The 129,152-nt window shown below is 53.4% G+C and overlaps 3 protein-coding genes and 1 pseudogene across 12 annotated transcripts; 2 read left to right on the top strand and 2 right to left on the bottom strand.

Moving 5' to 3' along the window:
• The first annotated feature begins 8,494 nt into the window (after positions 1-8,494).
• PGC (progastricsin) lies at positions 8,495-19,046 on the top strand. Its single transcript, XM_030796720.1, has 9 exons — positions 8,495-8,610; positions 11,096-11,246; positions 11,390-11,507; positions 12,505-12,623; positions 13,398-13,597; positions 15,303-15,422; positions 15,968-16,115; positions 17,930-18,028; positions 18,753-19,046. The coding sequence occupies exons 1-9, from the start codon at positions 8,552-8,554 to the stop codon at positions 18,903-18,905; spliced, it is 1,167 nt and encodes a 388-aa protein (XP_030652580.1). The 5' UTR covers positions 8,495-8,551; the 3' UTR covers positions 18,906-19,046.
• A 1,184-nt stretch (positions 19,047-20,230) lies between these two features.
• On the top strand, positions 20,231-72,578 carry TFEB (transcription factor EB). Of its 8 annotated transcripts, none has more exons than XM_030796203.1 (10): positions 20,997-21,141; positions 23,700-23,861; positions 65,278-65,503; positions 65,587-65,841; positions 66,700-66,780; positions 68,485-68,605; positions 68,704-68,760; positions 69,358-69,433; positions 70,315-70,462; positions 71,478-72,578. In XM_030796203.1, the coding sequence occupies exons 3-10, from the start codon at positions 65,300-65,302 to the stop codon at positions 71,955-71,957; spliced, it is 1,422 nt and encodes a 473-aa protein (XP_030652063.1). In that variant the 5' UTR covers positions 20,997-21,141; positions 23,700-23,861; positions 65,278-65,299; the 3' UTR covers positions 71,958-72,578. The 8 variants fall into 8 exon arrangements, with proteins under 8 accessions (XP_003266335.1, XP_030652062.1, XP_030652063.1 ...); XM_030796204.1 differs by lacking the exon at positions 20,997-21,141 and adding an exon at positions 26,055-26,441 and having other exon boundaries at positions 23,436-23,861; XM_003266287.3 differs by lacking the exons at positions 20,997-21,141; positions 23,700-23,861 and adding an exon at positions 20,231-20,344.
• Positions 72,456-89,966, bottom strand: LOC100588842 (annotated as a pseudogene).
• A 12,593-nt stretch (positions 89,967-102,559) lies between these two features.
• MDFI (MyoD family inhibitor) lies at positions 102,560-119,764 on the bottom strand. 3 transcript variants are annotated; one of them, XM_003266290.4, is made up of 6 exons: positions 119,509-119,764; positions 118,408-118,643; positions 117,958-118,044; positions 110,514-110,696; positions 106,966-107,190; positions 102,560-103,487 (listed from the first exon to the last, which is right to left on the bottom strand). In XM_003266290.4, the coding sequence occupies exons 3-6, from the start codon at positions 118,031-118,033 to the stop codon at positions 103,231-103,233; spliced, it is 741 nt and encodes a 246-aa protein (XP_003266338.1). In that variant the 5' UTR covers positions 118,034-118,044; positions 118,408-118,643; positions 119,509-119,764; the 3' UTR covers positions 102,560-103,230. The 3 variants fall into 3 exon arrangements, with proteins under 3 accessions (XP_003266338.1, XP_003266337.1, XP_012352017.1); XM_003266289.3 differs by lacking the exons at positions 118,408-118,643; positions 119,509-119,764 and adding an exon at positions 118,131-118,319; XM_012496563.2 differs by lacking the exons at positions 110,514-110,696; positions 118,408-118,643; positions 119,509-119,764 and adding an exon at positions 118,131-118,309.
• Positions 119,765-129,152: the final 9,388 nt, after the last annotated feature.

Raw genomic sequence — 129,152 nt, 5'->3', positions numbered from 1 at the left:
AAGGGCATATTCACGTCCAGAGCAGGTCTGGGGAGCCAGCAGAGAGAGCACAGCAGAAGTGGGACAGACTCCCTGGAGGACAAGCCCCTGGGGCCTCGGGCCCGGCACTAGGCAGCAGTGACACATTCTCCTACAAAGGGAAAAAGTGGAGATCCTCAGAGATCCTGCTGGAACTTCAGGATCAGAGACTCAGCTCCCTGGAATCTGAGCAGGGCTGGGGGAGGGTCCCCAGACTTGGCAGGAAACAGGCACAGTCAGACAGACACCTCCCAGGTAACCTCAGAATCAGCAAAAGGGGATCTTCAGGCAGGAAGTCAATGCAGGTGGCTTTAAGGCTCATCTAAGGCCTCTGGATCCTTTCTCTTCCCCATCACTGTGGGGTGCATGAAGACCCCCTGAGGCTGGGGGTCCCCCTATCTGCTCTAGTTCTCAGTTTCCCACACTGTACCATGGGCACACAGAGCCAGGCCTTCTGGATGCTGGGATGTTGGGAAGAGTTGATGTGCTATACACACCTACCAAGGGGCATCCCTCTGGAGGCTGCTCAGCCCCAGCCCCTGTCATGGGCCCCTGGTGTCCCACACTAGGAGTCCCTGAGCACAGGGAGAGCTGTGGCCAGTGGCACACTGCTGTTCACAGGCACACCTCTCCAGAACTCAAACTAGATTGGCCAGGATCTGAGCTGGCTCCAAGGACCTGGGACTGTAACCGTATCCATATAAGGCTTGACTAGGGGCCATGGGGTGGAAGACGTGAGGGCCGGGCCTAGAGCCTCCTGAGCCCATTATCAATGTTTGGTTTGGGACTTTTGCATAAGGCTGGGTTCCTGCTCCTTATCCAGGCCCTGGTGATTACGTTCTTTGGCCTTTGATGTGCCGGAGCCTGGACACTGGACTCTCCCCTTTCTGTCACCCAATTCTCAACCCCACCCAGAGAGACCTAGTCTGGGACCACATCCAGCTCAGTCCAAACAACCCCTCCTTCATGGCCTCTCTTATCCGCACTGCCTCCTGCTGCCCCTCCAACCCCCACAGGGTACTGGGAGAACAAGGCATAGGAGCATGGGTTCCTCCTGGCGCCTCTGGAACAGGTCTGGGAGGCTTCCCACCAAGAGTACTATCCAGACCCCCTCAGCCCACACTCCTCCCCTGCCTGGATCTTTCCCCCTGCTTTCTTCAGGACTGCTCCTGCCTTCCCATTTCCTCCTCAATAAAGGCCCCTCTACCCTGATCTGCTGCTTCCTAAGCTCATGGCTGGGCTAGGGTGAGGTCTCTCCTTCCAGCCTTGGTGGAGGTAGAAGCTGCCCATGAGCAAGTGGCTCTCCTTGCCGTCAGTGGCTTCCATTTCTCTGAAGGGCTGCTTTGGTACAGAGTCAGGGGGTGATCAGGGGTGGGGACAGAGGTGTCAAGTGTGAGTGTCCTCCAGGCCTGGTCTTTTTTTTCTGAGACTGGGTCTTGCTTTGTCATCCAGGCTGGAGTGCAGTGGCTCCATCACAGCTCACTGCAGCCTCGATCTCCTGGCCTCAAGCAATCCTCCTGCTTCAGCATCCAGAGAAACTTGGACTACGGGCGCATGCTACCATACCTGGCTAACCCGCCGGGTCTTGAAAGACATCAAAGTTCAGGAGTTCCTTCCTTCCCTGGATCCAGGGATTAGATTAGATCTCCCTTGGAGCAGATTAGATTTCCTGCTCTCGTACGTCACGTTCAACCCTGTCTCCCCACTGAATCCATCACTGATGGCAGCAAGAGATGATTAAATAAGGCAATGAGACTGTGGCCCATCTCAGCCCCAGGCCTCGTGCTAGCCTTGGCTGGAGAGTCTTAACTTGTGGTTGGCTGGACTTAAGAGAAACTGGGCTATGAGTGAAATCAGCTGAACTCCCACCTGCCAGGGTCCTGCTAAAGAAATGCAGGGGCAGCTCTCACTCTCAGACTTCCTGAAGAAACACCACCTGACCCTGCCAACAAACATCTCAACTACGTCAGGCATCAATGACAGAGGCTTATACACTGCAGTCCCCTAAGATAATAATACTGTATTGTTACTGTATCTTGCCTAAGGTTAGACACACAAATGCTTACCGTTGTGTTACAGTTGCCTAAGGTATTCAAGACCACTACATGCTGTGCAGGTCACGGTAGGAGCAACAGGCCCTACTACACAGCCTAGGTTTCTGTAAGTGCACTCCATCATGTTCACACAACAGTGAAGTCTCCTAATGACCCCTCTCTCATAATACCTTCCTGTCGTTAAATAATACATGACTGCCTGTACACCTGAGTGGGTCAGGCTCCGCCCACCCACCAGTCACCACCCACCTCCTCACAGGGGTGACTCACTTCTTACTGTGTCACCAAAGCTGAATGAAGCTGAGTCCTGAGAGGACACAGTCCCGTCTTCAGGGAGCCCCAGTCTGAGGGGAGACACAGCCCTGTCCTCAGGGAGCCCCAGTCTGAGGGGAGATATCTTAAAGACTCAAGACAGTGGGGAAGTCATCTGTCAAGGTCACAGCCATCCCCTGTGGGAGCTGCTGAAGGGTGGGACTAGGGGTCACTGCGGGCCTGGGGCCCAACTCACCTTCAGTGGCTGAATCTCTCTCCCCAAATGTATTACTCTGGGAAGATCAAGCTGGGGACACCCTCAGAGCTTTATGATCCTCTTTGGCATGGACTCAGCCAACCTGGTGGTGCCGTCATTCTGTGAATGCCCAGCTGTCGTGCGTGCTCATCTAGAGCCCACAGGAGGGAGGTGCCTAGAGCTTGTGGGAGAAACAGTCCCTCCCTCCTGTGAGCTGCAGCAGTAAGTCCCAGAGTGGCACAAGGCATCATTCTTGTCCTCCTGAAGCTTCCAGTCTCTCCAGAAAGGCCAGGAGCACAGGCGGGGATGAGCAGCGCACGTTATAGGCCATATGTTTCATGATGTCCAATATAGAGTCCAAAAAGAGGCCCCTCGTCCGGGCGCGGTGGCTCACGCCTGTAATCCCAGCACTCTGAGAGGCCAAAGCGGGTGTGGATCACCTGAGGTCAGGAGTTCGAGACCAGCCTGGCCAGCATGGTGAAACCCCCATCTCTACTAAAAATTCAAAAATTAGCTGGGCCTGATGGCGCATGCCTGTAATCCCAGCTACTCGGGAGGCTGAGGCAGGAGAATCGCTTGAACATGGGAAGTGGAGGTTTCAGTGAGCTGAGATCGCGCCACTGCACTCCAGCCTGGCAATAGAGCAAGACTCCATCAAAAAAAAAAAAAAAAAAAGAGGCCCCCTTGGAGGGCTGGGGATTCAGGAAGGGCTACTTGGAGGAGGCAAGGTGGGAAGAGCCACCAGAATGGGAAGTGGCAGAGGCAAAAGCTGAGGGCACCAGGCAGGAGAAGCCGCAGGAGCCAGTGTGGCCTTCGGCTCACCATTTAGGAGAGCACAGGGTCCAGGGTGGGGTGTAGGTCACCACCAGGACCAGATGGTGCTGATGTGGGGGTGAGGGGAAGGGAGGGGCAGTGTGGTCCTGATGTGCATGCTTCACTCCTAACAGCCAGGCACAGGCGCTCCTTGGAGGGCCGTCTCTTCTCCCTGCGGCCGTCTCGGCAGAGGCCTGGGCTTTGACCTTGTGACGATAGGTGGGGGCAGGCGGCCAGCCAGTGCCCGAGTGAGTTGGGAGTACAGCTTCCTTCCTACTGAGGGAGGCTCTGACGTCCTGGTTCTCCTGAGGGCCACCCCCAGTGGATTCCCCTCATCTCAGCAGGGCAGACCCAGGGTTTGGCCATCACCAGCCAGGAGTACGGCCTAAGCTGGAGGGAGCTGGACACCACCTTCGAAAGCATTCCCTTTGATGGGATTGCTTCCTATCAAAGGGGATTCCGTTTGATAGGAAGGGACAAAATAGGGCTGTCCTATCCATCTGTCTCTGCACTTGGGGCCACCGCAGTCATGGACGGCCTCGTTAAGTGGAAACTGATTCCAGAGCCGTGGTCAGTTTCTATCTCAGCAGGTGAGAGAACCCTGCCCAGGAGCTTCCTCCTCCACTCCTCCATACTTGATCTATCTCTGAACAGAAGCTTCTGTTCACAGTACCACAGCCAGGGACTGTGTGGGTACAAGAGAAGCAGGAGGGTGACAAAGTGGGCCAGGCCTGCTGGGTTGATTCAGAGAATGGGTTCCCGAAACTGGGGTCTGATCACCCTGCGGCTGCCTCCTCCCGAGTCTGTGTCTTTGGTTTCATAGCCCACAGGATGCAGTTACTGTGGGAGAAGTCGCCTTTGGGAACATGAACAGCCAGCTGCGCACAGGCAAGGCCAACTGGAGCCCTGTGAATGCCAGAGTTATTGGCAGGTCATTTTGTTTTAACCCATTGTGTCCATAAAATCACAGGTGGAATGCACCTGTTATATATGTCTGCTAAAATGTATTACAATAAAAGCGTGGCTGTTCAAAGGAGGTCACTCATCCCTATTTCACCTGAACTCTCCTCTGCATCTTTGCCATTGTGGGCTGTGTTATGATGGGTGAATGTGTAGTCTCCCCAGCAGCCCAGGACTCCCTTAGAGCAAGGACTGCCTCCCCTCATTGCCGTTGGGGTTCTCTGAGGACTAGTGTTCTGTCTCCTTTCTTCTCTCCCTTCTCCTCCTCCTCCTTCTTATTCTAGCTATCTGTCTATCTATCTATCTATCTATCTACCTGTCTGTCTGTCTGCCTGCCTGTCTGTCTGTCTGTCTATCTATCTATCATCTATCTATCTATCTATCTATCTATCTATCTATCATTTATCTATCTAATCTATCGTCTATCTATCTTTCTAACCTATCTATCTATCTATATCTGTCTATCCTCAGAGACCTTTGTTCTGATCTTTTTAAAATGTGATTGGCTGGACGCGGTGGCTCATGCCTGTAATCCCAACACTTTGGGAGGCTGAGGTGGGTGGATCACAAGGTCAGGAGTTCGAGACAAGCCTGGCCAACATGGAGAAACCCCGTCTCTATTAAGAATACAAAAATTAGCAGGGCACGGTGGCGGGCGCCTGTAATCCCAGCTACTTGGGAGGCTGAGGCAGGAGAATTGCTTGAACCTGGGAGGCAGAGGTTGCAGTGAGCCAAGATCATGCCACTGCACTCCAGCCTGGATGACAGAGCAAGTCTCCATCTCAGAAAATAAATAAATAAATAAAATAAAATAAAATAAAATAAAATAAAATAAAATAAAATGTGATTTTGGCCGGGCACGGTGGCTCATGCCTGTAATCCCAGCACTTTGGGAGGCTGAGGTGGGCAGATCACTTGAGGTCAGGAGTTCAAGACCAGCCTTGCCAACATGGCGAAACCCCATCTCTACTAAAAATACAAAAATTTGCTGGGCGTGGTTGTGCGCACTTGTAGTCCCAGCTACTGGGGAGGCTGAGGCATGAGAATTGTTTGAAGCTGGGAGGCGGAAGTTGCAGTGAGCGCAGATCGTGCCACTGCACTCCAGCCTGGGTGAGAGAGCAAGACTCCGTCTCAAAAAAAAAAAAAAAAAAAAAAACACCGTGGGCTCTGCTCTCTGGGAGCTTCTAGTCTACGGAGAAGAAAACAACATGGCCCTGGGAAACAAATGGAGACCAATCCCAGACAGTGTGAGATCTAGTACCAAGGGAAGGACACCAGCTGGGTGTGCAGCATTTAGGGGTAGAATTTGGGTGAAAGCCAGCGGGTCAGGCATCCTGGGGCTTCTGTACTCACAGGAGGTGGCCCTGGCTGACTTCTAAGATGTCCTCTGGCACTGCAGGCCTCTGGCTCTTGGAGGAGAGGCTTTGAGGGAGAGCAGAATTTGATGATGTAGCAGGGAGAAAAGTGGGTTTTTTCAGATATGGGGGGCAGCAGTCAAGGCAGACCACAGGCAGAAGAGGACTTGGGATCTGACCGAGCTGTCAGAAGATCAATTGAGTAGGCAGGGGTTGTAGGCCCCAGGGTCTGGCAGCCAAGCAGGGATGCCCTAGCTTGATGCGGTCGATCAGGGACTCTCGGAAGAGATTTGTTGTGACTTGGGTGTTTGGGGAAGGTTAGCTTGGCAGCAGCCAGACTCCTGGAGTCCTACCAGATAAGAAAAGGGTCCCTGAAGCTTTTGTTGGGGAATCTGGAGGCCTCACATGACTTAGGGGATCCCATGAATTCTGCTATATTAAAGGATTTGGCAAGATTCCAATGACCTAAGCCAGGCACGCGGCTCATGCCTGTAATCCCAACACTTTGGGAGGCTGAGGCTGGCAGATAACAAGGTCAAGAGATTGAGACCATCCTGGCCAATATGGTGAAACCCTGTCTCTACTAAAAATATAAGAAAATTGGGGCCGAGTGCGGTGGCTCACGCCTGTAATCCCAGCACTTTGGGAGGCTGAGGCGGGCGGATCACCAGGTCAGGAGATCGAGACCATCCTGGCTAACAAGGTGAAACCCCGTCTCTACTAAAAATACAAAAAATTAGCTGGGTGTGGTGGCGGGCGCCTGTGGTCCCAGCTACTCAGGAGGCTGAGGCAGGAGAATGCTGTGAACGCGGGAGGTGGAGCTTGCAGTGAGCCAAGATGGTGCCACTGCACTCCAGCCTGGGTGACAGAGCAAAACCCTGTCTCAAAAAAAAAAACAAAAAGATATATATATATATATATATATATATATATATATATATGAAAATTAGCTGGGCGTGTGGCTTGCACCTGTAGACCCAGCTACTTGCGAGGCTGTGGCAGGAGAGTTGCTTGAACCCAGGAGGTGGAGGTTGCATTGAGCCAAGATCACGTCACTGCACTCCAGCCTGGTGACAGAGCAAGACTCCGTCTCAAAAAAAAAAGATTCCAATGATCCTATAACTTTTATTTACCTGCTTTCCAAATATGGGGACTCCCCTCAACCCAGGGAAGGCACTCCCTATCTTGTCTTTCACCTCATAGTCCAATGTACCTCTGGGGACTGCAGGGAGGAATGGGAGCTGAGTTGGCTTGAGATGCCATCAGATAGGGACCTCCCTCTCTGTGCCAGGCCCAGCTGACTTCTGGTCCTCCCTCCCCTCCCCCATTATAAGGCTTGGGGAAGCTCCAGGGCTCTGGCTGGGCAGTGGGTGGCGGTGGCTAGAGTGGAAAATCCCCCACCAGCCGGATGAGATCAGTGTTTAGCAGATCTGGTCCTGGTCTTCTGCCTGGGGCCTGAGGACCTGGCAAATTTGCCTGGAGCCCTGGGTGTGGGGTACGAGGTTGCAGAGAGGCTATTGGCATGGGGATTTTTTTCCCACTCACTCCAAAATGGAGAGCTGTCCTGGGGCAGGTGAGCAGGCACTGGGCCAGCTCTAGGTCACCTCAGGCAATGGGAAGCTGGTAGCCAGGAAGTGGAGTGGGAGCTGGAGGACGTGGGAGGAGGGGGGGCCAAAGATGAGGGATAGAGGAACTAATAAATCAGACTTGGGGGCTGCACAAGGGCTTGGGAGTGGGTCATGGGAGACATAGGCACTTTAGGAGAACTGAAGATAGAGGCAGGGACGCAGCGGGGCAGAAGAGAGAACGAGGAACAGCAGCAGGGTGCAGGCCTGTCCCTCCTCATATGCCTCTGCTTCAGGCCTCTGACCTAGGCTGGTACAAGAGGCACAACCAGAAGCTGGTGCGGCTTACTCTATGAGCGTGTCCTGAGCATTTGCTGAATTATGACAAGCATTTCTCCAAATGTCCTGTTTGACCTTGAAAGCCTCTGAAGCTGCTCAAATAGCTGTGACTTCAGCCATTGTCATCCCAGCCCCACCACCAGCACCAGAACTCCCAACACTGCCATCAGCACCACCCTCACCACCACCATCATCATAACCAGCATCCTAGCTACTGCCCTCCTGACCCTCTGACACCCCTATCTCCTCCCCTGAGGGTTTGAGGGTGCTAGAAGTTAGGACTTGAGTCAAAGCTCCAAGTACATAACCTAGAGACAAGAAGTTCTCAATGATTTTGCTCATCCAGAAGACACTTAGCAGTGCCTGGAGATATATTTGGTTGGCACAATGGGTGGACTGCTCCTGGCAGCATACCTGGTAGAGGCCAGGGATGCTGCTAAACATTCTACAGTACACAGGATGGGAACCACAACAAAGAACTATTTGTTCCAAAATGTCAACAGCACTGAGGTTGCAAAACCCTGGCTATAGATCCTATCTATCCCAGCACTCTGCCTCTACCTTTTTCTGGCCCTTGTCCCCAAATGCACACATTATGCCTCTGGTTCGGGAACAAGATGTAATCTTCGCCACTCCATCTTAAGGCAACTTTCTCTCTTATCGCTTGCACCTCCTGGCCTCCGATGCTTGAACTAAAAAGTCAATAAGATGAAAGTCTATTGCGGCCACCCTCAAGAAGGAAAAATACACAGAAACAATTGATACACGAAGCACAGGGTACACCCTGGGATGAGGTCATGGCTGCCCAGGGCAGGGAGGGGAGGCAGTGACTAGCCTAATCCTGGGCATATAAAAGGAAAGAGTGCCCAGGTCTTCACTCCACTTCGACTGCAGAACCCAGAGTGGCTCTTCCTCTGTGGCCAGTTGGGGACCAGCATCATGAAGTGGATGGTGGTGGTCTTGGTCTGCCTCCAGCTCTTGGAGGCAGCAGTGGTCAAGTGAGTCTGGGACCTGGCTGCTGGTGCAGGGATCCTGGGTAGGAGCCTAAAGCCCTGCAAAGGGCAACTGGGCCAGGGGACACCCTGCCTGTCTCTACTCCGGGACTTCTGCTAGGGGAAGGGAAGTCTCCCTTTGCTGATGTTGGACAGGACACATGGGTGGAAGGAGACACAGCCCCTGCTTTCAGGAAACTTCCCATCAAAGGGAAAAGCACAATCCCTTCCCCCATCTGATGAGGAAAGATGGACCTGAAACAGAGATGGTAAGGGTGACTACTGCCCAAGCAGCCCCTGAATGGCAGGTGTGGATTCTTCTCACAGAAGGGAGCAATTCTTTCTGGATAAGGGATATCTTATCCAGAATCCTCTCTAAAAATTGCTTTAAGGCTGAAAATTTACTGGCAGATGCCAAAATCATCTAAGCAGAAACACCAGTAAATATAAATCTCTATACCTGAGGGGTCAGGAGAAAACTCTGGAGTAGATGGCATGGCTCACAGGCCATCAGGAAGGTGCCCAGCCTGCCATCTTGCCTGTTATTTCTCTATCCAAGAGTACTTCCTGAGGCCAAGAGCTGGCTCGTCTCAGAAACTTCTATCAATATGCATATTTGGTAGAGGTGGTTAATTACTCCTCATAGCTCAGGGTGAAGGGGTTTAGCAGAGAATTTCTGGAGAATGCAGAGTTCCCAGGGAATGGGGGTTAAGCAGAATTCTGGAGCCTAGAGCAAGGCCAGAGTGGACCCCTACAGACTCCCAGGCAATGGCAGCAAGCAAGTCTGGGAAGGAGAGTGCCGAGGGGGTGACTGAGCCCATAGGAAGGGACAGAAACCGTGATTTGTAAGTTCCAACTCCAGAGCTGATCTGTGCTCCAGACCACCCAGGCCAACTTCCCGTGGTCCTGGTGTCCTGAGAGGAGCAGCGATGGGGCCTAGACCATGCAATTAGCAGCTGGGACAGAACTAGGACTCTGTGTCCTGAGTCCCAGCTAGTGCTGTTGCCCTTACTCCATGCCCTGTCACATCCAGGTGGTGCCAGGTGCCTGAGGGCCGCCGTAGGAAGGAACTCTGGGGTGAACTTTGCCATCTCTGAAATCTTCTTTGTTTTGTTTTGATTTTTTGAAACAGAACTTCACTCTTGTTGCCCAGGCTGGAGTGCAATGGCGTGATCTCGGCTCACTGAAACCTCTGCCTCCCAGGTTCAAGCGATTCTCCCACCTCAGCCTCCCGAGTAGCTGGGATTACAGGCGTGCGCTACCATGCCTGGCTAATTTTGTAATTTTAGTAGAGATGGGGTTTCACCGTCTTGGCCAGGCTGGTCTCGAACTCCTGACCTCAAGTGATCCACCCGCCTCAGCCTCCCAAAGTGCTGGGATTACAGGCGTGAGCCACCGTGCCCGGCCTGAAATCTTCTCTTAAAAATGTTAAAAATGTACATTTCCTGGGCTGGGCACGGTGGCTCACGCCTGTAATCCCAGCACTTTGGGAGGCCGAGGCGGGCGGATCATTTGAGGTCGGGAGTTTGAGACCAGCCTGACCAACATAGAGAAACCCCATCTCTACTAAAAATACAAAATTAGCTGGGCATGGTGGCCCTTGCCTGTAATCCCAGCTACTCAGGAGGCTGAGGCAGAAGAATCGCTTGAACTTGGGAGGTGGAGGTTGCAGTGAGCCGAGATCAAGCCATTGCACTCCAGCCTGGGCAACAAGAGCAAAACTCTGTCTCAAAAAAAAAAAAAAAAAAAGGTACATATCCTGGGCCAGGCGCGGTGGCTCACGCCTGTAATGCCAGCACTTTGGGAGGCCTAGGCAGGCGGGTCATGAAGTCAGGAGATCGAGACCAGCCTGGCCAACATAGTGAAACCCTGTCTCTACTAAAAATACAAAAAATTAGCCAGGCGTGGTGACAGGCGCCTATGATTCCAGCTACTCGGGAGGCTGAGGCAGGAGAATCTTTTCAACCCAGGAGGCAGAGGTTGCAGCGAGCGGAGATTGTGCCATTGCACTCTAGCCTGGGTGACAAAAGTGAAACTGCTTCTCAAAAAAAAAAAAAAAAAAAAGTACATACCCTGAAAAGGGTAATGCCTGAAGTCCCTCTTCCTTTCCTGGGGAGGAATCTATGGGATATTTGACAGCAAAGGGCCAGGGAGATAGGAGGACCCTAGAGATGGGGTGAGGAGGGCACGCATGGTGAAATGAATGGTTTTCTGAATCTTAGAGCAAGTGCTGAGAAGAGCTTTGGAAGAAAGAGGGGAAGAGGCAAAGGGAGGAAGAAACACACACACACACATACACACAGACAGACAGACAGACAGACAGAGAGAGAGAGAAAAAGGCTGAGAGAGAGAAAAAGACACACACAAACAGACAAGGGGGAACAGAGTGGCAGGGAGGGTGAAGCATGCAGTTAAGAGAAGGAGAGAGAAAGAGAGGACTGGGAAGAGAGGAAGGAGGGAGGGCCTTGCCTCATATGCAACCCTTCTGTAGAGTGCCCCTGAAGAAATTTAAGTCTATCCGTGAGACCATGAAGGAGAAGGGCTTGCTGGGGGAGTTCCTGAGGACCCACAAGTATGATCCTGCTTGGAAGTACCACTTCGGTGACCTCAGCGTGTCCTACGAGCCCATGGCCTACATGGATGTGAGTCCTGACCCTTCCTGGGGGTAGCCTTTTCTCTGGTGTGGGCTGGAGGGAAGGGGCAGGTCCCTTCACTCCTCTGCCCATGGAGAAGCGCGGGGCCCCTGGATCCCTCTGGAACTAACAGCCTGCTCCATGGCCCCCAGGCTGCCTACTTTGGTGAGGTCAGCATCGGGACTCCACCCCAGAACTTCCTGGTCCTTTTTGACACCGGCTCCTCCAACTTGTGGGTGCCCTCTGTCTACTGCCAGAGCCAGGCCTGCAGTGAGTGCTGGGCTGGGCAGAGAGGGGTGGTGGGCAGGGCAAGGCACTGATACCCTCTGGGGAGGGCCAAACTTCCAGAGGGAGCTCAGGACTGAGGGGAGCTCAGTCCTGGGGAGGACCAGGGACATGTGCAGGGCCACACAGCATGCCCAAGCCAGAGGAAAGAAGCTGGTTCTGCAGCTGGATGGCCCCTTTGCCTTCTCTGCCAATATGTATCCCTTTGCTTATGCCAGCCCCTAACCCCCCACTCCCTTTTATTCCACTCTCCCCATTCTGTTTACTCTGGGCAGTGCCATTCCATTCCACCTGACTAATTTCCAGTCCATTCCATCCCACTCCATTCTACTCCATTCTATTCTGTTCCACCCCAGTATTTACCAAGTTCTCACTGAGTGTCTCCAAGAGTCACAACAGAACAATATAGGATGTGGGCTCCACACTATAGTGGTTTTGGGAGACAGGCAGTGTTTGCTTTCTTAAGGTTGCCTTGGTCCCTGCTGAAGCCTTGGCGTTTGGGTCCTGACACCTTTGGCCCAAGGGGTCTCTTGATGTCCCCACCCTATGCTATGACTGGCTTCTTGATGAGTGAAGGTGGGGGTCACTTGGGGATGCCCTGGAGGGCTGGGGGGAATGCTGGGATGTGGTGCAGGCCCATTCACTTCTTCATCTGGTGAGTAATTACTCAGCACTGCTGTGAGCCAGGTGCTTTGCTGCGGACCACGGACTCAGAGCCGGGTTCTCTGCAACCCTATCCACAGGGAGGCCACAGTCCTGAGGCATCCCAAGATTCTGTAAGTCAGAAGGGGCTTTGGGGACAAGGCTGGCCGGCTCCCATGGGTCTTCCAGTGCCACCCCTTGACTTGGCAACCAGGGGTGCTGAGGTCCCAGGATGTGAGCGCAGCCTGAGCGAGAGGCTGAGGTGGGAACCCCGCAGGCCTGAGAGCTGAGCAGTCCCGCCCCGGCCGGCCTGACTCCCCATGCCCTGACTCCCCTGCAGCCAGTCACTCCCGCTTCAACCCCAGCAAGTCCTCCACCTACTCCACCAACGGGCAGACCTTCTCCCTGCAGTACGGCAGTGGCAGCCTCACCGGCTTCTTTGGCTATGACACCCTGACTGTGAGTGGGCATGGGGAGTGGAGGCTGGGGCTGTGAGCTGTAAGCTGGAGGGGACAGTTAGATGGAGTCCCCTGAAACACGGTGGAATGCTAGTGTTCTGGTGTGCAGGACAGGAAGGCAGGACAAGACAGGTCCATTCAGTCACTCCCCCAACACTCACTGGTGGCCACCATGTGCCAGGCACTGGGGCACCATACTGAACAAGAGGTCCTTTTCCTTAAGAAGCATAAGGCCTGGGGAGCTCAGAGAAGAAGGAGATGGGTGAGGAGGTGAGTTGTGGCAGTCAAGGAAGGCCACTCAGGAGAGATGGCTCCTGCAACACCTGTCGAAGAGAGGCAGAGGTGGCTGGGTGTGGTGGCTCACGCCTGTAATCCCAGCACTTTGGAAGGCGGAGGCAGGCAGATGACGAGGTCAAGAGATCGAGACCATCCTGGCCAACATGGTGAAAGCCTGTCTCTACTAAAAGTACAAAAAAATTAGCTGGGCGTGGTGGCGGGCGCCTGTAGTCCCAGCTACTCAGGAGGCTGAGGCAGGAGAATCTCTAGAACCAGGGAGGCAGAGGTTGCTGTGAGCTGAGATTGCACCACTGCACTTCAGCCTGGCGACAGGGCGAGACTCTGTCTCAAACAAACAAACAAGAAAACCAAAACAAACAAAAAAGAAGGGGGCAGAGGGGAGGAAGGGATGAACAGAGGCTTGAGGAGTCTCTAGGGGAACCTGGAGGAGGTGAGTGGAGTCAGACTGGTCACCTCCCCTCGTTTGTGTCCCCATTAGGTCCAGAGCATCCAAGTCCCCAACCAGGAGTTCGGCTTGAGTGAGAATGAGCCTGGTACCAACTTCATCTATGCGCGGTTTGATGGCATCATGGGCCTGGCCTACCCTGCTCTGTCCGTGGATGAGGCCACCACAGCTATGCAGGGCATGGTGCAGGAGGGCGCCCTCACCAGCCCGGTCTTCAGCTTCTACCTCAGCAAGTGAGCAACCAGCTGGCCAGTCCCCACCTCCCGGGGTGCTCCCCAGGCCGCCCTGGACAACTGAGGCTCAATGCTCAATGCTCTGGGGTTTGGAGACATCCCAGAGGGCATCTGGCTCCAGTCAGTCTTGCTCCAGGGCCTTCCCTCCTGGGCTTCCTCTAGAATCCTCTCCCAGCCACCCGACCACACCCCACCCCTGCACCTGTCCCCAGTCCCCTCCGACTTGTCTTTGCATTCCATGGCCAGGATGGAACCTCTTCCGCAGCAGGTGAACTTTGCCCTGAGTTTTGCTGCTCTGATTCTCAGCACCCCTTGGTCAGGCCTCCTGGTGGAGAAGCGGGTGGGGCAGTTCGCTCACTTCCTTCTGACCGAATGTTTTCTACCTGTATCCCTCTTTTGCATAGTAATGTATTGCTTCATCTCCTTTTATCTATTGTTCTAGCCTGGTCCTGGAGTCTTCTGGTCTAGATCCACTGCTGACCCCTAGCAGGTTGTCATCCTTGCCAGTCAACACAAGCATGTGCAGGCATTTAGTGAGACAGGCAGTGGGTGGGGGTGAGCGGCCTGGGGCCTGCTTTTCTTTTTTCTTCTTCAGAATTAGCCAGCAACTTGCTTTTGTTTCATTTTGTTTTGTTTTTTTTGAGATGGGGTCTCGCTCTGTCACCTGGTCTGGAGTGCAGTGGCTCACTGCAACTTCTGCCTCCTGGATTCAAGCTATTCTCCAGCCTCAGCCTCCCAAGTAGCTGGGATTACAGGCATGCGCCATCGCGTTCAGCTAATTTTTGTATTTTTAGTAGAGACAGGGTTTCACCATGTTGGCCAGGCTGATCTCAAACTCCTGACCTCAGGTGGTCTACCCGCCTCAGCCTCCCGCAGTGTTGGGATTACAGGCGTGAGCCACTGCGCCCAGCCTTAGCCAGCCACTTTCTAGAGACAGTTAGCTTCATTGGACTAATCTGGGGAATCTGAAGTTCAAGGGCCTCACCCTGTTACTAATGTCGCTAACTTCCTCTCCACCTCTGTTTATGATTCCTCTGCCTGTAAACAGAGCAGCTCCACCCAGCTCCACACTCCAGCTACCAGAGAAGCCTCTGGAACAAACATGGAATATCCTTACCCCCCTTCACCAAGACCCTACCTGTCTCCAATCTCAGCAGAAAAGTAACAAGCTGGGCCTGGGTGGGGCTCCTGGTGACATGTCTACCAGAAGCAGGAAGCAGAGGGGAGAGGAGAGCAGAGTGTGGGCTGGGGGTCCCAACCACTAGGGGCCCCCCCAGAGGTCAGCATCATTCGGGAGCCTGAGGCACTAGGAATTCCAAGGCCTGGCCAGAAAGCCCCAGTCTAAGGGACACATCCCTGTCCCCAGGGAGCCCCAATCTAAGGGATACAACCCCATCCTCAGGGAGCCCCAGTCTGAGGGAGACACAGACTCATCCTCAGGGAGCCCCAGTCTAAGGGACACATCCCTGTCCCCAGGGAGCCCCAATCTAAGGGATACAACCCCATCCTCAGGGAGCCCCAGTCTGAGGGGAGACACAGCCCTGTCCTCAGGGAGCCCCAGTCTGAGGGGAGACTCAGTCCTGTCCTCAGGGAGCCCCTATCTGGAGCAGGGAAGGAGCTCTATTTCCCTGTGGAGGTGACTTCTCAGGAGGGAAGTCCTTTTCCATGGCACTCCCTGACTTCCCCTCCACTTTCTCTCCTGCAGCCAGGAGGGCTCCAGCGGGGGAGCGGTTGTCTTTGGGGGTGTGGATAGCAGCCTGTACACGGGGCAGATCTACTGGGCGCCTGTCACCCAGGAACTCTACTGGCAGATTGGCATTGAAGAGTGAGTCTGTGGTGGGGCCTCGGGGATGTGGCACTTCCTTGGAGTGGGCTTCCAGGCCATGTCACACACACACAGTCTGGCACTGCTCTGGGATGGGGCAGAGGACCGCTGAGGCTTTTACTCCTACAAAGCTGCAACTGCCCTCTGCAGGAGTGACATAGCCCAGCTCAGCCGAAAGAAGAGAGTGGGTGTGGACAACATAGGGAGGGGCAGGACCTGGACTCCCGAACATCAGGGACCCTGCAGTCCACCCCCATCATGGGCTCACAGATTAGAAATGAAGGTGTGTTAGCAACTAATTTGCTCGAAGTCCCTTACAATGAATCAGTGGCCCTGGTTTTCAGTGTTTTTAGAAACTTCCTTGACACTTTTAAGGAATAGGTCCCATGGCACGATGCAGGGGAATAGCCAGACTGATCTTTGCAGGGTCCTCACTTTCCTCAAGAAAGTAGCTGTAGCTGTTTGTCCCATAGTGGTGGGGAAAGCCCGCCCCAGCTGCCCTGAACTGGGGGAGTCCTGAGGCTGTCTGTCTGCTCCCAATACAGGTTCCTCATCGGCGGCCAGGCCTCCGGCTGGTGTTCTGAGGGTTGCCAGGCCATCGTGGACACAGGCACCTCTCTGCTCACTGTGCCCCAGCAGTATATGAGTGCTCTTCTGCAGGCCACAGGGGCCCAGGAGGATGAGTATGGACAGGTGTGACTGGTGAGGGTGTCTCCCTTCCCCAGGAGGCTAGTCCAGAGGCATTCATGATTTCTCCTGGGAACACAATAGCCAGCTGGGCGCCGTGGCTCATGCCTGTAATCCCAACACTTTGGGAGGCCAAGGCAGGCAGATCTTTTGAGCCCAGGAGTTCGAGACAAGCCTGGGCAACATGGCGAGACTCTGTCTCTACAAGAAATACAAAAATTAGCTGGGTGCGATGGCATGCGCCTGTAATTCCAGCTACTTGGTAGGCTGAGGTGAGAGGATTGTTCCAGCCCAGGAGGTGGAGGCTGCAGTGAGCCATGATCTCACCACTGCACTCCAGCCTGGGTGACAAAGCAAGACCCTGTCTCAAAAAAAAAAAACCAGCCTAACTCTTGACCTCCATGCCTCTATCTGCCCAAGGCACTGGAAGCAGGGGGACCTGGGATGATTGGGGCTGGGGGCAGGATGGGGGCCTGGAGGCTTGTTCAGGCGGGGCCAGTTGCTTGTGCTGAAGGGGAGAGGGAGGTTACTATTAGGCAGGAATTTCTTCTGGGCTGCAGTCACTCAGCTTGCTGGACTTCGGGATAAAAGCAAAATGACTGGAATGTGGGGCTGAGTATGTGAGCAACGAGGGCTGACCCTTTATCCGCACCTCCCTCACCTCCACAGGGCCATGCTCCCCTGCGCTTGTCTGTCTTGAGTCCAGTCAAGGGTTTGTCTAATTAACCCAAGCCCACTACCACTAATTTTAATTTTGGGAGACCAGTGGGGTACTCATTATGCAGATCTGTGTTTTTCTTTTTTCCTGTTTTTGTTTTTTTGAGACGGAGTCTCTCTCTGTCGCCCAGGCTGGAGTGCGATGGCGTGATCTTGGCTCACTGCAACCTCCACTTCCTGGGTTCAAGCAATTCTCCTGCTTCAGCTTCCTGAGTAGCTGGGACTACAGGTGTACGTCACCACGCCTGGCTAATTTTTTTGTATTTTTAGTAGAGATGAGGTTTCACCATATTGGCCAGGCTGGTCTCGAACTCCTGACCTCAAGCGATCTGCCTGCCTTGGCCTCCCAAAGTGCTGGGATTACAGGCGTGAGCCACCGCGCCCAGCCATCTGTGTAGTTTTTGTCGTTGTTGTTGTTATTCTTGTTTTGAGACAGAGTCTCACTCTGTCACTCAGGCTGTAGTGCAGTGACACAATCTCGGCTCACTGCAAACTCCGCCTCCTGGGCTCAAGCAATCCTCCCACCTCAGCCTCCTGAGTAGCTGGGACTACAGGCGTGTGCCATCATGCCCAGCTAATTTTTGTATTTTTGGTGGAGGCGGGGTTTCGTCATGTCACTCAGGCTGGTCTCGAACTTCTGGACTCAAGCAACTTGCCTGCCTCGGCCTCCCAAAGTACTGGGATTACAGGCATGAGCCACCGTGCCTGGCCAGATCTGCGTGTTTTAAAATGCCACTTGCAGGCTGGGCATCATGGCTCATGCCTGTGTATGTGTATGTGTGTATGTATGTGTATATATATATATATATATATAGGCACTTGCAGAGAAAGAGCAGAGGTTCAATCTTTAATTTGGGAAATTGAGGCAAGAGGAGTTAGGAGGCTCTGGGATCACTCCAAATCACACTCATTCTATGAGTCCATGGGTACAATGCCAGCATTACCTACACAGGACTTTCCCTTGGAGCTGCATTCTCTAGTCCAAAAACAGGCTTAGGGCTTGGGCCCGGAGCTCAGGCCTGGGATCCAGGGGCTGAGATGATGGGGCTGGCGGGTGCTATCAGGGGGAGGATGAGTTAACCAGGGACCTATTCCTCTTGCAGTTTCTCGTGAACTGTAACAGCATTCAGAATCTGCCCACCCTGACCTTCATCATCAACGGTGTGGAGTTCCCTCTGCCACCCTCCTCCTACATCCTCAGTGTAAGTCCTGGTCCCTGCAGGCTGAGCCACCATGATTGGTGGTGGGAGGAAGGGCTGGGGAGCCAGAAATGCTGAGTCTCCTGCCTTGTGCCATTTCCAACTCTGTGCTTGTACTCATTTATCTTCCCCACTCATTGATTCTAAACCCCCTTCTCTGGAACAAGGCTATGAAATAGAAGATTGTCATCTATGATCAATTATTATTAATTAGTGGGGAGAAGCACTGGGCTCTTTGTTGAGCACTTACTAGGGCAGACCACTGTGCAAAGCACTTTGCTTCATGATCCCATTTAATTGTCACAGTGTTTAATGAGGGAGATACTCATTTCTGTTTTACAAATGAAAACTTGGAGGTTCAGAGAGGTTGAGTAACTGACTCAAGGCGACACAGCTAATGTTTGAATCCAAGTTGGTTTGGCTCCGAGGTTTAACCACCAGGCTGATCTGCTCCAAATTGGGAGCAGGAGGGAGGTCTGTGGGAAGAGAAGTTTCCCATCATGGGGAGAGGAGACCCTGCTGAGGACCACCGCAGCCTGAGGGTACCTGTTCCAGAAATCCTCCCACCCGCTCTGCTCTGGTGGCTCAGTTGGCCTATGAGCCCTCAAGGCAGAGACCCTGGCTCCCTCAGCTCTGCACCTGTGCTCCCAGCCCAGGGCTCAGAGCTGAGCAGGGCCCAGCTCATGTGTGAACAAATGAATGAGTGCTGCCTTTCTGTGTTGAGCAGAACAATGGCTACTGCACCGTGGGAGTCGAGGCCACCTACCTGCCCTCCCAGAGCGGCCAGCCCCTGTGGATCCTCGGGGATGTCTTCCTCAGGTCCTACTATTCCGTCTACGACTTGGGCAACAACAGAGTGGGCTTTGCCACTGCCGCCTAGACTTGCTGCCTCGACACGTGGGCTCCCCTCTTCCTCTTGACCCTGCACCCTCCCGGGGTATTTTATCTGTCTTTCCACTCTGGATTCAGCCTTCTTTTTCTGGACTCTGGACTTTCTCTAATAATAAAGAGTTCTTCTTTATGCTGGTCATCCTGTTGTTTTTGGAAGGAAGTTTACCCTGAGTGGCCAGGAGGTTTCCTGGTGGGTCACTGTGATTCTAAGAGAAATGGGACCTAAGGCATGGCTTGGGATGGGCTCTGTAACCCTCAGAGCTTAAAGTTCATACTTTTCCCCTGGAAAGGGAAGACAGTGGTAGCGCCATCATGGGTGGGTGGGTGGCGAGCACGGGGAGAGTGTTCCTGTGTGATGGGCAAAGAGGCCCTACTCTAACAACCTAAAATGCTCTGCTGGCTGGGTGTGGTAGCTCACACCTATAATCCCAGCACTTTGGGAGGCCGAGGTGGGTGGATCACTTGAGGTCAGGAGTTCGAGACCAGCCTGATCAACATGGCGAAACCCTGTCTCTACTAAAAATACAAAATTAGCCAGGCATGGTGTCGCACGCCTGTAATCCCAGCTACTTGAGAGGCTGAGGCAGGAGAATCACTTGAACCCAGGAGGCAGAGGTTGCAGTGAGCCGAGATTGCACCATTGCACGACAGCCTGGGCAACAAGAGTGAAACTCTATCTCAAAAAAAAAAAAATTAAATTAAATTAAAATAAATAAATAAAAAAAATGCTCTGCTGACCTGATTTACCAAACTACCACCAGAACTACACCAGTGACACTGGGACCCACATGTATGTCTACTAGCAGTGTGATTAGTGGTCTAACACACCCTAGATCTAGGTGGCTGTCTCATCTGTTGATCAAATTTGAACTAGCAGTTTCTGAGGAATTCTAGATGCCTGTGTGCACTTATAACAGTCATGGGGTCCTTTAGGAAGGAGGGCGATGCTGCCAGAAACTATTTCTTGGGGGGCTTCAGAAGGCCAGGGCTGTTAGGCTGATTGTATTTTTACCCAGACCCCTATGTCCCAGGATGTGTATTTGAAGAAGGGTTGCCTCTCAGCTGTGGAGAAGAGGGAGAGCTACTTGAGTCACAGAGAAATCGAGCCTATTTGCTCGAACCAACTCAGCAAGGGATCTTGTCCTTTTGGACTTCATCCCTGTCCTCCTCAGGAGCCTCTTAGCAAAAGATCCAGAAACCAGGAGCAACATGGTATATGGGGAAGGAGGAGAGAGAGGAAGAAAAAGAGGAGGGGAAGGAGAAGAAAAGCAGGGGAGGGGCAGGGGGAGGAGACAGGGAAAAAGGGGCGGGGAAGAGGAGAAAGTAGAGAATGATGCCTCCGCACCCTGTGAACTTCCAACAAGGGAAGGTGACATGAAAGGAGATCAGACAATTTCTGTCCAGCAACATGACAGCAAGCTCTGGCTGGTGAGTGGGGCGTGAATGTAGAACCCATAATGGGGGCAGGCTGCCTTCTACAGTCATATTTTACCCTGTCCTTCGCCAGGCTCACCCTGGCCTTGCCCCTTATGATCAGGGGCAGGGACAAAAGCGCAAGATCCAGGTCCTCCACCCTAATCCTGAAGAGAAGCTGGAATTAGCCACAGGTGGAGTTTCTATGGCAACAGCACACCATCTGGGACCCTCTCTTTCTTAGACTGCCGAAGGACAGCTGGCTGCAGGTTCCTTCTAGGGGGTCGGACAGGCTACAGAATGTATCGTAGTGAGCCCTGGTTTGGGACATTACTGAGAGGAGAAAGAAAACTTGTAAAGAGGTAGAAGTGGATCAGAGGTTCCGAGTCAAGAGCCTCTTTCCCTGTAAGCCTTAGTCCGCTGAGCGGGACTACAAATCCCGGCGTGCCTAGCGGGACTGCAGCGAGAACTACGCTTCCCAGTGGGCGCCGCGGCAGAGCGGCTGAGAGGCGGGGCGGGTGCTGCCCTCTGCCGGGCACGGAGGGAAGTGTGCGTGGAGTGACAGCCGGAGCCCGGGCGCCGGGCGCGGGGCTCGGTGACAGCGGAGGCGGCGGCCCGGGCGGGACGCAGGGAGCGGCCGCGGCGCCGACGGCGGCGGGAAGGGCGGACGGGGCGGGCCTCCCTGGTGGCGCGGGGCCGGAGCAGCCCGGGAGCAGGTGGCGGGCACAGCTTGCGGGCTAGGCACCCGAACTTGGGACAAGTTGCCGGAGCCGCGGGGCGCGGGCGGCGGACAGATTGACCTTCAGAGCGAGGTGAGCGGGACTGGGGAGCGAGAGGCGCAAGGAGGGCCCGGGATCCCCGACCCAGGCTCCCTGGCCCTTATCCCGTGGGTCCCCGAGACAGGTGGGCGGGTGGGGGATGCCGGCAGGAGAGGGAAGCAGGACCGTGCGCGCCGCCACCCACCAACAGTCCGTCCGCCCCCGGGCGCCCAGCGCGTGGCCCGAGCGGCGCTGCCCGCCGAGCCGGGAGCCCCCTCGGCCCCTCCCTTCAGGCGCGGGCCGGGGGCGGCTTCTCCGCGACCTTATGTAACCGGGCGGGAGGGGCCGGGCGGGCATGGGCCTTCCCGGCCCGGAGCTGGGAGTCGAAGGGGCGGGAGGCGTGATGGTGAACTCGCAAGAAGTTTGAGGGACGCGCGGGCCCCGCGCCCACTCCCCCTCCACCGGACACGGCTGGGGCCGGCGATGCCGGAGAGGGGGTCGGATGTAGGGGAGGTGTGCGGGGGCCGAGTCTGGCCTGGCCAGCGGGGGAGTGGGAGGGCCGGAGCGGTGCCACGCCCCGGGGGCTGGGCTGATGGGGGGGGCGGGTGGAAGTACCATCTCTCCCTCCCTTCCCGTCCCTTCCTCCAGCTCGGTCTCTTGAAGAAGCCGCCCCTGGCCCCGTCCCCGCGAGTCCCTGGGCAGTCTCCTTCTCCCCGTGGGTTATTCCATGACCCTGGGGAACACCAACCCCGGAGCGCTCCCTCCGTGCGCCCCGTTGTCTGCCTCCCCCCGAGTACCCAGCCGCCTGCCCGCCCCCGAGTTTCCCCCTCCCCCCGTCTCGGTCTCGAATCCCGGAAAACACGCCCCCTTCCCCCCGATCCCCTGAGTCCGCGCCGCCCACCCCCGGGCTGTCCCGACCAGCTCTGGCCCAGCGCGTCCGCTCGCCTCCTGGAAGGGAACGGGCAGATGCCAGCTCGGCCCCCGCCCCTCGGCCCCCTTCCCGCGCGGGGTTCCGGCTTCACGCACGGCTGCCCCGAGCTGCTCCGGGCTGCGCGAGCAGGTTCGCGCCGCAGCCGCCTGGCTCGCCCCAGCTCCGCGCCCCGGGGGAGGAAGGGAGGGAGCCCGGGGCGGGGCTTGTCTGCGGGAACCCTGCTGGGCCCAGTCCCCCGCCCTCCGCTCCCCGCCAGCCCCTGGCCGCTGCGCCTTCCCCCGAACCCCCCTCAGCTCCAGCCGTCGTTCTCTCGCCTGTCTGTTCTGGGGACGGTTCAGCGCGGAGCTTCTGCACTCAACTTGAGCGCAGTTTTTGGCTTAGAGCTCGCTGGGGAAGTGCAGGTTAATTACTGCCCAGCTCCCATCCCCTGCCCCTCCCCCCATCCCGAGTGAGGGGCTGCTTCATCCCTCAGGGAAAGGGACAAGACAGATGCAGGCCCCCAGTGACACCTCTGGGGTGTGGCCTCAGGCCCCTGCACCCGCCCTGGCCGAGATTCCATTGGCCCAGACCTGGCACTGTTGGGCAGCTGGGGATGAGGTGGGAGGCTGGTCTCTGGTTTCCTCCTGGGTGGACAGATGCGGATGCGCTCGGTTAGAACGCAGTTCTTGGTGCCACGACTGGGAGACAGTCCTCAGGCCCTCCCCTCAGGGAGCGCACTGTCCGGGGAGGGACAGCCAGCCATAGTTCCTGGCCGGCCAGGAGAGGCAGAGGCAGAGACAGAGGAAGGGGAAGGGTCAGCTGCCTTGAGGCCCCTGCCTGCTAACCTGACGGTATGCTTTCACCATGCCGGTGTCCCCAGCCCCAGGACGATGAGCAACTCGCCTGGCTCCCTTCTTTCCGTCTGCCTCCTGGCCACGGGGCCCGGAGAGCTGGGAGCCAGAGGGTGTAAATGAAGGGCAGGGCTGTTTGGGTGACTCCATGCTCTGCTTCTCCCCGAGGGAAGCCAATGGTGCTTACCATTTACAAGGCCTGTTACAGCTGCAGGGTTATTTTGTCCTCAACTCAGCTCTGGGAGGCGGAGCCAAATGGGGACCCAGGTATCTTGGTTACGGGTGCCCTGGAAGGAGTTCAGGGGATAGGGCAGGGGACACCCTAGGTAGGCACTGAATCTGGGGAGAGCCAACTGGGCTTTTGTGGGCTAATGGCCTGGTGACTCACAGTCAGAGGTGGGCAGGGAGTGGGCCAGGGCAGGCAGGAGCCCTTCCAGGGTCCCACGTGCGCTGTCACAGGCCTCCTCAGCCTGTTTCTGGAAAGCTGAGAAGTAGGTGGAAGGGGACTCCCACCCCTCAAGCCTGGCTGCCCTTTGAGGGTCTAGCTCTTGGTCCTGAGCCCTCCTGGGGCTCTGTTTATGGCTGTAATTACATCATTAGCCAGAGTTGATAGTTACTTAGCACCTGCCCCCACAGGGAGTGGCCCAGCCACCCCCTGGGTTCTGTCTCTTCCTTTTCAAAGTCAACTCGGTTTCTGCAGGCAACAGGGGTTTCCCCAACCACAGCTGTCATGAAAACCAGGTTGGGCCTTTGTCCTGGGGATGGAGGGCAGTCAGCACTTGGGGCCCGGCTTGGGGCTGCCCTGGAGATGACCATGGAAATTGGGTTGGCCTCCTGTGATCGGAGGGCAGGAGTTCAGGGTTCCCAGAGCTGCCAGAGATGTTCACATCCCAGGACGCAGTGAACATCTATGCATTTACGGTGTGGATCCCCATCTGAGAGGAGGGAGATGAAAACACACCCACCTCACAGGCTGTTGTGAGGACTAAGGGTGCAGCAGTGCCTGGTACATGGTGAGTACATGATGTTGCTTTCTGGGTTGGTGTGGGGTTTGTGTAATGGTTGTGAGTTTGTGTGTGTGGTTAAAGTGTCTAGGAATGTGGGTAGAGATGAACTGTGAATGTGTGTCTATGAGAATGTAACAATAAAACAAGATTATATTAATAGAATATTCATCTCTTCCTTTATGCTATACTGGAACAATATTATAATAAGGTTGATTATACAATAATTGCCAACATTTATTGTGTGTTTAGAGTGAGGTGGGAATTACTGTTTGCATTACACTTACTTACTCAGAGAGGTTAAGCAAGTCACTTAAAATCACACAGCCTGGAAGTGACAGGATTGGAATTTTAACCTAGGTCCAATTGACTCCAAAGTCTGTGTTCTCAGTCCCTAGAGAAGACCACTTCTTCAAGGGGTTTCCCAGGAGTTCTCTCTTAAAAGGCGGGGGTGTGGTGGTTTGGGGACCTTCTTTTCTCTATCCAGGGTTTCCTGCTCTAAGCATGGGTGACCAAAGGACCTCCGGCTGGAACCTATCTTGACTGGCCAGGGAAGGAGACTGGTTCAGGCAAGACTTCCTAGGCTTCTTTGGAAGCCCCAGACACCCAGGAAGGGAGGAGGCATCCTTACTGATGGCCTCCTAGGTGCCTGGCTTTGTGCCATGTACTCCACGTCCATTAACGTACAGTGCAGCCCTCAGCAGGCCCTTGTTTAATCAGATGTGCAGAAGAGGCTGTGGGGATCACTGGGTGAGAATGGGACGGCAGTGAAAGTCATAAGAGCACTGGACCAGGAGTCGAGAGACCCCACTCTGCCTCTCACTGGCTGTGTGGCTGGGCAGGTCTCTGCTCTGTTCAGCCTCAGTTTCCATATCTGTGAATCTGGATCATCTGTGGGATTCCCTCCAAAGTGAACCTTCTACAAATCTTTGCCAAAGGCACCGGGGAGGAAGAAAAAGGAAGAGAAAGGAAGGGGCGGTGGGGGTGGGTTGTAAGGGGTGTTTGGGAGATGCTGCAGTCCACAGAATTGAGCTTTAGTTAAAGACTGGTCCTGATGAAGCAACCAGGAACTTTCTCTTGGGACAGCCATAGCCACTATATATTGAGTACTGGACCAGTGTCACCTGGTCAGGGGGTTGTTGAGAGCATGGGCTCTGGGGCCAGGCTATGTGGCTTGCACAGCTCTGCCACTTAACACTGTGTGAGCCTCGGCAAGCTGCTTAACCCGGCAAGCTGCTTAACCCCACTGTGCCTCAGTTTCCACACCTAAAAAGTGAGGGTTCTTGCAGCACCCACCTACTAGTGCTGTGTGAGGGCTGAGTATGCCGATATTGATGCACATGTAGTACTTAGAATAGCGCCTAATGAACTCTTATGACTCAGTGAGTTATCTATTTCTCATTCTTAAGTGAGGAAATAGAGGCATGGAGAGCTCTAGGGAAGGAATAAAGACCTGTGGGTTGCAAACAGGCCTCCCCATGTGTCTAACGTTCTCTGATGTAATGCTTTACATGGGGCTTCCCACCACTCTCTGTCCCCCCACACCAGCCTGCTCTCCTCATTGAACAAGACGGTGCAGGGGGCTTGGCAATGCCTGCAGCATCTCTACTACCCCTACCCTGCCCCTTGGGTTTCCCTGGGTAGCATCTGGCCTGGCCACTGACCACGCCCTCCTAGCTGTGGCTGTCCCTTGCTCTCCTATCATCTGTCCCTCCTCCACACTGCACCAGAGATACGGATCCCCTTGGCTGTGATGTCACTGAGGGCAGAGATAAAATCGCAGTGATAGGGTAGGATCTGGGACTTATCATGCCCACAGGAAATGCTTTGCTGTGAAGTGGCAAAGTGGTGGGTGAGAGCCAAGAGGAGCAGAGGCAACAGGCAGGGTCATCACCAGCTTTCCTTCCTGGCTCTTAAGTGTGGGCTTAAGGAGGAGAAATGAGGTCTGGCCACCCATCTTTTGTCCAGCTTTCTTATGGGGATAGCCACCTGGCCCCATAAGATCCAGCACCTGCTTGCTGGCCATACAGGCCACCTGGTTGGCTCTTATGCATACAGCGGTGGTCCCAGAGTAAGATGTGGTGCTGTAGGGATTAATCCAGGAATTCCACTAGACTCTCCATCCAAAAACCCATGGCTCATATTCCCTCCTGTTAGCCCTTCCTTGCTCCTTCCCTACAAGCAAATCTTTCCCTCCATCAGGGCACACCTTTCAGAGAGACCGGGGCAATGTTCCATCGTACTGCAGCCTGGCTGGATATTATGATCACCTGCGGAGCTCTTAGAAAACACCACTGCATCTGAATCTCTTGGGGAGGGGCCTAGGCATCTTTATTTCATTTTTTTTTTCTGGGATGATTCCGATGCCCTTTCTCTAGGGCAGTGGTTCTCAAATTTGGGCATGCATGAGAACTCCCTGGAGGAATTGTTTAAACACAGATGCTGGGCCCCTCCCGGTGTTTCTGCAAATTCCATGTGGTCTAGAATTTGAATTTCTGACAAGTCCTCTAGTGATGCTAATGCTGCTGGTCCACAGAGCACACCTGGAAAACCACCGCCTTTGGGTCCTGCCGCTTTGCACCTACCCAGGTGAGAGCCGCCCTTCTCCTGGGTTCTGTGTCTCTGACTTTGGGCCTGGTAGGCCTGTCCCCTTTTGAAGGCAGGTCCCCAGGGGCATGGACTACTTCTGAGAAAATCTGGTGTCCCCTTTACAGTCAGTCCTTCCCATTTCTCCACCTGTCCCCACCTCCTATGAAACTGTCCACTGTTCGGCCTTGCAGCTCTTGGTCCCACTCTCTGGGACAAGTGCTTAAAACTGTGCACTGGTTGATGAAGGCAGGATGAGGCGGACAAACAAGGATGGCACTAGCTGAGGGGCCTCAAAACATGCGTCAGGGTCTGAAGCTGCTGTGAAGGTGCTTGGAGCTAAAGTAGCATTATCGCAGTAATTGGGGAGGTGTTCAGAGAGGACCCTCACTTTGTTGAAGGGAGGCTCTTAAAATACTTCCTGTTATTTCACTTTCCCACCCTATGGAGGGCAAGTATTTGATTCCAGCTTGAATCGTAGTTGTTGTTAACAATAAAAATGATAAAGACACACACAGAAATAAGCTGTTCCCTTTTCCTTTCCTCTCCCAGACCAGAGATGCAGGGAGGGGAGGGGGAGGGCCCCTGCTGGAGGTAGTGGAGTCTCTGTCATCTTCTAGGAGGTCCTGGGCCTTGAGAGAGCGGTTGGTTGGGAGAGCCTGGGGGCTGGCCCCTGGGGGGAGGGGTGTGGAGTTGTTTGTGGAAACTGGAGGGAGTTGGGGTGAAGCCTGGTAGGAGGTGAGAAGAGGTAGCAGGTCCCACAGCCCTGCTGCAGGGGAGGCGAGGCGGGGCCGGGAGTCGGGGCGAGATTGGCGTCTGAGCCAGCCAGTCCTCCGGTGACTGGGGACAGGGATTTGGTGTGTTTTGGTCCATGCCGTACCCCTAGCACCTAGAAGAGAGCCTCGTATATAGTGGCTGCTCAATAAATCTTTGTGGAATGGATGAGAGAATGGGATTGAGCCCCCATCGTGTGCCCAGAAATGCAGACACACAAAAAATGCTCTGTCTACCCTCTCTACCCTGCAGGCGCTTCACCAGCTGACACCCAGGGGCCTCACCCACAGGTCCACAAGGCGCCGAGCCCTCTGCCTCTGCCCTGTCTTCCTCCCCGCACAGTGATCCAGGCCCAGCCTCCTTCTGGTGTGGGTCTCACAGTCTGTTCCTGCCCACAGAGAGTCTGCCAGCACCTCCCCCAACCCCCCCTCCCCGAGTTCTACCAGTGGGTCTGTGGGGTGGGGCTCCGGTTTGTTTTCTCCTGTTTGCCAAGGGAAGTCACAGCCTGTCCTTTGCCTTGTTTATAATTGCTTTGAGGACAGCACCTGCCGCGGCCCCCCACAGTCCCTGAGGGGTGCAGAGTGGCCAGGAGGTGACACACTATACTGTCTACCCCCTGCCGCCTCTTGTCCCCTCCCAGCTCTAGCCAGGTGCACTTTCTGCTGCCTTGCCAGGACGGCGCTGGCTGGCCTTGCTTTGGGGCTAATTGGAGCCATAGAGCTGGGGGCGTCAGAGGGCAGCTGGCGCTGCCCCCATGTTGTCAAGAGGAGGGGACCGAGGCCCAGGGATTCAGCAGCACAAGGCCTTCAGTGTCAACAGGCATGTACTGAGCACATCAGAGGTACCTGGCACTGGGCTGGCCAAGCAGGGCGGGTGGGAACAAGATCACAGCTTCTCCCGCAAGGTGCCGATGGCCTAGCCAGGGAATCTTAGTAACCACAGAGGGCAGAGAGGAGCAGAATGCGAGAAGCTAGTGTAGACTAATGTACTAAACAACATAAGCGCGGCGATACCTGCCCTTTGCCCTGAAGAGCATTCTCCTTGGGCCTCTCGCTGGCACAGAGACCTTGACTCAGCGTGGTTTAGGCCCTCAGCCCTTTCCACCCTCTGGGCCCCAGGAAGGGCAACTCTACTGCTCCCTGGGCCCTCTCACCTGGGGGTCACCTCTGCAGGCTCCGTTCTGGACAAGTCCTTCCTTCCAGGAGGACTAGAGGCTGCTGCAGCCTTTGAAAGGAGGCTCTGAGCCACTCACCTGCCACTTGGAAGCCCTGGGGCCATGGGGAGATGTGGTGCTGCATCAGGGCCGACAACTCAGGCCTCCTTGGACCTGCCTGTGACTGAGCCTCCATGCTTGGGCCTGGAACCTGGGGGCAGTGCCTCTGTTCCTCCCACCTCCAGAACCTTCTTTTTTGTTTGTTTGCAGACAGGGTCTCTCTGTGTTGCCCAGGCTGGAGTGCAGTGGCACAATCATGGCTCACTATAGCCTCAACCTTCTGGGCTCAAGCAATCCTCTTACCTTAGCTTCCCAAGTAGCTGGGACCAGAGGCACGTGCCACCACACCTGGCTAATTTTTAAAATTTTTTGTAGAGATGGGGTCCCACCATGTTGCCCAGGCTGGTCTCAAACTCCTGGGCTCAAGTGATCCACCCGTCTCGGCCTCCCAAAGTGCTAAGATTACAGGCGTGAGCCACCTCGCCTGGCCACAAGCCTTTTTTCTCCCCTCCACCCTCCGCCACCCTCTGAGCCTCCATCTAGTTCCACAGCATCTGCAGCCTTGGACTATCTCTCTCTCTCCTGCTCTTTGTCTCCCCTTCTCTCCTTCCTCTTTATTTCCTTCTCTGCCACCTTCCTTCTTTTGATGTGTTCAAAGGATGACCAGGGCCCGCCCCACCAGTACCTTTCTCACAGTCAGCCTCCAAGTCCTGCTGTCAGGGGCCCAGAGGAATGGTCCACGGCAGGGTGAGTGGCTGCGAAGGTACCCAGCCTGACGCAACCCCCTACCCATGGCCAGGAAGGGATGTGTGGTGGCTGGGACATCCTGGGCGGGGTGGCAGGTGAAAGAGGCTAGAGTAGCCGGCTCCTGTGGGTTGAGGGGCAGCCAGCAGCCTGGGCCAACTGGGGGAAGGGACCCTCCCTAGACAGCCCCAAGCATTATCACTACTCCAGACCTGTGCCTAACTACAGGTTGTCATCCACTTCTTTGGATCTAATTATAGTGTTTTGCAAAACTAGGTATGGGAAGAAAATACTATATCTATTTACTTATATCTCATTCTTTTCTTTCTTTTAAAATTGTGAAATATAGCATAGTTGCTTAAAAAAGCATAAACATACACATATAATGTAGTAAATAATTATAAAAGTGAACCCCCGGCCGGGCGCGGTGGCTCACGCCTGTAATCCCAGCACTTTGGGAGGCTGAGGCAGGCAGATCACGAGGTCAGGGGTTTGAGACCAGCCTGGCCAACATGGTGAAACCCCGTCTGTACTAAAAATACAAAAATTAGCCAGGTGTGGTGGCACGCACCTGCAATTCCAGCTCGGGAGGCTAAGGCAGGAGAATCGCTTGAACCCGGGAGGTGGAGGTTGCAGTGAGTCAAGATCGTATCAATGCACTCCAGCCTGGGCGACAGAGCAAGACTCCATCTAAAGAAAAAAAAAATGAACCCCTAGGCAACCATCACCCCGGTGAATAAACAACAGAATGTAGCTTGTATGCCAAAATCAACTCATGTGCCCTCCACCCCCAGAGGTAATCACTATCCTGACTGTACGATAATCAGCTCCTTGCTTCTTTTATCATGTAACCACCTGTGTCTGCATCCCTTAGTTGTCGAGTTTACTTTTGCCTGACTCTGAATTTAATACAGATGGAATGGCACTGGACGTGTTCTTTTACGTCATGCTTTTCCCACCCAACAGTGTATTTGTGAGAGTCACTCATGTTGTGTATAGCCGTAGTCTGTTAATTTTCTTTCTTTTCTTTTTATTATTTATTTATTTATTTTTGAGATGGAGTCTCGCTGTGTTGCCCGTGCTGGAGTGCAGTTGCGTGATCTCGGCTCACTGCAACCTCCACCTCCCCAGCTCAAGCGATTCTCCTACCTCGGCCTCCCAAAGTGCCAGGATTGCAGGCGTGAGCTACAGGGCCTGGCCTTTAATTTGTATTTCAACCTCAGTAAATAATTCTGTTAAATGGCTGTACTACTTTACTCTTTGCTAGTGGCCCATAGAGTTCCTGTTGCTCCTTAGCCTTATCAACACTTGGTCTTGTTAGACAGTTTAATTTCTGCCGTGACGGTGAGTGTGTAACATGTCTCATCCTGGTGTATTGCATTTTCATTCTCATTTTTAAAATATATAATTTTGGGGTATGTTTGCTGACATCTATAATATATTCATGCATCGGGGTATATATAAGCAATTTATAAGGAAAGAAGCATATATTGAGAGTGCTCAAAAGTTTTTACTGATAGGAATATATTATCAAAACAGTTGAAAGATGAGGGTAATATTGAATGCCAGGAAGGGGGTTGGTATGTAGCTTGGGAGTTGGAAGGTGATATTGGTCTTGTTGGGAGACCCCCTAAGTGGCAGTGCCTGCTGGGGATAAGCCTCTTCCCAGAGGGTACTGAACCCACAGAGTACCCATCAGCCTTCAGGCCCTCTTGCCTAGCACATCTGGTGGGGGAGAAGGGGAGACTCTCAGGCTAGAGCCCTCAGCAGGTGTACCGTTCAATTTGGAATTAGCAGGTGCCCATCTTTTAGGTGCTTCTAGGGCAGTAGTTCTCCACTAGGGGTGATTTTGTCCCTCTAGGGGACATTTGCCAATGTCTGATGATGTTGGCCAGGGATACCACTAAACATCTTAAAATGCACAAGACAGCCCCTATAACTAATTACCTGGCCCTGAGTGTCTGGTGTTGAGGTTGAGAAACTCTGATCTAGGAAAAGAGCCAGGAAACAGATTTGCCATAAACTTGCTGCATGGCCTCAAGGAAGTCACTTAAGTGGTTTGAGCCTCAGCCTCCTTGGAATCTGAAAAATGGGTAGCAAGCGTTGCTGCCCCTCCCCTTCATGGGGCTCTTGTCAGGATGGGGGAGATGGTGAATGTACAGGCATTTTGGGGGAGGTGTCCCTGCAAAGGGGCCTTGTGGCTGTTGCGTTCCAGTAGAGCCAGGCTTTTCAGCACTGGCCCTTCTTCCTTGACTGTGTTCCCTGTCCACCAAGCTGGAGGCATCAGGTGACTGCTATGAGCCTCAGTCCTGGTTCGTGCTGCTGCAGGGGCTGTGAGGCGCTTCCCCCACAGTCCCTGCAGGCCCCAGCCTTTTGATGAGGGCTGCAGAAATGAGGGGTTCTCTGGGAGCCTTGGGGCCCAGAACAAAAACATTTCCAACTTTGTCCTTAGCTGGATGGGAGTCCAAGGTTGTGGGGGTGATAAGAGGTATTTATCTTGTTCCTTATCTGAGGCCCCATTGCAGGTCTCGGGCAGCAAGGGATGGGAGCCAGAGGTCCTCCCTGGGTGCTCTGCACCCCCAGGCCTGGCTCCTACTCATCCTTTGTGTCCTTCCAGAATTTGCCAGCCCAGGGAGGCCCAGGGTTGGACCAGAGTCTGGGCCCATCCTCCCTGGGCCTCTCTGGCCTCCCTGTTCTGGGCTTGCCTCACATTGCTGGCATCTCCTGCCTTCTCCAGGAGCCATGGCCTGCCTCATCTCCTCTCTGCTGCCTGCTTCCTTCCTGAAACCTGCACTCACGAAAGGGCCCAGTAAACTCATCCACCTTGAGACGAAGATGACCGATAATAGCTTAACCTTTCTTAATACAGGGTATTTGCTTATCAAAGATGAGAATCCCTTGGCCACCAGAAAGAAGCACTAAGTGAAATCTCTGCCCAGTCTCTTTGGCAGGCTGCTAAAAAAGTGCTGGGGGGCTGAGGAACCATTGAACTCGCATGTGTATCAAGAACAGTTTCTGCACAAGTGAAAAGTGTGCGGTGGTGTGGATCTTCCCGGAGCTGCCCAGGGCTCTGCTTGATCTCAGGCTCCATTTCAAGGTAGGCTGTAGTACGGCCTTGACCTGGGTGTCTGGAGGCCCCCGGAAAGCCCAAGGCCAAGGCTGCAGGTGTATGGCCAGTCAGGAAGATGGTGAGCTGTGGGGCTTCTGGCTAGAAGGACACATGTCTCTAGGAAGCAGGGCTGGGGTTAGGGTTAGGCCCACCCTGGACCTGGTGGGATTGGGACTCTGGTGAAATTCTTGCTGCTCAGTGTCTCTCCATCTGCCTAGGGCCCTCTGAGGTCAGGCTGGGGTCAGGGCGGCCATGAGAGGCCTCCTGTGGGAGGACCGAGGAGCGCCGTGGGCGCCTGGAGCTGGGGCGGGTGAGATTGGAGCAGTCTGTGTTGGGTAGGCTGCGGTGTGTGAGGCCATCGGGGCGCAGTTCCCTCTGTGCTGTGAGTAATCCTCGGCCGCATTTGCAGCTCCCAGGGGATTGTGCAACTTCCTCTCGGGCTGAGGTGCAGGGGGCTGGGTGAGAAACAGCAGCCGCCGGGGAAATGAGGAAACTGAGCCCGGCCCTGGGGCTGGGGTGCGGCCCTGGGCTCCGGCCCCTGGAGGAGCTGAGCATTCCAGGGGCCTCCTTCCAGGGGGCTGCCCTCTCGAAGGTATGAGAGCACACGCGTGCATGTGTGTGAGTGTATGCATGTGTGTGAGCATGCGTGTGAATGTGCGTCCATGTATGTGAGCCTGTGTGCATGTGTGAGTGTATGTGCATGTGTGTGGTGTCTTTGGGGAGGTGGGCGGGTAGGGATGAGGCCCCTCAGGCTGCACCGGCATTGGGATGTCTTTGGGGAGGGGTGGGGGTCTCTGAGCATGGCCAAGGCCAGGGTGAGGGAAAGAATGGGGAAGAAGGTGGCCAAGCTCCAGAGTGCAGGTTGGACAGCGTGGGAAATCAGGAGTCAGCCGGAGTTGTGCCTCGGTTTCCTCATCTCTCCAGGCTTGTTTCGAGGGTCTAGTGAGAAGGTCATGGACAGGATGTGCTTAGCATGTCACCGGCCAGGCCACAGTGAATACCCATTTACATTAGGGGCTAGGAGCATATGCTCTACATCCACCTGCTTGAATCCTGGCCCTGCCGTTTTGCAGTTTCATGATGCTGGCAAGTTACCCTCCTCTGCTTCCTCATCTGTAACATGGAGATGACAGTTATAGTGCCCACCTTGTGAGTTCTGAAGAGTAAAAGACTTTACTCACGTGAAGTGCTCAGAATAGAGCCAGCCTCCCACTAAGTGCCTGCACAGGTTAACACTTCACCAGGACATAGCATGTTTGTGTGCAGATGGCAAAAAACTGCCCAGGGCTCCTGACGATCATTTTTGATGGTGGAAGTTTGAGCTGGAACTGAGATTGATAGTAAGAGCTCATGATTACCTGGCCTTATTCCATGTCAGGTACTGTACCCAATGCTTGCTTCACCTGTACCAGACCCTTCACCCTCACAGTCACCCCATGAGGGGGATGCTGCTATCATTCCCATTTTGCAGATGGGGACATGGAGGCCCAGGGGCTAGAGTGACTTGCTCCAGGGCAGCGACATCAATGAGGGAGAATGGCAGAATGGTCCACTCAGCCCACAGGTGGGTCCCTCACCCACACCCCTGCCCCTTTTCTGGGTTCCAATAGAAGTATGGGAGAGGAGGAGGATGGAGGGTCTGCTGGGAGGGGTATGAGGGCTGGCCTTGCAGCCTGTGGGCTCTGGCCAGGGAGCCTTCTCTTTTTTCTGTGCCATCTCCAATTAAGTAATCAAAGTAACCCACAGCTATAAAGAATTAAATTAATATAGGGAATGGAGCCAGGTGCAGTGGCTCACACCTGTAATCCCAGCACTTTGGGAGGCCGAAGTGGGTGGATCCCCTGAGGTCAGGAGTTTGAGACCAGCCTGGCCAACATGGTGAAACCCCGTCCCTATTAAAATACAAAAAATTAGCTGGGCGTGGTGGCGCGTGCCTGTAATCCTAGCTACTTGGGAGGCTGAGGCAGGAGAATCGCTTGAACCCAGGAGGCAGAGGTTGCAATGAGCCTAGATTGTACCACTGCACTCCAGCTTGAACGACGGAGGGAGACTCTGCCTTAATAATAATAATAATAATATAGAGAATGGTTTATTAGTAGTTGGAGTTGGAAGAGACTTCCTAGGAGAGTGAGCTCGCTGCCAGTGTGTAGTCTTGAGAGAGCAGTTGAAGACCACTCATCTGTGGGCATGAGGGTGCAGTGGTTCTGAATCTAGCTTCAGATTCACACAGGCCTGGTTTTCAGCTCTGTCTGAGCCAGTTACTCAGGCCTCAGGCTTCAGTTTCACCACATTTAAAATGGGGGTGATAGCAGTTCCTATCTCCTAGGGTGATGGTGAGGATGAAATAAGACACCATAGTAAAATGCTTAGCACAGGTCTGGGCTGGAATAAGTGTCTGACAGATGGATGCCATTATTAGGCACCTGTTGTAGAGAGGGCGCGCCAGGCAGAGAGTTGGGCTGCACAGAGATTTTTGGAGGGAGGTTTTTCGAATTGTGGATCAGGGCCACTAATTGGACCCTAATTCGGCCATGAAATCAATTTGGTGGGTCTCCATGAATATTTTTTTCAATGAAAGAGACTAGAAAATATTCAAGTGTATTGCTCAGTATCAGTAAGCATTGTTGCGTAGAACATGTTTCGTGTGTGTGTGTGTTTGTGTGTATTGTCAAATAAAGTATATTTTTCTGTGAGTCATGGTCCAAAACTTCGGCGCCACTGCATTAGAGATTCTGTCCCTCCTGTGCCATGTTTATAGAGCACCTACTGAGTATAAGGTGCAGCAGCAGTGCTATGGCCAGGGTGCCTGTCCTCAGCAAACCTCATGGTCTGACTGCAGAATCAGGGCCCAGTTCTTAGCAAGGTGGTTACCAAGACTGTGGGTCAGCAGAGGAGGGAGCCGAGTGGTCAGAGAGGGATTCCTGGGCGATGACCCTGTGTCAGGTGGGCACGATGAGAGGAGGTGATGCCTGGGGTGAATGGTTGGCCTGGGTCCTGGGGGCTGGGGCTGGGGGCCGGAGAGCTACCTGGAAAGGTGGGAGGCTGCTGTCAGTGGAAGGCTGCAGCGTCAGGCCTGGCAGGAGCTGCCCATGCTCGCTGGAGCAGGGGGTTGGGTGGAGGTTGTCTGGGGTCTCAGGATTATTCAAGAACATTACATTTATTGTGCACTTTATTTCTATGATTATTACATTGTAATATATGATGGAATAATTAATATGGGTGAGTGCTGTACCGGTCTCCCTGGCTGGGGTGGGGTGGGGTAGAGAAGGACTCGGCCTCACTGATGCCCCCTCCCCCAGCTTGCAGGATCTATAGTCACTATGGGTGAGACCCGCATGGGCCTGGCCTGCAACCTGGCTCTCAGCTTGAGCCCTATCCAGAAGCCAGAAGACTTCCCACTATTTAGATCCCTGTCCTGGCAAGTGCTTGGCCTAGTCAGGGCCTCAGTTTCTCCATCTGTAAAGGAGGCACACTGTCCCCTGAGCAGCCAGCCTCCTGGGTGGTGATGCCCATCTTGTGACCTATTGTGGATGAACTGGCTGCAGGAAGTGTGAAGAGCTCTGGGTGGGTTATGATTGTCGTCTTTAAGGCTGGGAGGATTGGGGAAGGTCATGAGGACATCAGCTGCCTGTCTGGAGAGCCCCTGGCCTCCCTACCCTGTGACCTAGGGCAGTGGGAAGAGAAGCCTGTGACCCATGGTAGGCTGGGGATATCCCCAGCTTTGAGTGCAGGCAGCCCAGTAGGGGCCTCAGATGATAAGACCCAGATCTGGCCTAAATCTGGGAACCCCCGACCTCTAAAGCTCCACTCTTCATTGAGTACCCCAGGAGTCCCAGCTTGAGAGGCTGTGGTGGCAGGTGGAGAGGCAGTAACCTAGGACTGATTGGCAGGGGCCAGTTTCCAGGAGGCTGTGGGTGGCTTCCAACCCACTGAGCAGAGCCCAGAGGCTCAGGCATGAGCTCCCACAGTCGAATGTGGTGTTTAATGACAGGTCACATATATTGGCACTCCTGTGTGCCAGCGCTGTGCTAAGCACTTTTATGTATTTGCAAACTTTATACAATAACCGAATGCAGGTCTTTTTATTATCCCATTTTACAGGTGAGGAAGCTGAGGCCCAGAGAGGTTAAATCTCTCACCCAAGGTTACCTAGCTAGTAAATGGGAGAGCTGGCTTGAGGGCCTGAGTTCTGGATTCGGGATACTAGAGTTCAAATCTGGGTAGTGCCGCTTTCTAGCTGTGGGTCCTCAAACAGTGACTGAATCTGTCTGACCATTGGTTTCTTCCTCTGTGCCTTCCTCAAAGGGTTGTTGTGAGAGCTGTGTGAGGTAATGACTAAGTACATAGTACACAATAAGGGCCGAATAAGTGGGACCTGCTGCATGACCTGCATGCCAGTAACTGCCTTGTGACCCTGGGCCGGGTGTCTGTCCTCCTAGGTCTCAGTCTCCTCAGTTGTGTGACACAGGGTACTGACCCCTTCCTTGCTCCTCTCAATAGGGTTGTTGAGGTTGTTGGATGGGTCCTGAAGGAGACCTTCAGTGAAATAGAAGTGGTAGACTAGCGGTCCCCAACCTTTTCGGCACCAGGGACTGGTTTCGTGGAAGACAGTTTTTCCACGGGTGGATGGCAGGGGAGGGTTTCAGGATGATTCAAGAGCATTACATTTATTGTGCACTTTATTTCTATTATTATTACTTTGTAATATATGATGAAATAATTATACAACTCACCATAATGTACAATCAGTGGGAGCCCTGAGCTTGTTTTCCTGCCACTAGACGGTCCCATCTGGGGGTGATGGGAGACAGTGACAGGTCATCAGGCATTAGATTCTCCTAAGGAGCATGCAACCTAGATCCCTTATATGCACAATGCACAATAGCGTTTGCACCCCTATGAGAATCCAGTGCCACCGCTGATCTGACAGGAGGTGGAGCTCAGGTGGTAATGTGAGCAATGGGGAGTGGCTGCAAATATAGATGAAGCTTTGCTCACCTGCCTGCCTGCCCACCACTCACCTCCTGCTGTGTGGTCTGGTTCCTAACCGGCCATAGATTAGTATGGGTCTGTGGCCTGGGGATTGGGGACCCCTGTGCTAGACTACTTGAATTTCCAGAGCTGTCAGGAATTCTTTAGGGTTTGCAGCTAACCACAGGTCCGGACAGATTGTGTTTGGGCCTGCTTCAGGCTTTCATGTTTCCTGGTTGGCCCCTGCAGACATTTGAGTTGGTGGCTCTAAATCTATTCCAGGGTTTCCCAAGATGTTTTCTGTGGAAAGGTTTAGAGGTCAAGCAGGCACAGGAGACTGTAAGTCAAAGAAAAATAGGGGTTGGGGGAATGGAGAGATGATAGTCAAAGGGTACAAAACCTCAATTAAACAGGGGGAATAAGTTTTTTCCTTGAGATATATTGCACGGCATGGTGAATATAGTAAATAGTAATGTATTGTATATTTCAAAATCATTTAAGAGTTAATTTTAAATGTTCTAGGCTGGGTGTGGTAGCTCATGCTTGTAATACCAACACTTTGGGAGACCGAGGCGGGAGACTTGCTTGAGTCTAGGAGTTCAAGACCAGCCTGGGCAACATGGTGAAACATGTTACTATAAACAAAAAAATACAAAAATTAGCCAGGTGTGATGATGCATGCCTGTAGTCCCAGCTATGGGAGAGGCTGAGGTGGGACGATCAATTGAGCCTGGGAGGTTGAGGCTGCAGTGAGCTGTGATCATTCCACTGCTCTCTAGCCTGGGTAACATAGCGAGACCCTGTCTCCAAAAACAAACAAACAGAATAAAACAAAAAAAAACCACAAACAAAAAACCAAAAACAAAAATTCAAATGTTGTTACCACCCAAAATGACAAGTATTTGAGGTGATGTATATGTTAATTAACTTGATTTAATTATTCCACATGGTGCTCATAAATCACAGTATCACCTTGTACTCCATAAATTTATACAACTACACAAAACCACAAATGGTTTTCTTTGCTGTAAGACTTGCCAGAGCCTGTGATATGCTAATTTTTGTTGTACATCTCCAATATGTGGTCATGATGTATACTCTAGGGTATCTCAAAGACCTGGTGTTTAAAGCCCCATTTTCCAGATAGAGAAACTAAGACCTGGAATGAAACTTAGGAAGGGATTTTCCCAGGTTATGCAGTTACCTGTTACAGAGCTAGGGCCAGACTCCTTGCTCCTGACTCCATGGCCAGTGCTCTGCCTAGGATACCTCTTCCTCTTCCTTCTTCCTTTGTCCTCAGAGAAGTGTTGTGTGTGCTGCTGTTTCGTTCCTGAGAGCTCCTTACCTTTTTCTGGCCCCCTCCCGCTGGCTCCCAGCATTAGAGGGTGTCTGTTTCCTTCTGGGCATTGCTATGAGATGGAGCTATGCCTAGTTTATGGCTGCTGGGAGATCCTTCTCAGACTAATAGATGGCAATAAGGCTTCATCCCAGCTGCAAGTTAATTCCATTTGCTGAGCCTCATTCTCCTCAATTGTATAATGAAACTCATCATCTTGTCTGTCTTCTGGAGTTTTTGAGAAGTTCAGCTATGATATCATACATGAATGTGCTCTACTAATTTTCAATCCATATGCAGATATCCATGAGTCTGACAGTTCTTATAATTTCTGGGGGCAGTGAGGACATGGGAAAAGGAGGCCCTGGCTGTGGGAGCTAGCATGGTTGGGGCCCTAAAGTTCTGATCCCCTCCCTGGGCCACAGTTGGTGTCTGCTTTTCAGTGTACTGCTGCCTCTCTCTGCTCTCAGTTCCCCTGAACATGTCTGAAGTGGGCCAGTCTAGCTGACTCGAGGGACGCATGTCACAGGTGAGACATGAAATGAAGCACGATTTTTGAGCTGGGGGCCCTGTTTTCCTAGTTTCCTGCTGGGAGTTGGTGTTAGAGTGGGGAAACAACTCAAGTGACTTGGTGCCTCAGTACAGCTCTGCCTGGAGCAGGGAGTTTCCACCAGCTTCTGCCCAGTCCTTTGATGTCCCCACCCTTCATGGAGGGTGGCCGGTCACCTGGCTTGTGGTGTAGGGTGCATGCGGGCATGCCGATGCCTCCATCAACACAGCAGTTAGGGTCGAAATGCTCCAGGTCCTCTGCTGGCTGTGGCGGACTCCGAGTGATGGGCCAGGGGGTAGGCCAGGCTGGGTTGTGAGGTGGGAGGAGGTGGTGGCTCCCTGTCAGAGAGTGTCCTCTCCTGGAGGGCTGTTTGCCCAAGTTATTCTTAGCACAGACTCATTATAGAGTCTATTTTTAGCCCTGTTTCTAAGTGTTGCCAACATCTGGTGCAGCCAGCACTAAAGAGGGTGGGGGTGGCAGGGGCTACTCTTTTGGACATTTCTGGGGACTGGAGCCTCTGGCAGGAGAGCAAGGACAGAATCTTCTACTTCCTGCACCTGCCACAGCTTGAAGCTTGGCATGCAGTAGTTGTCCTATTCATGCTTGTGCGTTGATTGCTCTCCCAGGATCTCATCCTTTCAGCTCTAGCTCCTGTGAGTGGGTGGGTGGCAGGGATGGTGTTACCACAGCTGGAGAGGATGAGCTGAAGGTGCTCATCAGATAGGCTTTCCCACATCCACCCCTCAGGGGTCCAGTTGGCCTCGGACCCCTGCAGAGAGGCCTCAGAGGAGGGAGGCAAGCCCCAAACTAGGGTGCTTGTGACAGCTACCGCTGAAGGAGGAGCCAGCAGACATTATAGGGAGGGGGTGTACCACTGGGGTGAGACTGCCTGGGGTTGAATCCTAGCTCTGCTCTTTCCTAGCTGCGTAAACTTGGGCAACTCATCAACCTCTGTATGCCTCAGTTTCCTCCTCTGTGAGATGGAGATGGGAGTGTAGTGTTGTGAGGATTAAGTAAGATAATACTGTATGAACTGCCTAAATAGAAAGTGCTGTATAATAGAGAGGTGGTGGTATTAGTAGCAGTGATAGTGCTATATTACTGAGAAGCTCCGTATGTGACATCCTGTTGGGGTGAGTTGGGTAGGAGACCTCTCAGCTTTTCTTTGAGTGAGATGAGGCTTGCAGTGGGGCTCAGAGGAAGTTGTTATAGCCAGGCATCACGACGGTGGTGATGTCTGCAAGGCTGCAGTGGGGGTCAAGAGCTATGTGCTGGGTTGGAATCTGGGCTTTGCCACTCACAGGTTGGGTGACCTTGGATGAGTCACTTAATCTTTCTGAACGCCCATTTCTTTATGTACAAGAAAGAAATGATAATACCTGGGTCATAGGCATGATGTACGTGGAGCATTTTGCCCTGTACTGGGAGCATGGGAGGACCTGAATCCGTGAGACTTTTTTTTTTTCTTAATTGAGACAGTCTCGCTCTGTCGCCCAGGCTGGAGTGCAGTGGCGTGATCTCGGCTCACTGCAAGCTCCGCCTTCTGGGTTCAAGCGATTCTCCTGCCTCAGTCTCCCGAGTAGCTGGGATTACAGGCATGCACCACCACACCCGGCTAATCTTTGTATTTTTAGTAGAGATGCAGTTTCATCATGTTGGTCAAGCTGGTCTCGAACTCCTGACCTCAGGTGATCCACCCGCCTCAGCCTCCCAAAGTGCTAGGATGACAGGTGTGAGCCACTTTGCCCGGCTCATGAGACTTTTTTGGGAGTGGGGGTGTTGCTGTGTCCCTTTCCCATGTGGAGGATGGGGTCCTGTTGTCTTGAAATTCTTGGGAAATAGCTTGGCCTGGAAGCCGGGAGAGCCAGGGCTGTGGTCCTAGCTCTCCCTAAGCTGTGTGGTCCGCACATACTCCCTGCTTCCTCCAGTCTTCCGCAACATGGAGAGGCCAGAGAAAACTGTGGTTTTCAGATTCTTCCTCACAGTCCCAGAAGGTGCCTTGGGTACTGTCTGGGAGCGTGGGGGAGGCCCTGGTTGGAGGCCAGGTGGGGTGGTCCTCCCCACTCCCCACGCTGCTCTCCTGCTCCTCATACTGACGCCTGGTGCTCCATGGAGCTGCTTCATCCTCATATTTTACATATCAAGTGTCCAGGCCGACTTTGTCTGAAAATGGGAGTTCTGCTGCTAAAATCAACCTGGGACTTTCTGGTAGGTGACTCCCAGGCTCCTTGTCGTCTGACGTTTTGTGCCTTCTGACTTGGCATGGACTGCCGGAGGGTCTGGAGTGTATATCAGGGTCTGGAGTGCTGTGGTCACTGGATTCCCTGAGGGCTGGAGTCCCTTGGGGTGTGAAGCGCAGAGGAGGCTGCCTCCAGGGCCTCTCTGGGGCCGGGCTGCCACTCAATCTTCCCGCGCTGCCTCCAGGGCCTCTCCAGGGCCGGGCTGCCACTCAATCTTCCAGCACTGCCCCAGTCTCCCTGCACCCTCGGGATGGGGGTCCCCTGAAGACAATAGTCCATCTCAGAAGCAGTGTCTCACAGGAGGGAGGGGTGATTTGGGCAGAAAGGCCCTGCCAGAGTGCTGGCATGTAGTAAGTGCTCAAGAAATATTTGAAATGAATGAATGAAATGATACCAGCAAGGCCGCACCTCTGATGTGGTGGTGAATTTTCCCCCGCCTCCCTTTTCATCTTTCTCACCCCTGCTCCCTCTTCCCCATCCTCTGCTTTGTCTGACCAGCCTTAAGCTACCCCAGCCTGGGTTCCAGATTCAGCCTTATTCATAATCTAGAACAAAGACACTTCCCCAGTGTAAGTTACAGTTTGTTCATCTGGAAAATAAGCACGATGGGCTCAGGTTCCGAAGGCCCTTTGGTTCTCACCGCCTCTTTTCTCAGGACATGGGGGTGATTTCTCAGGGTAGGGGTGGTAGAAGCACATGCACACACACACACACACAGACATGCACGCACACACACGCATGCACGCACACGCACGCGCACATGCGCACACACACGCACGCACATGTACACACGCACACACACGCGCGCACACACACGCGCGCACACACACACACATGCACACACAGGACTCAGTGCAGTGGTCTTGGCTGGGAAAGGTCCTTGCCCTCTGACCAGGAAGGAACCCTCGGAGCTGAGGTGCTCCCAGACTCAGCACTGTTTGGGGCCTACAGGATGTGGTGTGGCCCACTCTAGCTCAGGCTGGGGGGTTCCTGTGGGTGTCAGGGGATGGGTGGCCATCCAACTGTGTCCACTGGGTTGGGCCGCCACTGTGACTTTGTGTATGACCTTCAGGGAGTGTGGGTGGCATGCATCAGGACTCCTATCTGTGTCGTTATGACTGGGCATGAGGGAGGGTGCCACATGTCTAGCCAGCCAGGGAGCAGGGCCAGTTAGCTCCTGTTCCTGGGTGCCTCCTGGCTTTGGGGAGAATAGAAAGTGATTCATGCAAAGGGGCCCTCCCTGTTTTGGCCACAGCCTGAGGAGTAAGGTGGCTTGGCTGTCTGCCTTTCCCTGCTGCCCACCAGGTGCCCGAGTTCTCCCCTTCTTCCTCGCCTCAGACCGCATTTCTCCCTGGGGGTAGGTGGCTGCCCTTCCCTGCAGCCTGACACCCTCTCAGAGACAATCAGAGGATTAGGCTGCCCATGCCTGCAGCTATAAGAGTGAGTCAGCCTAGGGACCGGAGGGGATCAAGTCTCTCTGAATCCGGCAGCCAGACGGTCCCTGCACCAGAGGAAGTGGCCCGATGAGGCCTGGGCTGGGATGCTGTGGTCAGCACTGATACCAGCCGAGTGGCTTTCCAGCTTGAGAAGACCTGCCAGGGACAGGAGAGGACAAGCTCCACCTGCCCACCACCCGCCTCGCCATCCTGGCTGCAGCCAGCTGGTGACTCATTCCCCTGGGGAGTGAGCCAGCTCCTCTCCTGGGGTACCCCAGCACCCTGGTGCAGGCTGGGTGGCCAGGAGTCCTGGGTGCCTCAGAAAACCTGTACTGAGCCCAGGGCCCTGGTAAGCTGGGGAGGGAGAACTGAGGCCCTCTGTATAGGGTGGGGGTCGCAGCCAGACTTCTCTTGCTCCTTCTCCTGGCCCCCGCAGACTTCACCCTCCCTCTGGCCAAAGAGGAGGCTGCAACCCCAGATTACATAATGGGTCCAAAATGCCTCGCAAGCGAGCAGCCCAGCCTGTGGCTAGACTCAGGAGTCCCCATTCCCCAGTACCTGCCACCAGGGCAAGTTCCCATTCCCTTCCTAGGCTGGGTGGGGGAGTGGGTGGTGCTTGCTCACCCCTGGAAAGAGCTGTGCTGCCTGGGAGGGGGTGGGGAGGCTTTCTCCAGAGACATGAATTCTTGGCCTGACCCCAGATACCAGCCTGCCTGCCCAGCTCCACTCCAGAGTAATGCTGGGTGCACACACAGCCCCATTGTGTGCCTGGGCCCCGTGCCTGCCCAGGGCCTGGCACCAGCTCTATCAACAGCAGTGGCTCCGTCAGCTCCTCAGCAGCCCCTGCCAGCGCTTGAGCCCTTGGGCCCCTGGTGAGGAGGAAGAGGGAGGACTAGTGATTAAGGGTATGAGTCCTGGGTGGGGTACCAGGACCTTTTGGATACTATCAACTATGAGAGATAAGAGCAGGGAGACTTAGCCCCGTTCCCCGAGGAGGAAACTGAGGCCCTGAGAGGCTTCAGTAACTTGCCCAAGGCCTCATGGCTAGTGAGAGGCAGAACTGGGGTTGGAGCCCAGAGCTGTGGCTGAGCCCCTTACTGTGCTCGTCACCCCATCCCAGACCAGGACTCAGGAAAAGGCACAGTGCCCTCTTTCCACAGCCCCACTTTGGGGAGCCTCTTTCTCGAAAATGTATGTCCCCAGGATAGAAGAGGACCCTGGGACGGTAGGATTTGGAGTCCTGTGTGCTTGTGAGAAACATGGGGGTTCATTTTCAAGGATGGTGCTGGTGGCCAGACAGGCAGAGCAGGTTTCCAGAGCTGGAGGACAGGCTCTGTGCCTCAGTTTCCCTGCTCTACCCATACTGTACATCCACTGTGCCTTCTGGGAGGGGATAGGAATATTGAGGTGAGGTATGGCCGGGGCTAGGGACTAGACCCCCACTCCTGAGCTCTATAGGCTGGTGCGAAGCCCCCTTCACCAACCCAGAACCCCACTCAATGCCTCATGATGCTTCTCTTCTAAGTTGGTTCTGAGCCGTCCACCTCCTCAGCTTTCCCAGCCTGAAGAGGCCTCTGAGCTGGGTGAGCCTGCCAAGGGGGCAGCCCAGCTCGGTGCCATGAGGGCCCTGCCTCTGCCGCAGGCCCATGTTCCCCCACCCCCCTGCCAAGGTGAGGGTGCCCAGACATGACCCTTTTGGGGCCTGCCCTGTGTTTTACTTTCCAGGCCAGGCTTATTCACTCAGAGGGCTTGATGCCCTGGGGCTGGGGGGAGTTGAAGGGCTCCTCCCTTCTCCAACAGCCCACCCTTTGGTTCCCCTGTCTGTCCTGGGCCTGAAGCCTGTCTCCCTCCTTCTACACCACCTCAGCGCTCTTAGCAAAGGGACAGGGAATTCTGCAGTGACTGCAGGATTGTGAAATGCCAAGGCTGGACCTTGGGGACAGGCAGGGAAGAGAGATGCTGGAAGGGGACACCGAGACTGTGTCCCTTCATACCCCACCTGGGAGGCCAGTCTCCTCCATTCTGCTGGCGCTCATTTTCCTGCATGTATACCATTCCCACCCACCAGTCGGCACACCTTCACCCAAGGCCACAGCAGTGGGGACGTTGAGCCCAGAGGGCCATGTCCGAGTGTCCTCTACCTGGAGCCTGTGTGGGAGAGGAGGAAACCAAGGGACGGCCCTCAAGGAGTTCACACTGCAGCTGAGAAAACCAGACAGGCGACTTCTTTGTACCTGTTTCTCATTTGTAAAATGAGTACAGTAGTATTTCCTACTTCCTAGTGTCATTGGGAAACCCAAATGAATTAATACATGATAAAGCCGAGGGCCTGGCACCGGCTCTATCATGGCTTTAGAAGCCATCCTTGATAGATGGTTTTACAACTCAATACAAGTTTTAGTAGTATCCATAGTGGTAGAAGAAATACAATATATGCTATCAGGTAATGATGTTTTTTCCAAGCTGGATTGTAAGAACCATAGGGCAGGGGCTGTCTTATTCATCCTTGTATTCCTGTGTCAGACACAGAACCAGGCTTGGAACAGAGTAAGTAATTGTTCTCAAATGGTGATTAGAGGTGGGTGAAGTCAGGGTGTGCTGTCTGGAGGAGGAGGAGACCCTGGAGCAGGGCTTCCAGAGAGGAGGAGAAGTTGGATAATCTGTGGGAGAGGAACTGGGGGAGGGTCTGGGGGCCCAGATTGGGTTGGGGTGAGAGAGCAAGGAGGTCCCCTTGGCTGCACCCAGTGCTTGTTTAGGGAGAGGGAGCCTGCATGCTTTGGAGGCCCAACTAGAGCGCTTGGACTTTATCTGGTGGGTAGTGGAGAGCAACTGTGGGTGATGGAGCAGGAAAATGATCTTTCTGTGTTGCTCCGTCTGTTTCATTTTGTTTTTGCTCCCTTGTTCTCTGAGGAATATTTTCTTTCATTCATTTCTCCGAAGACAATAAATCCTCTGCTCTTCAGCCTCTTCTTTCTGATCCCTAGTCACCACGTCCCAAATCCCTGCATTCTGTTCTTGGCTTCTTCTCCTTGGCCATCCTGGCCTGTTCTCCCTGCTGTGCTTTTGCCTGGCTTCCCCTTCCTTTATCTGGTCCCTGGCCCACCTTCTCTGGAATAGGAACTGGGTGGAGTTGGATTGCTGAGAGGTGCGTACTGGCAGCATGACCACATGGTGGGAGCTGGTCTGAAGGCAACTGGGCAGGAGGATATCCTCTATTCTGATGTAACTCTATACATCCTTCAGGGAATGATCCTGCCCCAGTTATGTGGCTAAGGCCCATTAGAAGGATCTTACTTTATATTTGTCAACCTGTTTAATGAAAATGTAGATTTCCAAAATAGATAAATTAGGGAGTGATGGGATCTTGTTTTCTCATTTATAAATTTAGTGGAAAGATCAGCACTTTGGGAGGCTGAGGCAGGAGAATTGCTTGAGGCCAGGAGTTCAAGACTAGCCTGGGCAACATAATGAGACCCCCATCTCTACAAAAAATAAGAAAATTAGTGGGGGCATAGTGGCACACACTTGTGGTCTCAACTATTTGGGAGGCTGAGGTGGGAGGATCGTTTGAACCTGGGAGGGTGAAGCTGCAGTGAGATGTGATTGCACCACTGCACTCTAGCCTGGATGACAGAGTGAGACCCTGTCTCAAAAAAAAAAAAAAAAAAAAAAATTTAATGGAAAGGGATATTGAACCAGATGGGAACAATGCAGATAGCTAGTGCCTTTTTCATCTCCTTTTAAACATCCATCCATCTATCCATGCATACATCTATCCATTATATCCACCTTTTCATCTGTCACCCATCCATTTATGCATGCATCCATTATGTCCATCCATCCATTATATACATGCATCCATCAAATATTTATTGAGCACCTATCCTGTGCCAGGTACTGCATTAGATACTTTACGTTTAATCCTTACAGAAATTCTCCGAGATGGATATTGTCCTAATTTTACACATGAGGATACTGAGACCCTGGGAATTTAAGTAAGTTGATGAAGATCAGACAGCTAGAAAGTGACAGATCTGGGATTCAGCTTGACTAGGTTCAAAACACACACTCTTAGTGTTTAATCAAATGGCCTCTCTTGGTGTCACCAGTGCCTAGTTCTTTTTTTTTTTTTTTTTTTTTTTTTTTGAGACGGAATCTTGCTCTGTCCCCCAGGCTGGAGTGCAGTGGCGCGATCTTAGCTCACTGCAAGCTCCGCCTCCCGGGTTCATGCCATTCTCCTGCCTCAGCCTCCTGAGTAGCTGGGACTACAGGCGCCCACCAACACGCCCGGCTAATTTTTTTTTCTGTATTTTTAGTAGAGACGGGGTTTCACCGTGTCAGCCAGGATGGTCTCGATCTCCTGACCTCGTGATCCACCCGCCTCGGCCTCCCAAAGTGCTGGGATTACAGGCTTGAGCCACCGCGCCTGGCCACCAGTGCCTAGTTCTAAGTGTGGAACATAATAGCTGTGTTATTGAATGAACGGGCATGCCAAGGTTCTGGAATGCTGGATCTCTATTGCTCTATCCTAGGAGCAGCCTGGGGGCAGAAGGCAATGCTGGACTTCTAGTCCTATTGGCATTTGCTACCAGCAACCTAATGTTGCCATCACTACCCCCGGTATGGAGGCGTCTTCTCCATGCAACTTGCAACTCTGGCAAGTCCTGTTTTCTTCTCTCTACCTTCCCAGCTCTCCTTCTGAGGGCAGTCTTAACCTTCTGCCAAGTGGGGAAGTTCCAAGTACGCATTTGGCCATTGCATCCAGCTTGACCAGTCTCCCCAGTGACTGGTCTTCCCCTAGCTCACACCTGCCTCTCTCCTTCCCTGTAGGGTGGGCTAGCTTGCGTTACTCTGACCCTTTTATTGGCCCTTATTTCTAAGCTTTAGAGTTAGCTGTTCAATATCAGGTCATAACTGCCTCCTCAGGGCCCATTGGCTGAGGCAAGGATATGAGTGCAAACAGTTTATTTGGGAGGCTTCCCCAGGGAGCACCAGTGGTAGAGTAGGATTCATGAGACAGGAAGGGAAGGAAGCTGATAAAATGTGTGCGAAGGAGCAAGGTGACTGTGGGCATCTGAGGCTCACTGCCATTGGAGGCCTCTGCAGAATATGCTTTAGAGTTCCCCAGTCAAGTGATAGGTGTCTTTGGCTAAGGGGTGGTAGGGAAGGCAGGGTGCTAACTTCATTGGCTCAGGCACCAATTCAGGTGCTGGCACCTGGAAATCTTCAGGTGGGCACTTTTGACATCGTGAGGGCCCAGAGCATGTGGCTGGGGCCCTGATAGTTTTTGCCACCTCATCAAGCCCAGCCCTGGGGGTCTGCCAAGCCCTCTTCCCACATCTCCCTTTCTGTGTCCAAGAGGCTTCCCCAGGCAGACCCTTCCCCAGTCGCCAGTTCCATGCTCACTGTATTTCACAGATACTCAGGGAGCATCTACAAGGTGCCATGGACAAAAAGAGGAAGCTGTCAGGATGCCTCCAGGCGCTCACAGCAGAGGAAAGTGACCTGTGTGACTGAGGCGCCTGCCATGTGCCAGACACTAGCTCGCCCTTCCCAGGCCTTGTGCAAGGCCAGCAACACCCCTGTGGCATGGCATCCTCTCCTAGAGGGAGGTACAGACGTGCTGGGCACCACAGAGCCTAGAGCTGTCCTCCACTTCCCTCCCAACTCTAGCATCCTGAGACTGTGATTGTAGTGGTTTTTCTGACTTCCTTTTCCTTTCTGTCATTGCCCCTGCCTCTTCCCCTAGCCCCATGGCTGCCACGTGGCTGCCTTTTAGTCAGCCGGGAACTGAGCCTCCTAGTAGCCTCCCTCTGTGTCTCTGTCAGGAACAGGATACAGTTCAGGGACATTTTGGTGGGGGAGTAATTTCGTGCAGTCTGCTCCTTGGAGAGAAGCCTTCTCCCCCTGGGCTCCACCTGTTCCCATCCCCAGCCCTCCCAGCTTCAGGCTACAGGTCTTGCAGGGAATGGGAAGAATTAAAAGAGGGAAGTGGCGTGTAGGTAAGGCCTTCTGGGGTGGGGGCTAGGGGAAGGGCAGGAGATGGGGATGGGGCAGGGGCTGGGCCTGGTGGTGTGCTCCCACTGGAGACAGGGTCCTGGGCCACAGGCAGGCACGCCAAGTCACAGCCCCTCTGACTTCTTCCTCCAGCCACCAGCCCCAGCCTTTCCCCTTGATGTTTCATTTCCAAATCAGGTTTGCTCTGGGTGCATGTGCTGGGGTGGCAGGGGTAGGAGTGTGTCTGCCTGTGCCATTCCCTAACCTGTGGGCAGGCCCAGCCATGGCAGCCCAAGTCTATCATCTCCCCACTCCACCACTTGGATAGGAAGGTGGCTGCACTCACTCCAGGCAGGTGTGTTGTTGGGAGGAGAACAGAGAGGATCGGTTCAGGCATTGGAAGGTGGGGTTTATGTCTCAGGTTTGAGCTCAAGCATCTTGGGTCCAGGGAGAAGGTGTAAGGCAGCTGCTGCCTGAGTCTCAACTCTATGGGGGAAAGCAGAGCAGCTCCGAGCCTTGGGGCTGGGCAGGCAGGAGGGCACAGAGCCCAGATGAGTGGAAGAGGATGATGACGAGAGAGCAGACTTCCCGATGCTCCTCCCCCAACCCCACCACATGCAGAGTTCAAGGCACCCCACTCCTCGCTCTGTCCTGGTAAGGGCAGAGTGCTTCTTATGGTGTTTAAGGACAGGAAGAGGGCTGGAAGTGTGTGTGTGTGTGAATTGTGCTTCCTGTTCCTTTCATACCTGGGTGTGGGCAGGGGGAGATGGGGGCAGGTCGGGGGGCAGCTCACTCACTCCATCTGGTGGGTGGGTGGGTGGCTTGGTGGGCTGTTGGAATGTTGTCATAGGAGGCCATTTCTCCTCTGTCGGGGGGAGATGGTGGCTTCCAGTGCAGGTCTCCTATGGCTCCCTGACAGAGATGGGGTGGGAATGCCAGTCGGAGTGTGCATGGACAGGGCAGGAGCAAAGCTGAATTCTGGGTCTAGGGCAGCTGACAGCATTTGGGAATCCTGGGGTGGTCCCCTGTTAGCTCTTCCCAGAAGCCCAACTCTTGGGCAGGATGGGGGTTGGGGGGTGTAAGGGCGGTTGGGGGTAGGTGTAGATGTGTGTTGTGAGGGGAGAAGAGCCCCCGCTGAGTTCCTGGGCCACTGCCTGTGCTGTCTAGTGGCCTCTGCCAGCACTGGCTGCCCCGTCCTGCCCCCACCAGGCGTGACTCAGATCGAAAGCAGAAGCTGCCAGACACTGCACAGGGTGAAGTGAGGCAGAACCAAATGTGCTATTTTGGAACCTGGTTAATTCCCCCTTCTGCCCCCCACCTCCCTGCTCTCAGGGCTCCCATCCCCTCCAGCTGTCTGGCACTTTAGCTTCCTCAAGGGGACAGTTGGGGCAGGCCTTGGTTTCCCCTGGCATGGACGTGGAAGGCCATGCTGAGGCCCCTGTCCTTGCTAGGCCACTCTCCCTGGCTAGAGGTGCTGGATTCTGGGGACCCGCGCTCTGGGGTTGGGGAGGAAGGGCGCCCTCTCCTGGTGGGAACTCGTGGGCAGGGCGGCCCTGGCGAGATGACGGTCACCAGGCCTGGCACCCACTCTCCCTCTGCCCATCTTTGGCCGCTCTCAGGCCAGCTGTCAGCTGCCTCTCCCAGCGGTGTGAGCTGACGAGAGCTTCAGGTGGGAGCCTCTCCCGGCAGTGAATCTGAGGGTTGGGAGGGATTTCCGGACCCAGAGGGAAGATATTTTGGGGCAGAGGGCCTTTCCAGAACCCATGAAATCACACACCCTGCTGCGACCAGACCGACCCTCCCTAGTTGATGGCTCTTTTTTGGACATCCTAGGCCTGCTTGGGATTCGGGCCCCACGATTTAGGGTTTCTTTGGAGCCCATCTGAGCCTGGGGGGCCCTGTGGTGGTGGAAGAGGTCCAGGCTGCAGTGGTGAAAGAGGTCAGTGGGTTTGTGTTTCTGAGCTGAAAATGGGTGTGGAGTTGAGACCTGTCACCTCTTCATGGACAGGGTGGATGAGGGTCCCTGGCCCTTCAGAAGCTGTGTCACTGGGAAGAGGGTGGACTTTACAGCTGTCCCGTGTGAGTGTACATGGGAGTGGGCACAGGCCCTGCGGTGTGGCTGCCTCTCAGGGAACCCTGAAGTCAGAGCTCCACTCTGCTGATTACCCCCCAGCAACCTGGTGAGGAGGATGTTGGTGTACTGGGGGAGAGGGGAGTCAGCAGGCAGGTGACCAATTAAAATTTGGGTCCTTGGCAACCTCAGGTGAGCAGGACGTAGGTTTCTCATTGCTCAGATGGAGCTGGGGTTTAGGCAGGTGGGAGGCAGAGGCAGAGCCGTGTGGAGGAGAGAGTGGGCTCCTGGACCTGCTGTGGGAGCCTCCACACTCCCAGGCCTCCTGCGGAGCACACAGGCCCAGGCACACGCTGTCCCAAAGGTTGTCTGCTCTCTTCTGGAGCCGCTCTTTGGGCAGGCAGGCAAGTCCTGGTGCAGTGTGTGTGTGATGGTGAGTGTGTATGTGTGGACAGTGGCTTATGTGCGAGAGGTGGTGTGTGCACGAATGGGTGTGTCTCATATGGTCTGTCTGGGTTACTTTTCCACTGGTAACCATCTCGGCTTTGAAGCTGTTTCCCCACTGACCTGGATTGTTTTCCCCTCCTGCACGGGCCAGAGCCCCAGCACCGAGCGAGCCAGAGCCCACCTGCAACCTTGCCTTCTGGCCTCCACCTTGGCTCTTGGGCCTGAGAATCAGGCTGCTCAACTTCCCTGTGGGGCTCAGAAGGGCCCTGCCTGTCCTTTAAAATAGCTCTGTGCTTCCACCAGGGGCCTGTGCTTCCCTGCTGTGTCCTCCCACCCGCCACCAATTTTCATGCTTGGAACCAGGGAACTAAGTCCCCAGAAGGCAACAAGTAAAGTTTCTTTAATGTGCCCACACATCTCCCAGGGCAGTTTGTTAAAATGCAGATTCTGACTCAGTGGGTCTGGGCGGGGCCTGAGAGTCTGTTTCTAACCGGCAAACAGGGCGTGCAATGCCTTAAGAGGCCCTCTCCCATCTAAGGCCCTCACCGTCCAGCCAGATGGTCGGTGGTCACCCAGGCAGGGAGCTAGTACTCACAGACCACCTCCAAGGTGCTAGGCACATCACATATTTCCGTTCCATTTACCCCCTCACTGACTCTGAGGAAGGTGGCATTACCGCCATCCTGTTGTACAGATGGGGAAACTGAGGCTCTGAGAGGTTAAGCACCTGCCCCCAGTCACAAAGCTGACAAATGGCAAAGCCAGATTTGAATTCAGGGTCCAGAGCATATTCGTGATCCACTAAGCCCGGCTGTCTTCCAGAGGGCGGACTCAGGACAGTTGATGTGGTGGAGGTGGAGGCAGGGTCAGAGGCTCTGTTGGGGAACTGCAAGGGTAGTCCTGGGTGGTTTTGGGTGGAAAGGATGTCTTGAGGGGAAGGAGGCTTGCATGGGAGTAGTTCTAGAGGAAACAAGAGCTGAGGGGAGGCTGGTGTCCTGCCCTCACCTGCTTAGCCAAGAGCCCCTTCACTAATGGGCTCAAGACCCCCTAGCTGCCTCCTCTGGCACTTTCCAGACAGACTCTCCACAGGAGCACCCAGCACACTATGGGGAGACCAGGCGCCCCAGTTCTGCTACCTACCAACTGTGTGACCTCGGGCAAGTTTTCAGCCTCTCTGTGACTCAGTTGCCGCCTCTGTAAAACAGGGGATATGTGAACGCCTCCATCATGGTGAGGATTAAATCAGTAACACATATCAACGCAGAACAGTGCCTGGTGCAGAGTAAGCACTCAATGTGCATAGTACTAATGCCCCTTGGTTTGCACCTGAGAGAAAACAGGCCACCTTCTGTGAATTTAATGAAGTTGTCCATGCTTATAGGTGTTTTTGTCCTTTCTTTCCCCATTCCCCTCTCCACTGTCTTCTTTTGTTTAGACCTGGCTACTTCAGTTGTACAGTGGTTGTTTCCAAAGTACTCAGAAGCAGGTTCAACTCTTCAAAACAAAGCCAGGGAGTCGTTCTTTACAGCAGACCAGCCACAGGGAGGCTGGGGAGGCTGGGGAGGCTGGGGCAGCAGATGATGGAGGAGGAGCAGCCCCAGGAGCAGGGGCAGGAGCCAGGCACTGGTGGGATTGAAGTGCTTTGAGGACTTTGGGCCTGGGGCAGGGAGGGCTGAGGTGGGGGTGGCTTAGTCACTGGGACCCTGAGAGCCATTATTAGAACTCAGGACAGATGCAGGGGGTCTTGGGCCTGCGGCTGGGTTTGGGACCAGGAGCCAGAAGCTGCTCTGCGTGCCCGCTGTGTGCCCGGCTGTGCTCGTTGTGCCTGCCTCTTCTCACACTTGGAGTCAACGAGTCTTCCCTGCCCTAAACAGCTGGCAGCTAGCAGAAGACGCTGGAGTGTGGATTCTTTTCTCCTGAGGAGATGGAAAAGCAAAGGCTGGATCCTAAAGCTGCCATGGCTCTGGAGAGGGAGCTCCCCAATGCCGGGGTAGCCAGCACATGGGACAGTGAAACCGGTGCCTGGCTCTTCCCCTCCTAGCCCTGCAGGCCGATTCCACCGGACCAGCCCTCCACACATCCATGCTGCCAGAACCATCAGCACACCAGGCAGGCGGCGGGGAGCCTATGAGAGGTGCCACACAGCCTCTGCATGTTATTTGTGAGGGTCTTGAGGCCTGGAGAGGGGGACAGGACTTGCCCAAGGTCACGCAGCTGGGTGGTGCATACCCATGCAGGTCTTCCAGTCCTACTCTGGCCTTAGGGAGGCTTTTATGCTGGGCCCGTGGAGGCTGAAGGAGTGCTTGCAAAACAGACTCATCTCAGAGAGTCAGAGCTTGTGGGCCCCAAGTCCACAATGGCATGAACTAACCAGTCAGATAGAGTCTTAGGCCTCGTCTTCCCTGGGGAGGGACCTCATTGACCACATAGGCTGATGTAGCATCCACGAAAACTTAGCTGATCTTCCCTGCAGGGGACGTGAGCAGGTTTGCTGGGGTGGGTCAGAGGGTACTTGGGGCAAGTGGAGTTTCAGTCTCTAAGTCCCTCTGTCACCCTCAGGCCCCTTTCCTGTCCTAGGAGCCATCTATGGCTGAGCCCCACTCCTCCCCTAACCCTTACCACCCTCACCTCACTATGGTCTGGTGCCAGATCTCTGATCCCTGGAATCACATTTCTGTCTGACCAACTTCATATAGCCTCGCCTTCCGCCCCCTCCGACCCAGGCCGTCGGGTGGGCTAACCGTCTCAGTGAGGTTCAGATTTGTCACCCTCTGAGCCTCCTGGGCATGGATGTCTTGGCTATTTAGCAAAAAGTATTTGTGGGTGGGGTCTGGGAGAGCTGAGGAACATGCAGGCCTCTCTGGGGAACCTCTGTAGGATTCGCTGAGGGTGACATGGGATGAGGGGGGCGCAGGACTGAGAGTGCAGGGGACAACAAGCCATCTACATGGGGAGACCTTTCCTATGGGCCCCAGGTTTCCTCTCCTGGGCTGGAGCTGGTGGTGGCCACATACCTGAGAGACCTGGGCTCAAATCCCACTTCACTGTGTTCTTGCAGTGTGACCCCTGACAGGCTGCTTAACCTTTCTTTCTTTCTTTTTTTTTTTTTTTTTTTTTTTTGAGACGGAGTCTTGCTCTGTCGCCCAGGCTGGAGTGCAGTGGCGCGATCTCAGCTCACTGCAACCTCCGCCTCCTGAGTTCAAGCCATTCTCCTGCCTCAGACTCCCAAGTAGCTGGGACTACAGGCATGTGCCACCATGCCCGGCTAATTTTTGTATTTTTAGTAGAGACAGGGTTTCACCATGTTGGCCAGGCTGGTCTCAAACTCCTGACCTCCAGTGATCCACCTGCCTCAGCCTCCCAAAGTGCTGGGATTACACGCATGAGCCACTGCGCCCGGCCTACTTAACCTTTCTGAGTCTCGGTTTCCTATCCTGCTGGTGTTGCTGTTTATCCCATCAAGTGTTTGTGGGGATGAATGCGACTGAACAGAGGCCCCTTGCGCAGTGCAATGTGGGAGGGACTCGGAGCGTTTGCCAAGTGGGTGATAACTGAGTGTGTGGGGGTCACTGGACCAGCAGCCCTTGAGGGCCCTGCATCTCTTTCTGGAAAGTCTGATGGGTGGGATGGTGTGGAGGTTCTGAAGAAGAAAAGTGATTTCTCTGAAACTTCCTTGTAGCTGAGGAGACTGGTAGGTGGCAAGGAAACAACTAGAGAACAAAGCATGGCAGACACAGGCAGGAGGCTGGAGTAGATGGAGTGTCCAGGAGGCAGGTGCAGGGGCACAAGGGGTAGGGGTTCAGTCCCACCACTCCCCAACCCAGGAGAAAGGTGGCTGCCTGCTAAGGGGATCCTTAGACTGCAAGCGGCAGCTGAGGGATGCGGCTACACGCGTGTGCACATGGATGTGTGTGCATGTGTGCGTGCATGTGTGTGAGAGAGACGAGAGAAAGAGAGAGAAGCAGACACGGAGAGACAGAGGGTCCACATGGGTGGCTGGGCCAGTCCATGCATATCACAGGAGTGGAATCCTTTTCTAGTTTCTCCTTTCATGTTCCTCTTAGCTACGTGTCCCTCGTCCCTGTCCTGCCATGCCCAGTGGCAGTCTTCTTTGCCAGGGCCCAGCTGGTCCCAGTGCGACAGGACAGGGCGACTCCCTGGTCTGCAATGGCCTTTGAAGCTGCTCTCCCTGTTGTCCCAGGCCAACAGTCTGGCCAGCCAGGAGGCGCCAGTTCCCACCCTTTCCTGTGGGATGTGAGCTGAAACTTGGGGCTGATGGGCCTGAGCTGTGGGAACAGGAGGCCATTAAGTGGGCCATGAGCTTGTGTGACCGCCCTTCCTCTCTCCTCTCCTTCCTTTCCCTCCTCCCCACCTCCTGCTGGTGCTCAGAGATTTAAAAACAAGCCCCTGACTGCCCCCTGCCCCCAGCCCTGCAGTCTCCCGCAGCGCATCCCTGCAGGGGGCCTGGGAGAGGCGATGCAGAACGCATCCTGGGGTCTTGCTCTGCTGCCACTGAAGCACGTTGTGCAGATCTCCCTTTTGGAGCCCCTGCTTCCTTATGTAATTCATCCTTTGTTTCTTCATCTTTGTTTTTGAGACGGAGTCTCGCTCTGTCGCCCAGGCTGGAGTGTAGTGGCAAGACCTCGGCTCACTGCAAGCTCCGCCGCCCGGGTTCACGCCATTCTCCTGCCTCAGCCTCTTGAGTAGCTGGGACTATAGGCGCCCGCCACCATGCCCGGCTAATTTTTTGTATTTTTAGTAGAGACGGGGTTTCACCGTGTTAGCCAGGATGGTCTCGATCTCCTGACCTTGTGATCCGCCGGCCTCAGCCTCCCAAAGTGCTGGGATTACAGGCGTGAGCCACCGCGCCCGGCCTCTTTGTTTCTTGATCTTTATTCATCACAAATAGGGGTTGGTCAGTCCTCAGTAAGTGTGAAGACCACATCCTGCATGGCAGCCTTTGTGTGCTGTTGGAGACCAGTAGCACTCAGCCATGGTGATGCAGGACAGGGTCCTGGAGGGAACCTGCCAGGGTGATGGTGACATTCTCCATCTTGATCTAAACAGTGATTAGACAAGGCCACACACCTGTAAAAATTCATTGAGCTGTACACTACAAATCTATGCATTTTGCTAGGATAAGTTACACTTCACTAAAAGGGAAAAAGACCAAAACATGTCATTAAAACTGTTAAAAGCATGTGCGTGTCCCATTGACCTCATTTCTGCTTCTGATATCAAGGATCTTCCAATCAAACAGTGCACACTTACCAGGTGTCTTGGGTTTGCTATGTTTCCGTATCGGAAGTTGCCAGCTAATATAATAAAAGGCTGTATTATGAAGTATCTCCAGTGTGCCAGGAACTGTGGTAAACGCTCTGATTACTTATCCCTTAGAACCCAAAGAGGTGGACATTGTTATTGCTCACCTGCCTCTCTCATCTCCTGCAGTGAATAACTTGATATACAAGCTCTGGAAAAGAAAATCTTAGAAGACCCAAGGCTTTTGGAGAGGAAACAGAGGGCTCCTGGTAATAGGAAAAGCTGGCCTGAGGCCTTCCTACCCCTATCTAGTAAGGAGAGACTGAGGCTGGGGTTACTACTAGGCTGCTCTGTCCCAGTCTGGGCTTTCAGATGGTGTGTGTGTGTGTGTATGTGTGAATGAATGGGTGAACGGATGGGACCCTTTCCCCAAAGGAACTTGTGCAGGGATGCCGCCAGTGGGCCTGGATGGAGCAACATTGAACAGTGACCAGAATGGTGAAACCTCCCCTCTGCCCACAAATTCACACCTGCAGACAACTTTCACACCCAGCCTCCTCACTTAGAGCACAACTGCTCTGAGGGAAACGTGGCCCCAGCTGGCCATCTCTGCTTGACTGATGGGGAGACTGAGGCCATGCCTAGACAGTTGAGTCCAGCCCAAGGCTAAGACTTGAACCCAAGCACCTGGCCTTTCCCACAGCATCATATGGGCAGGATTGCTGGCTCCTGGGAGTCGTAGGACACCTTTCCACCCCTCACCCTGTTTGGGTCTGGGCCATCTGATGCCCCCTCCCCAGGCCCTACAGTGACTCATGACCACCTCCGTAATTTGGAATGGCTTTGTCCATGAGGATTATGTGATGTCCTTGTTCTGTTTCCTAGTTCATCAGGACTTCCTCTGCTGCCTCCTCTGCCAGAGGGGGCTGAGAAAAACCCCAAGTTTGGTATTTTTTCCTCTCTTCCCTTCCCTAGGCTGAAAGGTTCCTAGGAGGCCACAAAGCCCTTCCTTTGCCTCCAGGAATCTCGCACCTGTTCAGGAAGCTTTTGTTTAGCGGTCAGTTTCTTTCCCCACGACTGACCGGGCAGCTCCCCCACAACCGAGAGTGTGTAACAGACTGAATCAGAAGGAAACTTCTTCCGACCACAGAGGTGCAGAGCGTCACCAATGGCTTAAACAGGCCTCCCAGCCGCTGGGCTTGCACACTTTGTTGTTTCAGCCGCCAGACATGTGTTTTTCTGGGAATACAGGAAATTATCTCTGCTCTTTGAGGAAGGGTAGAATTTTTTTTTCTGCCTGTGTTTGGGGATTCCAGACTGTTCCATCATCCCGGACACCCTCTGGCCCCTGGGCTGGATGAAAGAGATCAGCTGCTGAAACTCTTTGATCGCAGGGAGACTTCTTCAGTGAGAATTACTAAAACAAAACGTGGCCGCCCTCACCCTGAATGCAGGACTGAGGCCAAACTCCCAGCCCCAGGGTTGGGGCGGTGCAGCCAGACTGCCAGGGTCCAGCCTTGCCACTCATTAGCTCTGTGACCTTCAGCAAGTGACAACCTCTCTGGGCCTGTGTTTCCTCATTCCTTGAGTGGGGACAATAATGGTACCCACGTCACTCATATCATGAAATAATTGTGATAATTACATAAGGTGCTTTGAACAGTACCTAGCACACAGTAAGCATTCTATGAGCATTAGCTGTTAGCATAAAATATTTTTTTCAATTAGAAAGATATACATCTTCATTCTAGAGAAAGAATAACATTCCAAAAGGCTTTTAAAACCACACAAAATACTTATGGTTACATCATCCAAAGAAGTCAGTAATAATTTTGTATATTTCCTCCCAAGAGGTTTTTCTATACATATTTTTACATTGTGATGATCAGATTTTATATACAATTCCCCCTACATCCTACATTTTGTCACCTGACCTATCCTCATGTTATTTATTTTAAGTATAGCAGTCCATCAGGAGGGACACACCGTAATTTATTTAACTATCCTATAACTGGACATTGAGGTTAGTTTTGACTTTTTTCTGTATAATGTGAAGTGCATCTTTATGCACAAAATCCTTTTCTGCATCTATGATTACTTCCTTGGACTGGTGAATATTTTTCAAGGCTTTGACATATATTGCCAAATTGCTTTTCCAAAGAGGTTGTACCAAGGTATGCTCTGGCAGTTGTGTTGAAGGTGCCTGGTACCAAAGGCATTTTAAAGTCATAGACACACTTGGGGAAGGCGGAGTTTTGGGGAAGGGGTGGTGTTGGTGAAGGTAGTTTACATAACTCTTCTTTTAAACTATTTAACGTCTGCCTTCATTCTTTTTTTTTTTTTTTTTTTTTGAGATGGAGTTTCACTCTGGTTGCCCAGGCTGAAGTGCAATGGTGTGATCTCAGCTCACTGCAACCTCTGCCTCCCAGATTCAAGCAATTCTCCTGCCTCAGCCTCCCAAGCAGCTGGGCCTACAGGCATGTGCCACCACACCTGGCTAATTTTTGTGTTTTTAGTAGAGACGGGGTTTCACCATGTTGCCCAGGCTGGTCTTGAACTCCTGACCTCAAGTGATCTGCCTGCCTCAGCCTGCCAAAGTGCTGGGATTACAGGCGTAAGCCACCATGCCAGGCTGGTCTGCCCTCATTCTTACGTGATTTTAAAATGAGAATATAACACACATACAGAAAATTATAAATTGTAAGGGAGCAGCTGTACAAATTATTGTAAGTATGACACTCTCATGGCACCAACACCCATATCAAATTACAGAACTTTCCTAATCCTTTTACCCACCAAGCCATCTTGTGTCCCCTCCCAGGCACTCCCCCAGGGTAATTAGGATCCTGAGTTCTAACATAATAGATTAATGTTGCATTTTTTTGAACTCATATACGCAGAGCATGCTGTATATGCTTTTGTGCCTGGCTTCTTCCATTAACATTATGTCTGCGAGAGTCATCTATGTCATGTGTAACAACAGTGCATTTGCTGTCATTGCTTTGTAGCATTTGATTGTATGGATGTACCACCAGTTCAATTTATTTTATTTATTTTTTTTGAGATGGAGTCTCACTCTGTTACCCAGGCTAGAGTGCAGTGGCACGATCTCGGCTCACTGCAACCTCCGCCTCCCGGGTTCAAGCTATTCTCCTGTCTCAGCCTCCTGAGTAGCTGGGACTACAGGCGCACACCACCACGCCTGGCTAATTTTTGTATTTTTTAGTAGAGATGGGGTTTCACCATGTTGGCCAGGCTGGCTTCGAACTCCTGACCTCAAGTGATCTGCCCGCCTCAGCCTCCCAAACTGCTGGGATTACAGGCATGAGCCACCACGCCTGGCCCACCACTTCTTTATCTATCTTTCTTTAATGGACATTTGGGTGGTTTCCAGTTTTGGTTCCTATACACGCAAACATTCTAGTATATGTGCTTTGGTGAACACGTGAGTGCTTTTCTGTTGGGCATGCATAGGAGTAGGTCCATGGGTCATGGAGTGTGTTTTCAGCTTCCTGCTCCAAGTTTTAAAGGATCATTTAGAGGGCAGGAAAATCCTCAAGGCAGTTCAGGCCTCACGAGCCACTGAATGGACTGGCGTCAGCTGAGAAGATGGTACTCCCCTCAGAAGCCCTTGTCTGGGGCTGTGGTAGAAACTGAATGGGGCCCTGGCCCTCCAGCTCCAAACGCTCAGTGGCTGCTGGCCCTGGCTCTGTGCCTCTGCTGGCCACTTGGTGCCCTCACCCAGGGTCCGCGGCTGGCCTAATGACCACTGCACCAAGCAGGCCAGGGCTTGGGCCAGTCCAGGTGGAGCTGGGGGGGATTCCTTCCCCTTGGCGACCCACCTTTGGACATGACTGGAAGCACTGGAAGCAGGTCGGGCCCCCCCATAAACCCCCAGAAGCTGCTGTACTGCCTTCTCCTGTTAACAGAATCACACAAGTCGCACATATTCCCACCGTAAGAGCTGAGTGCTTCTCCAGTGGAACGAAGAACTATAAAAATCCCTCTTTATCCCTCCACCTCCATCACCCCTTCCCACTCCCCTCTGCAGCAGTAACAACTCTGAACAGTTTGGGGTGCTGGGAGAGCCCAGAATAGTAGTTAAAGAGTGGGGGCTGTGAGCCAGCCTGCCTGGATCAAATCGCCATTCTGCTACTTAATCAGCTGTGTATACTTGAGTGAGTTCCTTCACCTCTCTGTGCCTCGGTTTCCTCCGAGAAAAATGGGGACGATACTACTACTCAGCTCATTGGGTTGTTGGGAAGAAAAGACAGAATAAACATTAGGAAAAGCACACTGACCAGCCCTGACCCATGGCAATCATTCATGAAGCATTTAGCGGCTGGTACTATGATCTTCCTGTTGTCTACGCATATACCATTTCATGCTTCATGGGCTTAAGCTGTGCATTTTATTCTGCAGATTACCTTTTCCACTCAATGCTATATCTTTGATATCTTCTTTCCTATGTCTGAGACTTAACTCTTCTGGGCTCCTCTTTCTCATTGCCTCTGTCATGGAGACCAGTGATTTCTCCCTGTCTTTCTCCTCCCTGTGTCCACATCTTCCCTCAGGTACGGCTCTGACAAGACTGGTTCATACTAAGGTGTAGATGACTGACAGGCAAGGCCCACACACAGGCTGGATGAAACCAGCTCTGGCCTGACCAGAGGAGACCGGGATCCCTGGTTATGAAGTGACTGCCACACACTTACCTTGAATCCTCCCAATGGCCCCAAAAGGCAGGTGCTGTGATTAGCAGGTGCTGCGTTTTACAGAGGAAGACAGCAAAGCACAGAGAGGTGAAGTAGCTTTCTGAAGTTGCCTAGCCAGTAGGGGCAGTGAGCCTGTGGGACTGCAGAACTCATTTTGGACGTGACTAAGCTAGAACCCAGTCTGGGCTTTGAGGCAGAGTCAGCTGAGAGGCTCTGGGTGGGCAGCAGCAAGAGGCAGCTGGAGGGCCCTGGGGGTGTTGATGGGGGCAGCCATGCGATGGGGGAGAGGCAGGGATTCTCTGGGGCATCAAACCCTTCCTCTCAGGAGGAGGGTATTACCTGGGAGGGGCAGGGGAGAAGGCTCTCCAGGGAAATGCCCCATCCCTGGTGTCTACATGCAGTAGGCACTCCAGGCCCCCAGTGTTACTGAACGTGCACACAGTGGACCCTTTCCAGGTATGGTGGGTCTGAAGGGCCAGATGGTGGGAGGGGCCAGGGACATTTTGGTTCTCCCACGTCCATCCTCTTAGTTCTTCCTGGCCAGACTGGGTGTCAGGGGAGGCTGTGAGTGGACCCTCAGGGTTTGAGAGTGAGTAGGCATGCTTGGAGGCTGAGGGTGGGGGGATTCGCATGTCCTGGACCACCCCCATTGCTCTCTGATCCCTTCAGGCCTCTCCCTTACCCCATACCCATCCCACCTACACCCCACTCAGCAACCCAGGCTGGCAACCAGGGCCAGGGGAGAGGGCTGGAGCTTCACTGGAGGACAAGCTCTGTGGGTGTGACAGCTCCAGCAGTGGGGTTGGGGAGCCTCACTACCCTGCCAGCCTCTGTGAGGGGACAGTAGCTAAGGCTACTGACACCCACTGATGCACAGACACCTCGCTGTGTCCACTTCTCCAACGTCCTCTCCCAGGAGGCTCACACAGATTCTGGCAGGGGGCGGTGGGGGAGGGATTCCCAAGTCCATTGTGCGGATGAGGGAACTGAGGCTGGCCCAGCCAGCGAGAGGCAGGGTCCAGCCTAGGCTCTCCTCATAGCAAAGCCAGCTCCAGTCCAGGCGAGGCCAGGCCAGACGCTCAGCTCTTTGTCAGAGAAACAAGGGGACCGTTCTCCCCTAGCCCTCCCTGTGCCGGCTGGCACTGCCAGGCCCGGTGCCCACACCCCCACCAGGGCCAACTGAAGTCAGATTGTCCCCAAGGGTGGGGGGGTGACCCAGTGTCGTATGGGTGGGCGTGTTGGGGGTACAGCTGCGAGGGGGTGGGTTGGGCTGGGGTCAGAGCCTATGAGGTCTGTAGGGCTAGTGTGTGTGGTGGGCAGTGGGGGTACAAAGACAGGGATACCCCTCTGTAGCAGCATGGGAAGGGGGTGAGCGAAGGCATGGGTGGAGGCTGCAGCTGTGTTCCTGCTGCAGGATGGGAAGGGAGTGGTGGGCATCTGCTCGTTTCTTTCTGGGGACTGCCCCGTTGGGAGCAGGGTGAAGAGACCCAAGGGGCTGAGACAGCCCGTTTACTGATTCATGGTGTAGAGGGGCAGAGAAGGAAGGAGGGTGGGGTGAGGGCCACTGCTTGTCTTCCTACCTTGTCAGGAAGGCACAGTGATGGTGGGAGGAGCCCTGGCTGGCAGTCAGGTGGCATGGGCTCCATTCCTGGGCCTGGCAGCCAGGCAGCCTGCAATAAGCTTCCTCCCCGCTCTGCGTGGAGACCCTCTCCTCCCCAGCATGCGCTCAGAGGCCATGTTGCCTGGGGCTGGGTTCCAGCTCTGTCCCTTTCGCTGCTGAAAGACACCTAATCTCCTGTGCTTCTGTTTCTCCTTATCTATAAAAGGAGAGTAATATGCAGAACTACTTCATAGGGCTGTTTGAGGTGAAGGAGTCTGGAACATTGCCTGACATACAGTAAATGCTCAAATAAATGCAAGTTATTCTTCTTTCCATTATCTGGTGATTGTCACGGAATATTTGCCAGTTCTTTTTGCTAATGCTGACTAAGTCCAGTGTCTGGCATTAGCCAGAACATGTCAGCCTTTGCTGCTTCCCTTTGCCACCACCCGAGGTCTGGGCCTCATTGTTAGGAGCTTGAGACGCAGCTCTGGCCTCTGGTCCACACTGATCAGTTCGCCTGCCAGTCATGTGCCCATCCATGTCTCATGCACTCAGCCTCCCAGGTGCTACATAATGTGCAAGACCTATTAATTTCATATAGTGCTCCAATCTTCTGAAGCAGAGACTGTTTACTAATGAGAAATTGACGCTCAGAGAGGTTAAGTGACTTGCCCAAGGTCACACAGCAAAGAAGTGGCAGAACTAGGATTCAAGCCCATATTTTCTCAGTTCAAAAGTCCTTGCTCAACCACAAAGTCATACTGCCTCTTGCAATATCCCCAAGATGGGACCCTCCAGCCCCTACCAGGACCTTCATGGGGTCTGGACACACTCAGGAGCCCTGCACCTCTCAGAGTCTCAGCCTGTCTCAGCTGTGGAGGACCTTAGAAATTACTGGGTCCAACCCTTTCATTTTGTGCATGGAGGGATGGAAGCTCAGAGGGGGAAGGGACTTACCCAGGGTCACTTACCCAGGGTCACTCAATGAGCTAGGGACAGAGTGGGCCCAGCTGTAGGACTCATTCTTCCCTGTCTTTCCTTCCAGACTGGGCTGGGGGGCTTAAGTCACACCTGTCCCACTGAGACCTGTAGAAGGTCAGGGCTGATGTGCTGGTGGGAAGTTCTCTCTGGGCTCTGGCAGTGCCAGGTGCCTGGAAGTGGCCCTCCCCATACAGGCCCTCCTAAGCCTGTGGACTTGCCTTTCTCTTTATTACACTGTAGGCTGCATGAGCTCAGGAACTGCAGTTGTATCCCCATTGCCTGGCTCACAAATAAGATACATTTCTTCACACATACATTCAGCAATTGCCATGTCCCAGGTCCTGGGCCAGAGGCCCATGGTATAGCAGTGAAAAGGACAGAAAATGCCTGCCCCGAGGGAAGTTTGCATTCCCAGTAAGGAAGAGACAGACAATGAATGAAATAGATAGGCAAAAATGCATCATATTTAAGATGGTGAAAAGTGATATGGAGGAAAATAAAAACAAAAGGGAAGAGGCATAGGGAGTAGTAGTGGGGGGCTTTGTAATTTTAATAGGGTGGTCCTAGACGGTCTCTGTAAGGTAACATTTGAGCCTTGGAGGAGGTGAAGGAGTGAGCCATGATGTCATCTGGGGGGAGAGCATTCCAGGCAGAGGGAACAGCAAGTGCAAAGGCCCTGAGGTGGGGGCATGCCTGGGATGTTTCAGGGATTTCAAAGTGCCTGGAGGATGTAGCCGGAGCAGATAAAACAAGAGGAAGAGCTGGCGGATGGGGTCAAAGGGGAACATGAGGTGGGCCAGATCCTAGGGGGCCTTTCCAGTCATGGTAAGGACTTTAGCTTTTCCCCTGAGGAAGGTGGGAGCCATGGGGAGTTGTGATCAGAGGGGAAGACAGGATCTGACTTAGGATGTAACAGGACTTAAATGAGTTGCTCTACTGAGGTGCCAGTAGAATGTCCTAGGGCAAGCCAGAGGAGGCAGTCTGAACACTGGGCTGCTCCTGCGGGATTCCAGGTAAGACCCAGGATAGGCTGGGCCCACCTTGTGGCAGCAAAGGAAGATGGATCTGAGGTCAGATCTAACAGGATCAGGATGTGGGCATGACACAGAGAGGAGTGGAAGTTGACTGTTAGAGTTTGGGATTTACCAACTGCAATGAGTGAAGAAGACAGAACCTTCGGTTTTGGTCCAGGAACCAGGAAACTTGGATTCATGTCTCAGCTGTCACCCGCTTGCTCAGCGACCTTGGGCAAATCTCTTCCTCTCTCAGGGCTCGGTGTCTTCTCCTATAAAATGGATGCGGTCCCAGTCATTCTGGCCTCCCCCTGCCAGCCCCTGTGCTTTGAGGAGGACACGTGCCTCATATACCTGCCGCCCCTTCTCGTCCACAGGGAGCCAGCACCGGCAGCCACCATGGCATCACGCATAGGGCTGCGCATGCAGCTCATGCGGGAGCAGGCGCAGCAGGAGGAACAGCGGGAGCGCATGCAGCAACAGGCTGTCATGCATTGCATGCAGCAGCAGCAACAGCAGCAGCTCGGGGGGCCGCCCACCCCGGCCATCAACACCCCCGTCCACTTCCAGTCGCCACCACCTGTGCCTGGGGAGGTGTTGAAGGTAGGGCCTGTTCTGGCCTGCCCCCCACCCTGTCCCCACTAGTCCCAGCCTCCCCTAGAGCCCTTGCCTTTTCCCCCTCCCAGGTGCAGTCCTACCTGGAGAATCCCACATCCTACCATCTGCAGCAGTCGCAGCATCAGAAGGTGCGGGAGTACCTGTCTGAGACCTACGGGAACAAGTTTGCTGCCCACATCAGCCCGGCCCAGGGCTCTCCGAAGCCCCCACCAGCCGCCTCCCCAGGGGTGCGAGCTGGACACGTGCTGTCCTCCTCTGCTGGCAACAGTGCTCCCAATAGCCCCATGGCCATGCTGCACATTGGCTCCAACCCTGAGAGGGAGGTGAGTGAGGAGCTGGCCAGTGGCCGTGCTGCTTGCAGAGCTCGTGCCCACTGCTGTGCTTCTGAGACTCGCAGTCTAATGGCAGAGGCATGGTGCCACCTTTAGGGAGCCTCAGTCTAAGGTGGGGACAGAGCCCTCCTCAGGGAGCCCCAATCTCGGGGGGAAGACACAGCCCTGCCCTCAGGGAGCCTCACAGAGGAAACGCCATCCTCACTTTCAAAAGCTCTGCTAGGAAGTCAGGTGCCGTGGCTCACGCCTGTAATCCCAGCACTTTGGGAGGCTGAGGCGGGCAGATCACTTGAGGTCAAGAGTTTGAGAACAGCCTGGCCAACATGGTGAAACCCTGTCTCTACTAAAATACAAAAATTAGCTGGGCGTGGTGGTGCGCCCCTGTAATCCCAGCTACTCGGGAGGCTGAGGCAGGAGAATCACTTGAATCGGGAAGGTGGAAGTTGCAGTGAGCTGAGATCGCGCCACTGCACTTCAGCCTGGGTGACAGAGTGAGACTCCTTCTCAAAAAAAAAAAAAAAAAGAAAAAAAGAAAAAAAGAAAGCTCTGCTAGGGAGAAACAGAAGACTTATCCGGGAAAGCCTAGCACACTCCCCAAGCCAGAGACTGAAGTGAGATCAAGGAAGCTCCCTGGGCAGGTAGGCTCCTTGGCAAGAACCGCAGCTTCATGTTGGGCCAGTGGGACCTGGACAGCTCGTCTCTTCTCTGGGCCTATTTCCTCTTTCCTGAGATAAGTAGGTTGGGTGAGGTGGGCTCCAAGGTCCCTCCAGGTCAGTGGTTGTCCCAATGCCTCTTTCCCCTGCCCACCTCCTGGTGGGCCCTCCCCAGATGGACTTTTCTCTTTTCCAGTTTGATGATGTCATTGACAACATTATGCGTCTGGACGATGTCCTTGGCTACATCAATCCTGAAATGCAGATGCCCAACACGGTACTCCTGGCTAGGGTGGGGTGGGTGTGCAAGGGTTCTAGGGAGGGGGGCACCCACAGTGGTTCTGAGCCCAGAGAGAGTGGAGACAGGGTTCTCACTGGGCAGAGCTGGCATGTTTCTGTAGAGATGAGTCATTTTCACTAAATAATATGACAAGGGCCGGGGCCAAGAGGAATTATGAAGCAAGAAGGATGTGCCTCAGCCTCTGCGCACCATGGGGCTTCGGAGGGGAGAAGGGGCTGGGGACATGGAGCGGGCCTGTGGGGGGAGCTTTCCAGGTTGGGGAAGGGGCAGAGGGAGGCAGGGAGAGCACTGCATGGGTGGAGGGGCAGTGTGTCTATAGGAAGGTGTGGAACTAATGAGCTCCTTTGGGGACCTGGGCCTCCCCTCCTTTACCAAGCCCAGGGCCCAACAGGCAAAAGCCTGTCTGTGTCTCTTACTCCGTGGGGCAAGTGATCTGGGGCTGGCCTTGTCCCCAACCACAGGAACACTCCCTCTGGCAGCTTCCTGCGTCTCCTGGCAGAGGTGGGGTGGCAGGTGGGGAGGAGCTGGGCTTGGAGTCAAGAAGCCTGGCTTCTGGCTTTTGCTGTGACCTTAGGAAATCCCTCAAGTGTACTAAACCCCAGTTTTCTCAGCTGCAAAATGGGGGTGATGTTCTGTACCCACAGGATTGTGGGAAGATTAGATGAGGGAAGAAACTGAGGGCAAGCTCTGTACAAAGGTGGCAGGTGTGTGCGCTGAGCAGGTGGGATTGCCAGTGCCCCTCCCGCCCGCTTTTCTTTGGAGCTCCTGAACCTCAGCTGCTTACTCCTGCCTTTGGGCATGAGCCTTTCACCCTGATCCTGGCCCCAGCCCATGCCACCAAGGGAAAGTCCCCAGTTCCTCTGGTGGTGAGTCAATCCTCAGTCCCCATTGCCCTAGTGACATCACTGAGTGGCTTAGTAGGAGCTGGCCGGGACTGGTTGGGTCCAAACCTACAGCTAGCAGGGGCAGCGAGGGCTGAGGAGGGAGGGAGGGTGCAAGTGATTGGTCCCTTTAGTAGTTCCTGTGTACACTGTGGGGTATCTGGGCCTGTGATTTGTTCTGCGTGTTTCTGTGGCAGATCTTTCCAGAGCTCACATCTCTCCCTGTCAGACTCCTGCTTAAACTTCCCTTGGTGCCCATTCCAAAACTCCAGTATCTTTGCAAGTCAAACACTGTACTGGGGATCCAGGTACCTCTCCCCTGCCTGCAGGACTTCCGCCCCCACCACTTCTGCCTCTTGAGCTGCTGGAATTGTGCTCTGCCAAGCCGCCCTGTCTGCTTGTGCCCTGGTGGCTGCCCGGAGTGCCTTGCCTCACATCTCTGCTCAAGACTCTGTTGAGTTCCAAGCCCTCCAGGAAACCGCCAGAAACTCTAGAATTGATTAGATGACCTGCTCTAGGGCTTCCATAATGCTTGGGGCCTAATCCTATCACATATTATTGGTTGGATCACTCTCTCAGCCACTCTAGGCCAGGGGCTCCTTGAGGGCAGGGACTACATCTTACAATAGCTCTGGACTCTGCAGACCTTCAGGTTGAATTGCTGGGTGAAAGGGTCCAAGGTGAATTTTGACACTCCAGGTGTCCCCAGGAAGGACTGCTCCTGGGATGATAGGCCCTAGAGGGGGCTCCCCGTGGAGAGGGGGATACTCATGGGTCTCCCTCACCCCCCACCCCACAGCTACCCCTGTCCAGCAGCCACCTGAATGTGTATAGCAGCGACCCCCAGGTCACAGCCTCCCTGGTGGGCGTCACCAGCAGCTCCTGCCCTGCGGACCTGACCCAGAAGCGAGAGCTCACAGGTACTGCCTCCCTCTATCCCTGTGCCTTTGAATACCCGACTCCTCCCTCCTTTTCTCCCTCCCTCCCAGCTCCTCTGTCCTTCTCTTTTGGCCTCCAGATGCTGAGAGCAGGGCCCTGGCCAAGGAGCGGCAGAAGAAAGACAATCACAACTTAAGTGAGTCCTGCCCCGCCCCCTCTCCCTGCCTCCCTCTTCCTTGTTCTCACCTGGGCTGGCTAAAAAGCCACTCCCTGACCTGCACTGGTGGAAGGCTTCCCTGCTCAAGGCCAATTCACTTGCAGATGGCTTAAGCCCTCCCACTGCTGTCATTCAATGGTGCCTGGGATTATTAGTGCTGTCTTTCCACTAGACCTCTTCAGGAGTGGGTAGGAAGGATTCCTGTAAGGGAATATTCCTGAGGATATTCATGAAACCCCCAGTTTATCAGGTTGTTTTCTGGGTTAAGGCATGGAACCTGGGGCATCAGAGTTCTGTGTAGCAGGGAAGAGTCCTAACCCAGGCAGCTTTGCTGTGCTGCCAGCATCACCAGGGCTGATTCTACATTTCAGCGCTCTTAATTGTGTCTGGCCTTTGCCCTGGACCCCCTAATCCTTGTAGAAATCTCAATCTGTTGGTCACCTCTTACTTCCTGGAAGGACTAAATCTAAGCTGCAGGTTGCCCTGAAGCACCCCTCCCTGGGCTGGGTACTTCTCCCCATGGGGTGAGGGGTCCCCATCCCTCTAATTGCTCCTTCTGGAATCTGTTACCTTTAGTTGAAAGGAGACGAAGGTTCAACATCAACGACCGCATCAAGGAGTTGGGAATGCTGATCCCCAAGGCCAATGACCTGTGAGCAGGTTTCTGAGGGGGAGGGTGATGGGTCTGTGGTGGGCAGCAGCTGACAAGTATTATCTGCCCTCAGCCCCATGCTAGTTACTGGGATGGGAGGAGAATTCCTTCTAGAAGCTCATCTATTTGAGAAAAGATCTCTCCCTCTCCCAAATCAGGAAAGCTCAAGACAGATGAGTTTCTGTCCTGGAAGTGAGGCTGAGGTCAAGGGAGGCTTCTTGGAGGAGGAGTCATGCTGAGAAAGCTTTCTTAAGGCCATTGGGCTGGCAGACAAGAGGCCAGGCTCACATCTGTAATCCCAGCACTTTGGGAAGCTGAGGCAGGCAGATCCCTTGAGGTCATGAGTTCAAGACCAGTCTGGCCAACATGGCGAAACCCCATCTCTACTAAAAATACAAAAATTATCTAGGCACGGTGGTGTGTGCCTACAGTGCCAGCTACTTGGGAGGCTGAGACAGGAGAATTGATTGAACCCAGGAGGCGGAGGTAGCAGTGAGCCGAGATCTTGCCACTGCACTGCATTCCAGCCTGGGCAACAGAATAAGACTCCATCTCAAAAAAAAAAAAAAAAAAAAGACAGGTGTTTGAGGGGCAGGAGGATTGAGAATCCAGGGTAGGCTGGGCTGGGGTCTTGGTAGTCTTGGGAACGAGGCTGCTCCGAATTGTCTGGTTTCATGAGATTAATGAGGTGGGCAGTGGCAACAGAAGTCACCAGGGAGGACCTATTCTGTGCAAACTGAGATCAGCCACCTCCACCTCCAGGTCTGGGGTTGCTGGGTAAGACCGGGACAGGCCACATAAGCTCTGCAACCAGAGCAGTGGCAAGGATTTGGCCACTCTTCTGAGCATGCACCTCTAATTTGCCTGGCCTGCTGCTGCAGGGATGTGCGCTGGAACAAGGGCACCATCCTCAAGGCCTCTGTGGATTACATCCGGAGGATGCAGAAGGACCTGCAAAAGTCCAGGGAGCTGGAGAACCACTCTCGCCGCCTGGAGATGACCAACAAGCAGCTCTGGCTCCGTATCCAGGTCTGGTCCTGAACTTGGACTTCTTTGGTAACTCTGACCCTTAACCTGGCTCCTGGCCCCAGGGGGCAGTGCTTATACTTCTGAAGTTGGAGACACAGGAATGATGCCCATTAGGAAGGAGGATGTATCAGTTAGGAAGTTTTGCTTTGGTAACAAACAATCCTCAGCATCTTTAAGCAACACATACCAGCTGGAGGTTCTGTTCTGTGAGATCTTCATTCTGGGACCCACGCTGCTGGGACCCAGCTGTCTGATGGCACATCTAGAGCTGGCTCTTAAAGCCATTGTCACTCTTAAGGTGCCACATGTCACTTCTGTTCAATGGGCTTGGCCAATGCAAGCCCACTCTACAAGTACTCTAACCTCAAGAGGCAGGAAAATGCAAACCTATCATGTGCCTGGAAGGTAGAGAGCTGGAATCATTTGGTGGGTGGCACTAGGAATCTCCACAGGGCCAACCTAAAGAACCAGGAGCTTGACAGAGTCAGCCCTAACAGCTGGAACTGAGAGTTCTAGTCCTGGCTCTGAGTTGAGGGCCTCTTGTCCTCTTTAGATCTGAGGCTGGCCCTTTACACAAAGGATGATTGGACTGCATGCATCTTATTTCTCTTTCTTATGGTAGCTGATACAATTTACATTAAAATCTAGCACACACAGGCACAAAGTGAAAAATCAGTTTCATGAAGGAATGCTCCGCTCGTCCTTAATAGATGCAATGCATTCTAATAATTTCTATTCTAGTCTAGTCTAGACAAGTCAATTTCAATTAAAAAAATAGAAAGCTGGTCAAGACTCACTACAGTGGCTTCACAACCCACTAATGAGTTACGACTTGTAGTCTGAAAAAACACTGGTCTAGACTCTAGAGCTACCCTATGCTTTCTTCTAGCAGAAACACTTTGGGTCTTGGGTGCCGTAGGGCAGGGGCAAGTGCTGCGATAGAGGCCCAGGGGAGGGGTCCTGGTGGCTGGTGCCCATGGGTGTGTTCCCCAGCCTTCTGTCTGCTCCCCTGCAGGAGCTGGAGATGCAGGCTCGAGTGCACGGCCTCCCTACCACCTCCCCGTCCGGCATGAACATGGCCGAGCTGGCCCAGCAGGTGGTGAAGCAGGAGCTGCCTAGTGAAGAGGGCCCAGGGGAGGCCCTGATGCTGGGGGCTGAGGTCCCTGACCCTGAGCCACTGCCAGCTCTGCCCCCGCAAGCCCCGCTGCCCCTGCCTACCCAGCCACCGTCCCCATTCCATCACCTGGACTTCAGCCACAGCCTGAGCTTTGGGGGCAGGGAGGACGAGGGTCCCCCGGGCTACCCCGAACCCCTGGCGCCGGAGCATGGCTCCCCATTCCCCAGCCTGTCCAAGAAGGATCTGGACCTCATGCTCCTGGACGACTCACTGCTACCGCTGGCTTCTGATCCACTTCTGTCCACCATGTCCCCCGAGGCCTCCAAGGCCAGCAGCCGCCGGAGCAGCTTCAGCATGGAGGAGGGCGATGTGCTGTGACCCTGGCCGCCCCTGTGCCAGGGAACAGGGGCCGGCCTGGGGGCTGGAAGGGCCGGGGGCAGCTCCCTCCCGCTCTTTAGGCTGCACTGTGTGTGAAGTAGCCACCTGCCCTGCCTCCCTCGTCCCCGTTGGCCCCTGTTTGGACTTAGTGCCTGTCTGGCAGCCTGTGGGGTCAGGAGAAGCACCCCCAGGGCAGCCCTCTTGACCGGCCCAGTGGGAAGAGGCCTTCGGCCCCTCTCCCGGAGATGGAATCGCAGGGCAGGGAGGGGCAGGGTGTTCTAGAGGTGATAAGAGGGCCTGGTGGAGATGCCCTGTCTTCTGAGCCCGACCCCCTCATTACCAGTGAAGGACATGCTTGAGGGGTTCGGGAAGCTCCTCATCTGAGGCAACTGGTCCTGGGGGTGCCCAGGCCTGCCTTTTTGGGACTCAGATGGCAGGAGGTCCACCCCACAGCCTGGTCCTCGGCTCTCCCACAGGTGGGCACCCCCCACTTTGGTGCTAACAGCTCTCCACCAGGTGGTGTGAGCGCGGGGGCTGCCAGAAGCGGGAGGGGTCACCGCCGGAAGAGCAGCTGCCTTCCGACCCCCTACTTTGTGCCTTTAGTAAACACTGTGCTTTGTACTCGCTGGTCCTGTCTCTTTGGAGTGGGTCTAGGGCTGACAGCGAACGGGAGGATTCAACCCAGCGGGCCCCCTCCAGAGTGCGGATGCTGCCTGAAGGGGGTCGGGGTGGGGGGTACAGGGAAGAGGGAACACGCTTGTCACCTGGTGTCCCCACGCCTGAGCCCTGCCCGGGGAAGCCGAGGGGTTTGGGTGGTGATGGGGGCACGGTCCCTCCTCACGGCCACGAGGTGGCGCTGCGGCCACACCGGTCCCGCGCCTCCAGCGGCGGCCCGAGCGAGACTAGTTGATGTGTCTGGGTTGCTCACAAACCAAGTGCGCCGCCCTTAGCTGCTTATTTGGGGCACCCGGGGTGCGGGGCATGCTTCTTCTGTCCCACCCCTGTTCTGGGGGTGACCTCCCCAGGTGGGCGGCCACCCGGCTTGAGAAGCTGTAGCTGGGCGCTCTGGAGGCGGTGCTCGCCCTCTGTCTGCCAGACAGGCTTCCTGGTAACTGAGGGGCTGCATCCTGCTAGGGCTTTGGGGAAAGGGACCCCCTGAGCTAGACAGGGAGGAGACGGGAGTCCAGGACGGTGCATGGGGGTTACGGGCCCGGGTTCCCCCGCCCCGCTCTGGCAGCGAGGCCTGGGCGCGGCCTTTCCTCCGGGCTGCAGTCCTCGGGCCTCTGCTTGGAGACGTTGGTGTTTATGACCTCGCCCAGGACGGGGACATGGGCTGGGGACAGTCAGGGTTCGAGTGGCGGCTGCTCGGGCCCCGGTGCCTGGAGGGAGCGTGGAGAGGGCTTTTCGGGCTTCATCCAGTTCCCCTCTGCTCTCCACGGCCGCTTCAGGCAGAGACCAAAATGGCTCCCGCCATCGCCCTGAGAGGCTGCAGGGGCCTAATTAAAAAAAAAAAAAAAAAAAAAAAATCCCGGGATGAAAATGGCTAATAGGGCAATTTCCTCTGTGCCGAACGGGAGATCAAATCAACGTTGAGCAATTAACGTGCGAGGGGAGAGAAGGAAAATGGGCCGGGCGGCTGGGCGCTGATGGTGGCCGGGCTGGCGCAGGCTGCAGGATTAATCTCAAGGTCAGATGGAGCCGGGGATGACCTCGTGGAGCCTGAGCCAGCCGGGGCGCTGGCGCCTCCTCTTAGTTCCAGGTTCCACCCCACCACCTGGGACTTACCCATGCCCTGGAAACCCCTCTGAGCCCCGTCTGGGTCAAGCCCGGAACTCTGCGAGACGCCTGATGGTCTAGGCTTGGGCTGCCTTGGCCGGGGGGTGAAAGCTCCGGGAAGTCCCAACGCCGGTCCTTCAGGCCCCTGAGAAGTCTCTCCCGACCCCACTGGCTCTTCCACTTCACCCTGGGGATCCACCTAGTGGAGTGGAGGGCTGCCCACCTGCTTCCTCTCACAGCCCTTCAAGATCACGGATAGCCCTTCCTGCCAGCAGAGGTCTGCTAAAAAGAAATAAATATTTAAAACATTTTTAAGAAGGAAAAAAAAAAGATCACTGATATCCCCGCCTCCACCTGCCTGCTGGTTTCCTGCCCCTGGGCTCCTTCCGCCTGGCCACTACCTCTGGCATTGGAGTACGGACTGCACATTCGACAGGACAGAGGGTGTGAGTGGGGTTCTGTCCACAAGAGGGTGCCCTGGGCCAGGACTAGGCAGCTGCCGGCCGCGGCTGGTGGGGGTGGAGGAGTCTCAGCTTCATTGTACATTCCAAGCTGTCTGCCTGGGTGGCTCCCATCCTGCCTGGGAGTCCTGCAGTCCTACCGATTTGGCTGAGGCTGGCCCAGGGACTACTTCCAGTATTTCAATAAGCCACCAGAAAGTGTTCCTGTTTCTGAGACCAGCCCGAAGGACCCTCACCTTGTGGCTGGAATGGAATCTGGCTGGTGATTATGTTCGACTCTGATTCGGTAAGAGGGGAATGCATCCTTCAGCAATATTCATTTGGTGGACAACACCTTTCCAAGCGTCAGGTCCATGGAGGAAATTTTTTTTTTTTTTGAGATGAAGTCTCACTCTGTCTCTCAGACTACAATGCAGTGGCACAATCTTGGCTCTCTGCATCCTCCGCCTCCCGGGTTCAAGCGATTCTCCTGCCTCAGCCTCCTGAGTAGCTGGGACTACAGGCACGCACCACCACGCCCAGCTAATTTTTTATTTTTAGTAGAGACGGGATTTCACCATGTTGGCCAGGCTGGTCTCAAACTCCTGACCTCAGTTGATCTGCCAGCCTCAACCTCCCGAAGTGCTGGGATTATAAGTGTGAGCCACCACACCTGGCCTTTTTTTCCCTTTTTTTTTTTTTTTTTTGAGGTGGAGTTTTGCTCTTGTTGCCCAGGCTGGAGTGCAATGGCGCGATCGCGGCTCATTGCAACCTCCGCCTCCCAGGTTCAAGCAATTCTCCTGCCTCAGCCTCCCAAGTAGCTGAGATTACAGGCACCTGCCACCACGCCCAGCTAATTCTTTTGTATTTTTAGTAGAGATGGGGTTTCATCATGTTGGCTAGGCTGGTCTTGAACTCTTGACCTCAGGTGATCTGCCCTCCTTGGCCTCCCAAAGTGCTGGGATTACAGGCGTGAGCCACCGTGCCCGGCCTGGAAATTCTTTTTTAAAAGGCAGAGTAGGGCCAGGTGTGGTGGCTTGCACTTGTAATGCCAGCTACTCAGGAGGCTGAGGCAGAAGGATTGCTTGAGGCCAGGAGTTCAAAACCAGCCTGGGCAACATAGCAAGACCGTTAACTCTAATTTTTTTTTTTTTTTTTAATTAGCCAAGCACGCTGATGCACACATGTGGTCCTAGCTGCTCAGGAGGCTGAAATGGGAGGATTGCTTGAGCCTAGAAGTTTGAGGCTGCAGTAAGCTATGATCATGCTATTGCATTCCAGCCTGGGCAATACAGCAAGACACTGTTTCTAAAAAATAAAAAGGCAGAGTAAGGACACTGGCTGGTGTGGACACAGAAGGGATGAGCCTGTCCAGCCCCTTCATTTTAGGGAGGCTTAGAGAACAAACAGACACGTACAGTGGGAGAGGAAGCAGAGAAAGAGGTCAAAGCTAGGCAGGAGAGGAAGAGAAGCAGTAGCTCCCTTGGATCCCTTGTGGGGTCCCCAGCAGGAGCCAGGCTGCTGGGGTAGCAGAGGTGGTGAGGGTGGAGGATGCAGACAGAGGCCCAGCCACTGACCCTGCTGTCTTCAGCTCCATTTCCTGCATCTGTCTGTCCCCACCAGCTGCTCGGCCTGCCTTAGTACCTACCTCCTCAGCCTTAGGAAGTTCTGCATGTCCAACTGCATCTGCTGGGCGGCCAGCTCCACCATCTGTAGAACAGGGCCTGGGAGGCGAGAGTTGGAGTGGCAGCCCGGGAGGGGGTTGCAGGGCCTTGGAATGTGCTGCTTGGAATGCCATGTTTCCATTATCCATGGTTCCTTTAAAGCAGAGATTCTTACTTTACTATTTGACGCCATTAACTTAGATGAGAGTCTGATACACGCTACACACCTTCTCCCCAGACACACACACACACATAGCCTCCTAAAAACTAACCTCAGGTTCAACACTCGTGCTCTCAACCCATGCCCTGTGCTCCATCTCAAAGCCCATGCCCCTCCCCTGTCTTTCAAGCTGCCTGGCTCAGCTGGAGCTGCTAGAGAGCCCCTTCCCAGGCACCTGGGTGTACCTCCTGCCCCTCACCTCCCGCCCCTCACCTCCTGGGACTCCTACCTCTCGGGGCTCCGGCCCCATCCCCCCTCAGACTTCTCCAGCCTCACCTTTTTTCTTTGCTCTGTTCTTTCTGAGGGGGGCAGTGGAATTTATACAATATTTAAGCAGCCAGAGCCGAGTCCGGGAAGATATTATTAATGTAAAAGGGACGGGCTGCAAATGCTTTTGGACCTGGTTACAATTAGAGGGTGATTTTTCTAAAGGTCAATGAATTCAGATAATATCCACAGGGGGGAGAGATTTAATACCTTTTTAGTGAATTAATTAATTATAATATTATATCGGCTTGGGGTTCTTTTCCAGAGTGATTAAGGGAGCGATCTGTCTTCTGTGAGGCCAGAGACCGGTGCCTGCCGCCAGCGAGGACCTGGCGCAGGGCTCAGGATGGGGGCCCTTCCCTCTCCTCTCACCCCTGCAGTGGCCAAGGAGCTAGGGGCTTGTTAGGCACAAAAGAAGACAGGCCAGACCTGGTCAGGGCTGAGGGTGGTGCGGGTACTGGCCTTTCCCCTTGGCCTGTCTCCTCCACCCCCGGGTCTGGCCCTCCTGCTGCCATGTCACCAAGCCTCATGCCATGGTGTCCTGAAGAGCTGAGATGTGGGGTATGGCCTCCTTCTTTACACTTGGAGAAACTGAGGCTCACAGGCTTCAGGGACATGCCTTAGCCCCACTGTGGGCTAGGACAGACTGAGGTAGCAGAGCTGGCTGGAAATACCGAGAAGACAAGAAGGACCTTCCTAATACCTCCCAAACCAGGCCTTCTGGAAAATCTCCACCAGGCAGAGGTCTGTGGAGCTGCCTGGGAAGCTTCTCCATCTCCAAAAGAGGATCCTTCAGGGTGTATAGTGTGCCCAGCCTCTGCTTATAAAATGAAAATGCCCCAGGAGTATTGATACCTCCAGTTGCTGTGAGGCCTAAGATTTCTGTCCCTGGAGGGATCTGAAAGTGGCCAGGGAGTGGTGCTTTGCACCCATTTATTCATTTATTCATACTCAGTCAAATGTTCATTCAACAAACATTTGTGGCACACCTGCTCTTGTGCCATCAGAGAGACCTAAATATCACCTCTTGAGCCCCTGCCCACTTCATCTTAAGCCCCAGCTGCTCATCTAAGCAATGGAAGGTGGGGTGGGGAGACCTCCATGGTCCCTTTCTGTCCAGACAACAGTCCTAACTCAACCTTAAGGCAAGAAGACTGGCTGGGATGCGGTGGGTTTGTGGAGCAAAGTGGGTGCTCATTCACTCAGCACACCCAGAACACCCACTTTTAGCTGGCCCTGTGCTGGGTGCTGGGGATATATGGGTGGATAAGGGCCAGCTGGTCCTGATGACAGAGTGGGCACAGGGAGGCAGACGTGAGCCTGCAATCATGATTCCGTGTGGGTTCAGAAAAAGGAGTAGAAGTGACATTAAGCTGGGTTGTGAGGGACCAGACTGACAAGCGGAGAGGGAAGGCGCATGGAAGGAGAGGGAGGGGCATTCTAGGCATTGGACACAGAGTGTGCAAAGGCCTGACAAAGGGGTGTACCTGCAGATAAGAGGTGATGGTGGGACAGCAGATGAGGCTGAGTGGGCGGCCACCTTCGTCCCCACCCATGGGCCCAGGCATGTTGACAGGAAGACAAGGCCATAGGTTGGGTCCAGGAAGGCAGGGAGCAGCAAAGCCAAACAGACTTGCTTTTTTTCCCTTGTTTTTGAGACAGGGTCTCGCCCTGTTGCCCCGGCTGGAGAGCAGTGATCATACCTCACTGCAACCTCAAATTCCTGGGCTCAAGGTTTCCTCCTGCCTCAGCCTTCTGAGCAGCTGGGACTACAGACACACACCACCACACCTGGCTACTTTTTGTATTTTTTGTAGAGATTAGGTTTCACTATGTTGCCCAGGTGGTCTCGAATTTATGGGCTCAAGCCATCCTCCCGCCTCAGCCTCCCAAAATGTTGGGATTACAGGAGTTACCCACCATGCTGGGCCCAGATTGCATTTAAATGTTGGCTCTGCCATGACTTGTCGTGTGATGGAGCCTCTCTGTGCCTCAGTTTCCCTATCTGTAATGGGAGCTTGCACTGTCTACCTCCTAAGGATGTTGTAGGAATTAAAGGAATGACTGAAGGGAAGAGGCCGGCCCTGCATTTAGCACAGGATGTGGCTCCAGATATCTTAGCCTGTACATGGCGCTCGAGAGGGTGCGTGGGTCAGGACCATGCCTTCTGTTGTGCCCGAAATTCCTTTTTCCTCTCAAGGGGGTGCCAGCAAAGGCCCTACCCTGGGGACATTTTTTTTGGGAGGAAAATCAACATTTTCCTCCCCTCATGGCTCAGCCCCATCTTTCCCCACTCCCTGCCTCTGTCCCGCTTCTCCCTTCATCCAACACCCCGTCCGCCCTGACTCCCCTGCAACAGCCTCCTCCCCCACCCTCTCCTCTCTCTCCATGTGCGGCGGGCCGGGGAGGGCCTTTCCATTGTACTATCTTTGGGCCCTAAATTAAAATTGATGACATCTTGAAATGAGCAGTGAGGGTAATTTTGCTTCTGAGCCGGGATGCTAATGAGGCCCCTTAATGGTGCAAACGCGGAGTTGACGGGTTGTGTGTCACGCGCCGCAGCGAGGGGGGTAATGGCCGCGGTAAGTGCCTGTAATTACACCCTGTCTTGCTGTATTTTGGCAGGCCTGGTGGGAGAGTGGGGGCTCAATCACCACTGGCAGGGGCACCCCCCACCCAGCACAGGACTGACAGCCAGAGATACCCACTTCCACCCAGCCAGGCCCCTCGACTCCAGCCTCACCTAGAATGAGGGGCCTGGGCACAGCCCCCTTGCCCCGTGCACACATGGCATGCAAAACACATGGTCACACATGCCACAGTCAGACCATTGTGCACCCCCACCCCCACTCCACACATAACTCCACAGCCTGGGCACTCCCCCAGTATGCACAAACCACATGCATAGACACACACACACATGCACACTCACCCGTTATGCTCCCCCGTACACTTCTACACTCTGCAGATGCACACTGCTCCATATACACAGCCTGCACAGCACACACACATGCATGTGCACACAAATACATTCTCAAAGAGCACACACGCGTGGAGCGCCTACTGTGCTCTATGAGCTCTATGTCTGCCAACTCTACTCCCAACTCTTCTGAAATAGGTGTTATTCTCATTTGATGACACAGAAACTGAGCCTTGGGAGATTCAGCAACTTGTATAAGATCACACAGCTAGGCAGCGACAGAGACAGGACTGGAATGCAGCTGTTTTTACTTTGCAACCATTCTGGCCCCCATATTTCCTCCTATGTGTGCATGCATCTACACCTCTCACTGTACAAACACACGCATGCATGCACATGTGCACAGTCATCGCCCGCAGATCACGTAGATCCTCTGTGCACCCAAAGACGCATGCAAAGGCATTGTTCAAATACCTACGCGTTGCTGACACACGTATGCAAGGTGTGCTTGGTGTGTACACACAGATGTGCACTTGTGTCACATGGTGTTTGCACTCCTCACACATGGTGAGCAGGATATCATGGAGAAGGAAGCCTAGATTCCTACATGGGGAACTAGGCATATAGCCTCTCTAGGCTTCGGCATCTCAATCTCTAAAGAAGGGGAAATAAATACTACTCCACTTCCCTCCCCAGCACTTAACTGTTGTTAAGGCAGAATGACAGTCACACAAAGGACTGTGACGTGCCCTCCTACAAACCCCCGGCAGAATCACACACTGGGTGCACATACATGCATTGTACGAGTGTGCGTGCACTGTCCAAGTGGCATCTAAGCTCTCTGTACACGCAGCATTGTATTTAGACACATCTCTGCACATACACTGTACACATGCTGTGAATACACATCACAGCACCTGTGCAGTACCCTACGTGTACCTGCCAGTGAAACTGGAAACCCCACAAAGCCCATGGGTGCTTGTCATGTGTATATACTACATCCCTCCCTCCCAAAAATATGTATCAATTCTATGATTACGATAGAGGTTAAAAGTATAGACTTTGGAGTTTGACTGCCTGGGCTCTTGGCCTGGGTCTATCACTTTATTTGCTGTATGACCTCAGGCAAATTACTTAACCTCTCTGTGCCTCATTGTCTTCCTCTGTTAAATGGGGATAATAATAGTATATCTGCCTCAAGGGATGCTGTCAGATTAAATGAGTTGACAGATGTAAAGCACTTCGTGCCTGGCATGCAGTAAGCCCCAGTGAGTGTTGTGATAAGGTGGACAGCTACAACGAAGGAACATACCTCGGGGTGTGACAAGCACCAAGAAGCAGGCAGTGGAAGGCAGAGGAGGGAACACTCATATACGGCTGGGGCAGTCAAGGAGGGCCTCCTGTAGGAAGAGTGATTAGGGCTGAGCCTTGAAAAACTGTAGGTCCGTTTACTGAGTTCCTGCACTGTGCCAGGCCCTGTGCTACGTGCTTTACATGAGTTATCCCAGTGAGCCTTCTGCGAACCCCGGCAGGTGACCATGGTTATGTCCATGTTAGAGATGAGGAGGAAAAGGTGCAGAGAGACTCAGTAACTCGCCCAAGGACAACAAGGGCCTAGATAAGAGAAGGAGAGGAGGCACAGGAATTCCAGGCGGGATGTGCAGCTTGTGTTAGAAATAGAGCAACAGATGGGAAACACACCCAGAGGGCCTTCCTTGCTACACTGTCACAGTTTCCAGTTAATGAGAAGGGGGTGAGCATCTGGAGGGGGCGCTGACCTAATTGCTGTGTCTCTTGCAGTGACAACAGGGACCTGTAGGGGGTGGGAGTGGCTGGCACTGCCCACAGCATGCTCAGGGCAGGGGCCAGAGCTGGGCATCTGATTCACCTCCCTTGCCCCCTCCCCTACCAAGAGCCAGGGCCTGACCCAGTTCGGAAAGAGGTGGGTGCTCTCGCCTAGGCCCTGGAGACCAGGCCTGGATCCCTGGAAAGGGACCTGGACAGGTGAGAAGCATGGAGGAGTTGGTGAGGGTCAGTGAGCAAATCTCTGTCCACTCCACCCTGAAGCCAGCACCACCGCACCCCAGGGCTGGTTCCCGGAGACGCCTACATGAGGAATGAGCTGTGGGCCAGGACACTGAGGCTCCCCTCAAACTGGCCTTAATATCCCTGTTGCCTCATGTCCATTGAACTGTGCAGGGCCTGACAAGCTCATTCACCACCCCTTGAAGAGATCATGGACTTTTTTCCCCTCAACGTTTTTCATGAGCTGTTCCTATTTGTAGGGCAGTTCTTGACATTCAGCAAACAGCTCCCCACAAATAGCCTCCTGTCCCCCAACCCCACAAATAAGCTCTAGCCCTCCTCACCCACGCACCCACACTTTTTTCTCGCTAGCATAGAGAAGGGGGCTAGGTGGGGAAGGAGGGGAAGGGCCATGGCTTCTGAGGCCCGGGACGTGGGTTGGCATCCCACCTCCTCCCCTTCCTAGTGTCGGGGTTCGGGGAAGTCCTCCACCCTTATCTCTGTGCCTTTGCTTTTTCCTCTTTGGTCAGATGGGGACAAGGCAACCTCCCAGGCTGGGGTGTCTCCAGGGTTGGTGTGAATCACATCCAGCACAGCACTTGGCCCATGCTGGGGCGGGGGTGGTACCCAAGGAGGGATCACAGCATTTATTGTCCAGATCAGGAGACTCTGAAAGTGGAAGGGGACACTTTTAATGATCACACCAGGGCAACACATGACAACTGGGACTGTCTTGGGAGCAGCAAGACGCATGATCACTGGTCTATGAAGTGTCTGCAGCCTTTCTGTCCACCCTACCTGGTGGGATGGGCTGGGGCGTCTGTGTACACACATGGAATGGCTAGGGCTGGGCCACCTTGGGGAAGCACAACAGGCTGGGTATGGAGGTGTATAGGGAGGTGGGAGCAGTCTCAGGAGCCAGAGGTGACATCCTAGACACAAGGAAGGCGGAGCTGTTGGGAGTGGCCCCCAAGGCTAGACAGAGGAGAGGAAATCTGAGGGTGGGAGAGAAGGGTCAGGGGACTCAAATCTGCAGACAGGCTTGGAGGTATGAACAACCTCCATTCCAGATCACAGTGACAGCCGCCCTCGTGGAGCACCTGTTTGGCAAAGAAGGCACTGCTCTGAGTACTTTTCACGCATTTGCTCATCCAATCCCCACAACAAGCCTATGGAGAGGGTACCATCCTTGTCTCCATTGTACAGAGAAGGAAACTGAGACACAGAGGGGTTGAGTAACTCGCCCAATGCCACACTGCTAGGAAGGACAGAGCTGAAATTTGAGCCCAGGCAGCCTGCTCCTGTTCCCTGGGGGCCCTCCATTCTCCTGGCTCTGCAGAGAAGTTAAGCTGTGTTGCTGGGGGGCAGATGGCTCCATGGAAGGGGCAAGTCCGCTTCCCAGCCCAGGTCCCAGTTTCCAACACTGTGGGACCCGGGAAATTCTGCAGGGGGCTGCTGGGCCAGGCGAAAGCAGCTTGGCTTTGGAGACGGCCTGCTTGGACCTGGCTCCACTCCTCACTGGCAGTGCGAACCTCCCGGGTATATTTGTCAATTTTGTGGAGCGGGTCTCCTCAGCGTGGAAGAGGCCTGTTCCGTTGGGCGTTGGGAGGTTCAATATTCTCAGCTGTGGGAGGCGACTGGCGTGAGATGGGCCTTTCAAGAAGGCTAGTTCCCTCTCACTCTCTGAGCTGGGCCTGTCCTGGGCTCCCCTCACCCCAGGCTCTGGAACACCTGCTTTACTTCTCATCTGGGCCAGGGGTTTGAAGGAGGAGGGCTGCAAAGGCCAGGATCCAAGACGCTCAGTGATCATTTGTGTCACGATTATGGAAGGGCAGTTAGCTTCAGGCCAGGGCGGTGAGTGCTATTCCAGCCGAGGCTCTGGAGCGGGCTGGGCTCAGGCACTGGGCTGGGTGGTGGGGCTGCCACCAACTGCGCCCCTCAGGTACCTTAGCTGGTAGGTCCTAGGAAAGGGGTGGGGGACAGAGGGCGCTGCCTCCTAATGAACAATTAGTGTCTGCTGCGTGGCTAATCCTGTGGTTCCGTGTAATTAAGAAGTTAATTAGTGCTGTGTCAATTAAGGTTTAATTAGTCCCCTCTTCAGAGAAGCCTGAAAGACCCTCCTGCTGGAAGCTTCTGGAATGGAAGGTGGGGGAGCGGGAGGCAGATGGAAGAGGGGACAGTGGGTGTGGAGGGGGCCCCACTTCCTTTTGTGCCCCTCCCAGTTCTGGGATCAGTGACTTGCTGCCCCCAGCCCCACCCGACTGGCCCTGGTCATGACGACTTTGGGGCCCTACAAGGCTCTCTTCTACCACCAGGGCTTGCTCACCCCAGAGTGATGCTACCCTGTGGCGCTCTTGTGGAAGGCCCTCTTAAGCCACTGCACCCGGTTCTCTACATCTGCTTTTGGGTAACTTTCTTTTTCTTTTCTTTTTTTTTGAGACAGAGTTTCTCTCTTGTTGCCCAGGCTGGAGTGCAATGGCATGATCTTGGCTCACTGCAACCTCTGCCTCCCAGGTTCAAGCGATTCTCTGCCTCAGCCTTCCCGAGTAGCTGGGATTATAGGCATGCGCCACCACGCCCAGCTAATTTTGTATTTTTAGTAGAGATGGGGTTTCTCCATGTTGGTCAGGCTGGTCTCGAACTCCTGACCTCAAGTGATCCACCCACCTCGGCCTCTCAAAGTGCTGGGATTACAGGCATGAGCCACCATGCCTGGCCGTCCCTACTCTTTTTACCACTCCCTTCTTCCATGATGGACATCATTGAACATAAGACTTTCAAGCACATCTTGGATAATTTCTTTAGGACACGACTAAGAGAAAAGATGAGGCTTTTGGTTTGATCTTCTACTAACCCTCCTCTGCCCTTGCCATCTAATCAGTTACTTGGGGCCATCGCTGCCCTGACAGCCTCTTTTCTCTAGTGTCTGTTCAACCCGCTGCAGCTGCCACATGCCTGCTTCCTCTGCCTTTCATTTTTTTACTCTTGATGGTGTTATGAGCACAAATTGGCTCCACCTTCCAGGAAGTTCTGACCTGGACAGTTCCCTGGTGCCTCCGCGAGGAAACCCACAATCCTTGGTGGTCCCTGTGTCGCATCCCCAGCCTGGCCGTTGGCTGCTTCTCTGAGTTCCCCCAATCATTCAGCTGGACAAGGCTCCTCTCCTGTCCAGAGGTGCCCATCTCTGACCTTCTGCAACTGCTTCTGTTGGATTTTCCTCTGAACTCCACATATCCCAAACCAAACACCAGCTGCTCCATGAAACTCTTCCTGATTCCCTCCACTCAGAGGGATGTTTACAACTTCAGAGCAACAAAGGATGAAGGAGGCTGGTAGAGATTATGCCTCCTGCTTGACCTCCTGCCAGGTGTGCGCAGGATGGCATTGCTGGGCCATGGCAGCGTGTGGTCAGTGAGAGTCGTGCAGTAAGCCCCCTACTCTCTGAAGGGAAGGAGGCACTCAGCACCGTCACTCTGACCCAGAGCCATCCTTGCATTTCAACAATCATTTCTAAGCATTTTCTGAATACCAGGCCTTGACCTAGGTCAGGAAACAGACAGATGAGTAAGACTAACCCTTGCCTATAGTTTAGTAAACAGCCCCTTAGGAAGCAACGTGGGGAGTGCCTGGGGCTCCTGGGAATGCAAAGGAGAGGCCCCCAGCACCACCTCCAAGGTGGGCACTGCTGGTGTGACTGGCACGAGACTTCGTCTCCCTCCTCCCATCCCCCAACCCCGAAGGGGTAGCAGGAAGATCCACTGGGGGAGGGAAGCAGAGAGATTTGGCTGGAGGAGGGAGGAAATGAAATGGAGAACAGAGATAATTGTTCCCATTTGGCAACTTTTTCTAATTAGGGACCAATTATGTCCTTGGGTACCTAATCGGGGACCTGGTAGATTCTCTAATTTGCTAGGTAATTACTGGCCAGTAGTTCTACCAGCGTGACATTTTGGGGAAAAATACGTGATCACAATTGAATTTTCTCTGTTTCAGACGCTTTGCCCAGAAGACAAGCTGGGTGCTCTGAGCTCTCTTTTGCCTCTGTTAACACCGCTTCCCGCCACCTGTCTCTCCTCAGGCTTCCACTGGGCTGTGTACCCTTCCTGGTCGCTGAGCTCTAGGAGCTGGCAATCTAGCTGGAAACCATCAGCCGACACCACAGGGATATGGGGACATCTGTGTTTTTGTCTCCCTTGAATTCATCCAGCTTTTGGTAACACGGAATTACTAGGTGTGGGAAACTGTTCTAGGTAACACACATACACAGGCACAGACAGCTTTATTAAATTCCACAACCCACTGATATGGGCATCATTGTTCATCCCATTTTACAGATGAGAAAACTGAGGTACTAAGAGGTCAAGTTAAATATAGGAATTTACCCTAAAGAAATGATCCAAGATGTGCCTGAAGGTTTTATGTTCAAGGATGTCCATCAGGGTGTCATTTATAACATCCAACACAATCGGAGCTAGGGCAGACAGTCTGATCTTGAGTGCTCACACGCAATTCCATATTGTACCTTTCCATTAAATTGCTCTGCCTCAGTTCTCCTCTGTGAAATCATTCCTAACCACAATGCAATACCATCTTACTCCTGCAAGAATGGCCATTATCGAAAAATTAAAAAATAATCAAAGTTGGCGTGGATGTGGTGAAAAGGGAACATTTTTACACTGCGGGTGAGAATGTAAACTAGTACAACCACTATGGAAAATGGTGTGGAGATTTCCTTAAAGAACTAAAAGAACTGGCTGCGTGCAGTGGCTCACGCTTGCAATCCCAGCATTTTGGGAGGCTGAGGTGGGTGGATCACAAGGTCAGAAGATAGAGACCATCCTGGCTAACATGGTGAAACCCTGTCTCTACTAAAAACAAAGAATTAGCTGGGCGTGGTGGCACGTGCCTGTAATCCCAGGAGCTTGGGAGGCTGAGGCAGGAGAATTGCTCGAACCCAGGAGGCTGAGGTTGCAGTGAGCAGAGACAGCACCACTGCACTCCAGCCTGGGTGACAGAGCAAGACTCCATCTCAAAAAACAAAACAAAACAAAACAAACAAGCAAACAAACAAACAAAAAGAACTAAAAGAACTAAAAGGACTAACATTTGATCCAGCAATCCCACTCCTGGGTATCTACCCAGAGAAAAAGAAGTCATTATACGAAAAATATACTTGGACACACATGTTTATAGCAGCACGATTCACAATTGCAAAAATGTGGAACCTGCCCAAATGCCCATCAGTAAACGAGTGGATAAAGAAACTGTGGCGCATATATATATATACACACATATATGACAGAATACTATTCACCCATAAAAAGGAAAGAATTAATGGCATTTGCAGCAACCTGGAGGGATCGGAGATTATTATTCTAAGTGAAGTAACTCAGGAATGGAAAGCCAAACATTGTATGTTCTCACTTATAAGTGGGAGCTAAGCTATGAGGATGCAAAGGCATAAGAATGACACAATGGACTTTGGGGACTCTCGGGAAAGGGTGAGAAGGGGGTGAGGGATAAAAGACTACAAATTGGTTCAGTGTATACTGCCTGGGTGATGGGTGCACCAGAATCTCACAGATCACCACTAAACGATTTACTCAGCCAGGCGCGGTGGCTCACGTCTGTAATCCCAGCACTTTGGGAGGCCGAGGCAGGTGGATCACGAGGTCAGGAGATCAAGACCATCCTGGCTAACACGGTGAAACCTCGTCTCTACTAAAAATACAAAAATTAGCCAGGCATGGTGGCAGGCACCTATAGTCCCAGCTACTCAAGAGGCTGAGGCAGGAGAATGGCGTGAACCCGGGAGGCGGAGCTTGCAGTGAGCCGAGATCGCGCCACCGCACTCCAGCCTGGGCGATAGAGCAAGACTCCGTCTCAAAAAAAAAAAAAAAAAAAAAAAAAAAAAGAATTTACTCATGTAATCAAATACCACCTGTTCTCCAAAAACCTATGGAAATAAATTTAAAAAAAAAGAACTAAAAACATGCTATGTACAGAAAGAAAGAAAAAAGTCTACTTCATAAAAAATAAAATAAAATGGCTTTATTGAGATATAAAGCCATTTATTGCACATATTTAAGTGTACAATTTGATAAGATTTGATGTATGTATCCACCCATGAAGCTATCACCACAGTCAAGATAGTGAACATATCCATTACCCCCAAAGGGTTCCTTATGATCCTTTGTGATCCCTCCCTTTTGTTTCTCCCTATCCCACCTCCAACCCCAGGCAACTACTAATGTGCTTTCTGTACAATAGATTAGTTTGTACTGTTTAGAATTTCACAAAACTGGAATCATAGAGAACGCACCTATTTTTCTCTGGCTTCCTTTAGTAGGCATAATTAGTTTTGTCTGTGAATAATGAGATGCATAACTGAGACACATTCATGTTTTTTCATGTATCAGTATTTCTTTCCCTTTTAATGGCTGAGTAATATTCCATTGTATGGATATACCACAATTTGTTTATTCATTCAAATTTAAAGACATTAGGTTGTTTAGAAGTTTGACTATTGTGAATAACACTGCTATGAACATTTGTCTACACATATTTGTAGGGATTAGTGCTTTCATTTCTCTTCAGTAAATACCTAGGAGTAGAATGGCTGGGTCATGAGGTGGGTGTATGTTCAACTTTTTAAGAAATTGTTGGTCGGGCGCAGTGGCTCACACCTATAATCCCAGCACTTTGGGAGGCCGAGGCGGGTGGATCATTAGGTCAAGAGATTGAGACCATCCTGGCCAACATGGGGAAACCCCGTTCCCTCAAAATAAAAAAAAAAATTAGCTGGGCATGGTGGCAGGCACCTGTAGTCCCAGCTACTTGGGAGGCTGAGGCAGGAGAATCACTTGAACCCGGGAGGCGGAGGTTGCAGTGAGCCAAGATTGCGCCATTGCACTCCAGCCTGGCGATGGGGTGAGACTCCGTCTCAAAAAAAAAAAAAAAAAAAAAAGAAATTGCCAAAATGTTTTCAAAGTGATCATATCATTTTACATTCCCACTAGCAATATATGAGAATTCCAATTCTTCCACAGCCTCAATAATATTTGGTGTGGTCAGTTTTTAATTTTGGCCATTCTAATAGATATATAGTGATATCTCATGGTGGGTTTAATTTTAATTTCCCTAATAACTAATGATGTCGAACATCTTTTCATATGTTCATCTGTATCTTTTCTTTGGGGAAGTATCCAAATCTTTTGCCAGTTTGTTGGCTTGCTTGTTTTCTTTATTGAGTTTTGAGAGTTCCTAATGCATTCTCGAATACAAATCTTTTATCAGATATCAAATCCTTTACCACTTTCCTGGTAAGGAGTTCAGAGAGCTCCTCCATTTTTCTCGCAGAGAAACTAATGCTAAGGGAAGGAAGCACATCAGTCAATATGTTTCCAGCTAAAAATAATAGAAAACCCAACTAAAGTGCTTAAGAATGATTCTATAACAGGATGTTCAGAGATAGTGTGGTTCCAGGGTTGGTTAATTCAGTGGTGAAGATGTCATAAGGAGTAGATAGTTTTCTTCTTTCCACTCTGGAGTTCTTGAGAGTTTGTCTTGACCTCGTAGACTGACTCCCTTCAATAGGCCCAAGATGGCTCTTTTTAAAAAAAATTCATTCAAATATTTTTTTGAGCAGTTAAGGAGATACAAAGGTGATTTAACACATGGTCAGAGGTGAGGCAAATGCACAAGTAATAGAAAGCGAAGGGCAAGATTCACTGAATCACAGCAGTCAGAGAAAGTGCTTTTGGGAACCAAATTGTTTCCAGCCTGAAGAGCCATGGTGGCAAATCAAAAAAGGGGATTGAGATTAAAAATAGAAGACTTCAGTCCAGATTGTTGGTGACACTCAGTATGGACTATATTTGTCTGTCCTTTTCCTGTCTCCCCATCTTTGGGCTTAATTTACCAGTAGTGCCCAGGACTGTTCCATGTGCTTTTTCTATACTTGCTTGTATTTTTGTTTTAATGTCTTCTACAGAATGAGGTCCTTTGGGTGTTTTAGGAGTCTTTTCCTGTTTTTTAAAGGATTCTTGTCCTTTTGATCTTGGTGTTGATGATGGTTTTGAGACTTTTCCATTCTGATCTGACTTTTGTGCATTTCTGGCTGGAGTGTCTGGTATAGATTTCTTCACTGGCGCTTCTTCAGTTTCCTCATCATCAAAATCATCTTCATCATCATCATCATCATTATCATCTTCATCAGCAGCAAGTTTTACTTATTTTCTGTGGAATCTTGCTACCACTTCCAGGGGCAGACTGCTTTCCAGATATACTTAAGAGTTTCACATCCTCCTCCTCTTCACCTTCTGACTCTGCATCTTCCTCCACAGCTACTAAGTGCTGTCCACTAACATGCACTTGCCCTGAACCACACTTCAACCATAAGCCCACTAGTGGTGTTATTTCAAAGCCCCCAAGGGAAACCATTGGTTGTGCAGACATTTTCAAAGTTGCTAGTGTTACTTTAATTGGACTGCCTTTGTAATTCATTGCCTCTGCTTCAACAATGTGCAATTCATCCTTTGCACCAGCCCCTTAACTGACTGTTCTTAAAGATAACTGGTGCTCATTTTCATCATTATCCACCTTAAAGTGATCATCTTTGTCGGCCTTTAGTTCACAACTGAAAAGATAGTTCTGGGACCTCAGTGGGCTCATGTCCATGTCCATCAAATCTTCCATCAGGTGGTGCCACGCACTTAGGTAGGAGAGAAGGCAGGTGGAGATAAACGACCACTGCTCGAGAGAACAGCTGCACAGGACAGAGTCACACCAGGGCGGCTCTATTTTTATAATCAGAAAGTTATAAAATAATTTTCAAATATTTTATACCAGACTGTGACTTGTTTTTTCATTGTCTTAACAGTGTCTTTTGGAGAATAGAAGTTCTTAATTTTGATGAAGTTGAATCCATCAATTTTTTAAAAAGATCTGTGCTTTTGTTGTTCCATCGAAGAAATATGTAGCAAACCCAAAGTCACAAATATTTTTCTCCTTTGTTTCTTCTGGAAGTTTTATAGTTTTAGATTTTGCACTTAGGCCTATGATCCATTTTAAGTTAATTTTTGCATATGGTGCAAAGTATGGTTCTCTTTTTTTTGCAGATGGATAGCCAATTGTCCTAGGGCCATTTGTTGAAAAGATGATCTTGCTCCATTAAATCATCTTGTCACCTTTGTTGAAAATAAATTGATCAAGGCCGGGTGCGGTGGCTCATGCCTGCAATCCCAGCACTTTGGGAGGCTGAGGCTGGTGGATCATTTGGGGTCAGGAGTTCGAGACCAGCCTGGCCAACACAGTGAAACACCATCTCTACTAAAAATACAAAAAATTGGCCAGGTGTGGTGGGTCATGCCTGTAATCCCAGCACTTTGGGAGGCCGAGGGAGGTGGATCACCTGAGGTCAGGAGTTCAAGACAATCCTGGCCAACCTGGTGAAACCCTGTCTCTGCTAAAAATACAAAAATTAGCTGGGCATGGTGGCAGGCGCCTGTAATCCCAGCTACTCAGGAGGATGAGGCAGGAGAATCACTTGAACCCAGGAGGCAGAGGTTGCAGTGAGCCGACATGGCGCCATTGCATTCCAGCCTGGGTGACAGAGCGAGACCCCGTCTAAAAAAAAAATATATATATATATATATATACACAAAAAATTAGCCAGGCGTGGTGGTGGTGCGCACCTGTAGTCCCAGCTACTTGGGAGGCTGAGGCAGGAGAATCACTTGAACCTGGGTGGCAGAGGTTGTAGTGAGCCAAGATGGCACCACTGCACTCCACTCTGGGCAACAGAGTGAGACTCTGTCTCAAAATAATAATAAAAGAAAATAAATTGATCATATATGTATGGGTCCATTGCTGGACTTTCTATTCTGCAAATCTATTTGTCTGTCTTGATTACTGTAGCTTTATAAATCAGGTAGTATAAGTCTTCCAAAATTCTTCTTTTTCAGAGTCTTTTGGCTCTTCTAGGTCCTTTTTCTCGCCATATAAATTTTAGAATCAGCTTATTGACTTCCACATAAAATCCTGCTGGGTTCTAACTGGGATTGCACTGAATCTATAGATCAATTCTGGAGAGAATTGACATTTTCACAATGTTGATTTTTTTATTAATAAACACAGTATATCTTTCCATTTCTTACTTAATTCCGCTCAGCAATATATTTTATTTTTCCAGTGTACCCAGTCTTACACATCTTTTTTCAGATTTATTCCTGAGTATTTAATAGTGTTTGATGCTATTGTAAATGTTTTTACAGGTAATTTTGGATTGACTAGCAGTTTATACATTTTATCGATTTTTCTCAGGGAATTGGCTTTTAGTTTCATTCATTTGATTTATTGTTAGTCTGTTTTCCCTTTCATTGATTTCTGCTCTGTTCTTCAATATTTGTTTTCTGCTTACTTGGGGGTTTATTTGCTTTTCTTTTTCTAGTTTTGTCAGGTAGAAGTTTTGATCATTGATTTGAAACCTTTCTTTTTTTCTAATAAAAAGATTCTGTGGTACAAATTTCCCTCTAACTACTATTTTAGCTGCAACCTACATTTATTTATTTATTTATTTATTTATTTATTTATTTATTTATTTATTTTTTGAGACGAAGTCCCTCTCTGTTGTCCAGGCTGGAGTGCAATGGCATGATCTCACCTCACTGCAACCTCCACCTCCCAGGTTCAAGCGATTCTTCTGCCTCAGCCTCCTAAGTAGCTGGGATTACAGGCGCATGCCACCACACCTGGCTAATTTTTGTATTTTTAGTAGAGATGGGGTTTCACCATGTTGGCCAGGCTGGTCTCAGACTCCTGACCTCAAGTGATCTGCCCGCTTCGGCTTCCCAAAGTGCTGGGATTACAGGCATGAGCCACCACGCCTGGCTACGACCTACAAATTTTGATATGCTGTGTTTTGCTTTCATTTTCATTCTGCCCAAAATATTTCTTGGCATGTGTTGGTGGTGGGGGTAGAAAGCCATGAAAGGGCCTCCCTCCCACAACCCTGTGCCGGCACCCTGGACTGCCCCCTCCTCTGCAGGGCCCCCACTTCCTCCTTCCCTTCCCCGCAGCTGGATGCTGGGGCTTTGGCAGCAACCCTGCCAGCCCAGGCTGGATCTGGAGACTACAGAACTATAGGGTGATCGTGGCTGGGAATGTGTATGGTGAGGGCCTTTCAGAAGATGGGGCTCACATGGGACTTTCAGGAATGTGCAGACACTGTAGTCACTCAGGGGCTCTGAGCTTCCAGAACTGGGATGTCAGCAGGCTTCGTGAAAATGATTCTGGTGGCCTCTGCAAGGCAGAGGATCTGATGGGGCCCCGTCTTAGTCCATTTGGGCTGCTGTAACAAATGAGTGGCTTATAGACAACAAAAATTTATTCCTCACAGATCTGGAGGCTGGAATTCTGAGGTCAAGTGTCAGCATAGCCAGGTCCTGGTGGCGACCCTTTTCCCAGTTGCAGACAGCTGTCTCTTACTGTAGCCTCATGTGGTGGAAAGCAGAGAGCTTGCTCTCTTCCTCTTCTTATAAGGATGCTCATCCCATCATAGCGATCCACCCTCATGACCTCATTACCCCCCGAAGACCCCACCTCCTAATACCATCCTATGATGGCTTAGTGTGTCAACATATGAATTTTGAGGGGACACAAACATGTGCACCGCAGGTCAGTTGGCCATTGTGTCTGTCATTTGCCTATGTATCCTCAGACACATTCCTTGCCCTTTGTCTGCTCTGCTCTGCACCACAGGGATGATGGCCCTTGCAGCCTCTGTTTCTGGGGCTCCTGTTTCAGCTGGCTTCCATCTGAGTTCAGCCAGTGGGGCCACTGGAGGGAGTTCACAAGCTGGAAGGAAGGGAGAAGCCAGGGAGTTTGTCTCCCTTTCTTTGCCTTGGGTGGGCTCTCCAGAAGCAGCTGTCTCCTCTGTGGCTCCAGCTTCCCCAGGCCACCTTCCACAATCACAGCTTCTGCTAGGCAGCCCCCTCACCACTGTGGTTTTAGCTCTTTCCACATGGTTCTGGCTTCTGGGCTCTGGTAACACCTAACACTACCTCCTCCTATTTTCTCTCTATCCCTTGTTGGTATTGCTAATCTTTGGGGTGCCTCATCATACCATTGGCATCTTGGTTCTTCCATCATTCATGTAACCTATTCCCTGTATTAACTGCCTCCCCCACCACACACACACACACACACACACACACACACACAGAATTTGGAATACACTGAATTGTCCTAACTGGCTCCAACTGATAGATTCATCATCCAAAATGGAATGCCCCCTTTGGCTAGAGTTTTAGGAAAAGAGCCCCAAGAGGTGGCAGGCCTCCCTTATGGATCAGTCACCCATCTGCAGTCCAAGTTCAAGGTATTATCAAGTTCAGGGATGCCACATTGTCCCACTTCAAGGGGCACCATTCACATAGAATTGAAGCCCTTCTCTGGGTAGCAGGGTTGCTTTCACTTAATATACTGGCAAGATGCAAGGCACATTTTAGTAGAAAGAATCACTTGGAGCCGGGCACGGTGGCTCATGCCTGTAATCCCAGCACTTTGGGAGGCCGAGGTGGGCAGATCACCTGAGGTCAGGAGTTCGAGACCAGCCTGGCCAACATGGTGAAACCCCGTCTCTACTAAAAACACAAAAATTAGCCAGGTGTGGTGGCAGGCGCCTGTAATCCCAGCTACTCAGGAGGCGGAGGCTGGAGAATCACTTGAACCCAGGAGGTAGAGGTTGCAGTGAGCCAAGATGGCGCTGCTGCACTCCAGCCTGGGGGACAAGAGTGAAACTCCGTCTCAAAACAAACAAACAAAAAATCACTTGGGGCCTCTGTCTTTCGGGGAATGAGATGTGTCTTGAGCATCTGTTTTTGTTTTGCCCTCCCAATGCTTCCCTGCTTCTTCTGGAACAGTATACCCCACACTTTGGGAACTGCTCCTCTCCTCCTCCATGTGGTTCTGATGAAGCCGTCAATTACCAAAGCTCCTTCTCCAACAGAGGTAAACAGATGACCCAGGCTTGACCAATCAATGTATCCAATGAAACACTGATTCATCCAGAGGATGGGCATGTGATCCCAGAGAGCCATCCAGCGTCCTGTCCTGGGACTGAAAAACTATGCAAAGGGTCCTTTCTCTCACCAGGGTTGCCAAGATTTCTGGTTTCTGTTCATCTTGTTTTCTCCCCACCCACCAGTGTGGAGGAGATCTATCTTCAATAGGAGACATGGAAGCCATCACACAGGGAATCTCAGAGTTGAGACAGAAGGAAGAAGACAGAGAGAGAATCCCAGTGGCTCTGGGTCCCCAGCTCCCATCCTGATTCCTGAAGCTCTTTCTTTAATTTTACAAATACCAGAGTGTTCCTTCCAGCCATGAGAGCCAATAAATTCCTTTTGTGCTTAAGTTGGTTTGCACAGGATTTCTGTCACTAACATGGTAGACACAGAGCTCTCTGAATTCCTTACCAGGGAAGTGAGACTTTAGGGCAACTCCTCCATTCATCTCACAGAGAAACTAATGCCAAGAGAAGGGAGTGCATCAGTCAGTACGTTTCTAGCTACAAATAGTAGAAAACCCAATTAAAGTGGCTTAAGAATGATTCTATCACAGGAAGTTCACAGGTAGTGTGGCTCCAGGGTTGGTTAATTCAGGGGTGATGGTGTCATAAGGAGTAGATAGTTTTCTTCTTTCCACTCTGGAGCTTATCTTGACCTCCTAGACTGGCTCCCTTCAATAGGTCCAAGGTGGCTTGTTCTGTCTGGGTTACGGACAACAACCACTTAGGGGAGAAATGGGAATATCCCTGTCTGATGTCCTAGAAGCCTCTGGAGAGTTTTGCTCTTAAGTTTCATTGGCAAAGATGGTGTCACATGCTTATTCCTAAACCAGGCACTGATGGGGGGATGAGACCACCGTGGTTGGCTTAGAGCAATCATGGTTCATCCACTGGAGCTGGGTTCTGCTCTCTTTGAATCTCATGGCTGCTTGGAGAAGAGTAAACTAAATCCGAGGTCTGTTTAAAAAAAAAAAAAAAAGGAAGAAGGCGAGGTACAGTGGCTCATACCTGTAATCCCAGCATTACGGGAAGCTGAAGTGGGAGGATCCCTTGGGCCCAGGAGTTCAAGACCAGCCTGGACAACATAATGAGACTCCATCTCTACAAAATATAAAAAAGTAGCTGGGTGTGATGGTGCACGCCTTAGTCTCAGCTACTTGGGAGGCTGAGGTGGGAGGATCACTTGAGCCTGGGAGGTTGAGGCTGCAGCATCACTGCACTCCACCCTGAGGAACAGAGATTTTGTCTCAAAAAAAAATATATATATATATAAAATAAAAAAAGAAGAGGCAAATGGCTGTTGGGTAGGGTAGTTGAGACAACTAGCTGTCCCCTCATATCTAGTCACCCTTTCTTCCACAGTAATAGAAATTTCAGCTGGGCATTTGGCCACCCAGAATAAAGAGGACATTTTCTAGCCTCCTCATATCGTTTGGCTATGTCCCCACCCAAAATCTCATCTTGAATTGTAATCCCCATAATCCCCATAATCTCCACGTGTCAAGGTTGGGACCAGGTGGAGTCAATTGGATCATGGGGGCAGTTTCTCCCATGCTGTTCTCGTGATAGTGAGTGAGTCTCCCGAGATTTGATGATGAACATGTAAGCATCTGGCATTTCCCCTGCTTGCACTCACTCTGTCCTGCCACCCTGTGAAGAAGGTGCCTGCTTCTCTTTTGCCTTCTGCCATGATTGTAAGTTTCCTGAGGCCTCCCCAGCAGTGCGGAACTGTGAGTCAATTATCCTTTAAAAATCTTTTCTTTATAAATTACCCAGTCTCGGGTATTTCTTCATAGCAGTGTGAGAATGGACTAATACACCTCCTTTGCAGCTGAATGTGGCCATGTGACTAAGTTCTGGCTAATGGGAAGCTCGCAGAACTTTCACACACTGGCTTCCAGGAATCTTCTTGAAGAGGGCTCTGACATGAACCTTCCAAACAGGACAGGGGCTGAAACACACCTTCTCTATGTGGTTTGTTCCCATGTTCACCTCACACTGAAGCTCATCCCCTGTGGCTGGCCCAGGTAGTAGAGTCCAAGGGAGAGTAGGTGGGGAGGGGCTCTGTGGCAGACCCTGGGGCTGAGTCCCCAAAGCTAGCCCCCTTTCTCCCTGCCCAACAGTGAGTTGGGTTTGTCTGGCCATCAATCATCACTCCCCTTGGTGGGTGAGGGCAGGTTCTGCCAATGCCTGCCTGTTCGCTGGTCCTTCTCAGGGAGGGGCACCCTGGGCCCCTCCTGCCTCTGGGGGCTTTTCTTCCACAGCCCAGCAGGCTAGGAGCGCTGGAGAACACTCCCCGCTGGGAACAGTCCCCAACCGGCGACCATGGGTTTGCTGTGTAAATACTGCAGTTCCCTCAGAAGCACGCGTCCAGTTGCCCACAGTGGTAACCAGCTTGATAACACTCCTCACTCCCCTACTGGTGTTTCCTGGAACCCCCTCCTAAGCAAATTATTTGCACTTCAAATTCTTGTCTAGACTCAGCCTCTGGAGGAGTCCAGCCTAAGATGGAATATGATCCAGTGTGGGCAAAGATGTAAGTAGAAGCCTGTTGGGGCTTCTGGAAATTGTTCCCTCCCTGCTCTGGTAAAAGGTGAGGGAGGAGAAGGCCCCCTTTTTCACCTGCCCTTTTTTTTTTTTTTATTTGAGACAGAGTCTCACTTGTCGCCCGGGCTGGAGTACAGTGGTGTGATCTCGGCTTACTGCAACCTCCGCCGGGTTCAAGGGATTCTTGTACCTCAGCGTCCCAAGTAGCTGGCACGCACCACCATGCCCGGCTAATTTTTTGTATTTTTAGTAGAAACGGGGTTTCGCCATGTTGCCCAGGCTGGTCTCGAACTCCTGAGCTCAGGCAATCCACCTTCCTTGGCCTCCCAAAGTGCTAGGATTACAGGCATGAGCCACTGCGCCCAGCCCACCTGCCCTTTTTGTTCTTGAGGGATGCCATGTGTAAAGACACGATGCTTGGGGCTGCAGTAGCCATTTTGTGACTAGGAGGGGAGCCATGGACCACATTCTGGGCATGACGGAGCAGGAGGTTGGAAGCCAGGATCCTTGATGGTGTCTTTGGCTTTCCTGATCAGCTCAGGGCTCACCCTCTTCTGCATTTCTAGTTAAGGAGACAATAAATGTCCTTATAGTTGAGGCCATATTTATTTGGGTTCTTTGCTGCTTGCTGCCGAACACATCAATATTGATACAAGCCTTGTCCCAGAAGTGTTACCTTTGAAATCAGCTCCTCCCACTACTACCTCGAGCCCTTGGGGTAGAGCAGGAGGCAGAGGGGGGCACAGGCTTGAACTCCACAGGTGGCTGAGGGCCAGGGGTCCTGGATGGGAGAGGAACATGGGAGCGGCTAGTGTCTGGAGTCCCAAGGATAGGGGTGGGGAGGGCAAGAAGGTAAGTCCTCCGTTAATCCGGGCCAGGACGACCATTGTTATTGTTATTATCATGAAGCATCTCGAGGCTCACACTCGTCCTGGCCTGGCTGGGCCCCCCTAATGGTCCCATAAATCCCAGCCATAAAGAGTAATGGGGGGAGACAAATGAGATAATTAGGCATAAATCTCAGCGCGGTCTCTATTCATCAGCGTCCCTAGAACTGGCCAATCTTCCGAGCCATTAGCCAGGTCCTAATTAATGCTGAGCTACCCAGCTCTGCGGAGGCTCCATGCCCGGGAGGGACCCGGGCTAAGGGGCATCACTGCCCCCACAGCCCACAGCGGGCGACCTTGGGAGGGGCCGGGGGCTGTGTGCCTGCAGCCTGCTGCTTCACTTTTCCATCTCCAAGGGCCTTACTTTGTCCGTACCCTCCTGTCTGCCTCCTTGTCTCTCTCCTTTTCTTCATCTTACTCCATCTCCCGGACTACCTTCAATCCTGTGTTTCTCTCTTATCAGATGGCCGCAGTGTATGTTATTAGCTATGGTAGATCTGAGTTAGAAGGAATTGTGGAGGCCACCTGTAAAAACTCTCCACCATCTGTCCTTTCTGCCACCCTATCGATACCTGGGCAGGGACCTAATCTACACTGGCTCCCCCACGACAGTCCTTGGAACAGGGATGACCCCTGCCCTGCCCACTGCTGTGGTGGTCCCTCCTTCCTGGGGCAGTTCCTGCTGGCAGGGTATTCTCTCATTCCTGGAGCTGGGAATGCTCTTTCTGTTATGTCTGCTTCTCGGTCTTACCCCTATCTGCTGGAGGCTGAAAACAAGCCGCACTCTCCTCCTCAAGCTCCAGGTACTTGAAGGCCATTCTTGCCTTCTCTTCTCCAGCCAAATGTGCTGAGCTGCACGCCACAACTCGAGGTTTCAAGCCGGGTCTCCTTTACTCAGGGACTTCTCTGTACCACCCATGGTAGTCTGACCCCACGGTAACTTCTGTTGTTTTAATCTGTTAGCTTTCTCCCCGTTTTTCTTGTAGCACCCCTACCTCTTTGGGAGGCTTCCCTTCCTTGATTCTATCAGGGTCTGGAGGGGTGGCCAAGTAGCCCACTCTCCCAGGCCACAGAGGCAGCACACGATGAGGCCTGGCCAGCCGCAACCCTCCATCCCCTGGTACCGTGATTGGCTCAGGGATGAGCCTGTTGCATGTGTGGAGCCAATCAGATTGCCTCCCTGGCCTTTGCTATGTGGCCCCAAGGCAGTAGAACTGAGATGGTGCCAGGTGGACAGTGTGTCTACCCCTTCCCACTCCACGTGTATCTGTCTGCAGTAGGAGGAAGTGTGCCCTGCACCCAGAAAGAAGCAGACCCAGAGATGGCAGGGATTGTGAATGGGAAGGTGGCTACGGCCTGGGGAAAAGCTGTGAAACCAGGTGGGAGGCAAGGAAGGGCTGGGAGATGGCTTTTCTCCAGAGGAGGCTGGGGTGATAAGAGGGCTGTGACTGTGGGTGCCATCCCATACCGTGTGTCCCCACCACCCTAGGAAAGTCAGAGCAGAGGATCCTCTGCACAGAGATGACGAGGGACCGGGTCTGTGAGCTCTGTCCCCATGACCTGCTACTGCCCCACTGTGGCCTGAGCCTCCTGTTCCTGCTTCTCCCTCACCTCTCTTTGCCCAGGGCCAGCCCCAAGGGTGACTAAGCTGTTTTCCAGCTTGGTCAACAAGTGGAGTCTCGCTGCCCCCTGCTCAGCCCTGGGAGTGTGTGCAGCAGTCGGCCTGAAAACCCCAGAGACCAGCGCCAGCTCCCACGACTGGACCATCACCCTGGGGAGCAGGTGAAGCCGTTGAGGGTGACGGCATGGGGCAGGGGTGGACCTGCTCAGCCCAGTGTCAGAACTGCTTAGCGGTGTTCTGTCCTGGCAGCTCTGGAGCCATGGAGGCCACGGGGCCTGAAGCTCAGTTTGCCCTGCTCTGAGTATGAGAACAGGCTATGCCAGTTAAGTTCCAAATAGAGGGAGAAGCTGATGGAGACTGTGGAGGCAGAGGGGTCCGGCCGATTGCCCTCCCCTCACAAACCAGCCCCTGGCTCAGCTACTTGCTCTGCCGTGGGGCCACCCCTCTTAGGTTTGGCACACAAGGTCACTGAGTGGTCACGGACAGTACTAGCCACGGATGGCTTAACTGGGACTCACCACCTCCTCTCCCACAAGCAGGGGGTGCTCACCTTGGTTTAGACAACCCAGGGGGCGGGATGGCCTCTTAAGATGTCTCCCGGGCAAAAATGGCCTGATCTGCTGCTCCAAAGATGAAAGAAGACTGGAGAGAGGCAGGTGTTCCCTGGACACTGTGGCCACCATCACGGCTGCAGTCTACCCGCTCTTCCGTCGTACACACAGGGAACTAAGGCCTGGGGAGGAAAGGGCCTCTTCCCCGGGGCCCACAGCACAGCCAGGCCTAGAACTGTCTCCTGGCTCAGCTCAGCTATTGGAAAGCAGAGCCTGGGAGCCTGTGGTAGACCACGAGGAGAGGGAAGGGCCCAGAGCCAGGGCTTTTGCCATTTGCTGCCCGGCAGGGATAAGGGCCACCTGGACAAAGACAGGGAGGTGAGGAAGGCAAGGCAGGCGTGGGACGAAGCTTGAATGGATAGGCATGAGTCTCCGCAGCCCAGCCTCAGGCTGGCCAGGGGTGGCGGCGGCTGCAGGCTGTGAAATGTGTGAGTGTGTGTCTGTGTGTGCGTAGATGTGGTGTGAGTGTGTGTGTGGGTGCGGGTGATGGAATGCATGAGCCTGCGGAATGTATGTGAATATGTGACTGTATGGAGAGTCTGTGTGAGTGTATGTGTGTGCACGTATAGGGGTGAAGTGGGTGTGTGTTTGGAGTGTGTGTGTGTGTGTGTGTGTGTGTGTGTGTGCTGGGGGGCTGGCTAAATCCTTCCCCTGTCCCGCCCCAACCCAGCTTAGCCTCTAGGGTTTCAGCCACTGTCCTAAAGAAAACAGCCTGGAGCCTGCAGCAGGAAATCGCTGTTTGGATTGCAGAGGCGCCTCTTCCTGCCACAGCCCTGCGGAGCGGAGAGGGCCAGGAGCAGGCCTTCCTGCCCACCTGGACCAGATATCGAGCTGGCCAGGAGCCCCTCCACCCCCTGATCTGGCCTCCCTAACACCCTTCGGACCCCAGCCTTGAGGACTGAATGGGAAAGTCTCCCACCGTTGTCTCTCCAGGGCAGTGGGAGAAGTGGATGCCCCCCAGGCTGAGTGAACCGAGGCTGGTGCTCCCTCACAGAGGACAGCCGGGCAGTCCTGTCAACGGTAGGTCCAGCAATCCCACATCCACTAACGTTCTGCCAATACAGCTCATTCATGCAAAAGGGTGGGCCTTGCTTAGCCTGGTTTGTAACAAAGCACTTGGGAGTGGATTAAGCAGACCTGGGGGTCTCTGGACTGTGGCGCATCCATCCAGGGCAACTCAGCCAGCTCTCCGTGTGCTGGGAAGGAAGCTCCCCAAGACACGGCCAGGTGGGAAAAACAGGGTACAGGACAGTGTGTACAGGATCCTCACATCTTCGTAAAAAAAGAAAACACATACATGTAAATGCTTGTGTGTGCACAGATTAGACTTTCAAACCTTCCGTACCTTGGGCAGGCAATAACTAAGAAAATATATAAAAATACACACAAATAGATACATGAGTGCTGGGGGTGCCTCAGGGACCCTCTACCGGCTTGTGAGACCCCAGGCAGGTCCTTTCGTCTCTGTGTCTTGAATTTCTTGTGTGCTCTCAGAGGTCAGAAAACCTTGAAGAGGGTGAAGTGAGGCGTGTGTGAGTGGGGATGGAGTGGGGGGCTAGTTCTAGTTGCCTGTTAGAACCTCCTCCTCCTGCTGCAATGAAACCCACTCCCAAGGCCATAGGCTGCTCCCTCCTGTGACGTTCCTTAAGAGAGTTTGGATTTCATCTGGCCCTTTTCCCCAGTCCCCCCTCCTTCCTTCCAGAATCCCTCGGAACCACTCCAAGCCTTCATTCCTGGAAGCAGTGCCCACTAATACCCCTGCGGCCCCCGTCTCAAGGCCTTCGTCAGCTGAGTGTTCTCCAAGTTGCCCTGTCTCAGAGCCTCTCATGTCCCCTGGACCTCTCCTGGCCTCCTCCAGGTCCAGGATATGCATGGGGGGTGCTGGTTCAGCCGGCCCCCTACATCGGGGTCCAGCTGCCCCCAGTGCGGCCCTGTGGCCCTCACAGCCGCCATTGCTTCTCAGGCCCCTCCCTCTGCACACCAAGGCTGCCCCACAGATGGCCGTAGGGGCCCATGCAGTCCTGACAAGGCTTCCTTCTTTCTCAGATGCCTGGCAATAGGGGTGTGACCCCCACTGGGCCTCCAGTGAAGCCCAGGGGCAAGCTTGGGCTGCCCTGGGCCTGGAGTAGCCCCCTCCTAGGCACCCCTCTGGCACTGACATGGGCATCACCTACGCCTTGGAGCGACTTCATGGGGAAGAGCTGGAGAAGCTGGAGTTAGCAGGAGATTAATTAATCAAAACCCGAACACATCTGCTGTTAATTAATTCCATGCCAAGGTTAACTCTTCCCTCTGGGCTTCCCCTCCCTTTGGTGGGAAGAGGGAAATAATGGTGGGAGACGGCACCCCCTTAACCTTCTTCCCTTAGTGGGAAACATGAAGAAGGGAGGGGAGCGTGAAGGGCCGGGCAGTTTCCGGGTTAAGAAAAGCAGAAGAGGCGGGGCCCCCAGAGGGCAGGGCAGCCTCGTCATGTGGGTGCTTTTTAGGGGTGGTAGGGGGCGTTTGCTTTTGAGAGTCAGGGTCCATGGCAATTAGTCATGAGTCCTGAGGAAATCTGAGATGGACAAATATCTTTATTTACAGCAACAAATAGAACAGACCCTCCCGCCCTTCCCTCCCTTTCCCCTTCCAGTCTTTTCCATACTGTTCCCCCTCCCGCCCCACCCCAGGCTCTCGCCTAGCCTTGCCCTCTGGGGTCACTGTGTGGGTTAGGCCCCACAAAAGCCTGGGAAAGGAGACTGGAGAGGGCTGGCTGAGGGTGGGTGGGGTGTCTCTTTTCACATTTTGCTGTCCTCTAAGCCCGGGGTGGAGGAGAGAGGCGGGCACCAGGAGCAGGGAGAGGTAGAGAGCCACGGACCCACCGGCCCACCCTCCCCAAGTAACTTTCACAGTGTTCTGCAGCCCTGGCTGCCCCCCGCGGCCCCCACCCCAGCCCTGCCCCTAGGTTGTCCTGTCAGGTCCTCAGCAATGTATGAACCTGGTAACCCAGTAAAGAGTTCAGGCTTGTCTGCCATGGGCCCACCACCCACGGCTGAGGAGGTGGCCCCTCTGAGTGCCCCCCCACCATTTTCAAGGCTGGGGTTCTGAGAGGACATGGGTGGGTAGGAGAGGACCAGGGAGAGGGGGCTTCTCAAGCCTTGTTTGACAGTCCTGGGCCTGGCCCCACTCAGAGGGACCCTGCTGGAATCTGCAGGGGTGCCAGGCCGGCCTAGTCCCCGACAGAGGCTCAGGAGGAGAAGCAGAGCCCACAGCACTCCATGCAGATCTCCAGGCAGTCCGCGGACTCGCAGCAGGCATCCAGGATGCCACAGTCCAGGTCGCAGGGCAGGTCGCAGTCAGCACACTCGCCGGAGCCGCAGCAGCAGCAGCAGAGGCACGAGTCCTCTGAGCTGCAGGAGCCGCAGGTGGCGCAGTCCAGGACGATGTTGCACAGCGTCAGGAACTCGCAGAACAGGCAGGACAGGATGCAGTGGACACAGCAGTCTGCGGGGTGGGCGGTGGAGAGGGGAGGGGTGAGAGAGGGGAGGGGTGAGCGTGTGTGAAATAGCCAGGGGCACGGGGGCCCGCAGCAGCGGCGGCAGCAGCAGCAGCAGCAGGGACGCTGAGTGTTCACTGTGTGCCTGAAGCTCAGGTATCTGTCCCCACAGCTCCATTTTCTAGGTGATGACCCCGAGGCAGACAGTTAAGCACATCAGAGCAGGCAGTCTGGATCATCCTTGCTCTTAGCCACCCTCTGTTTATTTGTTTAACCAACATATGGAGTGATACATGTTCTAGGCACTGTTCTGACTGCTGTGCATGAATTACATTCATTTAGGCCTCCAATGACTCTATGAGGCAGGGGCTATTACTAGCCTCACTCTACAGATGAAGAGACTGAGGTTAAGAGAAGTTGGCCGGGCCCAGTAGCTCATGCCTGTAATCCCAGCTCTTTGGGAGGCCGAGGTGGGCGGATCACCTGAGGTTAGGAGTTCAAGACCAGCCTGGCCAACATGGCAAAATCCCATCTCTATTAAAAATACAAAAAATTAGCTGGGCGTGGTGGCACATGCCTATAATCCCAGCTACTCGCGAGGCTGAGGCAGGAGAATCGTTTGAACCCAGGAGATGGAGGCTGCAGTGAGCCGAGATCGCGCCATTGCATTCCAGCCTGGGCAACAAGAGCTAGACTCTGCCTCAGAAAAAAAAAAAAAGAGAGAGAGAGAAGTTAAGTCTACACCCAGAATCCTACCACCTGGCTCATCTCTCACCTGGACACCTTCAACAGCTGCTTACTGGTCTCCCAACTCCCTGGCTTTGACCACTGCCACCTGGCATCTTCACTCCACACCGCAGCCAGAGGGATCCTTTAGAAATACCTGCTGGATCCTGGCCCTCCTCTGCTCAGACCCCTCCCATGGTTCACATGTCACTTGTGATAAAAGCTGAAATCTTTGAAGTGGCCTCTGAGGCCCCCTGTGGTCTGGTCCCTGTGCCCTCTTAGTTCTCTTCTCCCACTCTTCTCCTCCGGATCACTCTGCTCTGGCCATGCCAGCCTCCTAGCTGCTCTTTGGCCATGCAGGCGCTGATTCCTCTGCCTGGAACAATCTTGCCACAGGCAAGTGCTTGGCTGACTCCCTCATCTCCTTCTTTGCCCAAATGCCACCTCTCACCGAGGCTTTCCACCACCCGCTTCAATACTGCAACTGGCTGGCTCTGCCTCACACCTCCCTGCCCGGCCCTACCTGACGGCCTTCTTCTTCCTTCAGAGGACATCACCTCCCACTGTACTACAAGGTTTTCTCATATTCATTGTCATCTCCTTCTACTGGATATGTAAGCTCCAGCAGGGCAAGCATCTTTGCCCATTTTGTTCACTGAAAGATTACAAGCCCCTAGAACAGCGCCAGACACATAGAGGTGTTCAGTGAATAGAACAGAAATGCACGAAGCTGCGCTGGGCACCAGCTGGGAGGTGGTGGAGCTGGGACTTGAATCCAGGCTGCTGGCTCTAGAGCCCATGTCCTGCAGCCCTCCATGTGCTGGGGCCAGGCCATGGGGCACAGCATGCAGCTCTCCTGCCGGGGGACCCCCTTGGAGGCTCACTGTGCTGTGGAGGGTCTAACCCTGTTCTCCTGCATTCCCGTGTGGAGGGACTAGGGTCTTGTGATCTCTCTCCAAACTGGATAGGGTAGTTATCTTCAAATGTAAATCTAATGAGGTCACCACCTTGTTTAAAACCCTTCAGTGGCTCCCTACTGCTCTCCAGATAATCTAGGTTCACTGCCTGGTTGGTAGGGACCTCCCAGGACCCCTGCCTGCCAGGAGTCTCATCTTTGGCAGTTCACCCTCCAGCCACATTGGCCATTTCTCAGCTCTGTGCTCATGTTCTCCTGGCTGGAGCCTCCTTCTGGTCTTTGAAGGCATGTTCAGACATCGCCTCCAAGCCTTCCCAGGATTCCCTCCCCAGATTTCTGGGCTGGTGTGAGTGGTCCCCCTGTGTCTGCATAATCCTCTGCATGAGTTTATCACTGCACTTATCACATCGTATGGCGATTACCTATCTACGTCTCTCATGAAAGCTCTAGGAGGTCATGAACCAGGTATCCAGCACATAGCAGGTGCCTAGAACATTTCATTTTATTTTTCTTTGAGACAAAGTTTTGCTCGTGTTGCCCAGGCTGGAGTGCAATCTCGGGCGCGATCTCGGCTCACTGCAACCTCCGCCTCCCGAGTAGCTGGGATTACAGGCGCTCACTGCCACGCCCGGCTCATTTTTTGTATTTTTAGTAGAGACAGGGTTTCACCATGTTGGCAAAGCTGGTCTCGAACTCCTGACCTCAGATGATCCACCCGCCTTGGCCTCCCACAGTGCTGGGATTACAGGTGTGAGCCAATGCGCCCGGCCAGGACATTTTAAATGAATAAATGGCTCCTTCATAAATAAAACTTTTGGGACCAGGCTCGGTGGCTCACGCTGGTAATCCCAGAACTTTGGGAAGCCGAGGCAGGTGGATCACCTGAGGTCAGGAGTTCGAGACCAAGCTGGCCAATATGGTGAAATCCTGTCTCTGCTAAAAATACAAAAATTAGCTGGGCATGGTGAGATGCACCTGTAGTCCCAGCTACTCAGGAGGCTGAGACAGAACCCAGGAGAAAGAGGTTGCAGTGAGCCGAGATCGCGCCACTGCGCTCCAGCCTGGGCGACAGAGCGAGACTCCATCTCAAAAAAAAAAAAAAAAAAAAAAAAAAAAAAAAAAGACTGTTGGGCAGAATCTGCTCTGCAGAGTGGGAAGATTTCTGAGCATGTTATGTGCAAGTGTGTTTTGCAGATGCCCAGGCCAGGGTCCTTTCACATGGACAGGAATCACTGGAACATTCTGATGTAAAGGTCAGGCCATCACTGAGCTCAGGCAGCTGTTAGCCATGTTCAGTTGATGGCTGGTGAGGAGGCGACTGGCTGCCCCCGTGGCCCTGCAGAGGATCTTTGTGTTGCAGGCGCATCAGCTGGCTGGGTGTCTGGATCCTCTGACCTCCCACTGCACCTTGCAGCCCTGCCCTGGCACTATTTTATTCTGCTACATGTTCTTTTTTCTTCCCTGAACAGAAAATTTCTGTTTCCAGAAACAGAGTGGCTTAAGATGGATCAACCCAGTGGCTCCGTTCCTTGTCACAGCGACTCTGGGAAAGCGGGGATGGGGAGCGGTTTGGGGGGTGGTGGGGAGGTGGCCTTGAGAAGGCAGGTACACCTTTACCCAACAGGTGTACTTTGCAAGGTTCTAAGATTTGATCATGCATCAGGTTCCCTGCAGGGCTTGTTAAGCTCCACCAGAGATTCCAGTCCAGTAGGTGTGGAAGGAGGCTGAGATCCTGCATTTCTAAGCAGCAGCCTGGTGAAGGTGCTCCTGTGGGCCCATGTGCCATGCTTCGAGGAACCCGGCTTTGGAGGCCTCTCCCAGGGAGAGATGGGATGGGTCCTTACCTTCCTGTGCCTGGAGGGGGATCTGGGAGGCGGTGGATTTGCTGCTGCTCTTACTCTTCTTGCTGCCCTGGCTGGCAAGAGATGGGTGTGTCTGCAACTTCCGGTGGGCCTTGGGGCCACCGAGGGCACCATTCCCCGCCCGTCTGGTGCCACCCAGCTCTGAGGGGTGGCCAGAGCCATTCGGCAGAAGTGGGGTGCAGCCCAAGGGGTTCCCCTGAGGCTGGCCTGGAGAGATGAAGAGAAAGCATGATGGGAAAAGGGTAGGGGTCATTCAGCCCCCAGAGCTATGCTCGAATCCTGCCTGCTGCATTCTTACATACTCCCCAAAGCACCCAGCCAGACCTGTATCCTGCAGATGGGGAAACTGAGGCCCAGAGAGAAGAAATGACTAGTCCAGAGCCACGCCATGAAATTGAGTTGGGCCTAGCTCCTGACTCTCAGTTCAGTGCTCAGTCCAGAAATGACAGAGGTACAAGGGCAGGGGCTCGGAGCCCTGGACCTCTCCTTTGTTCCTCACACAAAGTCCATTCTCCTGCTCTTGTCATCCTGGGGTTTTGGCAGAGTGGTGGCAGTGGCGGTGCTGGGGAAGAGGGGTGCTTTGGCTGGGGTTGGGAGCACAGCAGTGAAGCAGTTAATCTTCACCTCGGCCTCTGCCAAGCCCCCAGCTGTTATTGCCCTTGGCACGCTGGCTGACTTATTGGAAACATCTGTTTGGAGATGAACGCCTGGCTCTGGAATCCAGGGGCTCCTCACTGCAGCCCCTCTACCTCCTGCTCCTTCCTCCTGGCGCCTCCACTCAAGCCTCTGCCCTCCGCATCCCCAACCTCATCCAGCCTCTATGGGCAGCTGGCAGAGAGTTTGAGGAGGGGCCCTTGGGGTCTAGGAGAGGAAGGAGGGAAGAAGGCAAGAGGAAGGGCAGTGGGGAGACCCCTGAAGCCAGGACCCCTGGGTCCCCATTACAGGCTGAGGGACCAGACTTCAGCTTTATCAACGGGGTACAGGCAAGGTGACCCTGGAGACCCCCCAAACCCCGAATTCCTTCCTGCTCCTCGCTCAGGGATGTGCAGTTCTGGGTGAGAACCGGTTGGCTTAGTACTGTTCTCAAGAGATGAGGGGAGGTGTGTATGGTGGGGGGAGTGAGGAGGGACTGAGGAGGGGTCACTGAGAGCTCTGGGACCCCTCAGCTGTGCAGGGGTCCTGACTCCTGGGCAGGACCGCGTGGCCCCAAGGACCCTCTGTAAATGTGGGGCACTTCAGTCCCTCAGGAGCTGGGATCTGGATCCCCATCTCCCTCCAGGCCTGGTCTGTGTATGTGAATTGTGTAGGAGGGAGATGTCTTAGGGGCCCTGGAGCCCAGGGAGAGGGGAGGGTGGCCTCGGTGCCTCCCTTGGCTGAAGAGGCCGGGTCTTCCAGTGATGGCAGCAGTCACAACATTGCACACTGCAGGCTTCCTGCACGCCAGCCCTTCTAAGTACTTGCTGCTCACGGATCCCCTCAGTATTGCTAGTCTTCTTTTACTGATGAGGAAACTGAGTCCCGGAGAGGTAGAGGTACAGTAAGTTGCCCAAGGTCACACAGCTAGCGAGTGTCACAGGTGGGATGAGCTTAGAGAGTAGGAGCTGGGGCTCAGAGGGCAGAGGCCAGCATGGGGGCAGAGGCTGGGAGACAAGCGACTGAGGAATAAGCTGCTACTATCACGATAATCACTACCCTCATAACTGGTGGCGTGCATATTTCCGGCAGGTATTATGTACCAAGCACAGTGCTAGAAGTGCTAGAAGCTTTAGGTGGAGCAGCTTCTTTTTTTTTTTTTTTTTTTTGAGACAGATCTAGCTCCGTGCCCAGGCCAGAGTGCAGTGGCGCAATCTCGGCTCACTGCAACATCCGCCTCCCGGGTTCACGCCATTCTTCTGCCTCAGCCTCCCGAGTAGCTGGGGACTACAGGCACCCGCCACCACGGCCGGCTAATTTTTTGTATTTTTTAGTAGGGACGGGGTTTCACCGTGTTAGCCAGGATGGTCTCGATCTCCTGACCTCGTGATCCACCCGCCTCGGCCTCCCAGAGTGCTGGGATTACAGGCGTGAGTAGGTGGAGCAGCTTCTTCAGGCACTGCAATAGATCTACTACTGGCCCCATTTCACAGATGAGAAAACAGAGAACCAGAGAGGGGAAAACTTGCCAAAGGTCCTGTAGCTGGGAAGTGGAGCGCGGAGGGCATGAAGATTGGGAGAAAGGAGCTGAGGACAAGGTGGGGGGTCGGGGGAGGGTGGGAAGCAGGGTTCTGGAGAAGCTCCATGCTGGGAGCCTCCAGCAAGAGGTGTGGCTGGTGCCTGCATCTGGGTAAACAGGGTTAAGGCTATGGGAAGTGGCCAGGCCTGAATCATCAGGCCCCCACCTCTTGGCCCCACACAGGGTGACTGGGCCGAGTCCTTGGCCAGCTTCGGTGCCCCTTGCCCTTCTGCCTAAACATGGGCACAGTGACCAGAGGGTGGGAGTGTGCGGTGAGCTGAGGGATCTGGGTGATGTGGACAGACACAGAGCTTGCCTGTGGCCATGGCCGTGGGGGCTGAGTCACAGAGCAAACACTCAGGGCTCACAGACACAGGAGTGTCTGTCCCATTCCCACCAGGCCCCCTCCTCCACGGCCACGGCGCTGACCTCTTTCTCTCAATTCTGCTGGTGGGTGTGCTGGAGGAGATCGAGGGCCGTGCACTAGTGGGATTAGTAACCCTGACTTCCAGGGAGTCCAGCTTAGCCCTAGATGCCCTGGCTGGAGGAGGCTCCCAGCTCAGCCATGCCAGCTGGGCATGCAGGCAGGCACTGCAAAGAGTGTTGGGCCGGGAGATCTGAGTTTCCCAGCTTGGGACCAGGGTGGGTCGTTCTCTGTGCCTGTTTCCTCATCTGTAAAACGGCCTTCGCAGTAGCCATCCTGCTGCCTCATTGCAGGCTGATTAGGAGAGCAAGTGAGCCCATTCAGGGAAAGAAAGTTGGAAAGTAAAAATGTGTCTAAAGATGTGGGCAAATCTTCGTTAGTTATAAAATGATCCCAGCTGTTGCTTCTCCTGTTCTTGAGGGTGAAGGGGGAAAATTCTTTCCCTCCCAGGACCTCCTTGGAGAACTCAAGCCAGGCCTGAGAATGGAGCTGAATTTTGTTCCTTTCGCCCTAGAGCAACTGGGGGCTTCTTTCTTTTACCCGTGATTCCCGGAAGGATGGAGATCCATCAGGATCTGGCTCCCTGCCTGACCCCAGCCCGTAGCTCTCTTCCTGAGGCAGGGGGTGCCTCTCTCCAGGTAGCCGCATGCTCTCTGTCCTGAGCCATTTTGCTTGGAGCCTGCCCACACTCCCTGCTTCCTAGTCACTTTGCAGTGGAGGTCTTCCCCTTGACAGAAAGCACAGTGACAGTGCCCTTCCCCTTTCTTCTGCCTGTGCGCCACCCTCAAGTTTCTGGCCAAGCAGGTGCACCCATTTTTGCCAACCCATTTGGGTTGAGTTCCCTAGTGCAACCCTACATGTTGCCATCCAACCTCCTGGCCCCCTAGGACTCACATGTCACAGCTTCTGTGGGGACGTCGAGGTCAGTGCTGTCCAGGGCCTGGGGGATGCCAGGGCCATTGCCTTGGGGCATGGGGGTTGCCGCCTCCTCCAGGGAGCCCTCTTCTGGTGCTGCCTCCGCAGGGTAAGTGGATCCTGTTACTACCTCCAGCCCAGGAAGGAGGGATAGGGTCTGGGCTAGGAAAAAAGGAAATGACTGAGGTCCATTTTCCTGGGGCCTTCCTGTTTGCCCAGCCGTGGGCCCCGCCCCACAGCCCAACATGCCCACCGAACCCTCATTCTTTGTCTGTCTGCATCAGTTATGCAGCCCTTACTCCAGCTGACAACAGCACCAGGGCCCAAAATAGAAAGCTCCCAAACCACAATCTGGGAGTGAGCAAGGGTGTGCATGCATTTGAGGATGTGCACGTGTGCATGTGGTGTCGGGAGGGGCAGAGATGGCAGAATATAAAGAGAAGTAGGGAGAGGAGGCAGAAACACAACGCAGGGGAGAACAGACAGACGGTCAGCAATGGAGAGATAGGGAGAGGCATCGAGAGTGACAGGGAGAATCAAAGGGACAGTGAGAGGTAGAGGTAAAGGGAGATAGAGCATCGGACTGTGAGAGATTGGCCACGGAAAAGAGATCCACAGCGACCCAGTGACAGACAACCTGGGACGGGAGCGAGACGCAGCAATAGCGCGGAAGTCAGTAACGAAGAGAAAGATAGAGATGGGGCAGGGGCAGAGGCGACAGAGAAGGTAGCACTGTGTGATACAGAGCGCGGAGGGAGACGGGAGAAACTGGGTCAGAGAGGATGATGGCAGAGGAGTGAGAGGAACCTGGGGGTGAGGAGCAGGGAGGGGCTACAGTCAGGAGGAGGACAAGGAGCCGGCCGGAGCACTGGGGAAGAGGTGAACCGCAGCCACATGTAATTACAGTGGCTCTGTGCAGGGGCGGCAGGAGGCAGAAATGGAGCCACCTTCAAACCCACAGCTCCCCAGCCTGCAGGACTAGGGCCCCTAGGCTCAGGGGGAAAAAAGGGATGGGGGATGGGAGGTGAGGGAGGGAGGAAGAAAGGGGTCCGAGCTTCCGCACACTCAGCCAGGGGTCAGGGGCGGGCCCAGGCTGTGGCAACGAAAGGGTGTAGGGTGCAGCCTGGGCCTCTCATCAGACCTCAGCCTATGCAGTTAGTTGGAAGGACAGGGGTCTAAAGAGGGTGGCCTTCCACCTGCCCCCTCCCCACATATCATGTTGGGAGAAGGAGCAAGGAGACACAGAAACAAGAGACTCAGAGATGCAGAGGCCAAAAGAGCACAGGGAGAGGCAGGGGGACACAGAGGGGGACACAGGGAGGGCAGGGTGACACAGAGGGGGACATGGGGAGAGGCAGGGTGACACAGAGGGGAACACGGGAAGAGGCAGAGTGACAGAGAGGGGGACACGGGGAGACGGGGAGATGACGAGAAACAGCAGGGAAGCCCAGAGAGTACACACCCCACAGAGAGACCAGAAAGAGACACATGCAGAGAGACAGAGACACAGAGAGACACAGGGTAGTCTTGGGAATTGAAATGGAATCAATCACAGAGAATAGTGAGGGGTTGACACAGAGAGGGAGAGAGCAGGGGTGGGGGAGAGAGGCAAAGAGAGGGAGATGAGAGATGAAAGAAGAGAGGAGGGAGGTAATTAGAGGGATCAGTGGAGGCTTGGGCATGCAGGCCTGGGAGATGGGAGTTGGAAGCATGTTGAGGAGAAGATCCTGTGGCCCAGCTGCCTCCCTGGGCCCAGAGCACAGCCCTCTGTGGCCATGACCCTCAGTGACCCTCATGACCCTTGTTCCAAGGGGTCTGGACCCCCATAGCCAGGGGAATGGATGCCCCAGAGGCCCCACGTGGGAAGCACAGAGGGCGGCAGGCCCAGCAGGCATGCTCTCACCTGCCCAGGGAAAAACCACAGGCCTTGCCTGGAGAGACAGGAGCTGGGGCAATGGGAAGGGAGGGCTGGTGCTCCTAGGATTCGTGCAGGGCAGGAGAGTTATTTGCTGGGAACCCTTCCCGGGGCCCATGGCTCCATGGAGGCAGGCGTGGGTTCCTTCCAGCTCCATCTGCTCTTTGGGCCTGTTGAGAGCTCCCCTCATAGCTGGGTTAATCATTGGGAAATCAAATGGCTTTTGGACAATCAGAGGATTTGGACAAGGGGGAGCAGGCAAGTGGAGACGCTGGTGCTAGATGGTGCCTCTCCTAGCCCTGAGCCTGGTCTACACCAGCTCAGATATGGCTCTTGAAGGCTAAGACCAAGTTGCCATGACAAGGGAGGCTCAGGGTCCTAATTTCCAAGAAACCAGGGGCCTGCCTAGCTCTGGACCCTGGCCCCCAGAGGCATTTTGCTATGGCCCTAGGCCCTGAACTGGGGGACCTGACTCTCCCACAGGGTGTAATGAGACAGAAAGACCTGAGTGAGGAGCGGAAGATCCAAGCCCTACATTCACCAGTTACCAGCCTGGCAAATTATCAGAGTTGGGTTACTTTGCATGGAAAGGGCAGTCCTAGTGCTCATGCCACAGGGTTTCAAGGAGGAAAGAAAATGCTCATCAGGGGGTTGTTCGCGAGCCTTTCACCCACAGCCCTACTACTCTTCCCTCCTTCCCTTCCTCTCTTCTTTACTTCCTCCCTCCTTTCTCTCTCTCTCTTTTTTTTTAATGAGTAGTTTGGCTTCTGACCTTTCCCCTTTCATTAATCCCTCCCTCCCTCCCTCCTTCCTTCCTTCCTGTGCTGTGTGGTTTAACATTTATTAAGCACCTATGAGGCACCCAGCAATATGACAAGTACTGGGTATACCTGAGTGAGAAAGACCAGCTCACTGCCTTAGAGTTCTCGGTTAGGGGAGGGGTGGGCTGGTGGCTGTTACATACCCAGAGGTGCAAGAGTTACACTGGGGCATCTGGAAGAATGGTGGAAGCACAGAAGATGGGCACCTAGCTCAGATGGGTGAGTGTGGCAAGCAGGCTTCCTGGGGCAGGCAATAGTCACACTCAGTCTTGACCAATCAACAGCACAGAGGGGGAGTTTTGAGAAGAGCAGCAGGAATCAAGACCCCCGAGTGAGCCGCTACAGAGTGAGCAAGGAAGCCACATGCTCTGGGGTGGTGTTGAGGCTGGGAAGCCTAGAATGATAGCTGGGGCACGACAGGCCTTGTGGTCACTTCCCAGGCTTCCTGCTGAGGTCACCAGGGCTCACAGAGGTGACACTGTGAGTCCTATGGTAGAGACAGCCAGGACTTCTGCTCCCTGCCCTGCTCCCCCTCCTCCCCGCAGTGTTAGAGAGGGAGGAAGGCGAGGAAGAGGGTTTAAGGAGCCTGGAGTTCACATCTCCACCTGCCTTACCCAAAGCGTCTCCGCTCTCTGGGCAGCCTCTCCTGACAGTCACCTATAGGGCTGGTGACCTTGGATCTGGTGGGAACAGGAAATCATAGAGTGCAGACCAAGGCCCGAGGAGGCCCATCCCGCAGGAATCCTATCAGGAATCAGATCGTGGAGGAAAAATGAGGGAGGAAAGAAAACCAAGCCCAATAATCCTGACCTGAAGACACACAGAGGGACAGAGAACCTCCGGAGCCAGGAGGGGCCGCAGAGGGGACCCAGCAAACCAGCACTGAGGGCAGAAGAGGGAGCTGTGCCAGATATCCAGAGACAGGGAAGCAGAAGGAAAAGGAAGAAGCAGCTGCAGGAAGACCTGGTCTGCAAAGGAGACACTGCCCAGGTGGCCCAGACCCCTAGGTGTGGACTGAGAAGCAGCTCCTGCTTGGAACAGATGGGGCAGAGGCACCAAGAGCCCAGTTTTCCATTCTGTAACCAAGAGACACCACTGTCCAGCCACAGAGGGGAGAACATCTCAGGGGAGAAACTTCTGGAGGGTGGAAGTGTGGAGTGGGCAGGAGGCAAGGGGGTGGCCAGCAAAGGCGAAGGAGGCCCCCTGTGTGGATATGCAATTCATGTCCTGCAGAAGGTGACTGCCAAGGGGGTGAGTGGATGTGGCTGAAGTCCTTGCCCTCCTAGTAGGTGCCATCTGCTCACCCAACTGCACACCTGCTCCATCTGACCAAGGGGGTACCTTTTTCTAATCTGCACCGGGTGCCACACGTGCTGGCTCTGAGCAGAAGCCCCCAGCCCTGTACCCCTCCTCTCAAGGATGGCTATCTACAAAGGGGAGATACGGAAAGGCAACAGCCCCTTTGCTTCAATACACTCTCATTCCTAACACGGGGTAAGATTCTGGTAAATGCCTGGAGCTCTGGAAAGACTCCCCAGATGGGAGTGGGAGAGTCATGTTTAAATCCATGAGCTCAAGAAGAAAGGCCGAGACTCACACCCTCAGCAAGGACTCTGTGGGCTCTCTCTGCTTGCCATCCACCAAGTTGAGGGGTGGTCTTGGACCAACAGCGAGTAGGGGGGAACCTCTTTCACGTGGGATGGGTTCAAGCCTGCACAGTGCCCATGGGAGTTCCAGCCAAAAGATCGCTGGCTGGCGTGGAGAGAGGACCGTGTTCCAGAGCTCCACTGCCTGGTGCCTTAAGTTTAGCCCTCATCATTGTCTTTGTGGACGGTGGATCTGGGCTTCCTCCTTGGAACTCTGACCATCTCTAGAGAGGGAAGGCCAGAACTTCATACGGTTAGAGAGTGGTGGCTGGAACCCCACACTTTAATCTTTCCTTGGCTTGGCATTTAAGGCCTCAGTCTGGACCTTCAATCTATCAATGTACCATGATCCCGTGTTCCAGGCAGACTGTCCTCTCCATGGTCCGGGCCATTGCCGGATCTTCTGACCAGTCCACCCATGCTTATATTGTTCCTGTTGACCAGAAGGTCCCACTCCTCCCGCTCTCCAACTCATCCTGGACCAAGCTCAAACTTCACCTCTTCCTCTAGTCAGCTTTCTCTGACCCAGTTGCTGAGAACTTAGCTCCAGTGTCCCCTCTTGTTAATTATAATTTGTTAGCGAAGTCCTGGCTTCTCAACCAGACTACAACCCTCCCAACTCACTCCCTTGGAGTGGTGTCCATATTCATCTCTGCATCCCCAGGGAGCACTCGGCAAACGCCTATTGGGGAGTACTTTCTGGAGTTTGGAATGCCCCTGTCAGGGGAAGGAGAAAGAGAAATGGATGAAGACTAGGGGTGGCATCTGGACCTGAACCCCAAGAAAGTCAGAGAGGGTGGACTCCTTTGATGCACACATGGTTGATGCGAATCCAATGGTCACGGTCCCAGGCCACCAAGCTGAAAACTAAAGAGGGCCTGGGCTAGCCAGTTAGTCTGGGACAAGTTGGTTTTATTTTGGGTCTGAAGGCTCCAAATCCCCAGGAAATTCAATTCAGAACCATGAACAGGAATGTGACACCCCAGTGCTGGGCAAATGTGCCTGTGGGCTAGGAAGCCAGGCTCCCAGGGCTCTCAGGGGTGGGTGGGGAGGAGGCCACTAGGAGAGCCAAGGGTGTGGGGGCTTGGCCACCTGCCCCTACCAGATCTGCCCTGAGTCCCCTTGTGCCCTGTCTGCATCTGGGGTGGCTGAGGGAGGGGCCGACTTGCTCCCTGGCTGTCCTGCCAGCAGAGCCCCTGGGGCAGTGCTGTGGCCTTGCTGTTCTGTCAGCACTCAGGGAGTAAAGCGTGGGGGATTCTGGTCTCAAATTCAGGCGTCTGTGGGGTTTTGGCTGGGTCTCCTGCGGTTTGGGCTTCCTGGGCAGCAGGCTCATTCTCCCAAGGCGGTGGCAGAGTGAAGCCTTGAGTTATGAAAGCCGCATTGTCTGGCCCAGCCCAGGCTGGGGAGGGGGTCTGCTGGGGCGCTGGGGGGCCTCAAGTTACAGCCCAGGGCTTCACCCTCCCAGTTGCCCACGCTGGCCCCGGTTCTGTGCAGTTAGCCCTCTCCTCTTGCTGCTGGAGCTGAGAATGGCTTCAACAAGGAAGGGGATCTTGGAAGGAGGTAGTGGAGGGAGAGCAGAGAAAATGGATAAGGGGAGGGAGAAAGCTGGAAAGAGTAAGAGGACGGGAGAGCAGGAGGCTGAGGAAGGGAGGAGGCAGGAGGGAGGCCCAGCGGGACAGGGAAGGTTCCTAGACACAGAGAAGGACCCTTCCAAGTGCCCTGCCCCCAGCTGTCCCTCTGGGCTGAAGGAGTCCAGTTCTTGGAGGCGCTCATCCTGCAGAAGACCCCGTTGTAGGGGCCCCACAGAGACAGCAGGGAATTTGAGGCTTGGCCAAGATGGGCTGTAGACACACTGGCCTCATCTATGTGCTGGCTGTTGGCCAGACCTCTTCCACTTGTCCTCACTCTGGTTTAGAGGACCCCCCCCACCTCCACAACTAGGCGTCCATACCAAGTAGGTGGGGAGTGGAGAGGGGCCTCCTCGAACAGGCAGGCAGGCCGGCTGCGAGGACGCATGTGGAGGCTGAGGCCAGAGAAGGGAAGGAGCTTGTCCAAGGCAAGGCAGGGAGTTCGTGTCAGAGGTTCAGGAGCAGACCTTCATTATTCAGAGTCAAAGAGGGGAAAGGGGGAATGGGGCTGGTGGGGAGGAAAGCAACGACTTAGACAGTGGAGATTCCATTTATGAAATCCGGGTCCACACTCCTGCACGCGGTTCCCCTGGCCCTGAACACATCCCAGAGGTTCCTGACTTCTCCCTGACCCGGACTTCCATTTGGGAGCTTCGGCTTAGGCATCTGGCCAGTGAGGGGAAGGGACTGAGAACCAGGGCCCGGCGAGGCCCCTACCCCAAACCCCTTCAGGGAGTCACAAACCGTCCTTGGCTTGAGAGGCTCCCCCAGGAATCGCGGGTAGGTTACAGACGGCGCCAGGCGCGGGACGGGGCATTTCAATCGGGCTGTAGACACTGGGTTGGGGTGCGTGTGTGTGCACAGGGCAAGGGCGGCGGGGAATGGCCGGCACGAGAGGGAAGGAAGGCGAGGGAGAAGGGATGGCAAGAAAGAGGGGAGGGGCCGGGTCCTGCAGCCGCTCGCGGCAGACAAAAGTTTTCGGGAAGTGCTGGGCTCTGGTTGGGCTGGGGGAAGGGAAGTAGAGAAAGATTCAGACAACGCCCCCTCCTCCACACCAGGCTCCCACAAATATTTACACATTGGGCAGAAACAGTTGAGACACAAATCCCAGACGGACAGACAGACACCGCGGAGTGTGTGTGTGTTTGTGTGTGTGTGTGTCTGGTGTCGGGAGTTGCGGGGAGTTGGAGCCAACTTGGCACAGCCGCAGCCTCTGTTCAGGGCCCTGCCTCCCTCGCCCAGCCCCCTACTCTCCTAGGACCAAGTCTTCAAACCCAGACTTTTCGTCCCTACCCCCACCAAGCTCCCCGGAACCGTCTCCCCGCGTCTGGGGACGGAGGGAAGAACTAATAGCCGGCCCCTACAGCCGCCCACCCGCCCCTGTCCAGCTTCGCTCGCCACTCCCGGTCCTACCTGGGCCCGGGGCTGCGCTGGGGGCTCCATGGGGCGCGTCGCAGCCAGAGGGGCCCTGGCCGCTCACCTGGTACATCGGCCCCGGACCTGCGGAAAACAGGGCTCAGCGGGCGGCGCCGGAGGCGGGCAGGGGGCGATTCCCCCGCAGATGCTCGCCTCCCACGTCCACTCACTCGTGCGAGCCGCGCTACGCTCTCTTCCAGCCGGATTCCCGCGCGGGGCCCGCCATGCGCGCCTGCTCCGGGAGCCCCCGCCCAGGTCCCGCTTGCTCCCGGGTGCTCGCCTGGCGCCCCCTCCCCTCTCACTCGCTGCTTTCTCCCATTTCGGCGCCAGCTCACGCCGTTCGCCCCTTCCTTCTTCCTTCTCTCCCTCCAGCCCCCCTCGCTCCTCCCCTACTCGCCTCTCCCCTCCCCTCTTCCCTGGCCCACCCTCTCCCCGCCCCCTCCTCGCCTTCCCAGTCGCCCCTCTGCGGGTCCCCTCCCCCGCGCCGGGCTTGGCCCAGCCCGGAGCCGGACACGTCTGTCCGCGGGGCGCCCGAGGCCCGAGCCCCCACAGGAAGCCGGCTGGGCGCGCTTCCTCCGCGCTCTCCGAGCGGGACCACAGTCTCCCCAAATCCCTGCTCTCTGAGGCCCGGAGATCCGCGGGCTGAACGTTTTCCTTTGCCTGTCCAAACTCTGCAAAAGTTTCTGGAAAATCAGGAGAAAGAGAGAAACCTCAACCACTTCGTGGAACTGTCTGAATAACTGCGGCCTCCAAATCTCTTTGCCCCAAAGATGGGCGCGATCAAGTTTCTCAGTCACCTTTTACCCACCCCCTCGGTCTCCGCCCGGGGTCCTAAGCCAGGGACAGGGATCTGGGCTCCCAGGCCACCCGCCCACAGCGCCAGAGTTGTCTGTCCGGGAAATCCGGTTAGTGACCAGCCAGCCTCCCCTGTGCCGCAGCAGCCCAGAGCATCCCCGAACCTCCTGCCCCATCAGCTGTGCGTGGGAATGTGTGTCAGAAAACCGACTTTGGGGGCAAGGAGAGGTCCTCCGAATTCAGCCCTTCTTTGGGATCCAGACTGAATCCGAGGGCTTCTAAGATGGGGGTTCGGGGAGAAAGGGGAGGGAGGGAGCCTCTCCTGGTGGGGCCAGCCGGGCGGCGCGTCTGGATGGTGAGCCCTGGTGGTAGGAAGGAGCCGCTACCAGGCAGTCCGAGAGGGTTCAGGGACCCTCAGCGCGACCCCGGAACCTGGTCCCCGAGAATGGGGAAGACTTTGGAGCCTGCAGCTCTCCAGGTGGGGCTGGGCGGGCCCGTGGGATGATGCTCAGGTGGGGCAGCCCCCTGGGGTGACAGCGTCTCAGCCATACTTGTCTAGGGCCGCCTAGGAGCCGCGTCTGGGCTCCCCGCCACGAGGGCCAGTGAGCACACTGGAAGGCAGCGGCGGCACCAGGCCACCTTTTCTAGTCTCGCGTCCAGCCGGGTCTGGAAGTGGAGAGCTGGGACGCAGGAGGCCGGGAGTCCCAGCTCCCCACTTCTTGGACTCTCCCAGCCCCCATAGTCGCTACTTACGGCTATCGCAGGTCCTGAGGCGCCGTCGGGGCCAGGACCGGGATGGTCGCCACGGCGCCGGCAGCGCTCTCGGCACCCGCGGCCACGTCCCAGCGATGGGCTGGGGTAGTTGAGGCCCGGAGGAAGGTGGGGCGGGACGAGAAGAGAGTGTTCCGCCCCCCAGGCAGGGCTGCTAGCTGCGGGGGTCTGTCCTAGTGCCCCAGGAGCCGGCCGGGATCCGGCTGCTGTCCGGGAGCTCTGGAGAGCTGAGCCAACTCCCCCTTCCTGGCACGGGCTGAGTCACCCGGGACGCGCCCGCGCCTGGGCCTGGCGGCTGCTGCATTCTTACCTGCTTACCTGGGCGCGCACCATGGGCCTCACCCACCTCCAAAGGCAATCCTCACCGTCTCTCTCCGTTTCCTCCCGCGTATAGGGCCCCCTCCCGAACCCCAGACCTCAGTGCTGCACCCCTCCCCCTGCTTTCTCAGTCTCAATCCAGGGCCCTTAAACTCTGCATCAGCTCAGTCCCGGAGCCTTACTGTTCCAAGTCGCCTGCTTGATCTCAAAAGTCCTCTGAATCTGGCCCAGTACTAATGTCTGTTTTGTTGGAAATGTAAATTATGCTTTAAATTTAATCCCACATGCTGGTTATACAGGTGTGCTCATTTTGTAAGGATGCAGCAAGCTGAACATTTATGATGCAGGCACTTGTTTGTATGACTATTATACTCGAATAAAAAGTTTTTAAAAATCAACACATTAAAATCAACATTCCAGTTCAGAGCACGATAGGGTATGATGGCCAGGCTGGAGGCCTGGCATGGGAGCTCAGATTCCAGACCCACCATCTACTATATTTCTTTGGGGAAATCCCTTTGCCTCTCAGCCTCAGGAGGGATGAGCACTGGGGCCCAGGACCAGGACTGGGGTGAGGTAAGTGAGACACTCACCTGGTGTGCAAGATTTCAGGGATGCCAAGATAAGGATTTTTTTGGGGGGGGGAAGGATTTTGCTCTGTTCGCCAGGCTGGAGTGCAGTGGTGAAATCTCAGCTCATTACAATCTCCACTTCCCAGGTTAAAGCAGCTGGAACTACAGGTGCTTGCCACCACACCTGGCTACTTTTTTTATTTTTAGTAGAGACAGGGTTTTACCGTGTTGGCCAGGCTGGCCTGGAACTCCTGACCTCAAGCGATCTGCCTGCCTTGGCCTCTCAAAGTGCTGAGATTACAGGCATGAGCCACCGTGCCCAGCCTGATAAGGAATATTTTAAGGTAATATTTTAATATGCCAAATGGGCAAACTACAGCTCTTTGGGACAGCTGCCTTGTTTTGGAAATAAAGTTTTATTGGAAACAGGACCAGGATTAAGGTAATTAATCATGCAAGTTCAGGGTCAGATCCTGTCTTTATCTAAAATGTTGGCATTTTGTTTATCATAGACTTTTTGGCATTAATTTGGATTTTTATACATATTGCAGGAAAATATTGTTTTATCTTAATTACTGAGTCTTTTGATGCCCCCTTAAGTTTTGAACCTGAGCCAAGTGCCTCATTCACTCCAGGTTTCACATGCCTCACCCTAGTCCCGGCCCTGTTACTATCTCTTCCTGAAGGACCTGTACAGGAAGCCAGGGTAAATGAGGGGAGATCAAAGGTGTTCCCCCACCCAACACTCACACACACATATATGCACAGCACCAAGTGGGCTCTGCACCCGAGCCCAGGCCCAGCTTCCCCGGGGCCCACTGATCAGTTCAGAATAAAGCGCAAAGTCCCTCAGTCTCCATGAACTGGGCCCCACCTGCCTTGGCCCTCATCTCCCCTTACTTATTCCTTGCCAGCCATGCTACTTCCTTTTCTCGGTTAATTTGCCAGGCACCTTCTCACCTCAGGGCCTTTGCCCTTGTCTTCCCCCTGCCCAGAATGTGCATCCCCTAGATACCCACATGGGCCCTTTCCTCATTTCCTCTGCTTATGTCAGCTTCTAAGAGAGGCCATCCCAGACTTCTCACTCTCTGCCCCCAACACCATTTTATTATTCTACCCAGACTTTTTCACCACTTGGCCTATTCTGTATTTGCTCATCTGTTGGTAGAGTGTAAGGCCCTGAGAGCAGGGACTGGCTTGTCTGCTAGTGTATTCCCTAGAGATGGGTCTGCCACAGAGAGTGCAATACATTTTCCAATTTCAGAGGTGGGAAAACAGAGGCCAGAGAGGGGAAGGAGCTAATGCAAGTCATGCAGTGAGTTAGTGGCAAAACCTTACCAAATCCCAGCTTTCCAGACTCCCACCTCAGTATTCTTTCCTGCCCTCCAGGGCTTATTCCCCACTCTCCACTCCAGAGCCTTCCAGGCAACAAAGGGGACAGAACTGCCTTGCATGGGCTCTGCCCCCTCACAATACCCTTCAAAGTGGAGCAGGCCAGCGCACAACTCCTCCCTTGCAGTCCATTCCGCATGACCAAAAGGTCTGGCCCAGCTCCAGCCTCTGGCGCCCACCCCTCCTCAGTGGCCAGCAGAACGCACAGCTCTTCCCCCACTTCCTGTCTCTGGCAGAGGGCCGGTCTGCTGGGCTGGCTTCTGCAGCTGGACCACAGCTGTGGTCTCAGTGCCTGGAGAATGGGGTCAGGACACTGAGAGAATGGGACCCTCCCAGAAGAGGGATGCATAAATTGGGGTGTGTTTGTGTGGGGTGAGGAGATTGAGAGCCCCAGCTCTTTCTTTCTGCTCCCCTCCCAGATGGGCACTGAGCAGAGAATGGGGCTCTAACCCTCCCCCTTCCTGAAGAAAAGAGTGTGCAGTAGGATGAAGGGTGCTCTGGGCCCCATGCCTGATTCTAGCCCTCCCTGCTAACTCTGGTGATGGAGAATGATGGTGGTGTGTCAATTTCAGCAGTCATGTGTTGAGCATGTTCTATATGACGAGCCTTTGCCAGATACTTCTAGATTTGTTATTTCTTTTAATGCCTACAACAGTCAGCATAGTTATTATCCCCATTTTACAGATGAGGCAACTGAAGTACAGTGAAGTGATGTGAAGAGACTTACTCACTAGTAATGGGCGGAGCTGGGACTTGGACCATGTTTTCTGAAGCCAAACGCAGCACTCATCCCAATCCCAGGCATGGCCTTCAGCGTGTAGAAAGGACTGTGATGTTCTCTTCCATGTGCTGCCCCTCTCCCCAAGCTAGTTGCTGAAGATAGGGACATGGCCCTCTGCATCTCTCCTCTGTCTCATTGTGTTGGGGTACCAGGAACTTGGCAGGGTATGTAGGAAGAATGGGGCTTGGATGTGTGTCATGGAGACCAAATTTGCATCCTGGCTCAATCACTTCTACAGCCCTATGTGATTTTGGGCAAATCACTTGAATTCTCCAAGCCTTTAGTTCTCCTGTTTAAACGTGGCAAAGGCATTGGCTGTCAGCAAATGGGAACTCTTGGCCACCACGTCCCTCCCCAGGGGAGGGAAGCTTCAAAGGGCAACATTTCTGTTGTACTGAGTTTTATTTACAAATCCTTAACCTCATACTTACGGTATTTTATTTTATTTTGTTTTATTTTATTTTATTTTTTTAGAGACCTTGTCTCAATGAGCTACAGGTGCATGCCACCATGTCTGGCTAATTTTATTTTATTTTACTTTATTTTTGTAGAGATAGAATCTCACTTAGTTGTCCAGGCTGGTCTCAAACTGCTGGCCTGAAACAATCCTCCTGTCTTAGCCTACCAAAATGCAGGGATTACAGGCCATTTCAACAATTTTTAAGTGTACAATTCAGTGGCAATAATTATATCACAATGTTGTGCAAACAGCGCTACCATCTACTTCCAAAACTTTTCACCACCTCAAACAGAAACTAACTATTAAGCAATAACTCCTTCTATTAATTTCTTAGGTCCGTCATGACAAAGTATCAAAAACTGGGTGGCGTAAACTGGTAGCAATTTATTATTGTCTGATAGAGTTGGAGGCTAGAAGTACGAAATGAAACTGTGGGCAGGGCCGTGCTCTCCCTGACAGCTCTGGGGGAGAAGGCTTCCTTGTCTCTCCTAGCTTCTGGGGCTTGCCAGCACTCCTTAAAGCTCCTTGGTTTGTGGATGCATTGCTCCAGTCACATGGCTGTCTCTCCCTGTGTGTCCTCACATCAGTGTCCCTCTATATATGTCTGTGTCTGAGTCCACATTTTTTTTTTTTGAGATGGAGTCTCTGTCGCCCAGGTTGGAGTGCAGTGGCGTGATTTCCACTGACTGCAACCTCTCTACTTCTCAGGCTCAAGTGATCCTCCCACCTCAGCCTCCCAAGCAGTTGGGATTGCAAGCGTGCACCACCACGCCCGGGTAACTTGTGTATTTTTAGTAGAGATGGGGTTTCGCCATGTTGCCCAGGCTGGTCTCAAACTCCTGAGCTCAGGAGATCTACCCACCTTAGCCTCCCAAAGTGCTGGGATTACAGGCGTGAGCCGCCGTGCCAGGTGTGTCCAAATTTTTATAAGGACACCAGTCGTATTGAATTAGGGATCCTATTAACCTGGTTAAATCTGCAAGGATTCTATTTCCAAATAAGGTCACATTCTGAAGTACTGGGAGGTAGGACTTAAGCATATCTTTTGGATTTTTATACATATGCAGGAAATTACACAATTCAATCCATAACACTCCCCGGAAAAAGCTGGATCAAAGTAGAAAAGTAAAGAAGTGAGATAAAAAGTAAGTGTAAATGAACCTAATATAAATAAAAGTAAATGTAAATATATGTTTCTTCCTAAACCCCACTATGGAGACAATGATGTGCTACTCTTTCTGAAGGAATATATGTATTTGACAAACAGGCTTGCCTTACCCTACTGGTTAAGCTTTTTCCGGAGCCCACATTTCTTTGACAATCTGATGAAAGCTATAAGCACCCTCTCCAAAAACCTCCCCCTTAAGTAAATGTAGCATTTCCAATACAAGTTGGGGAGATTCCTGGACACCCCAGAAAGCCCCATTGAAGATTACTTGCCTTAATTGGAAGGACTGCTCCAGGGGTGGAAACTCAGGCATCTGGGGAGTGGCGTTGGGGATGCGAAGAGAGAATTGTATCCACCTCTATAGTCCTGTTTCCACTCTGTAGGTGTTTTTTAATTGTTTATTTATGTATTTATTTATTTTTTGAGACGGAGTCTCGCTCTGTCACCCAGGCTGGAGTGCAGTGGTGCGATCTCGCTTCACTGCAAGTTCTGCCTCCTGAGTTCAAACGATTCTCCTGCCTCAGCCTCCCCAGCCTCCCCAGTCGCTGGGATTACAGGTGCCTGCCACCATGCCCAGCTAATTTTTTTTTTTTTTTTTGAGATGGAGTCTCGCTCTGTCACCCAGGCTGGAGTGCAGTGGCGTGATCTCGCTGCACTGCAAGCTGCGCCTCCCAGGTTCATGCCATTCTCCTGCCTCAGCCTCCTGAGTAGCTGGGACTACAGGTGCCTGCCACGACACCCGGCTAATTTTTTTGTATTTTTAGTAGAGACGGGGTTTCACTGTGTTAACCAGGATGGTCTTGATCTCCTGACCTCGAGATCTGCCCACCTCAGCCTCCTAAAGTGCTGGGATTACAGGTGTGAGCCACCACGCCCAGCCTCAAGTCTGTAGGTTTTTTAGGGTAATCTAACGTTATTGAAGACAATAAATAAGGCAAAATTGATGGGAAGTATAGAAAGTGAATTGAGTCGGATAATCAGAAAGCACTTCCTAGTAGCCAAGAGAATAAGACAGGACTGTGGGTGAGGAGGGAGGTGGAGAGTGGGGGAGAGCGTTGGGTGGGTTTTTTTTGTGTATCCTGGTCTCTGAAGATGCCCATGAACTCTAGTTGGGGTGACAGGTGGCCTGGCCTAAAGCAGTCAAGCTGATGGGTGGGATGATATCAGATTTCCATTAAGGGGGAATCACTGAGAGTTTGGGTTTGGAGTTTCCTTTCTGCTCTGGCCCTTGCAATAAGAAGAAGCAAATAAGTTTCACATTAATTAACCCATTTATTGCCCTCTATATCAATTAGAGCCCAATCAGGAAAATAGAAGGCAGTCTAGGCACCTCAAGGAGAAGACTGTTTAATTTAGGGAATTGGTTACAAATGTCTTAGAAAAATGAATGAGCAAAGGGAGAAGGTGATGCTCTGAGTTGAGGGAGCTGCTACTGCCTGTGGGGTGGAACCAGAAGCACACATTTGCTGGTGAGCAGCTGGAAGCACTGCCACTGCCGAGACAGGACGCTGCCACTGCCGCCACTGCCGCTGCCGAGACAGGACATTGCCACTGAGCCACAACCGAGGAGCCTGCACTCCCAGGGATGCTGCTGGAACGCCTACCCTAGGGCTGCCACGGCTGCTGCCACTGCGGAAGTCACCTCCAGAAGCAGAGAAAGCTGCTATTCCCTTCCTCACGCCTTCCCATCTCTCACCACTTTATCCCATTGGCTGAACCTAACTGGAGTTCAGGAAGTGTCATTTGCAGGCTCCCAGGCCCTGCAAAAGAAAGAAGGGAAAGAATGAATCTCAGAGCCAACAGGCAAAGAACCAGCACACTCTAGTAGCTAAAGCAGACCCCAGCCTCTTTCTCTCCTCCCTCCCCCAGATTATTGTCTTTCAACCTAACTGCTTCACAGCCTTTACACTAGAAGTAAGTGCATCATTTGCAAGTGTGTTTTGTGTCTCCCCTCACTAGAATATGATCGCCTTGAGGACGGGATTCTATCTTGTCTTCTACACTTTCTCCAACACTTAGAACAGGTGCCTGAGCCAGTGCTCAAAGAAATGTTCTCCCTGACTACTTTTGTCCTCTCTCAAGTAGAGAGAAGACAGAGTCTAACCCTGTCGCCCAGGCTAGAGTGCAGTGGCACGATCACAGCTCACTGCAGCCTCAACCTCCAAAGCTCAAGTGATCATCCTACCTTGGCCTCCCAAGTAGCTGGGACTACAGGTGCACGCCACCGTGCCCAGCTAATTTTTTGGGTTTTTTTTTGTAGAGAGGGAGTTTCGCCATGTTGCCCAGGCTGGTTGCGGACTGCTGAGCTCAAGCTCAGCCTCCCAAAGTGCTGGGATTACAGGAATGAGCCCATCCCACTCTCTACTTTTAATCTACAAAGAAACCAAGATCTAGAAAGCTCTGACTTGCCCAAAGGCATGCAGCTGCCATGACATGTCCTGCTGGGAGCCTCAGAAAGGTCTTGGGTGAGGACAGAGCTGACTTGGCAGCTGCCCACTCCCTGCCATATCTCTGGGATCTGGCTGCCCCAAGCAAGCTATGAGCCATGACGTTGATGCCTTTTTCATGTTTCCATGTGCTCTTGGAGCTGAGGGCAAGAAGGGGTGACTCAGCCGTGACCTCCTATGGGCTGGTAACTTCCTTCTCCTCCAAGAAATAGGGCATCCCGGTGGCTCTGCCAAAAGGGCCATGATGGAAGTCAGGGCATAGCAACTGAGGCAGGGACTGAGAGACAGGTGTGAGGCCTGTGCTGGCCCCTCCCTCCTCAGTTCCCCAGGTTGGAGCGCTCAGTGGCAGAGTCACTGCTATACCTATACTTATGGAGACCATATTTCCTAAACCAAAAATTCTTACATGTGGTTAGACACATATGACTGTCCCTATGAGGGAAACAGGAGAGAGAATTAGACATAGGGTCTATCCTAGGGTTTTTCAACCTCAGCACTATTGACATTTTCCAGCTGGATGATTCCTTGTTGAGGGCTATCCTGCTCATTGTAGGATATTTAGCAGCATTCGTGGCTGCTACCCACCAGATGCCAGTAACATCCCCAAGCCCCAGTCATGAAACCAAAAATGCCTCCACTAGACATTGCCAAATGTCCCCTGGCCTTGGGGGGAGGCAGGGGTTCAAAATCACTCCTGATTGAGAAGTACTGGTCTGTTCTTGAAACACAGCGTGTATTCTATTCTGGACTGTCTAGGGGCCTGGAGATGGTGCCCAGTCTGATAGAGAAATATGGCCCTTGTCCCTCAAGGGAGAGAGGCACAGCCCTGTCCCTTGTATAGAGGTAGAGTCCTGCCCTTGGGGAACTCCTGGGCTAATGGGGGAGATTGGACAGTAGTCCCTAGACAGGTTGAAAACACAGTGGTCAAGAGCATCGACTTTGGTGCTAGAATGCCTCAATTCAAATCCTGGGTCTGCCATTCATAGCATAAGTTACCTCTTTGTGCCTCAGTTTCCTTATCTGTAAAATGGTCATAGTGATAGCATCTTTTTTTTTTTTTTTTTTTTTTGAGCCAGAGTCTCTCTCTGTTGCCCAGGCTGGAGTACAATGGCACGATCTCGGCTCACTGCAACTTCCGCCTCCTGGGCTCAAGGAATTCTCCTGCCTCAGCCTCCTGAGTAGCTGGGATTACAGGCGTGCGCCACCATGCCTGGCTAATTTTTGTATTTTTAGTAGAGATGGTGTTTCACCATGTTGGTCAGGCTGGTCTTGAACTCCTGACCTTGTGATCCATCCACTTCGGCCTCCCAAAGTGCTGGGATTACAGGTGTGAGCCACCCCGCCCAGCTGATAGCATCTGTTTTTAGAATTTTATTACATTTAAAACTTTTTGTAACAAACTTTATTTTTTAGGACACTTTTAGATTTACAGAAAAATTAAGAAGTACAGAGAGTTCCCATCTATGTCACCGCCAGTTTTCCCAATTATTGACATTTGTTGCAATTAATGAACCAATATTGATACATTATTAGTATTGTTTTAAAGCCCCTAGTTAATTCATATTTCCTTAGTTTTTACTTGATGTTCTTTTTCTGTGTCAGGCTCCCATTCAGGACATCACATCATATTTAGCTGTCATGTCTCCTTACGCTGCTGTTGGCTGTGACAGCTTCTTAGACTTTTCTTACTTTTGATGACCTTGAGAGCTTTGAGGAGCACTGGGCAGGTATACTGCAGGATGTCCTTCTGTTGGAATTTGCCTGATGCGTTTCTCATGATTAGACTGGGCTTATGGGTTTCCGGGAGGAAGACCACAGAGGTAAAGTACAATAGTCATGGGCCAGGCACGGTGACTCACACCTGTAATCCCAGCACTTTGGGAGGCTGAGGCGGGCAGATCACGAGGTCAGGAGTTCGAGGCCAGCCTGGACAACATAGCCAGGTGTGGTCGCATGGACCTGTAGTCCCAGCTACTCAGGAGGCTGAGGTGGGAGAATCGCTTGAACCCGGGAGGCAGAGGTTGCAGTGAGCTGAGATCGCACCACTGCATTCCAGCCTGGGTGACAGAGTGAGACTCTGTCTCAAAAACAACAACAACAGAAAATAATAGTCATCAAATCATATCAATAGCACATCCTACGAACATGACTCATAACCACTGATGTTAACCTTGGTCACTTGGCTGAGATCGTGCAGTCAAGTTACCCCTCTCCCCTCCAAACTGTACTCTTTGGAAGGAAGTCACTGTGCAGCCTATGCTTAAGGAGTGGGGAGCTCAGAGGGTTTTGGGGCATGTTGAATAAGTTTAGAAATGTAAAGTCCTTAGGGCAGTGCCTGGCATGTGGCAAGCCCTATATAATGATTTACTGTTAGTGTGATGATGCTGAGACAGTCTGGAGGGGAGATCAGTGTCCACATAGAAAACATGCTTGGGACAACTTGATAGATAGTGTACTGCGTTAGGCCGAACAAGGGTCCCCCCAAAGA

Source organism: Nomascus leucogenys, chromosome 17, assembly GCF_006542625.1.
Source record: "Nomascus leucogenys isolate Asia chromosome 17, Asia_NLE_v1, whole genome shotgun sequence".
Lineage (NCBI taxonomy): Eukaryota > Metazoa > Chordata > Mammalia > Primates > Hylobatidae > Nomascus > Nomascus leucogenys.
Note: the sequence above shows the minus strand (reverse complement) of the source record. Positions and strands in the feature narration are given on the sequence as shown.

What these genes read in the sequence shown, in the direction of transcription:
- TFEB (XM_030796201.1), top strand. Translation starts at nt 65,042, where the DNA reads ATGAGTGAAGAAGACAGAACCTTCGGTTTTGGTCCAGGAACCAGGAAA. An exon ending in TGCCTGGGGAGGTGTTGAAG is followed by an intron (nt 65,504 to 65,586) that starts GTAGGGCCTGTT and finishes TCCCCCTCCCAG; the next exon opens with GTGCAGTCCTACCTGGAGAA. An exon ending in GAAAGACAATCACAACTTAA is followed by an intron (nt 68,761 to 69,357) that starts GTGAGTCCTGCC and finishes TGTTACCTTTAG; the next exon opens with TTGAAAGGAGACGAAGGTTC.
- PGC (XM_030796720.1), top strand. Translation starts at nt 8,552, where the DNA reads ATGAAGTGGATGGTGGTGGTCTTGGTCTGCCTCCAGCTCTTGGAGGCA. An exon ending in CTGCCAGAGCCAGGCCTGCA is followed by an intron (nt 11,508 to 12,504) that starts GTGAGTGCTGGG and finishes ACTCCCCTGCAG; the next exon opens with CCAGTCACTCCCGCTTCAAC. An exon ending in TTGGCTATGACACCCTGACT is followed by an intron (nt 12,624 to 13,397) that starts GTGAGTGGGCAT and finishes TGTCCCCATTAG; the next exon opens with GTCCAGAGCATCCAAGTCCC.
- MDFI (XM_003266290.4), bottom strand. Translation starts at nt 118,033, where the DNA reads ATGTACCAGGTGAGCGGCCAGGGCCCCTCTGGCTGCGACGCGCCCCAT. An exon ending in CAGCGCAGCCCCGGGCCCAG is followed by an intron (nt 110,697 to 117,957) that starts GTAGGACCGGGA and finishes CTTTTTTCCTAG; the next exon opens with CCCAGACCCTATCCCTCCTT. An exon ending in CCCCCTCCAGGCACAGGAAG is followed by an intron (nt 103,488 to 106,965) that starts GTAAGGACCCAT and finishes CCCACCCCGCAG; the next exon opens with ACTGCTGTGTCCACTGCATC.